Source organism: Rhinolophus ferrumequinum, chromosome 23 (genome assembly GCF_004115265.2).
Source record: "Rhinolophus ferrumequinum isolate MPI-CBG mRhiFer1 chromosome 23, mRhiFer1_v1.p, whole genome shotgun sequence".
NCBI lineage: Eukaryota > Metazoa > Chordata > Mammalia > Chiroptera > Rhinolophidae > Rhinolophus > Rhinolophus ferrumequinum.
The window spans coordinates 30,916,057-31,060,235 of NC_046306.1; the positions used below are offsets into that span (position 1 = coordinate 30,916,057).

General features: G+C 40.1%; 1 protein-coding gene across 2 annotated transcripts; it reads left to right on the top strand.

Moving 5' to 3' along the window:
• The first annotated feature begins 33,954 nt into the window (after positions 1-33,954).
• Positions 33,955-114,121, top strand: SNAP25 (synaptosome associated protein 25). Of its 2 annotated transcripts, none has more exons than XM_033094651.1 (8): positions 33,955-34,105; positions 84,911-85,046; positions 87,068-87,109; positions 94,513-94,561; positions 100,994-101,111; positions 105,029-105,154; positions 107,603-107,747; positions 112,833-114,121. In XM_033094651.1, exons 2-8 carry the CDS (start codon positions 84,975-84,977, stop codon positions 112,899-112,901), a joined length of 621 nt encoding a protein of 206 aa, XP_032950542.1. In that variant the 5' UTR covers positions 33,955-34,105; positions 84,911-84,974; the 3' UTR covers positions 112,902-114,121. The 2 variants fall into 2 exon arrangements, with proteins under 2 accessions (XP_032950542.1, XP_032950541.1); XM_033094650.1 differs by lacking the exon at positions 100,994-101,111 and adding an exon at positions 101,275-101,392 and having other exon boundaries at positions 33,956-34,105.
• The last annotated feature ends 30,058 nt before the right edge of the window (positions 114,122-144,179 follow it).

Consider the following 144,179-nt stretch of genomic DNA (forward strand, 5'->3'; position numbering starts at 1 on the left):
CTACTAACACTCATCACTTAATTTAAAACAAAAAGACTTTTTAAAAATTATTTTTTAAAGTACTGCATAATTTCTTTCAGCTTATATGAAATCAGCCCCCTACCCAACATTACCTAATGCCAGCTGCCACAGAGCAGGTTAATTTTCTATGCATATATGTAAATATGGTTTTGTACCCCCACTTAATTAATTTAACAGTTTATTGTGAACATTTTGCCATGTCATGAGATATTTTTAAGCACATGAATTTAATAGCTGCTTAATACTGCCCACAAAGGTATGTGTCAATTTTATTATTTCAAGACATTGAAGGTTTTCCCAATTTTTTCCTATAGTAAATAATGCTCTAATATTAGCCTGCAGTCCCAAAGAACTATTTTTTTTCCTAATTTTTCTTTCTATATTAGACACGAGAGTAGAATCAGAATTTTGGCCCCGAAAGAGGCCTTCGTGACAATATTCCTTACTCTGTTTTAAGAACTGTTCTTTAACATGTTTTTCAAAAGTTGAGAAAATTAGAATGATGAAGCAAACATTAATTAATTCTATCTCCTTCAGAATTTTTAATTAAAATAACTAGAATATTATAGATAAAACTGAAGTCTCATTTATTTTATTTCTCTATCTCATCTTTTCTCCTATCAAACTGACTGTCATAAATATGGTATATTTTACCACTTCGAATAAATAACATTAACAACTTATAATAGTTTTTATGTTTTCTCTTTGTAACAATTAATAGCATTGGTCAAAATGGAAAGAGAGAAACAACATCGCATCTGCTTTTCCAAATGTAGGGAGAAAATGTGTGATTGCCATCAAATCTGTTTTCACATTTGGTTTAAAAATACATGTCATGAATTTTTATATTGATCACGTCATATATTTTCTTTCTGTCAAGTTATTATATAAATCATTGAGTTACTCTAAGTTTTATTAGTATAATAGCAGTTGATAATTTATCTCTAAGACATAACTATATATATATAAAAAAATCTCTAAGACATAACTATATATATATAAAAAAGACCTCAGCAGTATCAGCTCAGACATGAGCTCTTTCTTTCTTCACTCTGAGAACCACACTTTTGGCTCACTGCAAAGCAGGTTTCCCACTTGATCAGAAGTTTGCAGTAAATCGTACTGGGAGCTTGCTTCCTCCATCACCAATGGGAGAGAGAAGGAAAAAGCTTCTCTGTAACCTTGTACTAGGTTTTTTCTTCAGCCTGATTGGACTAACTCAAAACAAAAAAAAAATGGACAGTAGAATGTTATGTGCTGATTGGTTAAAGCCTGGGTTTCTGAACCAGCTGTCATCAACAGGGGATGGGAGTACAGTACATTCATTTGCTTCCACTAAACCCCAAACTTGTAACTGAGAGTGAGTTCAGTTTCCCTAGTTATGTGGACTGTGTGAGGTAAAGATGGTTACCTAACAAAATCCTCATTCCACCAATAAAATGGTGGGCAATTATGGATGCTTGCTGTTCAACAATTGTGTCCTCTCCATATTTCAAAAGGTTTTTTTATATCTACTAAAAAGGACTAGCACATTCATATCTGACCACTTGTCCTTCAGTTTCTTACTCTCCTTCACTCTTTCGTGGTGGGAAAATTTCTACTCCTTTCTGTCTCATTGAAACTTCTCTTTAAATATGGACTAAAAACCACCTCTGGTTTATTGTGAAACCCTGTATTCAGACTCCAATTGCTCTTAATGTATAAAACAAAGGCTTAAAATTCCTAAATTTATTTTTCTTTGTCAACAAAAGCTAGCTTTCTAAACATTTGTTTTGCTACACTTAAGAAAGCCCATTTTATAATTCTGCAACACTCAAATTTGTCTAGCGAGCTGTTGTTACCTTCTCCATGAAGATACAAATGCCAGTGATCCAATGAATAGAGAGTAGCAAGGCAGCAAGACAAACAGATCTACAGAAAATTCAGAATGTATTATACAAATTATATGTGTATGTATATATATATATATATATATATATATATATATATGTATGTATGTATGTATATGTATATGTATATGTATATGTATTCCTATCACACTTCTGCCTGCCTGGTTTTTCCTCCAGACATAGAGGATTAAAGCTTTCAAATCTCAGATGATGTTAACTGTCCATGTTGCTTAACATCTAATCCAATGGCTTTCCTCAATTATTCTCTAGTTCACCATTATATTGGCTTTCTTCCAAGAAATTTTTATAACTTGTAATTATATATTTTTTGCAATTATTTTTTGCTAGTTTATTGCCTATTTCCTGTACTAGAATATAAGATCTATGAGGGTAGAAACTTCGACTATGTTGTTCTCTACCTTATCCCCAGCACCTAGCAGAGGACCTGACACAAAATAGCCTTCCAATAATTATTAGTTGGATGAATGAGTGAGTGAAGTTTCTCTGTCTAAATCGAGTAACTGTTACACAGTTTAGCACTTTCAGATCCATTATCTTAGCTGATCCTCAGAATAGTTACTGTCTCCACCAGGTAATAATAATGATAGTAATATAAGGGTACAGAGATGTTAAATGACTTGCTCAAAAACTCATTGTTACATATGAATATCAAACTCAAGTCTTTTGTCTGAGTTTTGTGCACTCTCCAACCCAACTGATGCTTTAAAGTTCTCAAAGTTTATGAACCACTTCAACAGGTTGAGAAAGTAGAAAATCCTCTCTAGTCAAAGGGAACAGAGTGATCAATGCTATGGAGGTGGCAGGCAATAGGGAACATTCTGGGAGAATGGTGCATTCTAGTGGTGCATTCTGGGAGTACTTTCGTGTTCCTAGCCCCATAAACTACCTGGGGATATGTGAGACTTCCCACGGTAGAGAGGAGCCTTTCCCTACCTGTACTTGGCTCTGCAAAAACAACTACTACTACCTCTAGCAATGCCCAGCCCAAGTTCCCTGCATAAGCAGAGCCCAAATAAAGGACAGAGTATAGAAATCACAAGGCAAGGGAGATTAAATTTAGTCTGTCTTCCTGGAATGTTCCCCGAACTAGAGCTGCATGGGAGCAAGGCCAGCAATCAGAGCTCAGGGCTTTTCCTTCAGAAGAGGGAAATATCCCAGGCCCTGCAGACATGCCCATTCTATGCTCAAGGATTGGTGGGGGCAAGAGTCTGTCAAGAACTGACCATAAACTAGGAGGGGTACGAATGGGAAGACAAGTGATGCTACCCTTTTCTTCCCTTGGAATCCCCTAGGTCTCTAAAACCAGAGGTCTGAGGTAGCTCTGATGCTGCAACAACTGTACAACCTTACCCTGCTTGAAGAACTTTCTCTAAAATGAAATAGGATCAGCATTATCTCAGAATAATCATTGATAGAGCTAGAGTCTGTCCATCAGCAGTTACTGTTTTCATTGATCCTTGATAAAAGCTTTGCCAGAGGAGTTGGGCTCCACTAGTTACCTTGGGCTGCTATAACAAAGAACTACAAAGTGGGGCAGCTTTAAACAACAGAAATGTATTCTCTCATGATTCTGGAGGCTAGAAGTCCAAAATCAAAGTGTTGTCAAGACCATGTACTCTCTGAGACTCTAGGTAGAATTCTCCCTTGCCTTTTTCTAGCTCCTAGTGGTGGCTGTCAATCCTTGGCATGCATGAGTTTGTAGCTATATCATGGCAATATCTGCTTCCATCATTACATGGTGTTCTCCCTGTGCGTCTCTATCTTCACATGGTATTTTCCTCTTATTTTAGGAATACAAGTCATATCGGATTAGGGCTCATCCTGATGACCTCATCTTAACTTGATTATATGTGCAAAGATCCTATTTCCCAATAAGGTCCCATGCACAGGGTCCGGGGGTTCTACATATCTTTTGGAGGGACCCAATTCAATTTGTAACAGGCTAGTATTACTATCACCATGTTTTGAAACAAGAAACTGAGGCTCAGAGAAACCAAGGAATTAGTGTGATGTCATTAAGGTGGATGAATTACACTAGTGGCCCTAAGTTTTACAGCCTCTCTGTAGCTACATTTTTGGTAGTGCCTTTCCACACTGACTCTGGGCTTGGCCATGTAATTTTCTTTGGTCAGTGGGATAGAGCAAACATAATGTAAATAGAGGTTTAAAAAGTGCTTTCCCATTAGGGTTTTCCACTTTTGAATACTTCTGGAACTCTGTGACCATCATGTGAATAAGCATAGACTAGTCTACTGGATGATGGGTAAATGGAAAGAGACCCCAATCATTCCAGTGTCACCATAATAAATCAGTTAGCACCAGCCAAACTTCCAACTGATGACAAATGCATGAGCAAAACCTACCAAGGTCAGGCAAACTCAACCCAAATCAGCAGAACTCCTAGCTGACCCACAGATTCATGAATAATCATGAATAAATGGTTGTTATTTTAATCCAGAAAATCTTGAGGTGGTTAGTTACACAGAGAAAACTGACTTATAGAGTCACATAGGTGGTGAATGGCAGAGCTGGTTATGGTGAGGTGGTGGGAAGGGGGCAGGTAGAGAAGGAAGTGTGCAACTGAAATAATTAGCTACTGCAGTGTAATAGCTTAAATCTTAGTGGCATAAAACAACAAGTTTATTATTTCTCATCAGCCTATGGTTCCATTAGGAAGTTCTGCAACTCTGGATCAGTTCTGACTGATCTTCGCAGAGCTTGTTCAGACATCCACTGCCGGCTGCCAGGTTGGCTGTCACCTGGCTGAGGGAGGGTGGCCTCAGCTGGGATGACCTGGCTCCACTCCATGTACCTCTCACATCCCTCCAGCAGGCTAGCTCAGGCATGTCCTCTTCATGATGCAAGGATCCAAGAGAGAAAGCAAAAATGCACATGCACTTTTTCAAGCCTCTTCTTTCAATGGTATGGCGACTGTCTCGTTAATCAAACACATCTCATGGTGAGGCCCAGAATCAGTGTGGAAGGTCACTAACCAAAGCTATGGATAACAGGATGCATGGAAATCTGTGTCCATTAAAGCAATCAATCTCCAGTTGGCAAGCCAATAACCATGAAGCTGAACAGAGAAATGGGTTCTTAAAAGGAAGAATAGCAAAATGCCTGGTGTAAGTGGAACTGGGGTATTTCAGGAAGGTCAGAAAACAGTGTGATAACAAAGTGAAATTGAGTTTATGCATAAGCACCTGGAATAAGTATGTGGGCACAGGAGTAAGTAAGTCTGTGGAGATCTAGTCTGCAGATAGTTCCGGTGTGGCCGAAAATACCTCCTACAGTTTACTTAGCAACAAATCCCACATATTGACTTAGCAGAAGAGAAGCTTCCAAAAGGCACAAGTGCAGATCCAATAGGAGCTAAGGTTTTCAAGAGTGTGGTGTTAGCCTGTGCATACCTTAAGACACGGCACAGTTGAACATTTCCTGGCTTCCGTGACCTTATAATCATTACCAGCCCTTGACTATAGACATGTTATTTCCATTTCTCAAATTGTAGAATCAGAAATGCTCATGCTAAGGAAAAAACAGCAAATAATTCAAGAGTATAAAAGATGAAAATATTATATCTTCTATCTGACTCCCCAGGGATAATCACTGCTCTCAATTTGGGCACTTCTTTCCAGTCTTTCTCTTGTACACATACTTTTTGCGTGTGTCTTTTGTTCATTATTAAACAGGGCTGGGGTAATGAGACCAACATTCTAGGAATCACGTTCTGACAGTCCAGAAAGCCAGCCTTTTCCTCTTTCTGTTCAGCCCTTGTGCCATCCTTCCCTAACCAGAAAGATATTCCCCCTGGTAATTAGTCCCTGTGGGGACAGAGCCCCAAAAAGCAGTTTCCAGGCTCTCGGCCTCACATAGAAAGGTGCTGGCTCAGGTAGTAAATGGCCGTCGACTGTGATCAAATGGCCAGCAGCTGTGGCTAGTTGGCCGTCAGCTGTAACCAGTGAGCCATTAGCCATGAATATAACTGCCGTGGTTAGGCTAGTAGCAAAAAGAAAAAGGGGGGAGCTAGCGAGAGTATGGTGGCTGAGTCTGCAAGCGGCACAGTGAGGGTTGAGAATTGTGTTGCTCCTGGTTCCTGTTTCTCCAACCCAGCCACCAGCGAGAGTATAGAGATATGACTCCCCTACTTATGGCTCCGTGGGTGTTCCTTTTTGGCCTAGCCATATCCTGCGTTTTTGTGTGGGGAGTGGGACCAGAGACCCTGCCGGGCGCCCCGCACGACAGTCCCACTTTGCATCTCTGAAGAATAACATTGGAAAATCTAATGTAGAAATGTTGAACCAAAAAAGTAGGTGAGAGTGAAACAAAGGGAAGAAAAAAAATCAAGTTGGAAAAAAATGATGAAGTGAAAAAAATCTGGAAAATGCTATGGAGATCCTCTGGTCCGATATTGAATCTAAGGACTAATAGAAGTATATTACATCCCGAATAAATATGGGTGATTGGCCTAGAGGTTAGATACATCTTAATAATGAGCAGGCCGAATGGGGCCTCACACCTCCCATTTAATTTTTAGTCCATTTTTAGTCTTATTACTAACTGGGCCTGTAAGTTGCAGAAGCCTCACTTACATAAGTGTCTTCTACTTTCAAAGTATAAATGTTTCACTTAGGATTTGATTTGGGTGCATGTATGTGACAGAAAATGCAAACTAATAGTGGCTCAAGGAAGATAAAAGTTTATATCCCCCTCACAGAAGGAGACTCTAGTTTTAGTACTCCGTGATACCGAGTACCCAAGCTCCTTTTATCTTGTTCCTCCCTTATCCTTGTCACGTGGCCTCCACCTCATGATCCAACATGGCCACCAAAATACCAGCCATCAACTTTGCATTCCAGCCTGCACAGTGGCTAAAGGAAGTGGAGAAGGGTAGAGACTCTTTCTTTAAGAAAACACCTCTGACCTCACACAAGACATCCTCTTATACTGTCTTGGCCAAAATGTAGTCACATGACCATGGCTAACTGCAAAATAAGCTGAGAAAGGTAGACTTTGTTCTCAGGGGAGGGGCATGTGCCCACTGAAAATAAGGTATTCTATTATTGAGGAAGAAAGAAAAAGTGATATTGCGGGGTAATTAGTAATCTCAGACATATAAAGTGATCAAATTCCTTTTTCTGCCTGAATTCTTTTGAAATGATGACTGGGCACCTCAAGCTTGTTTTAAATATACAATTTGTTCTTTCCAAAGGAGCATAGAAGAATTATTGTCCATACTGAAGAATGCAGAAAATGTTAAATGATTGCAGTCCAAATGATCTCCATACCTCCGGAGGCCAGCCCAACCCAAAGAGTCTTCACCATAGAACAGTGGGGAAAGATCTTAATTTTCTGGAGAGTCTTTGGCTCTGAAGCAAAGCAGTGCTCTCCTCACCTTCGAAAAGGAGTACTACCTTCAGGTACTCTTCAAGGGAGGAGGAGGGAAGTTAGTTCTGTTCCTTGGGCGTAGAGCCTCACCTGTGACCAGTCTTCCCCAGGCTCTGAAAGGAACGGGAAGCAGAAAGCCTGTCTTGTGTTGCTTACACCTGAGCTAAAGAAGTTGGGCATTCTCTCATGTTCAGGAAGTGCATAGAACAAGATGGGGAAGACAGGCTAGAAAGCTGTCAGTGAGCACCCTTTGCTTACTCTTTTCTCACTTGGAAACCTCTGGAGAGAGAGAAAGATGCCATGTGCTTGCAGCAAGTTCCCTCTCACTCTCAGCTTTCAGTTTCCCAATGTATAAAATGGGGACAATGAAACCAGCTTCACGCTTATTATAAAGGGTTGTTTGGAAAATACTTGCCAAAGTACCTGGCATACACCTCCACTTAATGTGTGCAAGTTCCTTATTCTTCTTCATGGTGGATAACATAGTCTGATAAGTTTCCACAAGACAACATGATGAGAAAAGTTGGCAAGACGTCTAGAGCTACAATATGGTAGCCACTGGCCACTTGTGGCTATTAAGCACTTGAAATGTATCTATTGACTAACTTTCCATGCAATTCGGAACTGAACTTCTAATTTAATTTCATTTTAATCTATTTAAACTTACATTTAAAATGTGATACTTGATTCAAGTATTGGAAACTATTTAAGCATGTTTGTAACAACAATATCAACTATAAATTTTATAAAATTAAAATACAGATCAAGGATTTCCTATGAAAAGTTAACATTTAAATCAAGATATACTATAAGCATTACATACCAGATTTCAGACTTACTACAGAAAAAGTGAATGTAAAGCATCTCATTAATAATTTTTACATTAATAATTTTATATCGATTATAATGTTGAAATGATATTTGGATATATTGGGTAAAACAGAATACATTATAAAATTAATTTCATCTGTTTCTTTTTATTTCTTTAAGGTGATGACTTTTAGAAAATTTTAAATTACATAAATGGCTTGCATTATATTTCTATTGAATAGCACTTGGCAGAGGATAGCAAATAATCGATTAGACTGAGTGTTTTCTTACCAGACTGACTGTTGATTTTGGCCTTGCTCAGACATTTCATTAATAAATTGAGCACCTTGGGTCAGCCGGATGGCTCACTTGGTTAGAAGGCGAGCTCTGAACAGCAGGATTGCCGGCTCGATTCCCACATAGGCCAGTGAGCTGTGCCCTCCACAACTAGATTGAAGACAACAAGCTACAGCTCAGCTGCAGGCGGGGCAGCCGGATTGCTCAGCTGGTTAGAGCACGGGCTCTCAACAGCAAAGTTGCCGGTTCAATTCCTGCATGGGATGGTGGGCTGCGCTCCCTGCAACTGAAGATTGAAAACTAAAGATTGAAAACGGCGACTGGACTTGGAGCTGAGCTGCGCCCTCCACAGCTGGATTGAGGGACAATGACTTGGAGCTGATGGTCCCTGGAGAAACACACTATTCCCCAGTATTCCCCAGTAAAATACATACATACATACTTACATATATACATACATACATACATACACAAATTGAGCACCTATTGTGAGCTAGGGATAAAGTAGCTACTGAAAAATATAAAAACACATAAACAAACATTGTAAGTAATACAATTACAAATAAATATGAGTACAAGGAGGGAAATAGAGTAATGAATAAAGGAATAATTGGCCAGAGGTGGGGGTGGTTTACTTAGGTGAAAGAGCAAACAGAGAAGGCCTCTCAGAGGATGAAGATTTGAAGGATGATGAGCTAAACGTACAACAGTCTAGATGAAAGGAACATTTTACAGAAATATTAAATGTTATGCTCAAAGTCAGACAGCTAGTGAAGAGTCAGGCTAGGATTATATACTTAGGTCGGTCTGTCCTCAGAGTTTATGATCTTACTCATTTGTGAAAGATGCTACTTTTCCCCCTGATAATAATATAATCCTCTAAAGGGACAAAATTGTTGCCAACGACCACTCCCTGCCCTATCGTATAAAACCTACCTCAACATGGTATCAATGGGGACATTTCCAGAGCAACATTGATACATGTAGGTATGTGGCATATCTTAGAGGAAAGCATCCTTTTCTATTCTTTTTAGCATTTTGATTTTCTATGATAAGGGCCAATTACAAAGATTGTAGAAATGATGGAAACGATTTCTGAGGAAAGGAGTTAAACAGGTGTATCTTTCCAAAGCTATGACTTAATGGGGTCAGGCTAACAAGTTTGAGGGACTAGAAATGACTTAATGGGAAAATAATGGTAATTCTGAGAGAGAGACAATGTGGATTTGGGAGCAGGGGACCAACCAGCAGTACCGTCCCATGGAGAGTTAGTTAATAGATGTGGTACAGCAGCCATTCCTTGAGGCTTTATAGACTGAAAAATGGATGTAATCCACCACACTGGGTTACAGAATTTTACAGGCAAAACTCATGAGAGGCACTACCTTTTTCTCAGACTTTGGGTCTCCAGTACTTCTCCTCAACTCCTAGGGGCTGCTGTGAAATTACAAATGTGTGGTGTGGAGCTTAAATAAGCTTCAGACCTTGATTCTTTTTTTTCCCCTGATGCTGTGCCTAAGAGCCCAGAAATTTGGTTAGCCTTTCCATTCCTTCACAAAAGGAGAAAACTGAAGAAAATCTTCATAGGTACAAAAAACAGAGATGGAGGAAGATGACTCCAGTTTCGTGTGAAGAAACCTGGATCTGAAGTGATTGGGAAATCCGGGAGGAGACTGAGATTCGTAGGTTTGGAGCAAAGCCGACATAGCTGTGTCAAAAGAGTAATCCACGTTGAAAAAACTCATTTTTGTATCATAAGAGAAATTCTATATTTAGCTCAGATGTCCACTGAGCTCCAGGTTGTAGATCCAATTGTCCGCTGGATATTCAAACACCAATAGAACTTAGGCTATCTCATGGTCATCCCAAACAGAACATGGCTAAAATGGAACTTTTAGGTTCTATGCCTAGTTTTTCCCATCTAGGGAAATTAGCACCATTTAATAATTCAAGCCATAACTTCCCATAGCCATTCAATCATCAAGTTCAGTTAATTCTACCTCCAAAATATATTTGGAATTTCTTTACTTCTTTCCATTTCCAAGCTGCCATAATTCTCTATGGCAGCAACAGTCTCTGAACTGGTGTCCTGGCTTCTCTTCTTGCTCCCCAACCTGCCACTTGTCCTTAAGGTAGCAGTCACAAGCCAGCCCAGATCCGGGGACAGTGACATGGGCCCCCACGCTCTCAATGAACGAGGTGTCAAAGAGTTTGTGGCCATTTTTCTAAAACCTGCCACACTCATCCTTACTGAAATTGGCACCCATTGTAAACCACTTTCTTTGGCATTCCCATGGCTTCTAATCACAGGCCTTGCTCAATATGGAAAAAAAACAAAATCTATGCCAGCTGCCATAAGGTCAATTTTTGCATGATTTACCTTAAAAACACAAGCCTCTCTGCTTAGACTTTGAGGTGATTAACTCAGACCAGCCCTATACCCCTTTATTGTTCTTCAGATAGCCTTCAGCAAATCGTTTAATCTCTCTGGGCCTCAGTTTCCTCATCTGAATTAAGGGTCCTTGGACCTCATCATCTCTGAGTGCCTTGTTATTTAGCCAACTTAAAGACAGTTCAGCCACTGACCATGCTCACCGGCCATGAATGCACCGTTAATCATAATTTTTTAGTTGTATTAGTTATATGAGGACCGTTTCTATTTTAACTTTTCTTATAATATGATACAAGTCTCAGGAGGATTTGAGCTCTCTTGCCATCCCTACTCCTCAGCATCCGTAAATCATCCAAACTGACTTCAGATGCCATGATTATTGCTATAGCCAATTTTCTAAAAGCTACCTTCTCTTTTTTGACGCAGCCAATTTGTCCGCATTCCAGTTTTCTAAGCAAGCTCCTATCTGATTTGGCCTTTTTAAAATTCCTGCAGGGTCTTCTTTTCTTTCTAACTGTCCCATTCTTATTTTCTTTAGTTGTCTTACTCAAAAGAAACTTCTAACCTTTTGTTAGCATAAATTTATTTAAAAAGCAATTTTTCCTCGTCTTGAATTTTCTTTTGCTCTATGTTAAAAGTGTATGAGGTCTTACAATTAAGTTCGCAAACTTATCCCAGAAAAAGTGCTACATACCTCATTGCTGAATATTATTATGGTCACCTTCAAAGTACTCCCCTTGGGAAGCTATGCACCAATGCCAGCACCTAGTCCACCCTCCAAAGCAATTTTGGAACTCTTTTTCTGGAATGGCCTTCAGAGCTGTTGTCGTATTACACTTGATGTCCTGAATGTCATCAAAATGTCTTCCTTTCAATATTTCCTTTATCTTTGGGTAAAGAAAGAAGTCATTGGGGCCAGATCAGGTGAGTAGGGAGAGGTTCCAATGCAGTTATTTGTTTACTGGCTAAATATTCCTTTACAGACAGTGCCATGTGATCTGGTGCATTGTTGTGATGCAAGAGCCATGAATTGTTGGTGAAAAGTTCAGGTTGCCCAACTTTTTCACGCGACCTTTTCAGCACTTCTAAGTAGTAAACTTGGTTAACTGTTTGTCCAGTTGGTACAAATTTATAGTGAATAATCCATCTGATACCAAAAAAGGTTAGCAACATCATTGCAACAAGTTCGTGAACTTAATTGTCTGACCTCATATGCTGGAGCAGAGAACTAAAGTCCTTTTACATACTGGGGGTTCATTTAAGCTGGGGTAGAAGATAAAGTTAATATTTGTTTTCCAAAACTATGAAGATAAAAGTTTTAAAAATCCATCATGATTAAATTGCTTATAAGGAGAGAGAACTTATTTTGTTTATTCTCAACCCTCTTTCTCTAAATTTTGGTCCTAAAATATATATCACTATATTACATATATGTAAATTAATAAAACAAAAGTAAGTTCTTATAAAAAGACATTTAGTATTTTTTTTTTACATTTAGTATTTTTAATCGAACTAAATCACTATCAGGGTTCAATAACCCAGAGATTGAGATGGATGTTTTCTTTTAACTTTTTAATTTGTTTGCAATATAACATACATATGGAAGAATACACAAATAATAAGTGTATGATTTATCAATTTTTCCACAAAGTGAAAACATGCATGTACCCAGCCAAAGGGTTGACTTGTATCTTGCTGGAGGGTTCTCAGTGATGGGCTCTTGAGCAACACCTGTATAGTTGTCTTATATTGTTAACTTTATGTAAGCATGAACATGTCCCTCTAACTAAATGATACATTCTACATGATTTCTACAGTAAGAAAGACCTCAGTTTATACCTCATTTTTTCTACCACAGAGCTAGCTAAGTGCCTTGACTGAGGATACCCTCAATAAATAAATATGAACTACATTCAGACTCATTTTATTAAACATTAACTCATGTTCTACATACTTCTATTTCCTGTTTCACCTTCTAAGACCTTTTGCTGGCCCCAACCTCATTGGCCAAATGCTGGAGTTTCTTAAGACTCTTCTTTATCTCTTCTTTCTCTCTATTGAGCTCAATTGTTCCCATAGCATACACATACATAAGTAATATAAACATATAGGCTGAAGACTTTCAAATTATAACCCGTACTACAGTCAATTAATTGTACCAATGGCCCAATTAATGACCTCTCAATGCTCAATGTGACTTTGCAATAGCTCCCATTATGAGATGGAGTCTATTTCTCCACCACTGAATCTTGACTGGCCTTATAACATTTTTGGTCAATAGAATGCTGGGGAAGTGATGGTGTACAAATTGTTAGCTTAAGGCTCTGCTTACTCTTGGTATCCCCCTTCTATCATATGAGCAAGCTCAAAGCGATCTACTAATATATATATATATATATATATATATATATATATATATATATGTATGTATGTATGTATGTATGTATGTATATATATATATATACACATATACATATACGTATACATATATACATCATATGACAATCAACCAACTACCAGAAACAAAGCCACCTAGACAACTTACAGCTGACTGCTGATGTATTTGGTAATCTAAGTGGGATCAAATAAGACCCCCACCTTAGTCCAGGGGAATTCACCAACCTGAAGAAATATAAGGTAACAAAACAGTTACTTTAAGCTGCTGACTTTTAGCGTGATTTGTTACACAGCAAGAGATAACTGATAGACCAACTTAGACTTTTGTATAGACATACATTCAACTACAAACCTCATACTTCCATATGAATGCTTCATTGCCATCTTTAAAAAAATCTACACTAGACTAGATTTTCTCACCCAAGTCCAATATGTCCCCCTCAATTCTTTTTCTCTTATAATGTATCCCAACCATCTTTCCAGTTCTTCAAACCAAAAATCTGGATGATACCATTTAATTCTTCCTTTCCCTTACCTTCTACACCCAAACAGCAAGTCCTGTTGACTCTACTTTCTGAATTTGTCTTCAATTTATTCACTTCTTTCTAGCACCTCTAACATCACTTCTCTCAGTCTAAATCTCTGCCATCTCTTGCCTATAGTGCTATAGTGGCCTCCTATCTGATCCCCTCACTCTACTTCTGAACTTCTCCAACTCTTTTTCACACGAAAGCTGGAGTTTTGATTTAAAAATCGTACAATACCATGCCACTCCTCTGCATAAAACCCTTCAAAGACTTCACATTGCAATAGAATCAAATTGAAATTTCTTATTATGACTTATAAAGTTCTATATGAGCTAGTTCCTGTTATTCTCTCCAGTTTCACCTCTTGTCACTCTCCCTTTATCTCACTACGTTCCAGCCACACTTACCTTCTTTCGTCTCCTAGAATAACCAAGCTCCTTCCATCTCAAGACTTTTGTTCTTGCTGTTCCATCTGCTACAAAATCTCTTCCTTAGTTGTTCATCTGGTGGGCTCCATTACATGCTTTTCAGATTAAATCTCACCATCTCTTGGAGGTCTTCTCTGGACCCTATCTAAAATGGTATTCTTTCCTCATTCATTGTCCTCCATCATCCCCTCCTGTTCAGCTCACTGAAATTATTATAATTTCTAATTCTTGGTATGTTTACTTAAAATTTTACTTTTTGGGGCCTGTCTTCTCTACTAGATCACAAATTCCATGAGGGTAGGAGATCATGTCTACTTTGTTCATTTAGTATCATCAATGATTACCACAATTTCTGACTCACAATAGACACTCAGTAAATATTATTTGAATAAATGAATTTAATATAATTCTTCCAATGATGATAACAGGTAGATTTTTATCATCCCAATTTTACAAATAAGAAATTTGAGGGCAAATATTAACAGTATCACCCTTTTTCAGAGTAGATAAAAGGTATGCAAACATAGTGTTTAGGCTTATTTGTCAGAGAAGGGATGGAGCCCTGGGATCCAATAAACCTATTGGGAACTTATTGGGGGCCTAATGATTTATCCCTCAATTCCAGTGACTTAAGAAAGAAACAACTGTTTATTTGTGGGGAGGGAGTGTTGCAAAGGGATATGAAAAACAAAATGCCCCAACTCACTTTAGTTGTTTCTCACCCTTGGTCTGCTACTGCAATTTCCAGAGTCACGTCCTCATATGACTGAAGTCAGATGTAGGAAGGAAGGGGAAGACAATAACAGTCTTTCCTTAGCACCTCACTCTTAACAGAGAGTAAAACATTTCCCAGAAGCCTCCAGCAGATTTTTAGTTACATTTCATTGGCCACAACTTGGTCCCACTCCCATTTTTATATAAATCATTTGCAGAGAAGACCATGACTGTCACATCTGGTTTACATTCGTCATCATTCATCACCTGGGCTAGGCTTGTTGCCACACAAATGCATCACAACTCAGTATCTATGACAGAAGTGGAGAATGTCTATTGATTACACAAGCAACAGCATCTGCCATAGCAGTTCAATTACCCCATGTTCTTTTGTCCCACTTTATCATGGAAAGAAAATTCATGAACTAAGAAACCTGTAGTTCAATCTGACGACACTGAAGGTCAGCAAGATTACAGCCTGCTTTTCTCAAAACTGATGAATCCAATGTTGTACCCAAAGAATTTCAAACTCTCGCCTCCTGACAATGGATAAACTTAAACACCAGGCAAAGTGTAACAAAACCAAACAATATAAAAAGCCTCTGTCCTGATGACAAACCTAAAATTTTCCTGATAAATCAGTCCAGCCATGTTTTAAATTCAATACTTTACAAGCAACCTAAATATGCCAATATCAAAATAAATCACTTTTGCCTAAATTTCAATGTTCCCCTCCTCATAATGATGATTTTTATCTCCCACAAAGTTCAATCTGTATATTTCTGTTTCACTGGCAGTCAGACAAGAGTTGTTGAAAAGTATATAGACTAATAGAGGCAAGTTTTCCCTGGTGGAGCCAACCTTTGACTGAGATTTGGGAGACTGGATTCTAATCCTGGTACTTCCGAAAACTAGCTACGTGAACTTAGGCAAGTCACTTCATTTCTTCTTCAATAATGAAGAGATTAAGTACACTGAGAGCTTTCTAAGCTCTAAAATTCTGTGACTATATCTGATATCCAAGTTGAAGCCAATTGGACAACATATTAGTAAGGTAATTGATGCTAGCATTTATAACAAACAGCCCCCAAATTATAGTGGCTTACCACAGCACAAGTTTATTTCTCACACAACAGTCCAATTGGATTCATGAGTCTTTCTTAGTGTCACCTCCAAGCAGTGTTTCAAGGACTCAGCTCTATTCATCTTATGATGAGCCTCTGCATTTGGCCTCCCTGTAAAAGAAGAAAGAACATGAAGAAGAAAACAGGAGGTTTCATAGGAGGTATGTCTATTTGGCCAGATACATTAACCAAACCTTGTCACATGGCTTCAGAATAAAAAAAGTGAAGCTGAGGAATGTAGCCTGTGAGAACAGAAAGCAGCAATAGGATTGGTGGATATTGAGCCAATCTCTGCCATAAACATTTTTGGAAATATTCCTTTCTCTGAATCCTAAGTGAATAGGGGGAATATTAATCTCACTTTGAATATCCCCATTGTGTCACTCCTTACCCTGTATTCCCAAGCACCTCATATAAATTAACTGTTTATATGTCTATTTCTCATTGTTGGCTGGGAGATCCCCGAGAGAAGGACATCTCTGAAACTTTGGGGTGTAGGACAGTATATGGCATATATAAAGTAGTGGAGATCCTGGATGAATCAGAAAAAAGGCGATATTCCCAACTGCTTTGTGATGGTGGTAGTCAGTGCCCACTCCCAAATATCCATGTTTGGGAGGGATGATTTACAGGGTCAGCAATTAACTTTTGAGTGTGTATTTGGGGGTGAGGGCAAAATTATGTTCATTTAATACTTGAGAAAAGTTTGAGGAAACAGCAATTGTCACTTCATAGAAGATAAGGAAGGTTTACTGAAATGGCTCGTGGGGGAGGTAGAACTATCAACTTTGATGCCCACCAGTGATGGGCGATGATAATAGAGGGAATAAGTAATAGGATGATTGTATGTGTTTGTGAATCTCAGATCTTCAGCATAAGCTGGCAGGGCCTTCTCCTTGATCACCTCAGGCTACCTCCCTGAGCCCACAGACCTTACCAGGAGAGGATGTCAGGACCACCACACTAACTGACATAATAGTTCTGCTCTAGGATAATTGCTGGTTTTTTCTCCACTCATCCCACAGTCCAACACTGCTACCCAGCATGGCCTAATTCACAGTCCCCTCCCACAGAAGTAATTCTGTAGGTTGCTAGAATTCCAAGAAGCCCCATATGCCAGAATTAGAAAACATCCCTGTGGCAGTCACAGATTTTCAGCAGACAGATCAGGGATGCACACATGACCTTCCTTTATTTGAAGTTAAGGACGAATTTTAGTTTTATTTTTAAATTCAACAATGATAAACATTTGTTGAAAGCCCCGCTTTTAGAGCTGTGCTATTCAATACACTAGCCACATGTAGCTATTTAGATTTAAATTTAAACTAATCAAAATTAAACAAAATTTAAGATGCAGTTCCCCAGTCACCACTGACTACATGTCAAGTGCCAAATAGCCGCATGTGGCTAGTGGCTACTTCATTGCATAATGCAGCTGCAGAACATTTTCTGGCATCACAGACGGTTCTATCGGACAGCACTGCTCTTGAAACTGCTTCCATATCAGTGTGTCCAGCTTTCTAGATCAAGTTATCTCAACTGTATTTGGTAGAAAATATGATAAACTTTTTTTTTTTTTTTTTTTTTTTTTTTAGGAAATCGAAAGAGGACCTGTATTTTGCTAAAATTTAGACATATTCAGGCAGTTTCACTTATTTGAATGGTCAGTCCACTATGGAAAGCTAAATTTCATGTCTCTAACGTAAACAAAGTTTTAACTGCTTAGAGCTCATTAATCATTATAGATTATAGGTTAAAGAAACAGCTAATATCTCCTGAGAATATAAGAAATATGAACCTCTTTCCAGGAAACATAGAAGCAAAAATGAACTGAAAAAGAACCTTGACTATTCTTAAGTGTACTACCTCTGAGTATATATCGTTTTAAAAAATAAAATTCTATATTACTTTATTCAAAGCACTGAAACATATATATTCTTTACATGTGTTAACCTCTAAGCAATATAATAAGATATGACATGATTTTTTTCCTAAGGGAAGAATTTAGTCAACCCAAGAAGAAAATGACTTAGCCAGGGTCCTATTTTATCATTGGTTCAGGGGAAGCAAGGAGCCTACCTGACTATCAGAGAGACCATCTAGGCTAGTTGTTAGAATTATTCATAAAACCCTTGGCTTTATTTCTCCAGGAATACAGGGGACTCTACTTCTCCATCCCATAAATTAAGAGAAGCCAGATAACTTGGTTTGCACAATTAAACATGAGCAGGAGTAACACATGTCTCTTCCGGTGGAAGTATTTAAGTTCCTGTGCTTGGCTGATTCCCCCTTTCTCCCGACACTGACAATCAGGGAAGCCCATACTGGAATCTTCATTAATTGAAATCCATTAGTGATTAATTGAAATCCAGATCATGCCTACTAATCTGTATTGGACAAGTAGCAAGTAGAAGAATAAACTTTTGCTAGGTTAGGCCATTATGAACATGAGGGTGTTATTACTGCAGTATAATCTAGCCTGTTCTGACCAATATATCATCCAACTCCAAGTCATATGGCTCAAAATGGAAACAATGGGTTTTGAGTTTTTTTGTTTTTATGACTAAAAATAGAAAAGCTACATCTGTGCAGATCAAGAACGAGATCGCTCGTCTCTGCAAGAGATCAAATTTGACAGTCCGTCCTGATTTCCTATAGGCATTAACCAACAGCTTGTTCATGTGAACATAAATGGTGTGTTGAGATTTATTTAAAATTTGCTGTGAGCTTGAGCCTCCTTTCTGACCAGTTTGAAGAAAAAAATACTATATAGGTTGTATATATCTAAGATGCTTTTCCTACAAAAGCTTTAGAATTTTTATTACCCTCTTTCTAGATAGGAGGCTAAGAGAATTTCTTTCCTCTAAGAATAAATAAACCATTGAAATGCTTGCTGAGTCACTTGCCTTCTGCTTGAATTTTAGCTACAGGGATCTGAAGGCAGCAGGAGAGAAAGAGAGAGAGAAAGAGAGAGAGAGAGAGAGAGAGAGAGAGAGAGAGAGAGAGAGAGAGAGAGAGAGAGAAAGAGAGAGGAACTGATTCTAGAAAGAAAGAAATAACATTAAATCAAATAGAAAAAGCAAAAATAATCTTTGAAAGATTTGGCTCAGACACCCACTTTCTTACTCTGTAGTGAGAGTCCTGAATGCAATATTTTAATAAAAAAATCTAACGTGATTAAGGTTTGAACTGGGTTGTAATAGTGGCAAGAGCAAGGTCATTAGAGTGAAAAGACCTAAATTATTTCTTATCCCAGGACTTCCACTACTAGCTGTCTGATTTTTGACAAAGTCAGATCACTTTTCTGAATCAGGGTTTCCTCATTTATACATAGGGAATAATAAAACATCCTGTATAAGTTGATAAGAAAGATAGAATGCTATAAAATATATTAAAGGACATAGGAAAATGCCTGACACCAAGCAGAGATCACTAAATGTTTCTTTCTTCTGTCTCTCTCACACCATCTCTTCTTAATTCTACCAGAAATTTTCTTTCTCCGTAAGTCTTCTTGAAGACCTGTAGGAGGGCAAACTGTAGTTCTAATTCTTCCATTTATTGGAATACTGTGTTAAATTCTTTACCTTCCTCATCATTTAATATTTACATAATTCTATAGATGTTTATCTCCATTTTACAGAGGAAACAGAAGCTTACAGAGAATTAAAAATTTTCCCAAGTTCATACACATACTCTTTTAGTGATCTACATATTATCACAATAATGCAGTATTTTATACCTCCCCAAAACTCAGTGAATAATAACAACACCCAATAGGCATGGCTTGTCAACCTGTGGGTTAACAGGCAATTCTACTGATTTGAGTTGGCCTTGGCAGGGCCTACTCATGCAGCTGCAATCATCTGGGGTTTGGCAAATCTCTCTAGTCTATAGCCGAAGAACAATAAATGAGTAGCAGGAAGTGGAGTAATCTCTGACTCCTTCGTTGAATAAAATGCTGACCATAGGCCAACTAACTCATCTTCCCGGAACTCTAAGCCAGGGATCTCCCTTGGTCCAATGTCTTAAATCTGTGCAGGCCTGGAGTAAGGAAATAAGGAAGGCCATGATTCTGATGGAAAGGTTGCTTTCATCCCCATGTTCTCTGATGGAGGTGACAGACATTACTGAGGACACACAGACCCTTCCAACCTACCCCCTTCCCCTTTCAAGAAAAGGACAATCAAGATAGGGAATTCACCACTGCTAAAGATGATTGAACGGACATGCCCTGATACTTCAGCACAACCTCACATCAAAATGTGGTCCATGAACTAGCAACATCAGCATCACTTGGGAGTTGATTAGAAATGCGGACTCGGACTCCATCCTAGACCTCCTGAATCAGAATCTGCGAAGCACTGCTTTAGCAAGAATCACAATGGGGACACACCACTAAAATAGCATTGGTAGCCTGATTTGCTCTCATAGGTGAGTTAATCCTTCAAGACCCAGCACCATGCTGAGTCTCTGACTTCCCTCCCAAGCTTTCACCACCTTCAGTTGCTCAACTGGCCCTACTCTCTGGAATGAGTGTTTGTTATTTTCACTTGTTCAGCATGAACCCTTCTTCTTGTTTACTTCATTCTGATTTTTGTTTGAGACAACTCTCCTCCCACACTCTCAGTCCATGTGTTTTGGATGAGACTTATCGTGGTTCTGACCCAGGCTAGCCAATTAGAGCACAACAACCTTCCAGCCACAGTGACTGGTTGAAGAAGGAGCACATGACCCAGGCTTGGCTAATGAAAAAAGTAGTCAGAAATTTCCCACTATTGGGAGAGTGGATTGTTGTTTTCTGCTACTAACCACAGCTGGGGGAGTCTATCTGAGAATGAAGTCAACACATAGATGACAAGAGATAAATTTTCAACAACATTGTTTGAGCACTTGAATCGGAACTTGTTTGAAGCCAGACCTGATCCCAGACTTTTTAATTCTGTAAGCCATCATGTTACCTTTTCCCCTAAGTTATTATGATTTGTATTTCTATTACTTGCAAGCAAAATAATCCTAACATACATATTATGGAGGAGCAAAATTGCCCCATGTTCCAACCTTGCTGACCCCACACAAGTCCTCAGCTCAGCTGCTAGTCTCTCTTCCATTCCCCATCACCTATGACATGGTCATTTTCCAACTTCCAAATTGTATTTTCTGCTATAGTCATAAGTCTAATGGTTTTCATGAGATAATCCTGGGCATGTCTCTAGGGTTTGGGGAAACACAATTCTTCCCAAGTGTCACACAGATATGAAGTGCTAGGTTCTATCTAGAACCTCACTACTCAAAGTGTGGACCAGCAGCATCAGCATCAACTAGGAGTTTGTTAGAGATGCAGAATCTCAGGCACCACCTCAGACCTATTGAATCAGAATTCGCATCTTTACAGATCCCTGGGTAATTCATGTGCACAAGTTGAAAAATGCCACTCTAAAACACTTATCACACAGTGGGAAATAGTTATTGCCTGGGGAGTTCAAAGATTGGTCCTGTAGTTCTTCTGTCTCAGTTTCCTCATTTGTGAAATAAATAGACTAGACTGTTTCAGAGATTTACACCACCCTGGACTTTCTAAAACACTCATGTTTTGGGTGTCTGGATCAAATTTTGACAGCCTAGCATGCAATTTAACAGGAAAGGCAGGGGGCAGAAAAATAAAAGAGTGCCTCTATCAGTCAGCAATTGGTTAGACCAATTGGCATGGCATCCACTTCCACAAGAAACAGTTTTGTATTTTAAAGATGAGAAAACAACTCTAGAGATGTTAAGAGGTTTTCAAAGTTATACAGCACAGACACAGCAGAACAGGAATGAGAAGATACTGTAGAGTTGAGAAGGTTCAAAAGAACAGAGGATAGTATTTGAGCACTTGTGCTTAGGAGCTGAGCTGCCTGAGTATAGGAACTTATAACTGGGTGTCCTTGGTCAAGATCTTTAACTGCTCTGTGTCTCAGTTTGCTCATCTGTTCAATGGGCATTATAACAGTTGGGCATTGATGAAGTTGTAGGGAGTTAAATATTTTTTAATTACTTTGAATTTTTTTTTTAGCATGGTGAATATAAATTGATTTAATATGAATTACTTACCTGATAATCTATTCTTAGTAGAAGCTACCTGAAGTAGCAGGTTAGCTCCACTAGGGTTTCTTGAAAGGAGAAGGGAATTGAATAAAAAGGATTAAGTAGATGGAAAGGACCAAAAAGGAAACAAACAAGGTAACTCTTGTTCATCAGTGTATCTGTGGCTTACCCACAACAATATTTTAAGACATTAGATATACTTAGGAAGCTTTAAAAACATTATCAGTGTCCAGGGTCTACTTTAACCCAATTAAATCAGAATTTCTGGAAATGATACCCAAGCATCAGTGTTTTTTGAAAGCTCCCTTTAGCAGGCTGAATATATCCCCCAAATCAGGTTTTAATCCTTGGCATTTATAAACATTCCTTTCTCTGGAAAAGGGTTCTTGCAGAGGTGATTAAGTTAAGAACTTTAAGATGAGATTATCCTAGATTATATCAGGTGAGGCCTAAATGAAATCAACTCCGTGCATTCTTATAAAAGGGAGGCAGAGAGAGATTTGGACATATGTGCACAGAGGAGAAGTTGATATGCACTTACGAAAAATGTGTATTCTGCTGTTATGGGTGGAATGTTCTACAGATATCCATTAGGTCTGATGAGTTTTAGAATTATGCAAGTTTTCCATCCTTGTTGATGTTTACTACTTAGGTTTTCTATCCATATTGAAAGTGGGTTGTTGAAGTCTCAAACTATTAATTGTTGAATTGTCTTTTTCTCCCTTCAATCTGTCAATTTTGGCCTCTGCTGTTCATATATATATATATATATATGATATTATATATTATATATATGATATTATATGTTATATATTATATATAAATCATTCTGGTGAATATATATGAATATATAGTCTTCAGTTGTGCTGTCATGGCTGCCTTAATGTCCTGAATCAATTCAAAACGTTTAGCTTTCATGGTCATTTTGACTTTGGGGAAGAGCCAGAAGTCGCACAGTGCCAGATCTGGTGAATAAGGTGGATGAGGACACACCGTAATGTTTTTATTTGACAGAAATTGCTCTACCAGAAGCCATGTGTGACACGGTGTGTTGTCATGATGGAGGATGAAGTAAAGACACTCATGAAAGAGGACTTCCAGAACTGCTTCAGAAAGTGGCAAGAACGATGGGATAAGTGTGTTTGAAGCCAGGGCGGGTATTCTGAAGGGGATTAATGGCAATGTGTCTTTTACTGTAATACATTTTTTAAATTTAAACATTCACTGTATCTTTTGATCACATTTTGTATGCATTATATCTTCTTGATTAACATCTTTACAATTATAAAATGCCCTTTGTCTCTAGTAAAAGTTTTTGTGTGCAAATATATTCTGTCTGTTATTAGTAGGTCACTCTAGTTCTGTTTTGGTTGCTTGCATTGTTTATCTTTTTCCATCTTTTTTACTGTCAACCTATTTGTGTCTTTGATTTGGTCTCTTATAGACAGCATATAGTTGGAGCATGTGTTTTTTAAAAAGTTCATTTGACCAATCTCTGCCTTTTGATTAGAGTGTTTTATCCATTTACATTTAATATAACTGATAAGGCAGGATTTATTCATGCCTTTTTGCTATTTGTTTCCATCTATGTCTTTTTGCTCTATTCCTCCATTACTGCCTTCTTTTGTGTTAAATAGATATTTTCTAGTGTACCTTTTTAATTTTCTTATCTTTTTTCTTTTACTATATTTTGCTAGTTATATCCTTGGTGGTTGCACTGGGAATTACAATTAACATATTAACTTTAAAAAATCTTGGTCAGAATAATACCAATTAATATTAATTAGTTAATATTGAAAACTGATCTCAATATTACACAGAAATTTTGCTTTGATATACTTCCATTCCCTCTCTCTACTTTTGTGTTATTATTATCATATAAATTACATCCTTATATATTATAAACCCATCAAAAGTCTCATATTATTGATTTACACAGTTGTCTTCTCAATTAGTATGAGAAAAGAGTTACAAAAAATATATACACAATAATATTTACTTTAAGTTTAATTGTGTAACTATATTTACTGATGCTCTTTACTTCTTCATGTGGATTTGGGTCACTGATCTAGTGTCCCTTCATTTCAGCTGAGGCACTCCCTTTAGCATTTCTTGGAAGGCAGTTTTGCTAGCAATAAATTCTCTCATTTGCTGTTTTTGTTTTACTCTAAGAATGTCTTGATTCTCATTTTTTGAAGGAGAATTTTGCAGAATATCAAATTCTTGGTTAAGAGTTTTTTTCTGTCATAATTTTGATTATGTCATCCCAGGGCCTCTATGATTTCTGATGAGAAGTCAGCTGTTAACCTTACTGAGGATCCCTTGTATGTTGTGAGACACTTCTCCTTTACTGTTTGCAAGATTCTCTCTGTCTGTGGCTTTTGATTGTTTGAGTATGATGAATGTAAGTGTGGATCTCCTTAGGGCTTTCCTACCTGGAGTTCATTAACTTTCTTGGATTAGTTTAGGTTAATGTTATTCCTCAAATTTGGAAAGTTTGAGCCATTATTCTTCAAATATTCTTTCTATCACTTTCTCTCCTTCTTGGACTCACCTTGTGCACATTTGGTATGCTTGATGGTGTCCCACAGGACCCTGAGGCTCTGTTAATTTTTCTTTATTCTTTTTTTCCTACTGTCTCAGACTTAATAATTTTAATGGACATATCTTTATATTAACTGGTTCTTTCTTCTGTCACCTTAAATCTACTATTGTGCCCCTCTAGTGCATTTTAATTTCAGTTATTATACTTTCAAACTGCAGAATTTTTATTTGATTCTGTTTTATAGTATTTATATCTTTATTAATATTCTTTATTTGGTGATTCATCTTTCTAATGCTTTCCTTTAGCTCTTTAGACATGAGTTCTTTTAGTTCTTGAACATATTTAAAATTTTTTGCCAGTTCCTCAAATGTCTAGGTGTCTTCAGGGCAAGTTCCTATTGATGTTTTTTTCTCCTGCTTATGGGCCATATTTCTTTGCATGTTTCAATAGTTAGTTAAAAACTGGACATTTTAAATAGTATAATGTGGAAACTCTGGAAATCAGATTCTGCCACACACACATCCCCAGTGTTTGTTGCTGCCACTGTTTGCTTGCTTATTCAGTGACTTTGCTACATTACTTCTGTAAAGTCTGTATTCTTTGTTGTATGTGGCCTGAAGTCTTTGCTCAGCTAACTTAGTGGTCAGCTAATGAGTGGAAAGATTTCCTTAAACGCTTTATCAATAAGTCTCACAGTCTTTGTAGAGAAGTTCTGTCTGTGTTAGGGTAAGGTTTCAACACCCTGGAAAGCAGTTTACAGCACTGCCTTAGCCTTTGCTTCCTGCTTATGCTAAGTCTCACGGTCATTCACAGAATAGGACCCTCTCAGATCTTTCCTGGGCATGCATACAGTCCTATATATGTGCATGATCTTCTAGATGCCCAGAAATACATTGAAGCTTTTGAAAACCCATATGGACATCTCATTTATCAGCACTTCCTTTTAAATTTTTTGGTCAGCCTCATGTTTACCTTGATTGTTATCATTGCCTCAGGCAGCTACTATATTAAGCATTTGCTGCTGATTGTTTTTGACAAATGCCCTAGGAAAAAACTGTTTATACTGATTGAATTCTGAGTCATGTCAAATAAAATCAAGCCCTGATAGTGGGAGTTTCCAGAAAACTTTCAAGCAGGTCAGCTAGTTACAATTCTCTCTGCATGGGGCTTCTGGGAAGCTCCAAAGAAAGTATGTCCCTCTCCATTAACTTCTAGGCTACTGGTTTCAAGGTTACTACAGAGCTGGGGAGAAAAGGATGAGAATAAGGAAAGTCAAATGCTACAAAGTTTGCTGTTCTTTCATAGATTCAGACATTTTTCTTGAATAAATGCTACTCAGATTGTTGCAAACCTTTGGTTAATTTCCAGAGTTCTAAAAATACTGATTTAGACAATTTTTGCCAGTGCTTTCATCACTTTTATGGAGGAGCAGATTTTGGAATTCCTTACTCCACCATTCCAAAAATGGCTCATAATCATAATTTTATTCTTAAAATGTTAACTCCAAGAGGCCTTCTGCCCAGATGTCAGATCTCACATCTCACTTTTCAATTTTAATACAGACTCTGTCCTTAGCATTGCCTAGAAAAGCAAAAGGGTTAAAAATACATTTCAGGGAATATTTTTTCTTCTCCACTGTGAAAGTGGATTCCATTTCGATAGACTAAACAAACAAAGTTTTTAGAATTGCCAAGGTAGAATGTTGCAGCCCACTTGAAATCAGCAGTGTCTGCTTAAAAGCATTTTGAAATAATTTTAAGATTTCCATTCTTTTTAAGAAGCGTAATACAGTTACATGAAAAAAAGAGTTCTAATAAAATCATGCATTTTAGTCTTTATCCTTCCCCAAAGTGACCATCTTTAAATATTTCAGTTTTAAGTTCTTCTTTGTGTTTACAACCTTAATTTTAAATGGTATACTTCTATTTCTTGATTTACTAGCTTTGAATAATATGTATTAATTCTCTCTTATTAAAGATTAGACCATGATCTAATTGACTCTTCCTTATTCTAACACACAAACTTTGTTACTTATATTTATCTTTGGTTTTCTGTTGGTTAATTTCATTATTTTACATATAATTTTATATGTAATCATATAAGATGATTGAACTTTAACTTTCTTTTATCAACTTTATACCGATGTTCTTACCCCTTTCCATGTAGAATGAGTAATTGGGACTTGTACATTAAATAACACCCCTTCACCTTGTGGCCTTCTCAGCCCCTTCCTTTAACTACTGCATTATGACAGTTCTACCATCACTTTTATATGTTAGGCCTCATAACATTTAGATTCTGTTAGGTAAAGATAATTATCTTTTGTGCTTGATCAACAGCTTGGTAATAAACTTTGAAAATCAATAAATAGCATTTACAGCATTAAGATTATATAAGTACTATTCACTGAACAACCAGGTAGAGTAGTGTTTTTAAATATTCTTATGGCACTAAATCTTCACACCAAGAACAAGAAAATAATCAAAGAGAAAGAACAATTGGAAGATTTTTTCCTTAATCTCCATCAAAAATTGCTCAAATTTTTGTCGTATTTGAACCCAAAATACATGGTATAGCTTCTATTTCTCCTGGCATTTATAAGAACCTTTTATTCTTATTGTTGTTATAAGATGCTTATGCCATTGCCAGATTAATAGTAGGATCAGCCGCCTTTTAAATTACACTATTTGTTAAATGATCTATTTTGAACTGATTTATTTTTATAGTTGCTTCCTAGCTTTGATCCAAGTAAATCAATTCTACATTAGTTCTGATATTTACTATATCACTAGTCTTCCTACATATTGTGGATTCCATTGTGAATTGTTTTGCTGGGGCACAATCTTTAGAAAATGTTTTTATTTGCAGAGTACATAGGAGGTAAACTTCCTGAGTCTGTATATGTCTGGAAATGTCTTTATTTTGTCCTTCATTCTTAATTAACATTTGGCTTGGTATAGATTGAAATTTATTTTTTTTCCCCAACACTTGAAGACTTATTCCATTGGCCTCTACCATCTAGATTTGCTGGTGAGAAGTCTGATGTTGGTGTGATTCATGTTTCTTTGTTAGCAACCATCCTTTTCTCCTCTATAGAGGCCCTTAAAAACTTCACCAAGGAAAATGGAAAATTATTCAAAAGAAGAAGCATACTCATTGTGAGGTACTCACTTAGCAATGAACAATATTTACCTAGTCATATTAATGGCTGAGTGATTATTTAACAAAAAGTTCTGGTATTGAGTGCATGGTGAGAGAAAAAAATGGTGATGTAAGTGAGCTTCATTATCATCAAAGAAGTTAAATGATAGTCTATGTTATAAATAAAGAATTAGCAATGTCTGCATATTATTTAGAAACAAACAAAAAGAAAGAATTTACTCAAAGGAAAAACTAATGTCATTGAAAATTATTGCCTCTTGGAAACAAGATATAGATAAAAATATAAACAAACACATAATCTCACAAGGAGAAAAGTGCTATGAAGAAAAAGAATTCAGGTTAAAAGAATAGAGAATGATAGTGAATTGGAGGTTAGCAAGTTTAGCTATTTGAATTGTCAAAGAAGACTCCTTCGAAAAAGTAGCAGTTGAGGAAGCAAGACATGAGAAGTCTGGAGAACATTCTTTCAGATAAAGGTAATAACACATTCAAAGATCCTAAGGTGGGAGTGAGCTTGATTGTACAAGGAACAAAAAGAAGGGCAATGTGATTGTAATGGTGGGAGAGTAAGTAGAGGGAGAATGTTAGGAAATGAGTTTGGAGAGGTGGGTAGCAGCCTGGTCTCCTGCAGGTTAAGAGAAGGACTTCTAAGTGTTATAGGAAACATTAAAAATTTTTGAGAAAGATTTGTCTTTTAAAAATATCATCGTGGCAGCTATGTGGAGAAATAGGGTCTAGGAGACAAATTTGGAGGCTACTGTTATAGCCCAAGTAAGAAATGATGGTGGCTTAAACTAAGGTAGGATCTGTTGAAGTTTGAGAAGTGGTTGAATTTAAAAAATGTATTGAAAGTAGAGCAATATTTGCTCATGGTTTAGATGTGCATGTGAAAGAGATCCGTGAAATAAGACAAGATTTTCACCCTGAGAAATTAGGTAAATGTAATTGCTATTTAGTAATATATTTAACATTGAAGAGGGAAGCCATTTTGGAGTTAAAAACCTCAAATTCTTCATACATGATCGTTATATATCTATATTTGCTTTATATTTAAGTGTAGGTATTGAGTATGAAGTTGGATATACAAGCTGAAGTTCATGAGATAAATCAGGGTTGAATATATAAATATGAGAGTATTAACACATAGATGCTATTTGAGGTTCTAGAATTGGATAAAATCACCAAGTAATGAGTGCATAGAGCTGAAGAAAAGCCAGAAAAGGAGAACAAAACTAAGATATTTCTGACTGCTAGTTTAGTAAATGGGATACCTGGTGAAATTGTTAATTAAAAATGTAAGAAGAGAAGAAGAATAAAGGAAATCAACTGATACATAAATATGCTCAGTTTGAGATGCCTTTGATCCTTCGGATAAGAGTATTCACTAAGAAGCTAGGAATATGACTCTGAAGCTCATGAGAGAATATGGGACTGTGAATATAAAATTAACAGTCATGCATACATAAATTATGGTTAAACTCAAGAGCATGGATCAGGGTTTTTAAGACAACATATGAAAGAAGGAATAGGACATTGGGTTCTCTTGATGTACCAGGGTCAGTACAGGAGTCTGGAAAATCAATCGTAATTCTCATGTATTAATTGGAATTTAAACTAATAATTACTTTTATACATACCCCAGAGTGTGAGAATAAAATGAGATCATGTGTGTGACAGTGCTTTAGAATTTGTACAGGGCTAGACGAATGTGAGCTGTTCAATATTTTCAATATTCTCTTTGGCCTAAAGCATATAAGTTTTCATGATGGAGAGTCAGGAGACGTTCTGTGGACATATGGAGCTCCCAGAGGGCTTGTGTGTGGGGCTCAGGGAAATGTCCAGCTTAACCTGCTAAGCACCACAATTTTTCTGCTTCAACCCATCTGCCATGGAAAATGAGGAACCCACAGATAAGAGAGAGAAACAGAGGTGAAGGCACATTATAGAGCACTTTAAGAAATGTAATGAATGGTACAGTGTCGGGTGAAGCCAGAGGTTCAGAAAGATGGAAGCCCATTGGATATAACCAAGAGATCACTGATGCTATCTCCTGAGGCATTAGACTGTGCCTTGCCTAGCTTGGTGCCCGCTAGCTGGAAGAACTGCACTGCCCTTTATGACCAACATGAATTGTATGGTCCCAAATATCCTTGCTCCATTCCCCAGCCATATCTTGAATTAGTCACCTCAACCCATCTCAACCTGATTTTCACAGCCAGAGTTCCTGGCCCTTGGAATAAATTCCTACTTAAGACCTCATATCATCTCCTCAAAACCAGTGGTCAATAATATTGCTGTTCTGTTCTGAATTTTGGCTGACTCTCTCAAGTATATTTTGAGTGCAAGTTCTGACCCAATTTTTATTTATGCTCTTTATTGGGTATTGATCTCTGAAATCCCTCCTTGATTGTACGTGGCACTGTTTTCCTTTGAATATGTTGCTTCTGTTTACTCCATGGAATCATCTCACCAGCCTAGATCCCTCTCTTGGAATTCACCCCAAGCAAACTTTGTGGTCAGTGATCCACAGACTCATCCCATTAGCAAATAGAACTCTAAAGCTGCCAATGAAAGAGTCATACACAAACCCCAATATGCTGAAGCAGAGAGGTTAGCTATAAAAGGAGGGTATGATAGTTAATTTTATGTCAGCTTGACTGGGCCAGATGCCCAGATATTTGGTCAAACATTATTCTAGGTATTTCTATAACAGTGTCTTTGAATGAGGTTAATATTTAAATCAGTAGATTGATTAAAGCAGATTGCGCTCCCTAATGTGATGGGCCTCATCCAATCAGCGAAAGGTCTGAATAGAACAAAAGGATTGATTCTTTCCAGAGAAAGAGAGAATTACTCTTGCCTGACTGCCTTCAAACTGGGACACTGGCTTTTTCCTGCCTTCAGGTTAAAACTGAAACAGCCACTCTTCCTGGGGCTTGAGCCTGCTGGCCTTTGGACTGGAGCTACACTATCATTAGCTCTCCTGAGTCTCCAGCTTGCTGACTCACCCTGCAGATCTTGAGATTTGTCAGTCTCCATAATCACTTGAGCCAGTTCTTTGTAATAAATCTATTTGCATATATATATATACATATATATATATATATGTATATATATATATATATACACACACATAAATATATATACACATATGGACAGAGAGAGACAGAGACAGAGACAGAGAGAGGAAGGGGAGAGAGAATGTGTACACACACACAAAAACACACACACACACACACACACACACACTTTATTGGTTCTGTTTCTCTGGACAACCCTGACTAATACAGAGGAGATGAGTCTGAAGGGGCTGAAAGAGTCTGTAAAGCATAGTGATTATGAACTTGGGCCCTGGGGTTCAAATTCCAGCTGTATCATATATTAGCTGTGCCCTTGGTAAGGTTATTTAAGCTCTCTAATCTGAATCATTTCAGAGCAAATTTTCCATCACCTTTCTTCTCTGTGGGATTTAAGCCTTTATAGACCCTGAATAACACGAATCTGCTGGTTTCCTATTATCAAGGATGACTATGGATTTTTTTTTTTTAATCAAGCAGTGAGAAAACCCTAGGGGAGAAAATTTCATTATCATATTAAAAATACATTTAAGGCTATCTTGTCGTCCTTAGTAGACTTATATTTATCCAATGTTTATGTTTCTCAAATTAGATTCCAATACCTTTCCCAGAACAAGATGGGAGAACCTCTCAAACAGTATCATTTGTAACACAAGCACAGGTGAATGGAAAACGCTGCCGCCGCCACAAGATAATCCCGTAGAGCCTGTGGTATTTTCTGTGATGCTTTGAATCAGCCTCTCTCCTCTTACCTGTAATTTCTTAAAATGTCAGTGTGGGGCATCAGCAGCTGAAAATCCAGAATACCAAGTCAGTCCTCCCCTGTGACTGCCACATAGCTTTTGCCAGCAGGAAGAGACTACATCAGTGACGTAGTTACTTTTATTTTATTGTTTTCTTTAATTCTGGAAAATCCCTCACCTCCTCCATTCCTTCACAAAACTTTCTGCTGAATGACTTTCAGTCTGAGGGCCATAAACATGTTTTATTTCTCCTCACTATAAGCTTATTCCCCCAAAACTTCCTCATGCTAAAAAAGTATCACATTAAAAAAAAAAAATCCTGACTAGAAAAGATTTTGTAGTAACCTTGCATTCGTCACCACTTCTCCCAGCCCAATTCCAGCCCAATTCCAGTGTGCTTCATAATGAAAGTAAGAAGCATCACTAGTTTTATTGGCAATTAAGTGTCTAAGAACCATGCAGATTTTCTTCTTTATTGTTTAAGAATCTTAAATGTTTAATGAATATTTAAGCAGACAAATTTCAGCAACATACCTTGTTTTAGGAAACCAGCTTTAATAAATTTCAAACACTATTTGTTAATTATTATTGAAAACAATATTTCAGAATACCCCTTGGACCATGGAATCTTTAAGAAAAAAATGACTTTCACTTATTTCAATTAAAGACTTTCTTTATTAAATTTTTATAGCTCTGCTTGCTCCAAACACCCCCTTTACAACTCTGCTTTCTCCTTTCCTTTCTTGGGTCTCTCTCTCTCTCTCTCTCTGTCTCCCCCTCCCTCCTTCCCTTTTTCACTTCCTCCCTCTTTCCTTCTCTCCATCTCCTATAGTGTGCAATTAAAAACCGAAGCTTGGTGTTCAGGCCAGCACGTGTGTGTGAGTTTGTGTGTGTGTGTGTGTGTGTGTGTGTGTGTGTGTGTGTGTGGCGGGGAGTGTGGAGTGGTGCGACGGAAGCGTGCGTTATTTTCCCGGACCAGAGACAAGGATTTTCCATCACCTAAAAGAGGCCATCAAGTTTCAATATTTCGAGGCACGACTTCTCATCACATCCTTTCCGGAAAAGTACAAACAGTTCTTCAGCGGAGGTCCCCCACCTCCTACGCGCTTCCCAGTTCGCCCTCCCCTCGGAGCCCCGCTCCAGCCTCCCAAACACCTGTGATTCATCCGAGAGGCTGCCACCGCAGAACCATTTGCATACCTCCCCTCCCCGGGCGCACAATACACAGTAAAGAAGGACAGTTAGGATTATTGCTTTACGATTATTATTTTTAATCTGTCATATGACCTGCACAAGTACCCTTTCTCGCCCACACCCTGTTTTGGGCTGGCAACCAAGCCAGCCTCGACTGGTACCCAGGGTTTGCGCACTGAATGGACCACCAGAATTTGTAGCGTCCGGGAGATCCTCGGACCCGCAGCCCTTCGCATTCCCCCAGAAAGTCTGGACGGTTCTATAAGGCGTGTGCGCGCCTCTGTGGACTATTTGTAAGAAATCCATCATAAAACCCCAGGCTTCGAGGACAAATTCAACCGAAAACAGCGTCATCTATTTTGCCCTCCGCAAACAACTCTCATTTCTAAGCCTTGAACTCCAGCAAACCCACGCTGTTTGGGTTAACTACCCTTCCGTTCTCTCCCCCCTAACTCATTTCATATCTCTCAGCGATAATTGCTCTGACGTACTTTAAAATAACGTGTGCGAGTCTCTCTCTCCAGCTGACCACATTAATGCGAATTGCAAGCCCTCGATGCTGCTTTAATAAAATGAAGCAATCACTCATAAAAATAGCAACCCACGTAGTCTGTCCATATATGGAGCTGGTGAGGGTGGATAGGGATGCCCCTTCCGACCCTCTCTCTTCTTCAGAAAAAAATAAATTACAGCTGAAATCTCCACCCCGCCCCCCCCCCCCCCCCCCCCCGCCTTCTACTCCTCTGCCTTCCCCTCTCTTTCAATGACTCAACTAAACACTCAACTCAGCAGGGGAAATTTTATATATGTATATACAATCCATATATATCATATACTTACAGTACATATATATCATGCACACACACATACATATATATACATACGTACACATATGCAAATAAAGAATATCAGAAAACCAGCCGTGAGACAAATGTGTTTGCCCGAGACCGGATGTTAAAATGGAGTTAGAAGACTCGTCCCTTTCGGGTGTTCATAAAAGGCTAAAATACAAAGGTTTGCAGCAAAGCGCACCTCTCCTCCCACTCCCAGACGCCGGCCTCCTTCAGCCCTCCCCCACGGCACACTTCTCCCCGCCCCTCCAGGACACAGCTATTAAAAGCTGCTGACGTCAAAAGGGACGGCCATCTTTGATGAGGGCACAGCTCACGTTGCATTGAAGACGAAACCTCGGGGAGGTCAGGCGCTGTCTTTCCTTCCCTCCCTGCTCGGCGGCTCCTCCACACTCGCAACCTGCAGGGGCCGGGCGAACACCACCCTCTGGAGAAGCTAAGGTAAGGGCCCCACTCCCCAGGTCGTGGTTCTGGATCTGGATGACTGTATACCCGGAGGGGAGCACAGCTGGGCAGACCAAGTGAGCTTGGGCAAATACAAGAATTTGTGCACCTAGGGTGCGGTATTCAGTACGTGCGCGTCTGGCTAGACTCCCGCCTGGGGCTTTAGAAAGTATATTCGAGGTGAGCTGCTTGGGGAAGGGATGAATGGGGACCCTGCAGATGGAGCGATTGGGAGGAAGCGCAAGGAAGGATACGTACTGAATAATAACTTACTCTTTGGAAACTGTAGTGGGATCCTCTCTTCCATTTTGCGATGCAGTTTTCAGAGATGTTTAGGCTGCTTTTTTTTTTTCTGTAGACCGAAATAAGCCAACTCTGTCGTTCTGCTCCTATTATTATGACTGTTGACGTTAGGGCGCTATTACCCAGGGAAGAATTGGGGAGAAGGCAGGGTGTCGGCACTGGGGAGGCGAAAGGAGAAGGGGTTGTTCCCGCCTCGGGCAAGCTGGGCCGCAGAAGCGACAGCAGCCTCCATGCCCCACAGACTTGATTTATGCCGCCTGCTCCACGTCAACTGCAGGCTGGCGGGAGGCGGGCGGATCGTGCTGGGTGGGAGGGCTCTGCGGAGAGCTGGCGGAGGTGGTCTCGCCTTAGGGACTGCGGCGAACCGCACTCAGCACCCTGGACAGCAATACCGAGGGGCCGCACTGACACCCTCAATCTTTCAGCACGGCGGACAGCGGTCCGGCCGCGGCGTTGCATCTGTGGCAGAGATTCCTGACCAGGGCTAGATGTTCCGGGGCTGGAGGCCAAATTGCATCTCTGAGACCCTGGTCTCACAGAGACCCCTAACAGAGCAGACATAGAAGGAAGGAAGGAAAGAAGGGAGGAAGGAAGGAAGGAAAAGAAAAAAGGAAGGAAGGGAGGAAGGGGAGAAAAGAAAAGAAAAATAAATCCTACCCATAGGGACTCCTTTGCTGGCAATTGCCTGCTCCCATCCTGTCAGCTCCAGCAAAGCTTTAAAAAAAGTAGTAGTCTACTTGTAGAAATTTTCTGTGTTGCCCCTTCCCTTATTTTGCTAAGAAATAAACATATTTTGAAAAGATATGCATTTATTCTTGAGTCGGATATCAAGGGTTTTGTTTATTTTTGTTTTTAGCACATTGTAGATCTATCTACAGATCTTAGGTGGGCATGAGTGAGGTATATATGAAGATGCCATATGATTTGTTTATAAGAATTATATTTCTCCATATATATTTCTGTTTGATAAAAATAATGGGGTAGTTGAACTAAGCAGAATCAACTTTAAGAATGAACCCCTCTTCTTCTTCCTTCTCTTCCATCCTTGTAATTACGCATGAACCCAAGCACATCCCCACAAAAAAGACATTTCTACAAATTACAGGTCTTATGGGATGTAAATTTACTCTTTTTGGCTGTGGTTTCAGAGTGAGTGAAAGTAATTTCCACAGACATTGGTTATCTCAGTGATAGTTTCTGATTTGACAACTAAGACTGGTTTTCCTCAGGTGAACCCAACTATGTCCTTCAGGGTAATGCTGGTGAAAGGACCGTGGTGTTAGACTGAAACTGGACTCTGACATAAAGATCTACTGCAATTTCTATTACGGCACTGCGGGATTTTGCTGAGGTGGTGATAAGTAATTTAACCATTTTTTACTCTGAGACTTGGAGCCTCTCAGTGAACAAATTATCACAGGATATTTCCAGCCATTTGATATAGATAAAATTTGCATTAAAATACCAGAAGCAAAATTGTACTATTTGAGTAGTGTTAAATAAGAGTAACAGTGCCATATGTAAGAATATATACAACGTGTTGAAGAAATACTATCATGGTCCCCTGAAAAGCCTCAAAATAAGATCTTGGATTGTGTTTAGTTAGTCATAGCTCCAATCATTTACATACTAGAGGTGCTAAAATGCCCTGTCCACATAGACAGGGTACTTTCATTCCCAGCCATTGATTTTCGAAGGTTTTCAGTTTTATGGATAACCATGTGTTTCCACATAAATATATATCGATTTGTTGTTGTATGTGATGTAAAATTATTATTCAAGAGTATGGAACTGCATGGAAGAATTTTATAACTGTAATCTGCAGATGAAATAAACAACTGTGTTTTAGTGATGGGGAGAGGGGAGAAAAGATGGGTAGGAGTCTTCAAAAAGGCTTTGACTTTATGCTACATGTCCAGACAACTCTCTGCGTAGTTGCGTCAAATGAAAAAGCCTAGCACTGCTGGCATTACGTGCTTGGACATTAGTAATTACTGCTGGGTTTGTTTGCTGGTGGAAGACTGGAGTGGGGGGTGTGGAGGTAGAAGACTGCAGTGAAGCTGGCAAAGGGCACAGATCTGGGAGGAAGTGGCGATGTGCAAAATTATGGAGCTAATTCTGGAATAGCTTACTGAGAAATTAAAGGAAAAGATATTGAAGCATGAATTTAACATTTACTTTATTGATAAGCTTCAGGAAAAATGAAGAGACGTCCTATTTTAAATTTTAAAAATTCAGGGCAATACAGTGAGAAGGGGCAGGAGCAGATGGCCATAGGGATGCATCAGGAAACATTCCCACAGACCCTCTAATAGTACCTGCTTATTTGCTCACTGGCATTTTCTGAATTACCACCTTGACACTCAGAATACAAAACACTTTATAATTTTCTTAACCTCTCCATGTAAAATCTCCCAAGAATTCACAATTTTATTTTTACTTTGTTATAAACATGCACACCCACACATGCACAAACACAGTACAAGCTGCCCCTAATTAGCTTGTCTAAAGACATTCTTAAGCTCTAAGTGTTCACCCAAGTGATGGTTATCAACCAGCTGATGTTTCTGCCAGTAGCACCTCTTCCTGTAGCAGCTGGTCTTCAAGCAGAACATGTAGACTTTGATGATTAGTGGAAATGAGAGATAATTTGAGAAAAAGGTTGAGAGAGAAGGCATAAAGGATAAAATAGATAAATCTGCTTTTTAGACGGTGCATTAGGAATAAACTGTTTTTCTCACATTATGGAACTGCTTTACAATACTATAAAGATAAGAAAATTGGTGTTTTCAGCCTCAGTGCTAGATATGTTTCTGCAGTGTCATACCTTGTCAGCAGGGACCGACCTGATAGGAGGATATTGATCAATCAATCAGTGAGCACCAGATACATAAATGAACCCCGTGGAGGATATAAAGCCTCATGCTTAGATGGTCTTTGACCTCAATAAGTTTAGCTCTTGTAATCTTAAGGAAAACAATAAATAACAGAAATTAATAAATAATACCAGAATGAAAATGCAATAAAACAGTAGAAGAAAAATCACGAGAGAGTATATCATTATTTGCCAGTGAACATGACCAAAAGTAAGAAATGTAAATTCTGAGGGCCGCAATAATGCAGTATGATCTGAGAGTTAGGACTTGAGCTGGCTTTTTGGAGATTACAATGAGGTGAGGGAGGTATTCTACAACTAAGTACAAGTTACGGCATAGGCAGAACTACAAGTTAGGTAAGCCCAAGTTATGGTCAGCGAACCCAAAAAACGTTCATCCATTTGGAAGGAGTGTGAAGCTTGTACAGGGGAATATGTTGGAATGAAGAGTTGGAGCCTTCTGTGGAAGGCTTTGAATGCCAAGCTGAGGATTTGGTACTTTGTCCTCTACAGTTGATTTCTGAGCAGAAGCTGACATAACAAAGTAATCAGCTCCTTTTTAATATCTAGGAATTGCTATTGACAGAGTGGATTGAATTTGCATTCTTCCAGAAATAGAGGGCTGCAATTGATATCATAAGGGATGATTAATTTTTAAAAAGAATCAGTCCTCATTCAGGCATCTTTTATGATCACTCTTCAGGATACAGATAGATTTGTAAGTCTTGCCCAGAAGTTAATTGTAAGTTTCAATTTTCCATTACTGATTAAAACAAATTGTTCAAGACGAGCACTTACCAGAGAGATTGAAAAGTGGGTGAGGAATCTGGTGATGCGAGGTGCCCAGAGCATACACTTGAATAATAAACATGTGTACCCGTCTCTTGCACCCTCTGAGTAGTCTGCATTGTCAAATACACTGGCTGGAAAGATTTTTTTTAAAAAAATACCAGTTTTTCTGTGCATGTTTCATGCAATATGACACATAGAATAAGCCCCAAGTCGCTAAAAGTGAAAAAAAAACAAAAAAGATGCTGTGGTGAAAAATTTGGAAAACTAAGGTGAGGTGGGCATTATATCCTATTTTTCCCCCGACTATCATTGGTGACTTTGGCTGGTTACTCTCATTTAAGGGCTAGTTTAAACTATACCCTCTTCTTTTTTAATCTTGTACTCTCTCAGCAGAGCTTTAAAATTCCAAATGCTGACAGAACTGCTGAACCAAAATAGTTAATGGCTTTGTGTGGAGGAAGAAATAGCAACTGCAGAGATAAATCTTGTTGCTATTTCCATTCTGGCTCTGAAGTGTCAAGGGACTATCCTCATGTGTTCTTCCCCAGAATACTGGCAGAAGAGACATCCTTAAGAAAACGCTTTGATTTTCAAGCTGACTCCCTGGGAGAAATTTGGAGGTAGTGAGGTTTGATTCTTTAGGAGGAGGTCAGACTGACTGTGCAGAGGGCTTTCCAAATATCAAATGAGAGGGAGGGAAGAGAAGTGACATAGCACTGAGGAAGCAGGGCATGACGAGTGGAGAGTTTGAAAAAAATTAATCTTAGAAGTAAGAGACTTCAGAGAAATTGCCAGAGAACTCTGGCTGCCCTATGAACTCTTCAGAATTGCTATTATTGCTGTAAAGATTATAGCTACTCATTTTTACATAATTTTCTTCATAAAGATCTCAAAGCATTTTACCTAATATAAAAGTCCAAGCAGTTTCTGATTTCCAAATTAATGATGCAAACTAAACCATAGTGATATGAGTTTATATATAATATTAGATAACATTCAGTAAACCATAAATCTGATTTTGAAAGACATGTACCCAAAGCAGTGATTAATCAGAATAGGTTTGTGGGGGGAGAAGAGTGAGTCACTAGTTCTAAAAGCTTTTACCTGTACTAGCTCACTTAGTCCTCATAACAACCTTGTAGCCAAGGTACCATTATTATTCCCATTTTACAGATAGGGAAGCTGAGGCAGAGAAAGGCTAAGTAACATCACAGAGCAGAACCAGGATTTCAATGCAATCCTCTGACTCCAAAGACTAAGCTCTTAACTCTACCTCTTGCATCATCCACATTTTTCATATTTGTCAAATGAGACGCAGAGAACATACATGATTTTTTTGCACTATCTTCTCCCCCTCAGTTGGGCAGCAGAGTGTGATGGCAAGGATGCTGAGCGGGAGTCAGGACACCTGGTTCTAGATCTGAAGCAACTGCTTATAATTTCCTGTATTTGGAATCATACCATCTTTAAATAAGTCACTCATGCTTTGTTGAACTCAGTTCCTTCATCTGCAGAATGATAAAACTGGACTAATGTTTTCCAATATTCCTACCATTCAGAATTCAACGAAATCAGTGCTGAAAACCCTGGGTAATAGGTCTGGGTCCAGTGACCTGATAGTCTCAGGTGGCACCGCCTTAATACTGCCTTAGTTATTGACCTGACTTCCTCCACTATTGTAAGATCAATTACGTCCGCAGCCTCCTTCCTCCTCAATCGCTTTTTTTCTTTTCCTCAATAATTGTTTTGTCGTCATCTTGCTTCAGTCTGTCTGGTCAAATGTAAGAAATCCTGGCTCTTTCCTCAAAGCCATGATCTGAGTCATCACTGCTTTGGGGATCTCCATCCTTCTCAAGCAGATTTATTGCTCTCTGGCACAGACTATTTTTTACAACCTGGCTGAACTTTTTATCATTCTTTTTTTCCACCTAATTAACTATTTTTTATTTTTTTCTAGACCCCCTTTTGATCATCTCCTCTGTCTGACTTAAATGAATTTATTAACTGCTATTTCCTCACTCCTCCTTTTTCTTCCTTTGTCACTTTAGTAAAGGGAAAACAGAAGCTTTTATAGAATCTGTGAACTCTTAAGTACTTAAAAAGTAACATTTCCATATGACCTGAATCACACGATATTAGTTGCCAGCTCAAAAGCTAATCAAATCTGGAGGATGGGGGTGGGGTTTGGTAAAATAACATTTCAAAACAGTTTTAAGGACTAGGGTCAGAAGAGGAGGACGTTCGAAAGCCCTGGATATTTGAAGTTCAGAGGCTAGCAACTGTCGGTATGATATTAATGAAATACATAGTCATATGTAAATTAAATCCACATGTTTCAGAAAAGCCCTATTCCTGTTGCTACAACCCCATTTCTACTGCAGATTTCAGCATCTTTCCCAAAATAAAACATGATGTTGCAAGAGGAGATCCTACCTGATTTTCTTATTGCTGACTCACAAGAGGTTAGCATAAGTCGTGATTAGCTGATGATCAGAACACATCTGTATCTCCAAAAAGAGATGGGGGAAAATCCTGTTGAAAGGATTTGCCTTTAATGTCTCCTTTTAAATGCTTAACAACCATTCTAGCGAAACTCAAAGTGAATTGCAACGCCTGCACTGGATTGATGTTGAATGACAGCTGCATGAGATTTATGGATTGCTTTCTTAGGTCCGGAAAAATATATTTGATCCTCTTAGCTAATAAAGGAAGCCGAATTCTGATCCATGGGAAGGGAATACTGAAACAATTCATTTCCCTTGTCTTCTGCATTTAGGTTTTGTTGTTGATCTGATTTCATTCCCATTACCCAAAGATCGCATGTCTTAAATCTCATGCTTAAATTGAGAGTGCACTTTCTGCTGACTCACCTCATCTTGTCTTCCAAGGTGGTCCATTTTATGCTCGAAGAATAAGGTTATTTTCCTGTTAAAATGGTAGGTTCTATATGTTCCAGGCTTCCCCATCACTTCCTACATCCAAACTGGTCACAGATTTTCAGTTTGGGAGATGGCTTTTCATGTCTGCAGGCTTGAATTAGTGCTTTCTGTCCTTTACTGATAACAGCAGGTAAGCAAATGAAAGCCTTGTAGGTGCCCCGGTGAGGCCAGAGTCACCCTGCTCTCCTACCTCATTCCTATTTTAGCTCTGAGATTTCTTCAGGTTGGACAGAATTCCCTTTCCATGGAGAATCTCAGACCAAATTACCGATCTCCATTATTCATATACATTTTTTTGTACAGTTTCAAAGAATAATGATGACAAATTGCAGAACTGTAAATTAAATTTTCCTGCAGTTCGTCCAAGGCTGGTCTGACAGCTAGCTATAAGTAAATCACACTGCATCTTCTCCATTGATAAACAGAAAGCAGAGGGAAGTAAATACCAGTAATCCCTGCTAGAAAGAACACTAACAAATGCTTTCAATACGCATTAGTCTTGTGAAGTACATTTTCTTTTAATGGGCAATTCTATTATAACTTCACTATAACACTAGAAATCAAGATGGTGTTCCTGAATTAAGCCCGAGAAACTGCTGAATATATCTACTTCTTTCAATTCCAAGATGATTGTCCCTCTATTCCTCAAACATAAATCATCTGTTATTATGACACTCTTCGTTAATTAATTCATTCAACAAATATTATTTAGTATCTGTCATGTTTCCAGGAAAACGCTATACGGGTAACTGAACATAGAGCAGTAAATAAAATAGGTGTGTTTCTGCCCTCGACGCATTTTCCTGAGCGTTCCCTTTTGAGGTATTATTATTTTCGAAGACATGTTTCACATGAGGTCCCTTTTATAATCTAAGACGTTAACTCACCTTAGAAAGTAACTTGCTTCTCTATCCAAAATATGCAATCGATTAAAGGTTTCTACTGAGTGGTCAGTATCCACAGACAAGTTGCTACATCATAAACAGAATATATATTAAGAAACAGCCATCAAGGAACTTCGTAAATATCTTAGTTATGCCGTTATATAAATTTGTCTCTATTTACATGGCAATTAACTAGGATTTCACTAAAATTTCCCTTAAATACATGTCTATGTTCCAGTATCCCAGTCTACTGGGACTTCTCCCTATATAGACTTCTCCCTACATAGGCCATTTCCCACCACTCATAGTGAAAACAGGTCAAGCTTCAAGACACATGACACCTTCTAGGCTGGAAAACCTAGTCTCAACTCAAATTCAGGGAGCAATGTAAGAATAGGGTGACAGAAAGAAACAGAAGTTTCTTTTGCATGACAATACCTCCCAAGCCAATCCATTTACCCCCTCTGAAAACTCCCTACCATTAAATAAGACTCAAAGATTTAGGATCAATCTCCCAGGTGTTAGTCCCCCAACCACTGATTTTAGAAATTTACCTCTTCTTATCAATAAGCAATGTTTTCATCTCCCTTGTAAGATTTATCCCTTTGCTGTGTGACTATGTACTTATGTATTTCTATTCCCTAATAGACCATGAAAGTCTTTGAGAGCAAGGGCAAGATCTTAACCATCTTTGAATCCTCAGTGTCTATAACAGTGCTTGTCACATACCAGGTATACAGGAAATGAATGAGGGAATGGGGATATCCGTTACCCCTTTGCAGAGAAAAGAATTCTACCACATAAGTAATTCCTCCCTAATTGATCAAATGTTATGATCAGAACAACTCAGGAATGTAGATTCACCCTAAATATTGGAATAAAATTATGTCCCAAGGAAGTACTTTGATCCACCCCAACCAGCTGCCAACCTCTGGTAAATAATCTATTTTTGTGACCTGCTGCTATATCACCTATGAATCAGGGGTTAAAATGCTAATGAAGAATTAGAAGATTCTCCAGAAAAGCATTGCTAAAAACAAGTTTACATTCAGGGATGAAAAACCATTGCCTTTGAGTGATTAAAGTAAATTTCACATATAAAACCAAGCTATTTGGTATGTACGAAATACACAGTTAAATTCTTTACTTTTTACTAAGATGGAAAGGATATTTTTGATACTACTGACCACGTATCCACTGAGATATAGATGACAGTCCCCCGGGGATAGGTTGGCAGCTTAGGCCAACCCTTGCCTTCGGGGTCATATATTTATTACTGCTCTGTTAGAATTGCTGGCATGGTATATATAAGCTCTCCACATTGACTTTAAGTCTTCTTAGAAAGTGTCTTCCAAACACATCAATCTCTAACTTTTTTCAAACATCCAATGCCCTCTTACATAGGATAGAAAAATAAACCTAACTATGATAAATAAGTTAGTCCCATTTATCTTTTTAAAAAAAAAAAAAATATATATATATATATATATATATATATATAACAATTCCTTTATAGACCCATTTATCATTAAGAAACAGCCATCACCATCTGAACACTAAATGTTGCATTTCTTCCAGTTCTTTTCTTGAAACAAGTCTAAAACCACTGGTCAGTTACTCTGCACCCTACTGTCTCAGTTTAGAGTGAAGACATTACTTGACCACAAGAAAACAAGTAATTAACTTATTGAATGCCTATGGTATGCTCCACTGGACCCTTGGCATACATTATTTCATTCATGGCAACCTTAAAAGAGTTTGGAATTCTTGTCTTTCTGACTGAATATCCCAGTGAGTTACACATTGCGGTCTCCTAATAGAAAGCATGCTCCTGACACAGAACATGAGACAGCAAAATCCAATGAAGTCAGTCCTATAGGCTAAAAAGCCAGGTCAGATATGACAGTATGAGTGACCAGGAGAAACTAAATATCCAAACAAGCTTATTGAGCCCTGAATTGAGAGTCAGGTGACTGCATACTTAGCCCATCCGTGCCACTTCAGTTGTATGAGCCTGCCCGACTTACCTTAACTGACCCTTAGTTTTCCCATCTGTAAAAAGAAAGCAGTAGCTGCCATGCATGTGTCACAGGGTTGTCATGAGACCTAAAGGAGCTAATGTTAGTGAAGTATTGTTACCTCCACCATTCTGGGAGAGAGGAAGGATCTGTTGTTATCACGTTTCACTATCTGCCATTTGCCATGCCAGATTTCCAATGTTCTTTATTGCAGGTATGCTTTGTTTTCTCTTTATAATGTTGAGTTTGCTGAAAGAAACAACGGGCTTTGTATCATGTTGGGTTTTTTGTTTTGTTTTGTTTTGCTTTGTTTTTTAGCTTGAGTATCATGCATGGTAAAATGGCGGAAATGTGTCGATTGTCTTTGATCTTTCTATTTGAGGGAGGATTTTAAAAATGCCTTTGAATATCATCTCTGGGAATGGCCCATTCTCAGGATAATGTTTGGAGACTTGGTTATGGTTTAACTAAACACTGGTCCCCTCTTGCTTAATGCCTTGGGTTTCAAGGCCCTTAAGGAGTTAAATAAGATGATTTGCAAAATTTCCTGCTGTTCTTTAGCTTAAGAAAAAGAAATTTGCTATGAGCAATTTAGTGAACCATTATTAAAGTAACATCTGTTAGCTTCATTTTGTCTTCAGCTTTGTGATAAGGTTTATTGTTGCTGTTGGGGAGGTTTGGGTTTCTTATTAAATTTTGTGTGTGTGCATGTGAGTTTTTGTATGCACACATAACGTGAAAGCAAAGGGGTGTAAACACACCCCTTCATGGTGCAGCCAACTTTGGGTACACGATTCCTGCATGCATCACCTCATTCAAAACCTTTAGCTTTATTTATAAACCAATAAATATAGAACCTGCAAGTTACATGAACATCAAAATATTTGCCCACTTGCTGCTTTCACAGAATGATTCCTCTTCAAAGTTGGAAAAGGTTTCCAAAGCAATCCTGTATGCAACAATGACCTTAAACTCTGCTTTTGGGAGATTTCCTACAAACGTAGGCAAACAGGAGAGCTTGGGAAAAGTTTTTGAAACCCACACTATCTTTTGAGTGTCTACTATGTGATAGTTATTATATTACTGTCTATTGTAGTAAGTATTATATTTAATTTCTACAGCAACCTCCTGAATCATAGGTGTTATTTTCCACACTTGACTCAGGATACTGTTTGGTCGAGGTCCTACCAAAGATTCCAAGGTGCTAATTGGTCCCCTCTCCATGAATCAACTGATTCATAGACAGGAGTTAGAGGTGAAAATTGCAGGCTTTTTGTTAAAGCCTGATTGGAAAAAAAGAAAAACTGGGACCAGCAGCCAGAATCACAATAGTCCTAATCCAAGTCTAGACATTAGGACCCACCAAAGGAGAAAGGGCTACAGAGATATTTGTAATCAAACAGCACAACTAGAGTACCTTAGGTCCTACCTCCCTTCTCCAATAACCTTCCCAAGGTGCAGAACCTGCCTCAGGAGGGTTGCAGCTTGGAGGAGCAGCAAATGCCAGCTTGCTGTGGGGAGACTGATCGCAGAGAAAAAGCCCAGTGGGTGCTGAGCTAGGCTTGCTCATTGCCTAGTTCCCATCTCACAGAGCACTAAATTTGGGGTGGAAAGGGCAAATAAAGGAAGGTGTAGAGGGGATGGTGGAAGCTATCTTCGCAATACTGGTCTTCCCAAAGAGTGGCGGTTCCCATCTTAAGGGACAAGGTAGAAATTGATGAGTCTTTGAGAGGGAGAAAATGGTTCCTCCTTAGAGCTCCACACAGCTAATAAGAGAGAGAACTTGAGTTTGAATTTTAAGAGCAATGCTACTGAGCCTCCACAATCAATGACTCATTGTTCTAGGACGTTGATTCTCAAACTACGGTCTTTGGACCAGCAGTAGCAGCAGCATCCAGGGGTTTATTAGAAATGCAATTCTCAGGCCCTACCCCACACCTACTAAATTTCAAGCCCTAGGAGGGAGCCAGCGTGTTCTGTGTTTTCATCACTTCCAGGTGATTCTGATGCATGCTCAAGTTTGAGAACAAATGTCCTGGAGATCTTAGCAGCTCCTTCAAGTGTTCGCATTGATCTTAAACCAGGTCTGATGAGGATGTGGTGTTTCCACTGTTCTCTACCTTGCGAAAGCTGTGACTGGGAGAGAGAAAAGCTGTTCTGGGCCGCTGGATAGAAGTCTCTACTCACCCTGCTGACGGAGTAATAAAGATGCTATTGTTCATCAGAATGGATTTGAAAGATTAGGAAGATGAGTGTCTATAGAATAAGGACACTGGTCTTGGGAGAGGGACAGAGGGCTCCTTTGTTTTGCTTTTTGCCCCTGCAATAACGGATCTGGCTCCCGGAATCTCCCCCACTCCAAACTCATCAAAATTTAAAATCTCACCAAATGACACAACAAACCCTTTCTTCTTTCTAAAGTCCCAGCCTGCAGCCTCTGAAGGATACCAGAGAGGAAAGGTACCCACTGTGAAAAAGATAAAGCAGTTCTCATTGCTCCTTCTCTGGGCCCCTCAAGAAACTGCCTCAGGTGAAAGGAAGAGGCCTGGCCCCTTTTCATTCATTTGTGCAATTTGTTGTTTTCTGCCCTGGATCTGACCTCGGGAAAAGAATACTGATGGCTCACATCACCCTTCTTTTCTGCCCTCGTCTCATACAGAATCATAGATTTGGTTTGCTTAGGTAAACCTTACAAATGGCATTTTTTAAAAAAATGACAAATAACTAGGCCTAGAAATAAATTACTTACCAAAGTCGCAGGGTGAGCATTGCACCCAGGGCTCCTGACTCACAGTTCAGTTCTCTTTCTACTCCTTGTGTTGCTTTGCCACTTCTGCCTCCATCTCTTCCAAATTTTCTCTTCAGCACAGCTCCACACTCCAATCAGAAAAACTCTCTGTCTGTTGTTATCATTAGAGGTCTTTGGCCTCAAATGGTGACCCAATGTCTATAAAAGCAGGGTTCGAACATTCCTATAATTCTGAGCCTCCAGGTAGTTTCCTGAAAAAGTTAGCTATATTGCTTATGCCTATTTGGATTTTGTACATGACAGAAACCCAAACGTAAGTGGTTTAGGCAAAAATAAGGATTTATTGGCTCAAAAGATCTCAGTAAATGTTAAACAGTCAAACCACGAGAAGGACAGAGAGGTCACTGGGATTCAGAAACAACTCAAGCCCAGTGTTTAAACACTACTAAGGCTCTCTCTCTGCCACCTGTCCCTGCTTCTTTCATTACATTGATTTCACTTCTCTTGTTAAAAAGCCAGTTCCTCCCTCCACATACTAGAAACATGAACACCGAATTTGTACTTTCTGCACATCCACTATGGAAAAGGAACTGCCATTTGTTGTCCATACCCTATGCTCAAAAATCTCAGGGAAGGGTTCTGATTGGTCCAGCTTGGGCCAGGTGCCCAGCTTACACCAATAAATTGTGAGTGTGGAGTGTCATGAAAGAGTATGACTTACACGCTAGAACCACACAATGTAATTGGGGCTAGAACCAGTTTCAAGACAGACATAATACATCTTTGCTTCAAAAGCTTAGCATGATAACAAACCACAGGTAAAATCTATGTTGCTTTGGAAGAAGAAACGACTTGCCCTCAAGAACATAGAATAACATAACAAAAGTGAATAAAGATGGCTCTTTCACATCTTTCTGGGCTCAGACTTCCTGATTTTGTAGGATGTTCCCTTCTCATTATAATTCATTCATTAAATATTATTCATCAAATATTTGTTGTCCTCTACTATAATATGGACATTGTTCTAAGCATTGGGAATAAGCAGAGAACAAAGCCGATAAAGTTCTGCTCTTATAGAGCTTACACTGTAATGGAGAATGATACACAATATTGTGAATAAAATAATGCAGGATCGGGGATAGAGTGATTACCCAAGAGGGCAGAATGCAGATTTTCAAAGGGTCATGAGAAAGTTCCCTCGTGGTCTAGTGGTTAGGAGTCGGCGCTCTCACAAAGGGTCATGAGAGAATGCCTCTCTGAGAAGTGGCATTTGAGCAGAGACCAAATCATCTGAAGGCTCAATGATTATTATTTTCCATTCACTCTATACCTTTATCAGAACCTCAGCACTTGATTCCATCATTTATCAGCAATAAAAGTAAACTAGACCTTGGTCTGAGTAATATACATATGCTTTTCCGTTATCTTCTTATTTGTATCTAAGATTTCAAAATGTGGGGCACTTATAGCTCATGGTACAGTGTAAGAGGCTCCATGAAATCCAAACAGCCCACAGTGGCAGAAACAAAGGATAACTCTGGTCCAGTGTTTTCCTCTTCTGGCTCACTTTGCCTCCAATGTGCATGTTATGTGTATGGATATTCTGATGAGCTGGGGACACTTATGGCCTATGTTAGGCTGATGAACTGGAAAATGAGAGCCAAACCAAGGATCTTGGCTTAGGATAATTAACTAGGTGGTGGATTTCCCTTTAAGGCAACAAATTATACTTCCACGTTATTCTATAGCTACATAGGCTATATCCCATGTGGGCTTCATAAAAACTACGTGACCCAATGGGAAAAAAATATGAATGTAAGCCCTTGTCCCAGCCAACCATAATGAATTTGCCACAAATTTCTTGGACACAATAAAGGAGGGGAAAAGGGAGAGAAAAGGAAGGGGGAAGAAAGGGAAAACCTTCTGCTTCTGCATTCATTGACTTGAGCCCATCTGTCCATCAATCACCAAAAAGACCCAGTATAAAGCAAGTTATCTCTGGTCCAATGAGACGTTTAACATGAAAGGTTGGCATCTGATTGAATGATGGGATGCAGGGAGGCACACAGACCATAGAAGAAGAAGTGGGTGCAAAGATGCTACTAGGCTATAAGATCTTGTTTCTGGACCAGCAAATTCAGGTTCAAGGTCATGTTTTCATTCCACTTGCTCTGATCCCCACTTTCTCTAGCATTCCAGGAGTCTGATTTTTCTTTCTTTTGTTTTATTTATTTGAGCTTGTTTTCAACTTTGGTTTCTTGAATAAAGCTTTTGTGTATTATTAAATTAGAAATTAGTCTTCCACATTAGGGCTTGAGACTCACATGCGTGGCTCTTACGGTTTTTTTCCCTCCCAGCTTTACTAACAAGTCTGGCAAAATGGATCAGAGTTGTCCTCTGGGTGAAGTATGTGAGGATTCCTTGATCATTATTGAGATACCACTTTCAGATGCAATTAGCTGGTGACTTAAAAAAAAAGTGCCCTATATTCAGAGGCTGAATTTTTATCAGGTCACTTACCAAACAATTTTATTGATTCACACTGCATCTATTTAATTGATGCTTTTTTTTTTCCCAAATTGTTTCCCCTACTATGATCTAATTTTTAAACTTCATGACAACTCTGGACAGGAAGATGATAAAGAAACCATAACCATTTGCAGATATAAAAACGGGGACATAAGAAATTTGTCCTGGAAAGAGCACTTCTTTAGTCAATGGCAGAACCAGCTCAAGGAGGAAGGTTGACCAGATGTCTGATTTTGATCCTAATCCATAGACAAAAAATGTATGACTTCTAGGCTTAATACCATCCACAAACTTATATATTTTATTTGAGCAGTGCTGGATTTCCAGATATCTTAGATCTGAATGCTTTCAGGCAGGGCATTTCCTCTCCAATTTGCCCCAGAACCTAACACCGCATGTCTTTATGTACCTGGTCTCATTTACACATTTTTATTATCTTCATAGCCCCTATAGGCATTTGAGTTTGTTTCCACTGCCTACCAAAGTTTTGCATTCTTGATTGTTCTGTGATCTGCCAGAATCAGATACAACTAGAAGTTTCCTGGGTTATTTTGCCACAACTTTTTCTTACAGATGTCTTCATAAATTATGTCAATATTTTGAGAGACAAGATTGAGCAAATATGCACTAACTAGACTAATCAAGTTTTAATTTTTTACCTGAATAGAATTAGCTTTTTTATTTTTCCCATTGACCCTACTGGCAGTCTGGTAAAGCTTACGCAGAGTGATATTTTTAATGTATAAAATAAAATACATAGGATTTCATAGGAAACCAATTATACTGAAGTACAGTTATCAAAATATGTTTTTAATTTGTGATATAGTAATATATTGTCTTTTTAATTAAAGCCTTAAATAACAATATTTGGTGGTGAGGCTAATAACTACCATCATTCTCACCAAAGTAGTGGTGAGAACATTCGATATTTTGAGATACCTGAAACAACTGTAAAGTGACATGAAGACATCTGACATTTGCCCTGGTGATGCAGCAGGGTTTGAGTCTTCCTCCATCCCTCTCAGAGGTAAGGTAGGAGGAAGCCCGTGAAGTGGAGAGAGGAGTGGGTCTATATGTCATCCAGGCACGAATAATAGCTGGGAGACGGACGCAGTCATTTTTTGTTGTATAATAAATTACCCGAAAACTTAGTGTCCTGAATCAGCAACGATTCAATTTCTTACCGCTTGTGGTTCTGTGGGTTAACTAGGTGGTTCTTCAGTCAGTTGGTAGGCTGGCTGGGGTCTTGTTGGTCCGTGAAGGGTGGTCGGTGCTTCTTTGTGGCCAGGGCAACATGTCTCTCATCATCCAAAAACAGCAAGAGAAGGCAAGCCCCAATGCGTAAGGACTTTTCACATCTATTTAGGCCAGTTTTGCTCTTGTCCTATTGGCCAAATTCTCACATGGCCCAGCACGTAGTCGGTGTGGGAAGGCCCACCCAAGGTTATGAATACTGACAGATGAGTTACATAACCATTCTTGCAAAAAAAAAAAAAAAATACACGTCTACCACAGCTCCCACCAATCTTAGAAGCGTCAGTCAGCGAAATCCCCTTCGTGTACCATAGGCTCTGCCTGTCCATCCTGGGACTACATAATTTCCATTAAACTCCACAAACCAGGGAATTTAGACACGGATTAGTATTACCCTGGTGCTGTAGGCCTTCCAATTTCTTCCCCAGCCAAACTTGGAGCCTTGGAGTTTAAGTGTTAGATACCCTTGGGTTAAGAGGAACATACTGCATCTCTCCAAGATAAGCAGTCACAGACCCAGCTGTCTGCTCAATTCAGGGGAGAGTAAAAGGGAATTTTTTTTCTCTGAACATTGAGGATGAGTAATCTTTTTTGGATTCAATCTGGAAAAAAAACCATCAGCTTCTTATTGTTTTGTGATGATGTTTCTTTATATGAAATTTCGTTTGGGCTTGTCTTGGTGAAAGCAACTGTATTTGAAGATTTTTCTCTGTCCTTCCAGAAGTGCCCCTTGTTTAAGCAAACCTTGCTTTCTCCTCTAATTGCAAGAGCTCCCCATCATGGCAGAAACAATTCTCAGCCAACCCTCTGCCCAATGAGTGCCTTGGAAATGGGAACCCAAGGGAGGAGGCAGTGGAAAAAACCCTGAAGGCTTTCCAGCGGTGCTGCTGCGTCATGGAAAACAAGCCAGGCCCCTGCATGGGGCCTCGCAGCAGGCCCCACCAGAGCCTTCATCTTTATTCTTTCATAGATGAGCAGGGGATGTCTGACTCAGCCAGCTGTCCAGTCAGGCACTTCCAAAGAGCATCCTGAATCCTGGCTGTACAGTTTCTCAGCTCACTTCATCTGGAGCTCACCTGGCAGACCCCTGATGACCAGACCCTGTCCACTCCTTCAGATCGTTCACGAGCTTCAGGTTACTGAGCCACCAAAGGAAAAAAAAAGTGTAAGGTTGGGTCCTCCCAGACGCAGACCCTTGGAGAAGGATGTTTTATGTGAGAGGCGATCCCAGGAAGCACTGGTAGGTGAGCAGGGGAGGCAGATGAGATTGGAAGGAAGCCAATACAGGGGGCTTTAGTGTGCAGGTTACCACCCACTGGGACGCAGTCCTGGATTGCCCCCACTCCAAGGGCAAGGAATCCAGGGTATTTATGGGCCAATTCTTATTCCTCAGTGGCTAAGGGCTACTCCATGAGTTGTAAATTTGCACCCAGCCCTGTAGAAGGTGAAGTCTACTCCCAAGACTTGAAATCCCTAAGGCAGTGAGTGGTAGGTGCTTGCAGTAGAGACCCTCAGAATATACAGGAAAGGTGGGTGCCAAGGAGATACAGGTGGAGCTTCAAGAATGGCTCCTACAGTTTTGTAAACTGCCGTCCAGTCCAGGCATTCCAAGCATCATGCATATTCAGTGGGCTCCTACTGGGAACCATTTATTCAGCACCCATGTGACAGGCACTGAGCTAAGGTCTTTGCATTTATCATCTCATTTGACTCCCATGACAGCCTGCAGGGTATTATTAGTTTCAATTTACAGCTGAGAAAACCAAGATGCGTTGAGATTACATAAACTATCGTTAGTCCCTCAGCTTGAAAATGGAAGACCTGAGGTTGTCTCATCCAGATCCATCGTCAAGACTAAGTGCCATCCACTGTAATCACCACCCACTTAGGCGGGGATTCTGTTCTCCTGCTGATTTGAGAGAAAGCCCCGCCATGCCCAGCCCCCATACCACCATTTCTCCAGAATGCTACTCTCTCTTCTTTGTCTATCCTGTTCCTTTATCTGTTGTTCTCAAGTTGGCTACATGGAATCACCTTATGTACTTGTTGTGTTCCAAACTCTCTCTCAGGGCAGTGGGCTGTCCCTTATGTCCTCCAGGCCCCCTTTCCCTGGGCACTGTGACCACTTGCCTTACATCTTTGAATCTCTGTGTCCTTGAACATCCTCCAACTCACACCCACCCATGATCTGTGCTCCTTCATCTAGCGTCTGTGAACCAGATGCTTCGACAGGTCCTGCTGCTTTTAGTGCCCTGCTGAAGGAGTCAGAGAACCATCTCTTTGTGGCATCTCGTGACTTTAGAGTTGATTTCACGCAGGGGTCCCAAGCAAATGGAACTAAATGCTTTGTTTTTAAGCATCAGACCAAAATGTAAGTCCCGTTTACTGCTGTTAACACTTTAAAAATAAAGTGGCACAGGGTAAGGACGGAGAAGAGGAATACTTAATTCCAGCCTGCCAGCAGGGGAGTGGGAGGGAGGCGGCAGCTGCCATAGTCTCAGGGACGACCCCGCAGCAGTAAACACAGAACTTCAGCTTCCAGGTGACAAAAAAGTGTATATAAAAGGGAGCAGTGGGACACCAAACAATGCTGCACCGCCGAGTTTTAGAGAGAAATGTATCTGACTTCCTGAGACTCATACCATCATATTGAAAAACAGTATCCATAGAGCATCAATGCCAGTACCACCTCTGGTACCCTGAAGCCAGTGTCAGTGACCGGCTGATTCTCTCCATTCCTCCTAGGACAAAATAGAAAATAAAGTTGGAACTAAAAAACTAAAACAATGGGGCTGAGGTCTTTGATGGAAATGCTCTGGTGCAGATCAGAGAGTGTTTTATAGTTAAGTTTTGTACCATGGGTCCAAATAGACCATGCGATGGTAAAATCCAAAGTGTTTTAGTGGAGAAGGAAGAGTAGGGGGCCTTAGGTCATTCAGACCTAGCTTTGAAACCCATCTTAGATCCCAATTCTAGGTGCTGTGATCTACTCAGCATGCCGTGCCACCTCTGTGCCCCCATGTGTAGGTTTACATCCTGGAATTACGGAATACTGGAAGAAATGTTGCGAAGGCTCTAATTCAACCCCCTCATTCACAAGTAAGGACACTGTTATGACTGTTAAATTAGTGCTTGTTCAATAGAGCCCCCATGTTACCCCGCATACCCCTGAGCTTCCCCTACATAGAGGAGCAGAGGGAGACAAGTTGGGTAGAAGCCCTCTGATTTTGGAGAGACAGCACTGGGAACCCACAACGGCCTTTCTGGAACCCAGGATAGTGTATTCCCTATCTATTGCTGTGTAACGATATTATTGCAAACCCTGCGGCTTAAAGCAACACACATTTATTATCTCAGTTTCCATGGGTCATGCATCTGGGCACTGCATGGCAGGGCTGTTCTCAAGGTCTCACAGGCTGCCCTCCATGGGTCAGATGGGTCTGCATTCTCATCTGGAGCCTGAGAACTACTTCCAGGCTCATTAAAGTTATCGGCAGAGTTCAATTCCTTGCATGGAAGGACTGAGGGCCATTTCCTGGCTGGCTGTCAACCAGGGATCACCTTTGGTTCCTTGCCACATGACCCTCTTATTTTTGCAATAAGGGCCAGGTCCCCCTTTTAAGGGCTTTCACCTGATTAGGTCAGGCCCACCCCAGGATTCTCTCTTTTGATTATCTCAAAATCAACTGATTTTGGATCTTAATTACACATGCAACTTCCATTTACCTTTTCCATATAACATAACCTAATCACGGAGTGACATCCTGTCACATTCATAGGTTCCACCTATGCTCCAGAGGAGATTACAAACAGAGCTTATGTTCCAGGAGTGGGAACCTTGAGAGCTCTCCTAGAATCCTGCCTCCCACACTGGGGAAAGCCCAATTCTGCTTCCTTAAACCATCCACTTGCTCCAACCATAGAGGGCACCTGGATCCACACCACACAGAAGACTCCCAAATGAACATTTCTCAGCAGCCAGGCCTCGTTCTGAACTGGGTAATGTTGATATTTGCAGACCCACCTGCCAGCCTGAGTTGGAGCCTGCATGCATTTTCTGACTTGATTGCCTCAATCCACAATCATCGTTCCAGAAGAGCCAAGGCCCCCAGAGCCCTGGAAGAGCAGGCAGGGGGCTCTAGAGCATTGAACTTTCAGTGTTTGCCTGCTGTTAGCATCCTGGGGAGTGAGGCAGATAGCTTCAATCACTGTGGAGCCAGCAATCACTGCAGGCTTTGAGGGTCCCTGACATGAGCTCCAGAAACATGGCTGTAAAGCAGCTGCTGGGAGTAATAGGGATGCCCTGCAGCCTCGCTGAGCTTCCACGGAGCCAAACAACAGGGCTGGGTCTGCCTACCCACTCAAGGGAGGCCAGTGTGGGCTGTGGGGCCCTCGGCATCCTGAGCCCTGCCAATGCTGGGCTGCCTTGAGCCAAAAAGAGCAATGGAGGCCTTGGCCAGAAAGACAGGGATTGGGAGAGACCTTGAGGGAGCAGGCTGGCAGGTGGGGGACAACCAGGGGACAAGGTTGGCATCTTTGTTCAGACAGCCTGACAATGCCTCCTGGGCCTCAGAGGGCATGGGGTGGATTCCACACTGCAGCTCCACGTCATGCACAGTTGTAGTCTGCAGCACCCATCCATCCTCCCTCCCTCCTCCTGTCATTCACCACGTTTATTGAACATCTATTACATAAGTGGCCCTGGCCCTGCTCTAGGCACTGGGGAAGCAGGGGTGAACATGTTAGGCAAGATCTGCTCTTACGGAGATAACTTTTTAGTTGGAGGTAACAGACATAGAATAAACCAACAAACGGGAAAGAACAATACCAGATGGGGATGGGGCTGAGCAGGAGCTGAAAATAATGAGAGACAGGGGTCAGAAAGACCTCTGAGGAGAGGACAGGTAAGCTCACATGAGAACAAACGATCAGTCACGAGATGAGAGAGGAGACTATTTCAGAGAGTTGGGTACAGAGCTTGGAGGCAGGAGCAAGGTTGGTGTGTTTGCAGAACCGCAGGGGGCAGAAGTGGGTAGAAGAAAGGTGGTGTGAAATAAGGCTGGGGATGCAGGAAGGGCAAGATCGGCCGTGGCCTGGAGAGTTTGGCTTCTGTTTGAAGAGCAGGGGGAGGAAGGTTTTAAGAAGGGGATTGACATGATCTACTTTATCTTTTTTTTTTTCAAGTTTATTCTTTTTTTTCAAAGGATTTTTCTGTTTAATTTTTTTTTTTAAGTGTGTCTTTCCAGGACCCATCAGCTCCAAGTCAAGTAGTTGTTTCAATCTAGTTGTGGAGGGCACAGCTCGCAGTGGCCCACGTGGGAATCGGACCGGCAACCTTATTGTTAAGAGCACTGCGCTCTAACCAGCTGAGCTAACCGGACTGGATTGTAGTGGAGCAAAAAAGGAAACAGGGAGCCCACTAGGAAACAATCGCAGTTCGTGAGTGTGGTTACGGATGAAGAAATTCAGACCTTGAGAGGTGATGTGACTTACTAGGGGCTCCCAGCTAGACAGGGATGGTTAGTGGGTGAGCAGCATCAGACAGGGCCACTGGAGAGCCCTAACTACCTTGGTCCCACTGGGAGCAGGATACCAACTGTCAGGTTTTCTGGAGGCGCAAGTGATTCAGTGAGGAAGGATTCTCAGGTCAGCCCTCAGGAATGCAAGGCAAGAAAGGAGGGGGCGGGGGAAAGGGCCCAGCAAGAATGTGGTCTTAGCTGGTGACTAGCTTCATCCAGGTCCCACAAAGAGCTCCAGAGTGTAAACTGCACCACAGTTCATCCTGCGTTGAGGCAAGGAGGTAGCCCGCTATCAGTCTGTCACTGGCCAGCCTAAAGTGCAGGGGCGTGTAAACTCGTAGCCATCTTGGGGGAGGTGGCCCTGTCCACAAGGTCGGCTCAGGAGAAGTCACAGGTATAAACTGAGCCACAGCAAGCTCAGCACCTGTGGAATTGGCACACTTGCCAGTACAGAGTAACAGGGGTCTGGACTGGGCACCTCTACTATCCATTATAGTGGCCATGACTTTCCTGAGTGAGGGACAGGGGATGACTAGACTAGGAAGTGCCCTGATGCAAGAAAACGTTGGGGTCAGATTTTAAAAAATAAATTCAGTGAGCTAATCTGGGAGGTCTACTACAGGAGGAAGCGTTCATTACCACAGGTTCTCTTCAAAAAACCTTTCAATAGTCAGCTCCCATTATGCACTGAAAAATAGGAATTGATTTATGGGTATTCTATTCACCCAGCTTCTCCGGAATAAATTCACTGCCTACTGGAAGGTGTGAAAACCCAGGCACTGCATACTTAATAAAACAAAGCAGAAAGATGAGTAGCAGGCATTTGACCTGCAAGCCGGGAAATTCAAGGCTATGGGAACAATGAGTTCAGAGTTGCTCACAGACTAAGGGGATTTTTTTTTTTATGGGATAAATGAAGAAGTTATTTGGCTTTTTCAGCTTATTGGCTGTCTAGTGGTTGGTCTTCTTCGCTATTTGAATCAAGGTAGCTGAGTCAGAGGAATAAGGAAGTCCAGAAAGGACGTGAACAGACTTAGAATTTGGAGATTGACCAGTGACCTCTGCTGATTTCTGAGAAGAGCTATAAATTCTTGTAAGTTTAGGTTAAGTTTCCTTTACGCATCTATGTTGACCATCTCCATTTTGTTTCTGACATAAGTGACTCCATTTTAGAGTAGTTCTACAAAGATTATATCTGAATATCCATTTAGCTAAGGTAAAAGGATATTCAGGATAAATCCACCTATCCAGTACATTAGAGTGTCCCACCAAAATGATCTGATTCTGTTTCTGAGAGTAAACATGGACAATTGGCAAGGAGAGCTGTTCCAGAAAGAACAACTGCACTGTGATAGCAGAGAAGGAACCATAACCTCAAGAGTGTAACACCTCAATGAAGCTTCCCCTTGTGACTTTCTCAACTGTGTAGCTCTTAAGAATGTAGATCAATGGTTTCCAAAATTTGTCAGCACTTCGGAATCCCCTAGGATCTTATAAAATTCAAAAGCTCAGACCATATCCTAAACCAATCAAATCACTATTTCTGGGGGCATTTTTTTACTAAACTTTTTATTTTTGAATAATTTTAAGTTTGCATCAAAATTACAAAGATGATATTACTCTCACCCAGAGACGGTACAGCTCTCACCCAATTTCCCCCATTAACTCCTTCTATTATCAGGGTACATTTGTCACAATTAGGAAATCAACATTGGTCCCTTACTATTATTCAAACTCCAGATTTTATTTGGATTCCACCAGCATTTCCATTAGTATTCCCTTCCTGTTCCTGGATCCAATCCAGGTAGCACGTTGCATTAGTTGTTATGTCTCCCCGATCTCCTTGGTCTGTGACAGTTTTTCCATCTCTTTTTGTTTTTCTGGACCTTTATAGTCTTGAGAAGCTTTTGCCAGGTACCCTGTAGAATGACCCCCAATCTGAGTTTGTCCTCTGTTGTTTTTTTCTTTTATCATTATACTGGGGTTATGGGTTTTTGGAGGGAATATAGCAGAAGTGAAGTGCCTACTCGTCACCTCACGTCACGCAGTACAGCAAATCCAGATAATATCATATGGGTGATGTTATACTTCACTACTTGCCCTAGGTAGTGTTTGCCATGTCTCTAAAAAAAGTTACTATTTTTCCTATTCCATATGCTGATATTTGGAAACGTGTCAATGAATTTAGCCCACCCTCCCAGGGCTGTGTGTGTTTGTGTGTAGGGAGGTGGTAATCAAGCACCACCTACAGGCAAAAAGCTGAAGGGCACATTTTCATGGCCACCATACTGTCCCAATCTCTGCCTTAGTTCCCAGTCACCATTACACACACTTTCTCAAATGATCCAGGACTTCACATCCTCCTCAGATCCTCTGGAATTAAACCAGCACATCTGGCTATGTTACCTTGGGCAGGTTCTTTAGTCCCCTCTAAGCCTCAGTTTCCTCATCTGAGAAATGGGTATCAATAGAGCATCTATTTCTAAGAGTTATTGCAAAGATTAAATTAGATAATGCCTACAAAGTTTTGACTGCAGTGCTACACAGCAAACATTCCGTAAATTTTAATTACCAATAGTAGTAATAATAGTTGTAGTAATAATGCCTTTCTTACCCCAACCTTGTGTATCAGATCTCTAGTACCACAATAATTCATCTTAATGACATAAAACAATAAGTTGGAATTTACATTTGAGAGGGATATATTAAACAATTTATTTTACAATGAGTTTATTAATTAAATGAACATGTATTTAGCACTTCCTATATGGCAGGCACTTTTGTAGTCACATTCACAAATATTAACCTATGACATAGGAACCATTGTTATTCCCATTTCACTGATAAGGAAACTGAGGCAGAGTGAGGTTAAACATCTTACCTGAAGGCACACGGCCATTGAGTTGGCAGAGCCAGGATTTGAACTGAAACATCTGCCTTTGGAGTCCATGCACATAACCACTGCTCTACACCAAGTGGTGCAAATAAGGAAAGGGGGCTTGGCCTGATCAGGGCAGGAAAGCCCAGAAGGAAAAACATGTGTGAAATCTTAGGTAAGCTTATACCAGGCAAGTAGGGGACAGGGGATAGAGGAAGGAGAACAAGGGTGTTTGGGAAAATTAAGGCGCCTCCTGGTTCCCCGCAAAGCCAACTGACATTAGGTATCCTCCCCATGGGAAACCTCTCTGTCACTTTCTCTCTTGCTTCCTCAATTTCTGAATGTGCCCTTGGGAAAATTTAGTTGGTCTTTTATTTTAGGGAGATTGGAGGGGGTAGGACCCCTCTTTCAATAACTGGGACTTATGATCAGCATAAAAGAATTTGGACCATTCGAAATACATATTCATGCTTTGTCTTCCACACTTAAGAAAATCAATTCGCCCTCCTTTTCTATGTCAGGAGTTTGGTGTTGCAAAGGAAGTTCCTGACTGTGAGAATTTAGATTAGCCATCAAATTATGTTTCGGGAGAATGAATGTTCATCTGAATCGTGGAATCTAAAAAAAGTACTGTTTCCTAGATAGTGTGGGTGTCAAAGTAATGCATGCAGGTCCTCACCTTGGATGTGTGCCCAGATCCATATTCTTGCACCTGAACTCAACTATACACTTCTTGGTGACAGGAGTGCTAGCTTATCCACACAATGAAAATTCCCATACAGTAAGTGCTCGATATATGTTTTTAAATGAATTTATAATTAAATAGACTCATGGTAAAATGCTGTGACTTACTTATATATTTTGTATTTGAAACTGCATCCAAATTCGATACTTCAAGAACACACATAAATCATAAGCTATGTCCTTTCCTTTGTTTCAACTTGTCCCCATATAAAATCATCTTTCTGCTTCCAAACTTGGCAAGGAATAAAAGTATGTTAATTCACATCATGACTGAAATTTTAAAGGGACCCTTTACCGACATCTGAGACTTTGAAGCTGAGTGCCCTTCAGTCCAGGTAGCGAGTGTCCTCGAGTGTTAGCGTTGTTCACTGGAGCTCATTGGAATTCATCTTATGCTTGAATATGTGGGCTCCACTTTTGTCTGGAGCCTTCTGGGAAAACCCAGTATTCCAGACGTTTCACTGGGCACGTATTGTTCTGAGCTGATTCTGAGCCATTGTATTTCAAAGAGTCTCACATTGAATTTTCCGGGTTTAGAGCAAAAGTAAGGATGGTGGGCACGTGTGTTCTATGCTCATCTGTATACATGTATGTGGGGTGGGGGTATTAGATGGAAGGAAAGAGATCAAAGGAGCTGAACTATATATTGAGAGGGAGAGCAAATTGTACTTTGAAGAGTCTCCTTATCAGTGAGGACTGGATGATCATTTGAGCCCAGGAAATTCTGATGTTTTGTTAAATCATCTTTAGAGAAGAATAGAGGCAAGCCACGTTGACAATGGCAGGTGGGGGAGGGTGTGATTTTTCCACCTGTCATGCCCAGAATCTCCATCAATACCCTAGTTGTCCCCCACCCACAGAACTACATGCATTCTGGGAAAACTCACTTTCCAGACAAGTCTCCTAAAATTCCTACCAAATTGCCACTTTTAAGCTGTAAAGAATTTCCTGGAACCCTTGAAACCCAGAAAGAAGAGACGTGCTGAGAGTGGCCCTTTAAGTGGAATGATGGGGACAGAAGAGGAGAATATATACTGTAACTAATATTCATTCTCTAGGATTATTCACTGGCCCCAGGTGCGACATACCTGTTGGGATTCACATGTTAGTCAGACCGAGTATTTGTTGACCATCTGCCATGTCCCAGGCACTGTTCTAACGTAAGGGTTAGCGGTGGGTACTCTGGCTTTAGACCGAGGGGGAAGCTATTTAACCTTCCGGTTCCTCAGTTTCTTCCTGTAGAGAACAGGTGCGATGATAATAGGATTGTTACGGGACTTAGCACACATGAAGAGGTCAGACACTGCCTATGTGAGCCAGCTGTGTGTTAACTGTGGTGTTCTCGGCGCTCAGAACGGACTAGTTCATCTAATTAAAACCCATAAGGCCCAAAAGTTAGAAAAGAATAGGCAATTTCTCAATGGCTAAGGCAAGGCTCTTTCTTACTCCCTCAAGCTGAAGAGAACACTCTAATCCTGCCCTGAACACTGCACCTGAGCTCTCATTGATTGATGCCATTAGCAGAGTGGCAAAGAGGTGCCATCAATAATCATTTGGACATATTGGTGGTGATATCTGGGTCCAGCTCAACATCCATTTTTTTCAGGCTCCTTAAATGAAATGGGATGACAACATTTTCTTTTACCAACTACATTTTTCCTGTCCTGGCCCCCAAGTTTAGCATTCCCTTTCAGACGAAGATAGACATTACGCTGGACATAAATCTCAGCTTCACTAGAGGAGTAGACTAAGAATAGAATTGCTGGTTGTTCCTGAGATGCCATATGAAAACTGTATATTAAGTCAGGCTTTTTTATTTCCTCTTGGCCTATTTTCTTTTATTAAAGAATGTGAAGTCAGCATCTTCCATTATAAAATTCCTAATATAAAAGAGCAAAAAGAAATTTGACTGCTGGATGCGAAGAAAAGAACAGGATGCTGGCCCTACAGCAAACTCTTGAGGTGTACTCAGTATATCAGTTAGCTTTTGCTGGGTAACAAATAACCCCTCAGTAGCTTCAAATACCATTTGTTTAGCTCATGATTCTTCAAGTCAGCAATTTGGGCTGAGCTCAGGTGGGCAGTTTTTCCAATCTTGGTTGGGTTCACTCTGTGGTCAGTTGGTGGGTCAGCCAGGAGCTAGCTGGTCTAGAGTGGCCTTAGCTAAGATGACTTACTTCTGTTCCACATGGTCTATCTCATGATCAAATAGGCTAGCCTGGGATTCGTCACCTAGTGGTTGCATGGATACAAGGAGAGATGGAGAACACGTCAATTCAGTCAATCGTCTTGAGCCCGTGACCCATGGGTAATGAGGCCTAAGAAGTTGTTCTTACTGATGGATTTCATGGGAGTGATCAAACTCACACACAGAAGTCAATAAAGTTCTGTTTGGTTCAAAGGATAAAGGCATGGTTGTAGGGAAACCCATAAAATATTCCACAACCAACCCTATCACCTCATCTAACTCATTATTTTCCCTCCTTCAGCACACATCATTTTTATAGTGTTTCTGCTGGTTATGAAAGTGATTCATGTTAATTGCAAAAACAGTATATAAAGAAAAGTATAAAAAAGAAAAAATAATCAACAATGATCTTATGGTCCAGAGGCAATAATTATAAAGAATTATTCTATATGTGGTATAACATTGACCTTGTTTCTATATATATATATATATATATATATATATATATATATATATATATATATATTTAAATATCTAATAATGCCATTTGTTGAGCCCTATGTGTCAGGCCTTCTGCTAATTGCGTTACATGTATTAACTCATTTAGTCCTTACAAAAATAATCATTTTTGAGATGAGGAAGTGAGGCCCAGAGAGGTTAAACATCATGCCTGAGATCTCACAGCAGGTAAGTAATGGACCCAGCATTTAAAGCCGTGCAACCTCATTCCTTAAACCATTCTCGACTATGAGACTCTACTGTCAGTCCACATATCCAGTGTTACTCAAACTGAGTGTCAGAATTCTCTGGAAGGCTTATTAAAACACATATTGCTGAACCCCACCTCCAGATATTATGATTCAGTTGGTCTGGGATGTGGCCTGAGAATTTGCCTTTCTAACAGACTCCCAGGTGATGCTGACTCTGCGGGTCCGTGAACCACTCTGAGTAGCTCTGTTCACAGCAGCATTTAGGTACATACGGTTAATTCTGCTTCACAGAGGAAGGGATAGAAGTTCAGAGAGATTTAATATGTAGGCTATAGACACACAGCCAATTCTATTACATCCCTTTTCCAGTTTACTCTCCTGGACAGCAATGAACCTGGGTAATTTTCCCCTCGTTTTATAGCCTATGTTTTTCTTCTGATGAGGCTATCGTGCTCAAGGAGATAGTTCAGAACTGAACGCAGCCTTTCTAGGAGCCAGACATTACTGTGAGATGTGGAGATTGCAGCCATGCCTTCCTCATGCCTTCCTCATTCATTCATTTCCTTGGTGAGGGGCTCTCGCTGGGAAGCCCTCGGATGGACAGTGTTATAAGCCTTGCCCCCAGCAGCCTCTCTATAACGATACATAAGGGACTGTCCTCATCCAAAAAAGATCAGAAGGAAAAAAAAAAAAAACCCACAAAGATTTTGCCTTTTGAAGCTTCAGAAAGAAACCTACTCCAAAGGACTCTATGCTATTTTTAAGCAGCAAAGAGCCTGGTTATACTTCTCTGGGTTTCTTACGAGGAAAAAATAAACCTCCTTGTGATCACCAAACCTTCATGATGTTCTTACTAGATGGAGTGTAGCTTTTGTAGCCCTGTAGGATTAGTAGCTCAGAGCTTTCTGGATGTCTTTGTTACTCAAATTGTGGTCCAGGGGCCAGCAGAATCGCTATGCAACTTGATAGAAACGCAGTTTCATAAGCCCACTCCAAACCTACTAGATTAGAATCTTTAAGGTTGGAACCCAAGAATCTGTGTTCTAACAAGCTTTCCTGGTGATTTTCATGCAGCTAAATTTTTAAAAGCCCTGGTCTATGGCCTGGTCTACTGAGAACCCTGCAGAACTAATTATTTTGCTTCCCAAGGAGAATAGCTGACCCTCTGGTAAGTTTTAAGTTCTGGTCTCAAACTAGCGACCATCAGGATCATGTAGAGAGCTGGTTAAAACATAAATTCCTGGGCCACACCCTCAGAGACTCTAAAGCAGCAAATGTAGGGTGGGGCTCATGAATTTGTATTTTAACATGTTTCCTGGGGAAGCTGATGGATAATGCCTGTGCTTTAGCATTCCTTTAGCCAACATTCGTTTTAAAGGAAAAAAACGAAACACTGGCTTTAACTTACAAGACCTTTACAAGATCTCTGATTCTATAGTTACATTTAAAAATGATATTTTCTTAATTTGGGAACTCATTTTCTTCTGGAAATCACTTACTTTTAAAACACATTTTTCAACCAAAGTCCACAGACTGTTTTGAAATAGAGCTGGTTCTAGTGTTCAGGGCATGAAAGAGCCAGGTGAGACTAAATAAGTGGAAGAGTGTATGGTGTAGCTTCACAATTTCATGTTTGGCAGACTTTGATCACCTTCCATCTACTTGGAACAAGAGCTCCCTGATAAACATTGCATGGGGCGACATTTTCTGGGTGCATGAATCAGCCGCCACAAAAGTGACACCCAAATGGCCAAGAGTGGCCTCCAAACTCTCTGGAAAGGAAACCTTACTGTGTTTCTCCAACACTCGCTTCCACTCTTAGACCTTAGTACTTCACCTTCTATGACCCTGCAGCCTGTGATTAAGTGTGTGTATGTCTGTGTTTTCTTAAATTGCTTATTGGACTCTCCAATGTATGTTAATCAACATGTTCAAATTAACTGAGAACATATTGCCTTGAATGGTCAAAAGAAAATTGGTGTCCAAAAGCTGTAGGAAACAATTAAGCACCACGGAATATAAGTGCTTACTCAAGTTTGAGAACCCAGCATCAAATCAAGCAAAAGATGTTACAAAGAAGTGTGAGCTATGATCCTTATCCTCAAAAATATTTACTCATTGTTTCTGTGAGCTAGCCACTTGGACCAAAAGGGTGCCCTCTGACGACCTGTCACAAGGTACTGGGGGATGTTGATACCTAAAGAGACCAATGTAGCATGAGGTGAGAAATACTAGGACAGGACACCTGAGAGCACACAGGAGTCTAGAGGGGGCCTTGGCCCAGGCTACCAGCCTCCTCCAGGAGATGCCATTTGTACTGAATTCTGAAGGCGAGGTGGGAGCTGGCCAGGGAAAGAGGGAAGGGTGGGGTGGAGAGGTGATGTTATGGCAAAGGAAATCACAGGGATTTGTAGGATTACAGTAAAAGTAAGTAGGTAAGCATTTTCATCTGGTTCACTCCTGAGGGAGCAATGATTAATAAGCGTGAGATCTGATTCCTTGGAAAATGTTAAACAAACTTGCTGCTACCTCCAGAAAGGAACACATAAATCTATTTGAAGGGAGTCATGTTTACACTTGTGATTAAAGCAGGCTAACCTTTCCTGGGTACCTTTTGTCTTTCCTTTTTGCTATTTATGTAATCTTTCATTTTCATCACATCCCCTGGAGGTTCTAGCTTAAGTGAACTGCGGGCCCAGATAAGCCTGTTTGCCTATAACACCTGGATTTATGGAAATCGTAGATGTTTGTCAGCTACAAAAAACAAATCTCAAATCTGGGGGGATGGAAAGAACAGGAAGCTGGAGAGACTCAAGGCACAAATTCTCTGTACACTCGTGTTTGCCAGGGCACTCCACTGGAGCATGCTAAATAGGAAAGTAAGAATACAACCTTGCTTTCTAACATGGCGGCCATGACCTTCTAGAAACATCTAGAGCTTTATCATCCTTAGATGGATAAGACAATATGTGTCCTGATTTGCTCTCTTTAAGAGCCTGGAGACACAGGGATATATCAGCACATTCTGAGAGACACACACAAACTTGATAGTGGCAAAGTATAATTTCCAAAGAGTTAAAACATGACTTTTCTGTCAACATATAGTGAGTATGCGTATATAAGTCAAAGGTTCATTCATGTCATTAATGAGAAAACCAGTGGGCTGGTAAAGTTCCTTCACAGAACATGTGAGGAACAACGATTTATATAGACAGTCAGGAAAGGAATGCTAAAAAAATTTGTTCAGTTAAGTATGAAACTGATTAATGTTCTATAAGGCAATAAAACTATAACACTTGGGATTATCGTCTCTACCAAAGAGAAATCATTTACATCTCTACAGGATAAAAATCATGCTCAATCTTCTATAAAGTAACATCTAACTTGACAATCTGGTCTCTAATTAAGAGCAAATAGTAACAACTTTTGGGGGTGATGGATATATTTATTACCTTGATCATGATGATAGTTTCCTGGTGATGACAAAGTGTATCAAATTGTACACTTTAAATATGTTCATTCATTATATATCAACTATGCCTCAATAAAACTGATGAAAGGGAAAGAGAAAAAGTAGTAAACTAAACAAAGGAACAGAAAATTAGATAATCATTGGATGAGCCAATTGGTCAATGCTTCAGTGTGGTATAAAAGAATGCCATCATCCTTTTGCTTTGTTTCTAAGTTTGGATACTTTTTCTTGACACTAATCAAAGCAATTGATTCTAGAATCAAAGAAACTTAGTTTTTGGCCACTTGCTAAGTGTGTGACGTTGGGCAAAATATTTAAACCTCCTCAGGCTCAGATTCTCCATCTGAAAAGAATAAAGATAATAATAGACTGCTATGTCACACGCATGTAACTAAGATTAAATTTTTAAAATGCATGCAGACTGCTTAGCAAAGCACCTGGTGCATATAATATTAAGGACCTAGTAAATGTTAATTGTTTTAATTTATTGTTTGTAAGGAAGAAGATAGCTAAGGAACCTGAATGAGACGATATGGTGAATAGAAAGACCATAGACCAAGAATGAGGTCCTAGATACTACGAACTGTGTGATCTTGACCAACTCACTTTTCTTTACCTTGTGCCTCTCATTCCTCAATTCCTCACCTATAAACTGTGATAAGAATAAATGAGGACCAAAGTGGGATCTGACTTTTAAAGTAGAATTCACTCACCAGGCCTGAATCAAGTCCTGATGGCATTCTGGCTTCTTCACATCCAGGATCTATTCATCAGCTCTTAGGGCTGTATGTCCACAATACTGTAACTTAGTGGTGAGTCATGGAGACCCTGGATTCAGGCTGTCTAGCTTCAAATCCCAACTCCGGCACTTACTAGCTATGGGACACAGGGCCATTCACTTAACCCTCTGTGCTCTGGTTTCCTATCTGGGAAATGGAGATGATAAAGGCACCCGCCTCACAGAGTTGCTGGGACTATTGTAATGAGTTTCGTACAAGGATCTAACCAGGGTTTCACGGACATTAAGCCTCAGTTTTCGTTCCAGTATTATCAGGGCCTGTAAATGAATGACTAAGCAGCAAAGGACATTTAGCAAGACTAAGGAGTATTGTTGAACTGCTCAGAGTGATGAGGGTTGAAAATGTGATTTGTATATGCAAGACAATTCCCCGTTGTGATGTCATTCAACAGTAACTCTAGAGGTATATTGGGTACCAGCCCAAGTTGTCTGGCAGCTTGTGGGGACAGAGCCCCAGAGAGCAGTTTCCAGGCTCTCGGCCTCACGTGGAGGGGTGCTGGCTCGGGTAGGATGGCCGTCAGCTGTAGCCGGTTGGCCAATTGGCCACTGATATAACTGCCACAGCTGTGGTGGGGAGAGAGTCGTCGGTCAGTTGGCAGAAAAGCGGACAGCAGGTCGCACATCGTGTGAATCCAGCTTCCAGTGAGACTATAGTGGCATGACTCTCCTACCTATGGCTCCGTGGGTGTTCCTTTTTGGCCTCACCATGTCCTGTGTTCTTATGTGGCGAGCGGGAGCAGAGACCCCGCAGGCTGCCCCGCACGACACAGCTGCATATAATTTATGACAAAACCTTCTGTGATCTACATGTCACAGACATACCTTGGGACTGGAGAAAAGGTCTTGACACCCACAAAGGCCTGGCCAATCAGGTTTCAGGGTGACCTGGCCAGGCTTTCCACCCCGCTAACTGGCAGGGTTCCCTAAACAGGATGTGCCCTCATGTTCCCACAGAGCCTACAGATGGCTTACCACCTGCCTCTGGCAAGATGACTCCTCTCTAGTCCTGGGGTATGCTCAGCCCAGAGCACCAGAAAATCTATCCCCAGAGAGTTCCTATAGCTGGCACTATGGTCCCCCATGAGGCCCCCTTGGGTTCCTTTTACCAGCCCACTGTGCAGCTTCTGCAGGTTTGGCTGCTAAAGGCAGCCTATGACTCTTCGCATACAGTTGCCTGTGTGTAACCCCATGGAGGATAGCCTCGCCTGTACAGAGAGCCAGAAATACCTGGGAGCTTTTGTGCCCCTGCCCCAGTCAGTGGCTTTCACCAATAACTGACTGATGTGGGAGGGAGTCCAAAAGCCCAGCTCCCTGGCCTTGAAGTGCATTCTGAGGTGTGTTTCCAGAGCTCTCTACAGGGTGAGCTTGGCTTACTTGGCTTCCTCCCCTTTTTGACCTACTTCCTCCACATCCTTCCTGTTCTCCCCGGGGAGCATTCCCCCCAATAAACTGCACATAGATTCTTGGCTCAGTGCTGGCTCCTGGGAGACACCTCCTTTTACCTTCACTCTCACTGCCAGGAGAGAAGTGTCTCTGCAGAGAATTTGGGGAATCCCAAAGGAGGAGGGCCCTGCTTTGAAGTTCCTACAAAGCCAGGCTTACTTTGAGCAATTGGCCTCATCTTGACCTACTGGCTTTGTAAACACTTTGGTGGCAGGAGGAGAAGCAGTATAGGAAGCCTGGGGACTTGCAGTGGGTGGAGAAAGAAGCATTCAGAATCCTGCAAGGAAAATAATCAGGTCCCCAAGGCAAGGTGCGATCTAGTCAGGTCTGCCTGGAGTCTGGAACCTTTTCTTCAAGCACTGGGCCGTCCCAGAGCCTCAGGAACTTCTCCCAAAAGGGAGACAGCCTGCTCTGTGCCTCACTGATCTTGGAAAAGTTCCCTCAGCTTCCTCCTGCCTCTCAGCCACAGCAAGGGGTCTGAGGCGTCTGCTGCTTCTTCATTTAAAGCAAAAGCTTGCTGAGACACGATGGGACTCCTCAGCACAAGCGTTTTGCTCGCTAAGGGCACCTGAAATGACATCGAGGCGTTGCTTCCCTAGAAGGTGTCAGGGCAGCCTGCAGCCTTGACTTTGATAAGAAAAAGATCTGAAAGTTTGCCCATTCGAGTTTTCCGGATTACAAAATCCAAGTGGGCCTGGGGTGAGTCTAATGACAGTGACCACCAATCTGCCAGATTTCCAGAAGTAGGGATGGTCTCACATGGCCTCTTTTGTGCTGGAAAGCACTTCAAAATTTGATCGCTTAAATTGCCATCAAGTGATGCCTTCTCCCCTGAACACAGACAACATCCTTACTTCTTGTCCACCATCTTGCACGTATCTTTCAAATAAGCTATTAACTCCTTAATTAAGACAGAGGCTGGGTGGGAGATGGTGAATGGGTCAGCGTAAGCTTCCCCTAGTTTCTGGAACAGTAAAACACACACACACACACACACACACAGCTTCCTCTGCCATCTCAGGGCTGTGGGTTGAAATTCACTGAAGTCAGCTGTTTCTTTTTGTAACACAAAATCACTCGTGGTCTGTAGAATGCCTGGCAATAGGAAATGCACAATAAAGGTTTCTCAGACTCAACAGGTAATAAAACGTAATAGTGCTAATGACAAAAACTCATTAAAAATAACTTAGTAGGCAAGTCTACCTTTCCTGTGATTTAATAGAGGAATTTTATGAGATAGGAGAAGAATTGTGAAACAAACATTGAAAATGTTTGTTTTCTTGAGCATGATTAAAAATTCCATCCTCCTTTTCCTTTTGCAGTGTGGCTTTGATAACTTCAGGCTTCATTTACTGATTTTAAATAGGACTATTAAGCACAGAACAATGAGACTATATTATTATAGAAATAATACTATACACACACGCACACACACACACACGCTGGTACCTTGGTTCTCGAACGTCTCCATTGACGAACATTGCGGTTTATGAACGCCATAAACCCAGAAGTAAATGCTTTGGTTTTCGAATATGCCTCGGAAGTCGAACATGTCACGCGGCTTCCGCTGAGTGTAAGACCCTGAGGCCTAGCTGCTGTCTGTTTTCAAACGTTTCAGAACTCGAGCGGTCTTCCGGAACAGATTACGTTCGAAAAGCAAGGTACCACTGTGTATATAAAAAATAAAAATGGATCCCACTAAATTCAGAATTGGCAGTAAGTCAGTCTGGGACATTACGTAGAAAATCCTTTTCTTCATAGATAATGCGAGGATGTATCCGATATTAGAGAGAGAATAAAGTAGAACAGATGGATTTAGGCAGGCCTGTTATTGGCAAAGTTGCAAGCTGCTTGCAGACAGATTAAAGCCATCTTAGAGAAGATGAGCTTTGAGTTGTTTTCCAACACCTAAGAGTTCTTACAAGTGAGTGAGAGTTAACACCAGAACTAGAGAGCTCTAAGACTTAGTAATAGTTAAAATTGAGACAAGAATACACGCAAAATAGTTTGCTCAGAGTTTCAGTCTTTTTCACGTGCTTCTGTGAGTCTCTCCACTATTACAAAATACACTTAACTAACCTACATATTATATTGCAAACTTCTTTGTATAATGAACTAATGGAGAAAATATGAATTATTCCATACATGACATTGAGAAAAGGGGCTGTTTGGAAAAACATCAAATTAGAGCTTTAACTCTTTCCAAATACACACTAAAATAAATTTTAGCTGGATTGAAAAGTTAAATTAAAAACGACCATTGAGAAAGACTAAAAATGAATTTTTAACTATTTTTAGAATACGTAAATATTTTAGAAATGAAAATTGAGAAAATCATCAGTTAAAAAGTGTATGTTGATAAGTCTTTGTAGAGAACATTTGGTACTATGTCTCAGATGTCTTTAAAACACTTATTTTCTTTGATCTGTAAATCTCCTCTCAAAAATCTATTGTAAGGAAATAATCCAAGAAGTAAGTAAAGTTTGTGTGTAAATATGTTCATGGCAGCACCTGGAGAGCTTTAAAATACACCGCTGTCTGTGACCCATTCTCAGAGATTCTCATTGATTTGAACTGGGGTGTTGATTGTGCTTCTGGATTTTTTTAAAGCTCCCCAAGCGATTTTATTTTGCCCCTTACCCCTCTCCCCACCAGTAGTTTTGAGAACCATGGGCAAAAGATTTTATTTATTTATTTATTTATTTATTTATTTATTTATTTATTTATTTATTATTTTTAGCTCTTCTTCACTAAGTGCCCTAGGAGAAGCATGAATATCCAAAAGCACAAGTTCACCTGGCGGCTGCTACCAAATTTCTTTTCTTTTTAACTTTTTTATTTATTTAAGTGTGTGTTTCCAGGACCCATCAGCTCCAAGTCAAGTAGTTGTTTCAATGCAGTTGTGGAGGGCGCGGCTCACAGTGGACCATGTGGGGATCGAACCAGCGACCTTGTTGTTAAGAGCACCACGCTCTAACCAACTGAGCTAACCAGTCACCCCACTGCTACCAAATTTCATGATGTAGTGCCCAAGGAGAAACTCACCTGTTTCTGTTATTAAGACAAATTATCCAAAATTTGGAAATAAGACAAAAGGATGAATGCATGTCTAAGGGACCCATCCATTGATTATCTAATCTTTTGTTTTTCAACTATTAACTTTTGATCAGGCTCCAGACTCTGACAGTACATGTTTGTTAACTTGGAGATTTTTATATGATAAATAATTTCTGTCTAGTAGAAAATATAACTATAAAAGTTACAGGGTAACTTTTTTTTTTCCCATAAGACGTTAACTAGCTTTGTATCTAATTTAAGCAATCTCATTTTAGCATTATTATATATGAATTTTATTTGAACCAGCTTTATCATCTTGTTGGTTCTGTTATTAATATGTTTAATAAATCTTTGACATGTATTCACTCTATATTTTTGTGAGAGTAATGTTTTTAACTTTTGAAATTGTACCTTGAAACTATTCATAATCAAACACACATTCAATGATGGAAGTGAACACAGGAAGCTCACATCAAGTGGAGATTTATCCAGCATGAACATCTTATCATTTGGCCACAGAAAGCTTCCTTCCTTCTGATGTCCTCAGTACATGCTTGCTGTGTGGTTTGTAAAATTCCCCACGCCCTCTGTGAACTAGGTCTGAACCAAAGTGTGTTTTAAATCCACTCCTTATTAATGATAGTGAATGTGAAACTGAGTGACTGCAGAAGCCAGATTTATAATGGGGTAGTTACAGTCACACTAGTTACTTATCTTAAACTACTAGAGATTTGGGTAAATCTTTATAAATCAGTCTTTTGTTCCCATTGACTTTCACATCATTTCAGAGACACTTTAACATCAATTGGAGTTCTTCTGCCATCAGCTGGGACTCCTGACACTTCTTCCAGAATTTTTAATTTTTTTGTTCCCATTCTCTTTGTCAAGTATTTAATGATCTATAAAATGCTACAATGTAAGCAAGCAGCTTTGCTATTTAAAGAAACCCTGCAGTGAGTTCATTTTTAGAGCAAATAATTTTCCATGAGTTTCTTAGCTTAGCTGCTTAGTAGGTCGGTGCATATGAGTTTGTTTAGAGTGAAATTGTGTTTGTAGGTCCTGGCTGCTTCAAGAAAAGACATAGCAGAACTGTTATCTTAGGCAAAAAAAAAAAAAAAAAAAAAAAAAAAAAAAAAAAAAAAAATTATCTCAATCAAAGGTGAAAATTGTTAAGTCCAGGGTGAATACCTGTGTTGTTTGTTATGAGATTGTCAGATTAATCTACGAAATGACTGTTAGGTTGGCATGTTTGGTTTTGCAAGCTCTGTGAAGCTGACTTTGCAAGTGAGTCATCTTCCTGAGAGTTTGTCCACTTAGGGAATGTCTTCCCTTGTCTCCAACCACAGTGGATCCTTTGATCCGGAGAAGCAGGTGGTGTTGCTTCCTGCCTGGCAAACCAAAAGGGACAAGAAGGTAGAGTTGGGTCCATCAAAATTCTCATCTCTATGACTACCTAGGGAAGAAGGGGACACTGAGGAGTCATGTTAAAGGATTTGCCCCAGCTACTCAGCAAATCCAGTTTCCCATGGGGATTTACTGGGGGATTAGGCTTGCAGCATCAATACCGTAAATACACTTTCCTTCATAGAGCCAGAGACCTCAACCTCGGAAAGGAAATTACACATCATCGGATCCAGTGACCCCTTCTCTTCATTGAATCTTGACCTCCAGAGGCCACTAGTCTTTCCTTGTATATTTCCAAGAACTGGAATTCACTTCATTCAAAGTTTCCAACCCAGACTTTGGACAGATCTCTTCAAGGTTCTTTAGTGACACAAACTCTGTTTTCTTACAACTTCTCCCCAGTACTGATGGTTCTGTTCCTTGCAGTCTGTTGTAAATTGCTCTCTGCCAATTTGGTATTCTCGGTTAGTACTTAGCAGACATCTGCAGCCAATAGTTAGAGTAGGTGATGTTTGCAGGTCTCTTCTCCTGTGACTTTTAAACTAGGTATTATGTTACAAGGAAAACAAGCCTCAGGATGAATTCTGCCCTCCATGCAAACATTTATGACAAAGAGGACACAATCCTAGTTGGACAACCTGTTCTACCAATGCTGTGTCCCAGCTTTCTGTTCTCTCAGACACTCTTGAAAGCACCTTGCATAAAAGGCTCACAGGTAGGGTCCTAGCTTTGGCATGACCCCAAGCGAAATTTTGGAATGTCCATTATACCTCACGGTGTGCCTCGCCTTAAAGCAAAAACAACTGGGCATCCATACTCCTGTGCCATTCAGTTGCTAGCTATGGGTCTGCCCTGGGAGACCCAGGTATACATGCAGCTTTCAGTGAGTCGGATGAAACAGCTCTTAAGGTGGTCTTATGGAGAGCGTCCTAGGCATGAGTCAGGAGTGGAATATGCAGAAACTGGGGGACCACCACACAGACAGTGGGGGAGATTCCGGGGGCTGAGCAGAGCATCAACAACATCCACTAGTGGAGGCAAGACTATCAGTGAGCCAGAACATACAGGATCTTCCTTCTCACCATTAACCTGGTCACATGGGCACAAAGAGTTTGTTTCAATGAAAATGAGGGTCTTTCTGCCTGGTCTAGGATTCTTTCTGTTTGTGGAGTCCTGAGCGGAATTATTTTATTTAGGGCATAATAAGACTTCTTTTTCATGTGGCCAAGTGTTAGTCCTACATGGATATCACCCTTCTCTCAGGAACCAAGCCAAGTACTTTTGTCAATGTAACAAACGTCCAAACCTGTTGAGAATTTTTCGAAGAGTTTGTTTGAGCCAGAGTCTATACCTAGAAGCAAGATCTCAACAGACTGAGATAAATGCTTCTGAGAATCAAAGTTTGCAGTTTGTTTTTATGCATTTGAAATTAAGGAGGGAATGTAAGAAAGATTACATGGAGGTCGGGGGAAGCAATGCGGGGATGGGATTACAGGACGGTTATAATAACAAGATTATGTGCTCTGTTGAGGGGTCTAAACGAGGCCATTTCTAAGGTGTGTTAACCTAGATGCACAGAAACAATGGACAGGGCTGGCTTAAGGCAAAGATACGCCTTTTACTAAAGAAGTTTTTATATATGCCTGGGGTATGACTACCCACCATGACCTGCCCAGTAAGGAATTTATGATCAGATCACCCTGCGAAGTTACTTTCCATAGAATCCCATTTTGGGTTCATACCTTGCAATACAAACATTTTTGTCAGCTGTCTCCTAGACAAGATGGAGGAGGAAATCTGAAAGCAAAAGGCTCCTAGCCCGAGCCCCTACAGCCATTCTTTAGAGAAAGCCGTTCCACTCCAGCTGTGAGCCAGATGTAGCTGCACTAACAGTAGCAGTCAGTAAGTAAATATTGGTTAAATGGATGAACCAATTACTGTGGTTTGCTCTGACTATGATCAGGGTAAATGAGATGAGGTTCAGTTCTGCCCTTCCCTCTCTCCTGGTCAGTGAGTCCTTCTTGCTTCCGCTCCAAGTAAACAATCAGGAACTGTTGCATAATACAAACCTCAGTGCTAAACACCCATTTGGGCACTTGCGAAACAGACAAAGGAAACATTGGCATTTTGAAAAGGGGGAATTTACACATAATCAGTGTTGGTTGTGGCTGGCTGCCCTGTTGCAATTACAAGATGCCAACGCTGGCTGCATTGAAATGCCAGGCCACCCCAGACCCAGGTCCCTAAAAAACAAAAACCAAGCCAAGCTGCCTGTCAGCCATGCTGTCATTAATCGCAGAATAGCCCAGGGAAGGGGCTCATTGGTGAAGTCAGGTTTCCCTTCTCAAGAGAAACCATATCAGGACTGTATCTGTCTGTGTGTCCAGGTGTACAGACATAGAGTCCATTAAGAAATGAGGTGGGAGAGGTGGTTTGGAAAATAAGTAAGCCAAGTTTGAAAGGAATTGGGCCCTAATGGTAGTCAGTGCGTCCCCTCAGCGACATGGAGGGAGATGATGACAATTCTGGGAGCTAGTTGAAATATCTGTCACTTGAGATGTTTCATTAGCTAAATTCTCCTATAAGAAATGGATCCATGGTGTTTAACCTAGCACATTCTATGCCATCAAATATTGAGAAGAATATGGTAGGGAGACAAGCAGGATGCAACCTCAGATCAAGATGGTTTTCTAAATGCTACAGAACCATGTAGTCAAATGTCTAGATGGTTTCAGCATAGCCTTATCAGTTTCCCAGGGGATGTTTGCAAAGCCCTTCAGCTCTACACGGTGCTGTGCATGAATCCTCCCATTCTGGGGGCATAAGAAGAACCTATGGTGGTTGTTGAAAATGCAAATTCCAGCCCCACCTTCCTAGATCTCTTTCCGTAGGTGATGTGGCGGGGACTCTGCATTTTAACAAGCAACTAGAAAGGATTAGATGCAAGGAAACCTCAGGCCACACTACTGAGAAGCCAAGTTACGAGCACCTGTGACTTATCCATGAACCAGATAATAGGCGTAAAATGGATGTAAGAGGGTAGATCAGTTCATTCATGAGCTATTTATTTTTCATGTTTCAAAGACAATCTTTTGATTCAACTAAGAAATTTATTGAAACCAATCATGTCCACTATAAAAAGAGAAGAAGGTTGAATTTCATGCACAAAAAATGTTCAAAATGAAAGAACGGCGAACCAAGTTTAGTTTTCACTTTAAAGAATTTACACAACCACTGACACAAGATTTAAGAAACGGCCATTTTTAATAATAGGCGTGTAAACAAAACCTTGCTGCCTGTTATCTGCTAAAATAATTCTTTGCTCTGGGCCTTAGTTTAACATTAAGACATGCACTTTCACTATCATTATTTTCAGAGGGAGAAGAATTTATGAGGACCATCCATGGTTTCCAATCCTCAAAATCCTCAGTATTTTCTCCCTTTTGAGCTCTAAGTATCTTAAAGAGCAAGTCTTAACCTTCACAGGCTGTTATTTAGGGAAGATGGAAAGTCTCCAGTGTGCCTTTTCTGACAAGCATCTTCCCTTTGTTTTCTGAATGACTTCATCTCATGAAAATCAACCAGTGTGTTCACCCTCTGAGCGCAGGACACTGTTGAGAGACGTTTAGAAATCATGACACCATGGAGCTTTCCGTCTGCTGGGAAGGCAAATGCTGCTGGCATCTACAGGTCCTGTTGAATGGGCAAAGTAAAATAATGGCACGCAGGGCAGCAGCGGACATACAGGCACAGAGTCAGGCTCCGCAAGGCGGGACACTCAGCCTCTGCCATCAACCACCTCTCTGATCTTGGTTGGTTATCAAGTCAACTTGTACTTCATTCTTTTCATGCTTATTATGGAGATAATGTGGTTTCGAGCAGCAAATCTCCAACTTCTGATGCTTAGTGATCACGTACAGTAGGTGGTCTGACCCAATAAGTGTGGGATGGAGACTAAGATTCCGTGTTTCTAACAAGTTCCAAGGTGAGGCTGATCCTGCTGGGTTGGGGACAACATTTGCAGTTGGGGCAAAGGTTTGGGGTTCCTATATAACCCCCCCAGTTTTATATAAAGTTCCTGGTTTGATTCTTATTATCACATAGAAAGTGCTCAACAAATGACTATTATTGTGCGTAATATTTTGATATAGAACGTTGAAATACATTCAGCTGATTTTTCTTACTCAAGAAAGGCTGTTTCAATCCTAGAATGACTTCTTATTATTCAGAATAGAAAATGCCCCCAATTCACTTGAGGAATCTTAGGGACTTGTTTCAGCAGCTGTCACTGTGCTTCACTATTCCTCAGAGTAGGCATTTTGGGTCTTACAGTTCCATTAACTTCAAGGAGAAATTTCATCCAGTGCTAATAAAGTACTGCCTCCATACACATCTAATTGCTGACTCCTTCTAGAAGGTAAGGACAAAAACACAAGGAGAGTAGGTGACTGCCCCACTGTTGGATTCTGAGTCATAAACCAAATGAGAGCTCCCACAGCTTAGGTGCGTAATACTGATTTGCTGCCTTTTTTTTTTTTTTTTTTTTTGGTTTGTTTTACAAAGATGAAAGGGATACGTCTAAGACATAAATCTCTGTCCCTTGAGTTTGACCAAAGTTGTGCAACATAATAACAGTGAAATGGGATACAAGAGTATAATACTAATCTTTAATATTGATAAAAGCTACAATCCACCATGAGAAAGTAGCAATCATGGTCCTATATATATAAGAATGCAGCTGCAAAATGTAAAAAGGAAAAATGGGCTGAAATATAAGAAGAAATTGGTAGAGCTACAATTACTATGGGAGACATGAACACACAGAAATCGATAGATCATGTTGCCTAAGGATTTCACGGAGTTTAAATAACAAATCTTCCTTTTCAGCTTGATTTGATGTAGGTAAGGAGCTAGATAGAGTCAAAGATAGAATAGACTTTCTCTTCAAACACAAATTAAACATTCTCAGAAATTAGCCATGGATTAGGTACAAAGGAAATCTCACCAAATTTCAAACAGGAAAAATAATGTGGTCCACCTTCACTGGCCATAATGAAAATAAAATTAGAAATTACAAAAAAGAAACCCCCATATTATATAAATTTTAAATCACACATTCAAATAGCTCTTCAATTACAGAAGAAATTAAAAATAAAAGTTAAAACTATTTAGAAATAAATAACAAAAGCCATATTATATTCCAAAACCTATAGGATAGGGCCACTATAATACAGACGACAATTTATAGCAATAAATATATTGTACCAAAAACAAGAAAAAGGTGAAACAAATTAATCTTTCGTCATTTTAAGAAGATATAAAAAAAACAACACAATAACACATCTTAGGAAGAAAAGGGAAATAAGAATAAAGACAAGGAAGAAAAAGGACTGGAGATTAAAAACATAGGTGGAAATGATAAATAATATCAAAAGCTGGGAAATATTGAGATGTGCCTACTAAAACACTCTGTATTATTTTCCAATATATAAATGAAACTAAGAATAAAGTATTTCCAGTCTTAAATTAAAAGACAAGGGCAGCCGAATGGCTCAGTTGGTTAGAGCACAAGCTGTTAACAGTGAGGTTGCCAGTTCGATTCCCACATGGGCCAGTGAACTGCACCCTCCACAACTAGATTGAAAACAATGGCTTGAGCTTGGAACTGAGCCGCAGGTGGATGGCCGGTTGGCTCCGTGGTTAGAGCGCGGTGCTCATAACACCAGTGTCACCGGTTCGAGTTCAATCTAGTTGTGGAGGGCACAGCTCACTAGCCCTAGATTGAGACACAACAACTTGACTTGGAGCTGAGCTGCACTCCTCCACAACTAGATTGATAAAAAACAACTACTTGACATCCTGGAAAAACACACTGTTCCCCAATATTCCTCAATAATAGTAAAAAAATTAAAAGACAAAATATCAATACATGTTTGATAAGAAATATTCTTTGAAAATGTTTTTGAAAATAAGCCAAATTCCTGATCTGAAATTCATCTGTGTGTGAATGGAGAGTTCCTTCTAAGCTTGTTTTCTAATCTACAACATGGGGATGGTAATAGTATTCACACTATATACCATTTAACGTTTATGTAAGTTATTATATGAAAAGCACTTAAGAGTGCCCTGCAGAGTAAGCCCTCAATAAGTGTTGGTGTTATTTTTATTAATAACTAAGGAGAATTGTCCTTATAAAATCCCTTTGTTCTTCTTGGGGCTTTGTTGAATATTGTGAGTCTTTAATAAGCTTCTGTTGAATTCCACCAGAAAGCAGGCAGGGTCTACAGGAGGGGAGATCTACCCTGCAGAAGCTTTGTTTAAATGATTAGCAGTGTGGGGAGACATCAAGATGTAGGTTTCAGAACTCTGTGATAATTCAGCCGATAGATGTTGATATACTCATATATAGTAATAGGTTCGTTGGGTTTTTTTAATTAACTAAAAGATGAGACATAGAGAGAATTACACCTTCCCAAGATGTTCCTGCCCTATGACACCTGGAATAATGGCCAATGTCCCCAGCATAGTAGCCATCTATGTCTCTGTCCAACTGATATATCAAAAATACGCACCCCTTATTGCCAGTCTCACCTCTTCTTCCTGGGTCCTAACCTCGTATTTGAGTTCAGACACTACATCAAGAAAGCAGTCTCAGCCGAATGCATGTAAATAAATAAACCCCTTAATGAGGGAGAGAGGGCTATCTCTGGAATCCATCTGCCCTGTGTCTAATGTGGGGCTCAAATAGACTTGGATGCAGCATTAGAGAATGAAAAGCTTTACAAATTATGCTTGACATCATAGAATAACTGCAGCCAGCTGACTTTGTACCACATACCTTGAGAGCGACAGACCCTCGGGTGTTTCTGTCTCTGACATAGTGCTTCTGGGGCTGGGAATCTTGGTCTGCAGGTGGTCATGGAAATTAGGAATCTTTGTGAGGGCTTTGCAGGCACCCCAGAACTTCACGATTAATCCCATGGATTAAATCTGATTTGTAGTCCTAAAACCCTGCAAGGATACTCAATCAAAGGTAAATTCATTTTTATATTTTACTCCATGCATCCTCTCTTGTTTTAAAATATGGTCTAGGAAACATGAACCCCATTACGGGAAGCTCCATGAAAAGGGAATTCTACAGACAAATACAGACAGAACAAAAAACACCACACACTGTGCCTGTCTATAGGAAATGTGCAATGCTTTGTAGATATGAAAGTCTGATAAGGAATGCTTAAAGGATTTTTGTTTAATTTTATTTAGCACAGGGATCAGCAAATGTTTTCCAGAGAGTAAATATTTTCAGCTTTGAGGGCCAGGTGGTCTCTTGCAACCACTCAACTCTACCATTGCAGCCTGAAATAAGCCATCGACAATAGGGGAACCAAGAGGCATTGTTACGCTCCGATAAAATTTTATTTATGGCCCCTGAAACTTGATCTCATATAATTTTTCACGTGTACAAAGCATGCTTCTTTGAGTCTTTTTAACCATTTAAAAATGTAGCAACCATCCTTTGCTCATAGCCAGTGTAAAAGCGAACAGTGAGCTGGATTTGGCCACAATTCCCTGAAGCGTCTGGTTGAGTCCACTGTTTCCTCACTGTGTATGACTACAGAACCTTCCTGCCACCCCACCTGGTGACACTTAGTAACATTCCAGGAGAGAGTGTCCTGTAGACAGGAGCTCCTACAAATGCAGTCTGTGGACCAACAGCATCAGCATCGCCTGGGGGCTTGTTAGAGGTGCAGAACCTGGTACCCCCCCCCCCATCTCAGAGCAACTGACTCAGCATCTCTGAGCGTGGAAGCTGGCAGTCTGCTTTACTAAGGGTTCTGGTGATTCTGATACCTGTTGACGTTTCAGAAGCATGGCTGTAGACCATATCTGGAAAATTGCTGATTTGGGAACATTAAATGCCACCTGCGGGTGTCAGAACAGTTCTTTCAGTCATTCATTCACTAAATCAATTAACATAAATTGAACACCTACTAGGGGCCAGACCCTCAGCTAAATACTGGTGATTTGAGATAATTAATAGAACGCTGTTGGGCCTCAGTGGCCTGGGAGATTGTCTTACATCAGAGCCCCAGGGAACAGTTTTGAGTGGCTCTGCTTCTTATTTCCTCACTTACTCAGCAGGCTTTGCTGGCTGAGGCCACACTACCAGCTCAGGCAATACACAGGATGGAGGCTTAATGTGCTAACATGAGTGAAGTGGTCCATAGATAATAAATGCCATTTCACTATTAACATCCTTTCAGCTACTGAAATTACCATTAATCAACATTATTATGCCTCTCAGATGCTATCTCCTCAAATGTTAATATGCTTGGGTTTGGCATGTATGGGATAATTTATAAAACACTGGCATTAAACATCCTAACAGAGGACCTAGAGGTGCGCTCCATGTCCATTCTCCCTCCATTCTTACTAGGTGAGGGAACGTTGTTTTTACAGCTTAGAAATGCTGTGCATCTGTCAGTCTCATCAGCCTTCCTCCCAAATCACAGACATACCCCCACACTTTAGAGCAGGACAAAGGTGTGGGAGCCCCTTGGGGGAAGAGGGGCGTGAAAGTGGTGAACACAAGGGCATCCACCACGCGGCTTCTCTGTCATCACACCAACTGCCCATCAGCCAGCTCCTCATAGGTTGCTGTCAGCTTGAAGCCATGGGGCCCTGTACCTAGCTGTTCATCAGGTGCTGAGAATAGCGACTTTGAGAGGAGATTGCCAAGGAAACACATGAGAGTGAAAGGAGAGAGAGAGAGAGAGCGCACGCGCATGGATCAGCAAATAGACCTGGAGGAGTGGGGAAGTACAGCAGTATTACAGCTCAGAAAGTACACAGACCTCTGCCTTCTAATAAACTGGCCTATTGAAAGGAAAGATCAGTCTCTTGCTCAGACTGAAGGAAGAAGTTCTCCCTAAGGAACCCAGCAGCAAAATATGAAGATGGAAAACAGGTCTCCACATGGTAATCCCATGAGAGGTGCTGCTTAGAGACCGGAGACTCAGGCGCTCTGCTGGTCTCCCTGGTTTCAGGCTTCCCCAGGTGCTCAGCACAGCAGCAGCGTGCCTCCTGCCCAGCCGTTAGTAAAGGAAAGTTAATTAACAAATACTGGATTTGCTCTACTCTTAGCAAAGGGTACAATACAGGCTTACCCAGAATGAGCAGGGCTTTCTGAATATTAATCCCCCACATCCTTACAAGCAAGTTTGATCAGGACTTCCTATAATATATTCCTCTCAACAAGCCTATGAGACTGGTATTATTTACCCTATTGGGAAAACTGAAGTTCAGAGACGTTGATAAACTTGCCCAGAGACATCCAGGAAAGGAGTGCCAGAGCCAATAGCCCATCTAGGTCTTTCTGACATCCAAGCCCTTATCCACTCCACTCAGATATGGCCCACAATTGACTCAAAGTTCCCATTGATCCACCATTTTATTCTAGAAGGTAGATTCCAGTCACTCGGGGGAACATAGGAAATTTGTTTCTGCTCATCTAAGGGTTCAGGAGTGATTTGGTATAAATTCCTTCCAATTTCTGTTTTCTAGATCTCTTAATTTCTAAAATGAAAGCCTGTATTTTAGCAAAGCACAAAGCATTTAAAAAGCTCTACATCACATCATAAGTACACATACTGGTGGCCAGAATAGGTGTGAGAAAATTAGCAGGCTCATGGTATGATGCCCAGTCAATATTTTAAATGACTGCCCATAAAATTAACCATAGTTAATTTTTAAACTACCATAGTAAACTACCATAGTTTACTACCTTTTATTTTAATGCCTCTAGTAGCACGCAGCCCCGAAGCTTTCCTCCTTCTTTTTTCCTATGATTCATACATGATGCGCAAGAGTCACTGGGTACAAGAGAACTAGAAATCTATCATCTCCAAAGAGATTTTACTTAAGGATTCCTCCTACCTAGGAACTCTGGATTGTCTGAGTTACTTCACAAGAGAGATAAATGTGGAAGATTCTAATAATATATACTAAATTAAAGTTCCAGAGGATTTCAACCTTAGCTGTCAAGAAAGCAATGTAGCAGTGGGTCTGGGAGACAGGGGCATAGAGGCCTCTCCCCGGGGCCCACATCGAGCACCTGCCTCTGTGAACTTTGGTTCCTTTGCCTCCCATTGAGTATGTTCCTGATGGTTGTTTGTTTGTGTTTGTTTTTTTGTTTTGTTTTGTTTTTTGATGCAGAGTTTTCATTTTATTTTTGTAAAAAGTGTTTCTCATACAAATCATAATAGCAATAATAATAATAATACTGTAATAATAATAGAAACATGGTATTGCCCCCAAAGCCCTAAATCTAATTTCTCTACCAGCTTCAGTTTTTAATGGAAGGACAGACACAAATGTGTTTTTCAGTTGGGAAATCATGCTTCTATGCAATGTTTCGATTCCATTTTAAGTTTCGTTAGGCCTTCATTAGTCAGTGTAACACCAGCTGCTATAACAAAATCAAACAAATATCTCACATTTCAGTAGTGTAGAACAATAAAAGTGTATTGTTCTCATATGAAGGTTCAGGTCTTTCTCATCAACTATAAAGTTTCCTCCAGGCAAGGATTCAAAAGGCCCAAGTTCCTAGTCTCTCATGGCCTGGCCTTCCTTGAGGGCCCTGTTTTGGCTGGCAAAGCGGGAAAGAGAGGACGTGGAAGGAATGCCTGCTTCTGACTTGCCTTAGTCTGGCAGGTACACACATTATTTTGACCACAACTCATGAACCACCTCTAGCCACATAAAACCACCTCCTTGAAGTGGGAACTGGAAATTTAATTCCTGACTAAACATCCATTTCCCAGAGACTGTGCTCTACCATGGAAGAGGGAGGATAATTTCTGGTGCATGGTTGGCTATCTCAGACACGAGACAAGAGCCCACCTACAATTGTGCTACTTCCAAAGAAGTTTTCGTTATATCAAATACTTATCTTCTTTAACCCTTCCTCAGGCCTTTTACCCCCTTCCCTCTGATTGTCATTCCAGGGACATGACTTCCTCAGGGAGGCCTCCTGTGACCCATGGCACCCATGGTACTTGTATGTCACCAAATATAATTAGCTTCACGCTGAATAATCTAATTTCCTCATTTCACTCCCATCTTCCCAATTAGACTGTAGTTCTGTGACAGCAATGAATTTGCCTGCCTCATTTATCTCTATATTTTTAGTGCCTAACACTGTCCTGGCATATTATAGTATTCAATAAATATTTGAGAAGAAAGGAAGGACAGGAGAAAGAAAGGAAGAAGGAATGGAAGGAGAGGGTCTGGTTGGCTCTGGAGATAACTCAGTCTGGCTACTTATAATTTGTACCATTTCAAGAGTAGCCAAAAAAATAAGATGGTCACATTTCAGGGCCAAGGACCCATCCCTCTTTGGAGAAATAGTCGCACATACCCACATAAACTGTCTTGTCAACCTCTGATAGTAATTAAAAACAACTAAAGATTTTCTGCCTCTTGCTTCCAAATGCTTCTAAATACAATGTAATACTACTCAACAATAAAAAGGAAGGAGCTATTAATACATGCTACAAGATGAATGAATGTCAAAATAATTATCCTAAGTAAAAGAAGTGAGGCAAAAATAGTTCATACTGTATCATTCCATTTATATTTAATTTTAGGAAATGCAAACCAATTTATAGTTATAGAAAGCAGATAAACAGTTGTCTCAGCTCGGGGTAAAGTGACATGGATGTGTGGGTGCGTAGGATTACAGAGGACATTAAGAAACTTTTGGGGGTGATGGATAAGTTCATTTTCTTAATTGTGGTTGTGGTTTCCTGGGTGTGTACATAATACCAAAACTTCTTAAATTATACACTTCAAATATGTGGGATTTATTGTTTTCAATTATAGCTCAGTAAAGCTGTTAACAATAAAATAAAAATATAAATAAATAAATGTGAGATTAAAAGTGTACTAACCCAGAATCACACCCCTCCATCCCATTACACCTAATTCTCGGGTGGTTTGTGTCTTTAAAAAATACTTCATAGGTAGACAGGCATCTATCTTCATGGTGAAGTTGGCAAGTATGCATTACGGTATCTGTTGAAGACGCAGCATAATTCTGTTGACCCCTGTATGAGTGGGGCTTCCAGCCCAGAAGATGACTGAATCATGGAGATTACGTGTGGGCCATTTATGTCTTCTCTTATTTGCACACGCCTACACATACACATACAAGCTCTCACATGTTCAAATCTGCTTCTTACCAGGTTCTGCGGCCGAACCCATCCCTGACCCCCCAACCCAGGCACCCAGCCACCCCCCATCACTACCATGGCCGAAGACGCTGACATGCGCAATGAGCTGGAGGAGATGCAGCGACGGGCTGACCAGCTGGCTGATGAGGTGAGGGGTGGAAACATGAGCAGGGAGCAAAAGATAGGGAGCTGTCTTATTCAGGTTCATGGGAAGAAAGGACTTCTTCTAATGTCTCAATTAGAAAGAGGGTGGGGCAGTGGGGCAGCGGGGGTGGCGGTGAAGTACGACTGTGATTTCCTATATACCAAAAGCCAGAAATGTGTTAATTATAAAACCTACATACAAATTAATGTCTTAGCCCAAACTCCCAATTTCTAGAAATCTAGAGAATTGAAGATCCTCTAAGAAAAGCAACGTCTTTGGGTGTCTTACAGCCAGTGGTGTGCTGGCGCTGGCTCAATTTTGAGAGCTGATTGTTACATTTTCCAGAATCTTACAAGCTGGTATTAAAATTGAATTATATAAACTGATAATTAAATAGACTGTGTTAAAATCACAAGTATACTAAGTACTCAGAACTCACCACTTCCTAATTATTTTACTACTACATATCTATGCTCTCAAAGTTCTTGAAATGTATTGTGTTTGTAGTGTGGGGATTCCATGTAATGACTTGTTACTACGAATCTTCCCAAGTTCACCGTCAGTGCCATCATGATGTACTTAGAAATCAGACAGGGGAAGAGTTATTTATACTGTGGGAGTCTGCAAACACCACAAATCAGGGCTAGACTTCTTGGTTTGTTGATTGTCTAGACTTAAGAAAGGGGAGAAAGTATTAATAATGCAGGTTATATTTAAAAGTGTGCGTATCTGCAACTATTTCACTGTGATAACCAAAAAAATTGAGAAAAGTATTCCAGTATTTGAAAACCATGATTCTCTTTAGCCAAGAAGTCACTTGCATCATTGAAAAGTTCCAACATATGTCTTCTTGTTTCAGTTCCCTCTTACTTATTAATGTAAATGAAAATGTTAACCAGCATTCATGCCAGAACTGCGCTTGTTCTACGCATACTTAGCTATAGGCAAAGAGGTCAGCAGAAATCAACAAAAGCTGTCTGTGAGAATCAATCGGTTATAAGGAATTTATAATAGAGAGTATTGTGTATTTTATTATTATTTATAAATTTTGTGCTATTCATCCTTTATATCATTAAAATAATGAGCTTAAATATATATATTTATATTTATCTTTGTAATATATTTATATTTATAATATATATGTGTATATATACATATATATACACATATATATATATATTTATTCATATATTTTTTTTCCCGAGAGCCAAATGTTAAACATTTACTATGATACCACTGCTTACAACCATTCCATTTCCAAAAGCAGTCTATTCACAGCTCTTCCAGGAAGGTTAATATTTTTCATGTTTCTGCAGAATCTTGTCCAAAATAAATTCATCACTTAAAAATGCAGCTTTGAGAAATCACAGTGGCTGTTAGAGTCTAGTGGTTTCAAAGGAACTGACAACACTGTGCCTGAGGGACCAGCACTGAGTTCAGACTTTCCATCTCATTTTTTTTCTTATCTAAGGATGAAGATAATTATTATAGCTGTCTCCTATAGGCTAATTATTTCAAATATGCTTGATTTTTTTCACCCTAAGGCAACAGCTTAATTTGTACTGATAAGAACTTCCAATTGTGTTTCTAGAGGCTTTATAAGAAACTTGATGTTAGAGTCGTCTCAATTCATGAAAAATTTTGTTTGTGCTTAAAATTCAATATTCCTGTTCCAGGAAGGCCCAATTAGTCCTCTGAGTATTTGAGATAGTTTTTCATGCACCCTGCATATGCAAAATTATCTTTCCAGATTAGTTGGTCTTTGATATCAAGATCATCTTCGTATGGTTTTGATTTTATGAAGATCAGCTTCAATGTAATTGCTTTAGGCCATTTTATTATGTAAAAAGCCTGAAAGGAAAGAGATTGAAAATGTGAGGGCCATTTGTGTTTTAGTTACAAACATAAAAGAATATGTGGTAGCAACCCTTTGTGTTTCCCAAGGGAAGAAAGTTGTTGTGATTTTCCAAGACCTCTGGATCCTGCATTCATCATATTTATGTGTGTTTTTTTTTTTATCTTAGTCACTGGAAAGCACCCGTCGTATGCTGCAACTGGTTGAAGAGGTAAGGAATGACCATATTTTAGGATATACTAATCCCTTTCACTGACATATTCTTTTCCTAAACCCCACTGCCTTTCCCTGGGCCAGGATCCCCTTGATTTCAGTATTAATGAAGCCTACAGGAAGCCAGGTAGTGAGGGAGATACTGTATTTAAATTACCAGCTAGTCATCAAAGTGTCCGCTCTCCTTCCCAGCCTAGGCTAGCTTTATAGTCTGAGAAGCAGAGAAAGATAGTATTTCCAAGTAACTATTCCCAAGAAATCACAGAAGATTGAATCGCTTTAAACATATTAGAGTGATTTTTAATATATAAAGGAATTATCTACATAAAAATCTCATTTGTAATGATTTTGATGCTTTTCAGTTGCATCTAGTCTTGACATTCTGTTCTGTCTTTAGCTACATGGATGACTTTTAAAAACATATGCTTCTATAGGTATAACATTTTCAGAAATTAAGTTTAGAGTGAGGCACTAAAATTCATGAAATAATAGGATAATTCTTTAATAAGGGGAAATATCAAGACCAATAAGGTAAATATAAAAGCTCCTTTATATTCCTGACTCTGGATTGAACATCCATTTGCAAGGCATGGTTAATGAATCCCGTACTATTTTTAAATGGGTAAAATAGGGCAGATAGCAATTATGGAATCAAAGGCCATTTGCAATAAAACCCACTGATTCCAATTTGGGAGAGGAGCAGTCATACAGGAAGAATAAATGGATTAGTTGAACTTGTCCTTTGGGAGAGATGAAGTAGAAAAAGAATGGAATGGGTTGTATTTGTCTTAAATGAATAAAATAAGCCTAATAGTTTTGATTCAGTGAGATGCTGTTTTAGCTATGCTTTTGGAATTGATTGTCAATGTATAAATTCATGTGTGGTTATCATTTTCAGAGATTTTAGGGGTTCTGTAGCAGAATGATGAGATTAAATGAGCCTACTCACCTCATGCTACTGTAAATTGCTTATACAATGACTTGAAAGAAAAAGAGATAAATTTTACAAGGCTAAAAGGAAGGGCAGCTGCCTCTCACTCCATACCATGTTCCCCTCAATATAAGACCTAGCCGGACAATCAGCTCTAATGCACCTTTTGGAGCAAACATTAATATAAGACCCAATATTATATTATATTATCGTCTGAGAAGCAGAGAAGGATAGTATTTCCAGGATACTATTTCCAGTATAGTAAGGATAATATTATGCTATGTTATGTTATGTTATGTTATGTTATGTTATGTTATACCCAGCCTTATATTATAGTAAAATAAGACGGGGTCTTATATTAATGTCTGCTCCAAAAGACGCATTAGAGCTAATTGTCCCGCTAGGTCTTATTTTCGGAGAAACACAGTAGGAGCCAGCATCTTCCCTTATTTCTGTAGTTTCAGCTTTCACTTAGGAATGAACTATGATGGCTAAATGTGAAGTGCCACAGGAGGAGCAGGGAGAAGGTTACAGCCAGGAGCTCCCAGAATGCTTGGGAAGGGCAGAAAGATGCACTTAATAAAATCTGTTATCACAATAAATAAATGAATGAATGAATTAATTAATTAATTGAAGACAATTTGAGCCTGCGTTGTAGCAAAATTGGCAGCCAGAGGAAGGCAGGCCAGTAAGGGACCCTGGGCGGTACAGGAAAGCAGCCTTCACTCTCTATCTAAATGAAGAGAGATTTTTCTTTGCTTTTTCCTGGAATACTACTCATGCAGAAATACTGGAGGACCAAGAAGGGGGCAGATAATCTAAATCTAGCAGTGCTGGCGAGGCTTTTAGAGTAAATTTATTATCCCTCCTGAGAACAAATGAAAGAAACAAACTTTAGTAACATTTCTGTGTTAGCTCTGATGTTGACCTGAAGGAAGCCCGGAAGTCCACTGACATACCTTGTTTCCTCGAAAATAAGACCTACCCAGACCATCAGCTGCTCTAATGTGTCTTTTGGAGCAAAACTTGATACAAGACCCAGTATTATATTATATTATATTATATTATATTATATTATATTATATTATATTATATTATAAGACTCGATCTTATTTTACTATAAGACCGGGTCTTATATTAATTTTTGCTCCAAAAGACACATTAGAGCTGATTGTCCGGCTAGGTCTTATTTTCGGGGAAACACGGTAGAACATGGAACGTGGTGGAGCAAATGCATGATAACACACCACTGTGAACTGGCCCCTCACCCGTTGGAGTCTTTGAGTCACAGACACTTCTTGTTTGTGTCTTCTTAAATTGCAGGCAGTGTTGGCAGTCTTGAGAAAAGAGTATCTGCTCTAATTTATTCTAGGGGATGGGGGAATCTCAAAAGCTCTATTAATTGAAGTAGGAGCCTTGAATCATACATGTTTGTTTTTCCTAAAGTGTTTCTCGATCAAGCATGAAGTTGTATCTTAGAACAAGGAGCAAAACAGATGGAAGCTCTCGCCTATCTCTAATACGTGAGAGGAGGCTATTAGACTTTCTATACTTAGGAAATTACAAGCAAACCATTATTAGAGTAGATTGATTTGCTCTTACTTCCTCCTGGGTTATTTTATATTTATGGTCAAACACCCATTATGTCTAGGGCATTAGCTATTTAGATGATATTCTTCTTTCCAATCAAAAAAGAAATTCTCTTTAAAGAGAATTAGCATTAAATATTCATCAAGGGCAGAAATCATTTGGAAAATAGCTAAGCATTGAAATACCAGGATCTTGCCCACGATCCCAAAGCACATCAGTGCTATATAATTTGAATTGAGCAGAATTCTTATTGAAATTTAGTCTCAAAGACAGGAAAGGTTACTAAACTCATGATGTCTCCCTAAGGCAAACTGTCTGACTTTGTGCCATCTCTCATAGACTGTAGGGTGTAACAGAGTGGCAGGATAGAGGTTTGCTTTTTCATAGAAGCCATTTTCAGAATTTCAAGGACGTTGTAAAATTACACGGCGGTCAGTGGGAAAGTTCAGAAAAGTTGAATGCCACACACAGGTAAAAAGTTTAGAAATTATATACTCTTAGCACTTGGTTCCCAGCATGGAGGTGGGAACTGTCTCTTTTGATGGATGCATTTCAACAGATGGTTATGACATGTCTAACTCTGGGGAGGGTGGAAGGAGAGAAAATATAAATTGATATAATGCAGGAAAACAGCTCTGAAAATAACTCTCTAAATTCAAGGCTGTACCTGCCTTAGGAGCATAGAGGAGGGAACAATTAAGTCTGGTAGGAGAGTCATGAATGTATCCTCACGGAGGGGAGTGTTTAATTCCAGGCAAAAAAAAGTTAAATGCTAACACTAAATGCAGGAAATGAAGCCTACATTTAATGCCTTGGACGATGAAAACGAAGCCCAGGAAAGGCCATACTGCTTTAGGGCAGGCTGATTCAAAAGGTTGGAGTGGTGCCTGAGGGCTACCCAACATTTAGTGGATGTTTTAGTATCTTTTTTATGCCAACTTATCTTCCAAGACACTTTGGCCAGGAGAAGAGAATAAGCATTCTAAAGCTATGTCTGTGTTTTGTCGGACTTCCTGCTGAAAATGAAAAATTCAGGCTGGCCGTTGTTTTCAGACAGGCAGATGTGGGCCTTTCGGAACTCTGGCAGTTGAGACAGTGCCTGGACCATCCTTGTTTCAGCTCAGAAGTATTGGACTTGGGGGAAAACATCTCAGAATGACAAAATGAAGACTTAAAAATGTTCCATAAACATGGTTTTAGTTCATATGCAAGAAAGGAGAAATAAAGATAGAGAAATAAAAAGAAAAAAGAAGGAAATGAAAAAAAAAATCCCTCACATCTCAAACTGCTCTGTTTTAGGTAGACAATTTTCCCAGCAATCTGAAATAGAAACCAAGAATTGAGCTAAGACAAAAATAGAACCACCTTTTCTCACTCTTAGTTATTAAAACATAATACTTTTCGAGGAATAGGAGGAAGTAATATTCTGCCTTCCCTGAAGTATTGTTCCCATCCCTGCCCTTTCTCTCTTATGCTTCTAGTTTCCCCAGAGAACAATCTAGTTATTTTGATAAAAGCTATTCCCAAAACAGTGGAGACAAATGTACCTTATAACATTTATTGAGAGGCTACTGTATGCAAGGTATTGTGCTCAAAGCTATCATCGTCAAACACACATTATCTAATTCCATCCTTGTAGTCACCTTTCATTACCACAGTTGACCCTTGAACAATGAGGGGGTTTGGGGCACCCACTTCCTGTGCTGTCAAAAATCTGAGTATAACTACAGCATTTTGATCTCCGTTTTACCAAGGAAGAAATTGAACTATACAGTGGTTAAGTAACTTGTGTGAGACACACAGCTACAAACAGCAGAGATGAAATTCAAGTCCAGGTCTACCTGATGCCAGAGTGTGAATTCTTATGCGCAGTAACTTAACTTCCCATCTACCAGCAATTACCACAGTACTTATTTTTTTTTCCTTTGAGAATTCCACAAAAAGCAAAAGGATCAAAGAAAATAAACAAAAATAAAAGCAGTTCGTCCTAAACTGACTGAGATTCAATACAAATGAAGTCATTTATCTTAATGTACTTCTTCTTGAACCATGGCCTCTCATAAAGTTGAACTTGTATAATAGAAGCCTTACATTCTATAGCTCATTTTATCCTCTTAAGTACTCTGGGAAGTGAAGGAGCTGTTTCTGTTCCCATTAGACAGCTGGGAAAACTGACACAAAAGAGGTGACTCTAAAACAACAGAATTTCAAATATTAGTCTAGAATTCAGAATCACTGACTCCCAGATCCCAACTGCTTCCATGTGACCAAATTGTCTCTCACACTGTGAAGCACAATTGAGAAGCCATGCATTTGTCTGTCTACCCCTATCCTTAGTGCCTGGAGCAGAATGGAAGCTCAATAAACACTGGTTGGATGGATGGATGGATGGATGGATGGATGGATGGATGGATGGATGGATGGATGAAAGATGGATGAATGTGCGGGCCAGTGAATGAATGAACCAACCTCCCAACCACCCAATCTTATTTACATCCTTACCCTTACCTTAAATATGGGAAAACATCTTGAAAGGTCAGGTGACTCTTTCACAATCTCACAACTAGTTGCTAGCTGAGCTAAGAAAACAACCCAGCATTACTGACTCCTTAATCGGAGCTCAATGCTTCTGTTCTCCCAAATACTGGCAAGCTCTTGCTCCTTTAGAGGTTATTCACAGAACTACTGTGAATAATTTCCCTGATGAAACTTTAGCACCAAAGTAAACAAATGTGAAATTATACTTGCAGAGCGCCATATAAAACAAATAGGTATGACAACTTACCAAAAAAGTATAAACAGATGAGAGTTAGACTGACCAAACTGAAATCACTAACCTATTTTTCACCCTCTGCCCCCAGTAGAATGGAACAGGGATCTCATGTACAACCTTGACTTGGATCCTCAGAGAAGAAAACGCTCTAAGATGTCTCTGGTCTCACCATAACTTTTTTTCGTCACATCCATATGTCTGAATAAGCCATCTGCTTTTTATAACTTGTCATAAGCAATGGCTAACATTTGCAGAAAAGGGCACAGAAAGCATTAAAATACAGGCAAGTGCAGACGAACCTCCATTTACAACACATTTAAGGAAAAGATTTGAAGTGTACTATGGAGTCTAGACTCTTGGTGCTCAATGTATGTCCTTGCACCAGCAGCAGCCGCAGTATGGAAGAGCATGTTAGAAATGCAAAACCTCAGACTCTACTCCAGTCCCACTGAATCAGGACCACCCTTTGAACAAGGTGTTTCCTATGCAGAGTACTCATGTGCACGTGTAAGTTTGAGAAGTCGTGGCCTCGAAGCTTCTGATGGTAGTTGGTAATGATGTGACTAATATTTTTAGTTTGCCTGGATTTCCTGCTGTAGATGAATTTTCTGAAGGTATTTATTTTATAAACACTTCAGTGATATTAATTATAGACCAGGCACCATGCTAGTACATGCCACATATTAATTCACTTAATTTGCGTAACAACTCAATGAGGTATTAACTATTGTTATCCTGATGTGACAAATGAGAGAATTGAGGCACAGAGCAATTAAGACATTTCCCTTGAGGTCCCGCAGCTAGGAAATGAAATCACCAGGATTCCAGAGCAGAGTCGAGCTCCACAGCCTGTGCTGTGCATGACTTCTGAAGTTGTCCTGAGCCATCACTCTCCAAACTACACCCTGATTTCACAACTAAAACCTATCGAAAATGTGTTCAAAAGGAAGGTAGGCTTTTGTGTCCAGGGGAGTTAACTGGACACATTCTCGGAAGTGGAGAATTATAAAAGCTCACAGAAACCATGTTTAGTGTTTTATTTAATGTTTTGAAAGTACTATTGGAGTTGAATTGTTAAAATACTGTTTTAAAACATATAACCGCCCTCTGTTGACCTCCACTAACAGCTCTCTCTTTCTTTCTTAGTTTAAAGTAAGTCAGTGAAAAATAAATGGGGCTCTGAGTATTATTTTAGAATTTATTCTATGGGCCACAGGAGCTTTCCTTGAAAAGCAATTAATTCAAACTGTAAGCAATGTCAGTTTGTACTAAATTTAACATTCACCCTGTGAAATGGGAGGTCTTTACTTCCATTGAGAACTGTAATAAAGAACTATAATAAAGCTTATGAATGAATTATATCTAACATTATATTATTGTGCAGAATTTTAAATTACAAAGTAAAGAAAATTAGATCTCTCTATTCTGAAATCTATTTCTTATTTCAAGTGAAATAAGAAATAGATTTATTTTAGATTATTCTGAAATCCTTGTTTTATGAGACTAATCTTTATTTCTCATCTGCCAATCCCTTCTCTAAATTTCACAGAAGAGCGAGTTTCCTTTTGAGCTGTGTTTCTCGACCTTTGTGAAGCAATCCTTTGTTTTGATAAACCTAAAAATCTTACTCCCCAAGATTTTTATGCATCTTCATAAGTGGGGCATCCCTCCCCAATTTGATCATAGAGACTTTCTGATGTATCATGCCAGAGAAGAAGACTTTGTTTAGAAGATTTTGAAAGATTAGCTTTCTGTGGTTGGTGTTACAAAATCTGTAGGTATTTTTATTTTTCAAATACAATATCACGGTATAATACTATGTGTATTCCAATTCCCTGCCAATTCTCATCCAAACCCTACCCCATGGAGACTGAGCCACATCTCCCTCTTCTACCCTGAGAATCCCTGACAGAGCAAGTCCACAGGTGACCCATTCCTCTGAGTCCCTCCCCAGCTCCTAATATTCTTGCCATATTTCCTCCCTTTTTTTCCTTTGGTCCTTCTTCATTTTCCATTTCTAATAGAGCTAATTGTCCCCTTACTGATTTATCTTTCTCTCTTTTCTCTCTAACTCTTTTTCAACTTTGCTACCATTATTGGAATATAGAGTAAAGATGCTGGTATCAGGACTTTGGTTATGTTGGATGAACAAGGAGGTAAGTTGAGATTTCTTCAGTAAGAACAATTTCGCATCCAAATGAAGTGCATTAAAATTTTTTTTGGTGCATACACAGGTGGTCATTTTGACATGTGTTAAACATGTATATGAGTGTGAGGATTCTAGGGTATTTATCATCTTGCCTTTTTTTTCTTTTCCTTTTGCTGTTGAAAAGATTGGTAAATGTACAGAAATGGTGACGCCTTCATGATTGAAGGAATGGTACTACCCTCCCTGTTACATACGGTGGGAGTAACAGAATTTTGAAGGCAAAAGCCATTTGTTTGGTTTTTTAAATGACAGTATTTTGGACAGTGTGAGAATTCTCTTATTCCCCTTATTCCCAACTTTTTCCATAAATTTGATTTTCTTCTCATAGTTCTCAGATAGAATGAGATAATGGAATATATCATGCTGTCCAATTTCTTTTGACTGTCCTAATTCAGGGTCTGGCAGTTTTGATTTCTAAGTCATTATGGGGATTCCTTAAATAATTGGATGCTATTTTTAACAAGCTATAAGCAGAGGAGGATCTTTGAAAAGTGGGGAATTAAACTAATTGAAATACTGAACCTAGTTTTTAAATTATTATGGAGATTCTAGAATCAATGAAAATTATAGGGACAATATTTTATTATAGCATCTCTAAAGTGGAATCTAGAAGGATAATACCAAAATTTTTCTTTGTCTCAATACATATAGTCATATGGTGATGATTTATTTAATTTTAGCCAAAAGTTAGTTACCTGATTTCATACTGAATTCTTATCATAAACAGATTTTTTGAGAAATTTTTTTCTCTGTATTCATATTTTATGAAAGCATTAGAAAATGCTTCAGAATCTTGAAGAATTTTTAATGTCAAAGATAAAAGGGTAAAACTTATTCATAACATGGAACAGCATAAACAAACTCCAAGCATAAACGTCAAGCTAGGGAAAATTTGCCATACAGATAAGAGACATAAGGCATTTTCCTAAAATACAGAGTGCCCTTGCATATTATTAAAGAAAAGAGCAACAAACTAAAATAAAAATAGATGTAAGCTAAAAATAATCAGTTTATAAATAGACATATGAAACCATGCTTCAACCAACCACAATAATGAGATACCACTCTTTAGCTGACTGGCACAAATTTTTTAAATTTATAATCACCAATGCTGTGAATATGTTGGGAAAACAGCAACTCTTATTCTACAGATGGGCATATTTGAAGAGTAATTTGATAATATCCTCAAATTTTGAAGCACACCTATCTTTGACCAAGACATTCCATTCTTAGAATTTAGAATGCAGATATACATTGACAACTATATAAAGAAAAATGTACATGCCTTACCTGTAACAGTGTAAAACTGGAAACTAAATATCTGGCAGTGGGAGACCAACCAAATGAATTATGGTATGGCCATACAAGAAATACCCTGCAACCATTTATTGTAGGACAGGGGGAAGAAGGGACCGGACGAAGGTGTATCATTGGGATCCTCTGAAAAGCAAATGCTAAGAATCAATTAGAAGTGTATGAGATTTATTAGGGAAATGTTTGTGATGGGTCAAGGAGAGAGGAAGCAGGAGTAGGCAGGGAGAGCCTTCAGACTGTGACATGGGTCTGACATTTGTAAGAGGAGAAGAGGGGGGAAGGAGGATTGGGTAAGAAGGGTTTCAGACTGCAGTCCTGCTCTGAAAACATCTCCAACAGCCTAATGGGGAGCCCAGGAGCAAAGACTACCCAAAGAGTAACCCCATTTTGAGCAGGAATGCCTCAGCTCTCGTAACCCCCGAATGTTCAGCCTTTGGTTGGAAACATCCCAAAGAGAGTATGGCTTCCATGTAAATGCAGTGGCAGATCCCATAGGTGCAGCAGCTGGAGGTGTCTGCTAATACATTCCTCCTGGCAGATTCCCTCTTGAAGGGACATCTGAGGGTCACACCCTCATGGCTGTCATGTAAGGACTTACGTTTTTATATTATTTTTTTGTATTCAAAGTTTTCAATAAGTGTACATCAATCAATCAAAAAAGTCAAGAAATGTTTTTGGAAAGCAATTGAACATCAAACCCAGTGCTTTCTCCCCAGTTTTTAAACTACAAATTGTCAAAATTTATATGCAAATAACGTTGTCTAGTGGACTTGTATTTCGAAGAAATTACAATGGCTATGACAGTCTTCAGAACTCCCCAAATGAATTTGCTATAATTGTAAGATTTACTGGCTTGATCTTTGTAACTGTTCCAGACTTTGAAACTCGGGATGCAGCAGCAAAACATGCTTTTTTTTTTAAGTTAAGCAGCGGGTTCCCATATAGAAGAGTGGTACCTTATTTCCAGAGCAAAACTGATACAAATACACTCAAATAATTAACAATTCCACCATATTAACTCTTTTAGTTAATAATTTGTATGTGAAGGGGGTGTAAATAGGGGCATTGCAATAGGAGGAAAGGTTTGGGAAAAATTTAGAATAATGTCCTTTATTCTCCCCTAACTATAAAAACATGGAAAATAATACATACAAATCTGGGATCAAAAAGAGAGAAAGTGAATAACATGCTTACCTGAGTTGCAAAATTCATTGTACTTTGAGGAAGAAAATCTAGAGAAAAAAATTGCCGAAATCACCATACAAATGCAAAAATATATCATTCTTAAGTGCAAATGATTTCCAGGAACATCTATAATTATTCTCTAAGAAGAAAAACAGAATAGTAGATTTCCCCCATGAGATAGTTAATATTCTCAGCTGAAACATTTCAATTGTGGCCACACCAGAATAACTCCCGAATTCCTCAGTTAAATGACTTCACGTGTTCCATTTATACTATTATAGCAGATGAGGAACTTTTTAAATGACAGATGAGCAGCAATTATCTTCACTGCCATCGAAATGTGTTTTAATTCTGCCTATGCTGTGTTTAGTTGTAACTGCTTTAAAATTTTTCTCCAGTTATGCTCTACGAATTTTGTCTATGCCTGAACACCAAAAGTGTTGACTGCTTCTATCCTGCAGCTGCACAGGAGTCTCAAGAAATAGCTGTCCTCCTAAGGAACCATTCCATGTTGTCCAGCTAAATGGTTTCACTCAGAAATTCCTTACTGGATTCTTGTTTTATACCCAGGTATCAGGCAACATCAAGGAGCACTGAGCATGACCGACGGCCCTGGAAATGTACTGAGTCTTGGGATTTTTCTTTTCTATGAGAGAAATCCCCATGAAACAGCCTTAGCACTAATGTGGGATGATTTAACCTTTCACTTTCTTATTTCTTGTTCCTTTTGTTGGTCTTTGCTGGGGTATGTGTTTGTTTCAATGTTGAAGCTGCATCTCTTGGGAAAATCCCATGGGATCAACTCTAAAAAGTAAAATCATTGACGCCTGCCTGGTAGAGTAAAGGCAAAGTCAAGCTTCATCCAGAGAGCCTGCTGACGTTCTTAAAAGGTTCATGGCACCACAAGGTAGCATTTGTGAAAACATCTGTCTTGCTAAAGTCCATTCACCGATACTGTTATGAATGACTGAAGATGCACTGTCCAATAGAGGAGCCATGAGCCATATATGGCTATTGAAATTTATTTAAATGAATCTCCATATGTCCATCAATGCAAGAAAAAAGAAAATCATGTAGGCAGCACATTATAACTGGATATACTCATGAAGGCTTGCACACCAAATCAACAGCATTAATATTTTGCTATTCTTCCGTGGTTTTTTCTTTTTTCTTTTTTCTTTTGCCAGGATGAGGATTCTGCCCTGTTTAAGTAAGATTAGTGGAAAAGATAACTAAACTTAGATCCCTGAACATTCTGCCATTGGTGGCTCTATCACAAATAACCAGTCATCCAAACATGGCAAAAGAAATTTCAAGTTCTTGTCGCAACGTATAGTGCTATCTATCGAAATACCTCTTTTCACCCAAAATGTTACTCTCCTCTGAGGCTCGAAGAAAAAAGAGAAACCAGCCAGAAAGCAAGCTAAGGAAGGGAAGGAGCAGTCAGCCCTGGACAATGCATTGCATCAGCCTCCAAGGTGCTGCTGCCCACCTCAGAATGGAATGAGAATATTGGTTACTTTCAAGCATTTCCTGAGAAATGTCATCATAGAAATGATTGATGTGCTATGAAGTCCCAATATGCTTAACATATCCTCAGACATAACTGTACACCCTAAAAATTAATATTATTTTTGGAATATCTGTGACAAAATGGTTCCACAATATTTTTTAATAATATGAGCGTTTGACTTATAATTGTGTATAAACATACATTCGACCAGTATTGGTAGCTATAAAAAAGTTTTCTGAATCAACTTTTCTGAAAGTTTCAGAATTCTTCTTACTAGCTATGACCATGCCAAACAAGCTGGTGTCTGTGGAAAAACCCACTTCTGAGAAACATGGATTTGGACCTGCCTGTTTTTATCTTTTAACTTGAATTCTGTAGTTCAGAAGTCCAATGTTCATGGGCCAATTTTTATGTTACATCCTAATCCCTGGAGACATAGTAAGTGGGGCTCCTGAAATGTAGTCAGAGAGTTAATATTTTGGTCAAAAATATAAAGTCAAGAGAAACTCTTCAGGAAAAGCAAATACGTGAATATATATTTCAGGCCAGAATCCGTGTGTATTTCAGCTGTCGTTAATTGAGTCCAGCATACTTTTCCTTTGAGCCTAGACACTCCTTCAGTCTCATCTCAGCCCAGCACTCCAGGAAGCTATTAGCAATTCTTCAATTGGATTTCGCACCCCTATTTCTATTTGTACTTAACGTGGTTCTTCTTTTGATGATGTTGAGCTCCTTCCCCTCCCACCGACCCCCAATCCCCTCATTTATAATTAATTTGATCTACAAACTAATTTATTACATTCTTTAAAGGAAACTGAAATGAAGTGCTCAGGAAACTACAAAATCTTCTGGAATGTAAAGAATTGCCTTTTTTTCCCAGCCCTTTCAAGGATTGTCTTAAAGTCATTACTTACTATACCTGTATTTATTCAGCAGCAGTTCACCAGCACTACACTGTTATTTCCTCCAGCTCTCCAATGCAGGATGAACACTGAAATTTTGTTTTCGCCAGTCATTTGAAAAGTATAGCAGAGACAACAGATTCCTAATAAGCTAAATTCTGTTCTTTGTCCCCACAAAAGAGAAAACAATAGGCTCTTGTTTTCTGAATATACGGTCTTCCCAGTTTGGGTCTCCAGTGACCCTTCATTTTTCAGAATGATAATTTCCACCGTACAATTTAATGTGAAATTGTTTTTAAGTGATTACTTATGCCCATAGACCAGAAATGTATTTATCAGTTTTATTCTAATCATACCCGTGTTCCTGGAAGCATAAGCATGTAAGCCTCAAAGTATAGATGAAAAGAGGAATGGAAGTGTAATTAGGTTTTGTAATTAGACAGCCAAGACATCCCATTGCTGCTTTCCTTTAATGGTCTTAAAAGCTGTCTTAAAAATCCTTTCATTGAACTTCTAGTTTACTCGATTTAGTGACGCAACTTCTGAAAAATGAATCAATAGTGTATGTAACCCTGGCAACCTAGGAGTACAATTCTTTTTTATGGCTATTGATCTCTCTTAGAGACACTAAGGTCAGCTTTGCTGGCAGCGATGACTCAGTATTGTCATCTCCCCCAGAGACCCATGCACATGTGTTCCCTGCTTCCTGCCTGGAGTTAAGATCTAGCATGCCCCTGTTGTAGAGAATGGGAGATCAGGGAGCAAGGAAGTGAAATGCTTTCCAAAGCTTTTGTAGCAAATAAGTCAGAGGATGAGATGAGGAATTTCAATGTTCCAGTACTTATAACGTGATGTGCTGATGTTGTTGTTTTTATGGCCTCTATGATTAAGTGTTCAAAACCAAGAACTGCCCACGAGCCACTTTTGGCTAGATAGCTACTACTAGGGAAAAAAAGATCTGGAAATTGTTGCTAATTATTGCTGGTTGTTATTGTCCCCAAAGAAGAAGAATTCTCTTTTCTACCCTTACCTGTTGAGGATGCTTAAAAAAAGATCGAGACATTTTAAGGTTGAAGCAGATACTTTGTCTAGTAGCAGCATTAAGTCTGAATGCTGAACACATAAACTAACATCCTGTTTTTCATTCTCTTGGGTGTTTCACTGGTGTCTGAGTAAGTGACTAGGCTGTGTTTTTTTCCTGGACAGTCAGCATCAAACAGCTGACTACCTCCCCCATCCCATCTTGTCTGAGTTACAAACGATTTTGAGCATTGTTTTTGTTCATTTCCTTCTACCCATGCCTGGGTAGGGCAGCAGAAGCAGTTCTACAGCAATGCATCCTCTTGGACAATGCATTGTAATACCTCTTTCCCTTTCAAATTCCGTTTCACATAGTCATTTCTCATGTTCTGTTGGAAACCCAAAAAAAATTCATTCCACACTGTCATCCCTTTGTCCTAACCAGAACAACTCGATCGTGTCGAAGAAGGCATGAACCATATCAACCAAGACATGAAGGAGGCCGAGAAAAATTTAAAAGATTTAGGGAAATGCTGTGGCCTTTTCATATGTCCTTGTAACAAGTAGGTACTGGGTACCAGCTCTAATCTGTGGCGTCCAGTTTTCTTTCTTTCTTTTTTCTTTCTTTTTTAATGTCAAAGTGAATGTCTGAAGTTTTGTCTTTTTTTTCTTTGTCCTTTTTCATCTGCTTCATTCTGTGGGGATAAAATACTTGTGTTTAATCAGAACAACTGGAACGCATTGAGGAAGGGATGGACCAAATCAATAAGGACATGAAAGAAGCAGAAAAGAATTTGACGGACCTAGGAAAATTCTGCGGGCTTTGTGTGTGTCCCTGTAACAAGTAGGTGCTGCCTGCCTGCCTGAAGCTTTGGTTTCCCAAGGCCCATCTCCAAGCCTTGACAAGCTCATTCCTGCCAGGCACAAAGGCAGGATGAGCATGTGGCATGCAGAACAGATCAATACCGTCTCCAGTGCATTCATCTCATAGCATAGATGATATTAGTGGGAGTTACTGTTGATGCAGTAAAAATCAGGCATACTACAGTGAAAGCTTCACTGTCAGCAACTTTTACTGATGAACGTTTCAACATTTTCCAGAAAGTGTACCTCAAGACAGACACTAGCCTCAAGAAAGAGGCACCCAATGCATTTTATTTTCTCCCAACCCCAAAGGCCAAAATTGCAGATATAGAAAAGACGGGGGAGGGTAAGTTTGGAAGATGAGAAACACATACATCAAGGTTTGATGTTTCAGAAGCAAAACAGACAAGTAATTTGGCCCAAGTAAGCATTCTGTATGTTAGAGAGTATGACAGTGATTCAGCCTTTCAACTGCCAGCCAGTTGCCAAATCTGATCAGCGATTAGATAATTGATGCCACAGCTGCAGCCAATGCAGAGGTGATGAGTCCTTCAGCAAGAAGTGCTCAAGACCTCCCCAAATCGGGCCTCTCAAATTCTTCCTCTTGGAAGATCTACCTGTACACTGGCCGAAATGTTGAAATGTGTAGGTTTTGCATGCACGACATCACAAAACATTCAACTGTCCTAAAGGTCCTGCAACGCTTTTTTGGAATGTAGCAGAAATGTGACATGTGGTTATAAAGGTCTGTAACAGAAGGAACCTGAAAACGAGGGTTCTGGAAGATAGTCTCATTTGACTAGTGGTGAAAAAAAAATGCATGAGTGGGTTTCCCAACATGCATTTGGAAAATTAAACCCCTTACCTGATCTCCCTCACCCCTCTCACTTCCCTTTGAACAGAAGCTTTTCCATAAAAGCTCTCATGATCCTAGCTTTTAGAATAGAAATTGATGTCATTTCTAGCTGATTATGTGACCATTCACATCCTTTAAACTTTGAGGCTGATTTAAAATATCCCACTTCCTGTTTAGGAGGGGAGGGGCTCAATTTACAAATAAATTTAAAACTTTTTTTTTTAAAAGAATGATCTACAGTAAAGTCTGATTAACTGGAATCTAGCTAACTGGAACCCTCAAATATATTTATGTTTTTCCTCCTTTCCACTTTGGGCAAAAAAAGACAAATGAACAAAGGGGGGAGAATCACATCAGAGATTGAAAATGGTTTTCCTTCGAGGGCAATCTGGTAGTTTGCAATCTTTCACTCAGTCTCCATCCTATAACTTTCAGATCTAAGAGGACTAAACAATAAGAGTTGATGTTCCGAGGAAAAGCCATCAGACACATCAAGAGAAACCATAACCAAGGAATGATTTGATCACATTCACTACCATAAGACTCTAAGGCAGGAAGGTGGCTCAAGAACCTCACAGATAGTCAATAATCATCCCTGAAGCAAAATTTTCCTCCATGGCTGACTGTTAATTGAAGTCATCTAATTCACCAAAATGACTCATTGCTAAGCATTCCAGTTAGTCAAGACTTAACTGTATATCCTTCAGTTCCCACTTGCCCCCAAGTGAGATTTCCACCTGTTTTGTGATGATTTCCAACCGATATATTTTCCCCATTCATCAACTGTATGTGGAGGAAGGGTGGAGGCAAGCCCCCCTGGGATGGATTCTCATGTTCTGATGAAATGATGGCCCCTATGAATTCCACGTGTTAGTTGGTACTAATTCCTTATTGCACAAGAGACCCTAACTGAGCTTCAAAGCTTGACCGAAGTGTTCCCTATTGTGTGTGAATAATGCTGTAAAAACCATGTGTCACAACGCAGTGGCTGGTGGTGCCCTGGACTCTCGGGGGGCTTCGCCCTGTCTCGGCATGTTTCAAAGGATTATGATAGATGTACGGCAGTTATGTGAGTCTATGTGCAACATTGTGGGTGCAGTGATTCGCCTTCTTTCAGAAACGCAAACTTTCCTACCCCTTGACTTTGCCAAAGATGGTATGCCAGACATTTACATAGCAGAAAACATCACAAGGTCCATATAACTTCTATCACTGTGAGGTGGGAGGGGATGGGGAATTGGAAAAAAAACAAAGCCAGACTCTAGGCTCTATTAAATTAGTTTTTGGATCCTGTCCCACTGAGGGGACCCATGGCTCTTTAGTGCAGTAAATTCTGACTACTGTAAGGGCTGTGGCATTATACACTAGACTGTGGGAGTCACTGAGATTCCATTTATTCAGTTTTCTAATTTGTCTCCGGGGTAGTTTGATCCCCAATCTGTAAATATTAATGTTAGAGCCAGTTTTAATAGATGGCTGTGGTTCTCTAGTGAAAGTAAAAAATGGGTTAAATTCTGGTATCTTATAATAGAAAATGTAAACATGGGACCAAAAGAAGTTCTCTTGTTTTTGGACTAAAAAGCGTGTGGTTTCTACTATGCAAAGAACCTAAAAACATCTTTGATTGCTTTAAATTACAACACACCCACCAAAATATGCTGCACGTGTTTCTATTGGGCACAACAGGTATGCCTGGATTTTAAGTTTGTCTCCAAGGCAGCTCAGTGAAATACGGCCCATGGAGACCACACCAGTTCCAGACCTCTCTCCCCCTACTACGTCCCAGGATAGTTTGAAGTAGGAGTTTATAATCACTCCCACCCTGCCCTTGAGCCCGACAAAGAAGCTATTGAAACTGCGTTTCAAATCCTCATGAAGGCTATTACTGTCCTGCTAGTGCCTTTTTTCGAGAATGGTCAACTTCTGGAGTAGTTTGGCTTAAATGAGAATGCTTCACTTTCTACTCATGCCTGTAGCTGGTGCATGAAGAAGACGTAGAGGGATTTCCCTTTTTGGTGCTAGATGGCTTGTTCTCTCTTCTATTTTCCTGCATTCATTTCACTATGCCTCTTTTACTTTTTGTCTCTGTGGACAAAGGTTTGTACATCAACTCTGGATGTATGGTGACTGTTTGGAAGTACCGATATATTATCTAATTCAAATCACCTTAGAGGCAACTCAAAGACCATCACTCTTGGCCAACCACCAATCCTTTAGGTCCTTCACGCAGAGTTGGAATGGTTAATTCCACACACGCATTGAGAGAAACAATTAAATATGGAATCTTTGCATGATGGTGTGTAAAATCTTGGTCAAGTATGTTTTTCTTGATGACAGTGTGTTGCTGTGGTGTGATGTACACACTCTACTTGGCAGTCTTGTTTTGTGTCTGTCTGCCAGTATGTTTTTCTCTGTGTTTTGTGTCTCAAAATCTAACCATGTCATTGAAATAGAACCAGCTACCTTAATCCTCGTCTTAAATCCCACTAAACCACAAAAATAAACCAAAACAAGAACAAAATGTGGGCAAAGGTTACAGTCTGGACAATTGCAATTGAATTGATTGGAAATGAAATGCTGAGTAGCTGAGGCATGGTGGTGGCCAACTGTTTGTGTCCAGATTATGATATATCGGTATTCTCTAATGCCTCAAATTAAAACTCATTTGCTTGGTTCAGTTCTTGGCTTGAAGAGATAACCATTGCTGTGAGCTTGATGCTCCACCCCCTGGTCTTGTCACTCACCCTCTTTTTTGCATAGGCTTAAATCAAGTGATGCTTACAAAAAAGCCTGGGGCAATAATCAGGATGGAGTGGTGGCCAGCCAGCCTGCTCGTGTGGTGGACGAACGGGAGCAGATGGCCATCAGTGGTGGCTTCATCCGCAGGTGAGCCTTGTGCAGCCCGCACTGTAGCAGTTGTCTATTTTTAGTAACAACCCCAAACGGAGTGGTTCCTAAAACAACACCCATTTTATTACTTATGAATCTGTTTGTTGGCTTGGACAGCTCTTCTAAGAGCCTCTCCTGGGCTCATTCATTACATACAATTGGGTGTGGGATAATCCAAAATGGCCTCACTCGTTTATCTGGAGCTGTCAACATTTGCTGGGGTTGGTTAAGGCTTTCAGCAGAGTGCCTCTACAGCCTCATGTAGCCTCTCCAAAAGGATAGCTCAGGTTTCTCACATTGTGGTGAAAGCATTCCAAGGGGCAAGCGCCAATGCACAAGGACTTTGTGTGTGTCAGCCTTTGTGTTGTGTTTGCCAAAGTTTCATCAAACAAAGTCACATGACCACATCTAGGGTCAGTGCAGCAGCTAACAGGCATCACATTCCATGCGTTTAGTTGAACAGAACTTATTAAAGAGATTGTTTACAGAAGTGTGGGCAGGGTTAATAACAAACACTGGTAAAGCACTTATGGACTAGCAATAGCAGGAAGAATCCTGACGGGACAGGAGAGAGCTGCTACCGGAACCTGACAATAGTTCTGGCTGTGGGCAGGGGCTGTAGGCAGAGAAATGCAGCCACTGCCGAAACTAGCAGGAAAAGAAAAAGGAAATAAATGTCTCACTCCTCTTGCCCTCCAGTCTCTCAGTGGCCACTGGCTAAAACCCACTGGAAAACAGCGGGTGAGAAAATCTGGTTGACACAGTTGTAGAGAGGTCAGCTTCTTGGGGAAGAGAGCAAAAATCAGAGAACGGATCTGGGGGTACAAATACAGAACACTGAGCATACCTGGATTCTTATTAATCATTTTCTTTCAGAGCTAGAGGAAAAGCCAACTTAAATATCTATTTTTAAAAATCTCAAATTACACAGATCTGCCAATTCAGAACTCAGCTTTTAGGAGACCAGAAAACAGAATAATAGGAACAAATATTCGTGTTGTTGAAAAGAACAAAAACTCATAAGCTACTATACCAAGACCGAACAGCGAGTAGGGTAGCTGTTTGTACAACTATCTATACCCAGGCCACTGTAGCTGACGTTGCCAACCAATAACCCGGATTCAAGTGATGGGTCACTGTTACTTAGGTATAAGGTTTAGATATCTACCTAGAATCTCACAGATGACAATTCTAGTCCTGTTTCTATCTGCTCTCAGGGAAACGAGACCAGGGGATCTGAATCCTGGCTGTACATTAGAATGGCCCGAGGGGATGTTTTCTTTTTTTTAATACCAGTGCCTGGACCTAATCCACACCTATTGAATCAGAATCTCTAGAAGTGGGACCCAGGCATGTGAGGTTTTTAAAGCTCCTCAGGTGATTCCAATATGCAATCAGGACTGAGAACCATGGAACCAGAAATAGGCCTTAGCTGTTGATCATTTAAATAAGCTTCTGTACATTAGGAAGTTCCCCCTTTAACTTTCTCTGACTGGACTGCTTTGAAAACCTTATCGGGCAAGTCTGCACTGGGAGTTACCATGGGGGAAGGATTTTAACCCCTCTGAACATTTTTAGCACATCGCAGCCTGCAGTGGGAAAATGGTAATTAGCCAGAACATTCTGGAATAAGTACCTACTGTTTGCAATAAAGAGTTACTGTCTTCTTAACCTTCAAGCTGAGCTGTGGAAAAAAGTGGTAAGATGGTAAGGTACTTTGAGAGCCAGCTCCTTTCTACCCACTCAAATTGGAACAATAACTTTTATCACAGATTTTTTTCCTTCATTCACTATGCCACCAAAAATCCCGTAGCATTGAAATCTGAGCAAATAAAAATCATCTTGAACAAATAGTTCCCTTTGGAGTTCTTGGAAGCAAGAGGGATTAAGGGGCAGAGTGTAATTATTATTACTCTCCTCATTGATGTTGGTCCCAAATGGGAAAGGAGATGAGCAGAGAAATTCTCTGACTGAGCACATGAACTTTTTCTTTCAATCTGAATTTGACTCTTGGAGATGTTGGTTGACATTTCAGAAAGAAAAATACACTTTCTAACCAGTACCATCTTCGTTCTCTGACCTGGAATCCTCCCAACTAAAATAATTTTATCCTTAAAAATGAAAATTGGAGTAAACATTTGAAGGGAGAAAAATGATGTGCTGGTTGAAGTGAGAGAAGTAGATAAACTATTTAACATGTCTTCTTTAAAAATAGGAATTCAAGGTTTCGAAAATGCAGTTTTAAAAATTATTATAAAATAAATAAAATAAACAAAAATTATTTTCTAATGTATGAAAGCTAAATCGTGTTCTCATATTGAGTGGAGATTATAGATGGATAGGATTGATACCTATCGGTCTATGGATTTTTTTCTAAATTTGAGGTCCTGGATAATTGCATTATTTCTCAGCCTTTATCCACTAAAAGTTGCTCTTTGACACCAGGGTAACAAATGATGCCCGAGAAAATGAAATGGATGAAAACCTGGAGCAGGTCAGCGGCATCATTGGAAACCTTCGTCACATGGCTCTGGATATGGGCAATGAGATTGATACACAGAATCGCCAGATCGACAGGATCATGGAGAAGGTGAGCATGTGGCTAGTTGGCAAGTTTCCATTGCTCATCACTTCTTCTGAAATAGCCACTGAGAAAGCATGAAGGGCATGAGACTCTCAAACTGCGACATTGGATTCAGGCCCGCTGGTAGATGGAAATTTTCTCCTTAATTTTCCAAGACAAAAATTTAGCAACAGATAAATAAAGAAGAGGGTAGAATTTAATCTAGCAGCTATTCCTCCGAGGTACTTCTATTTCAGGCATTGTGCTAGGCGCCACAGGATCTATAAAGAGGAGACGATACCGTTCCCACTGCCAAGAAACTCACAGCCGAGGGGAGGCAGTTAGCCTCCAGATGAATTCGCTACCACAGAAAATGTAATTCACCAAGAAAGCCACACGTAAAATGCTAAGTAATTTAGATGAGGCAAGATTTCAAGGGTCAAGGGGTGGGAAAATCTCAAATAAAAAAAGGAGAGTTGAATTTGAACTGAGTCTTGAAAGATGGTTGGGAGCTTGCCAAGTAGATATGGTGTAGGAATAGAATCAGGAAATGGAGGAAAGAATAGTTATTTTAGTTTAGCCAGAAGACGAATATAAGCTTTGATTTTTTAAATGCCAAAGCTTTAATGATAGTTCAAAAAGGCCCAGATTTCATTTCCAGTCCAACAGTGCACATGTCCAGATCTCATAATCTTATGAAATTGAGTTCACACAAGGATACCAGATGTAACTCTAAGACTGATCGCAGAGTGTCAACCATGAGACATACGAAAGAGTGGCGAGAGTAGAATGGGAAGGGGTGGGTTTGGGGGCTCAAGTTAGAAGGGAATAGAAAGAAACACTGGAAAGCTTTTATTAAAAGATTTGGGACACCAAAACCTGATATTCCACACTATACAAGTCTGACATAGTTTCTATGTCCTTGTATTCCATTTCCTCCACAATCAGTAGAGTCCTGAATATTGCTTGTAGTTTTTTTAATGTCCAAATGCCAAAAGGGAGAAATAGAAACATTATAGTTTAGATGGTAATTGTGCATCTATAATTAATTTTAGTTGGCTAATCTTATATTATGCAAGTTTATTCCCTGGCAGATGTTAAAGTTTTGAGCCTGAGACCCTGAATCCTTGTTTAACAATTCATTCTACTTTGGTGAACAGAGAAGGATGCTTTTGAGACCTCTTGAATCATAAGGCTAAATAATCAGTTTCTTGGTACCCAAGCAGTCTCCACTGACTTGAAAAAGGAATGTGTAGACATAAAGGGAACTCTTTGCCCTATTGTGTTCTGTGCACTCTATATTAAAAAGTTCTGGTCGCATAGTATTTTGCCTGATCAATAGTAAGCTACACAAATGGTACTGTTGGTTGGCAAAATGCTTGTGCTTTGCTTACTTTTATAAGTCATGACATGCTTATCGTTGTGAAGAGCCTTTGATATACTAAAGCTTTTAAAGCTGAGCAAATCAATAGATTTTAGAACAATATTGAGAGTTTCAAAAAGCACTGGAGCCAACACAAACTGACCTAACTCATTATGGCCCTGAAAAATGAACTAAGAAATAATTGCTGAACTACCTTCCAACAGAAAAATGATTTGAAAAAACAGGAAGTATTCGCTTTCTATCAATGGACCCAATTTACTCACAGATGTAGGGAGAGAATATAGCTCTAACTCAATTAGAGTTCCAGAAGGAGAAGTTTTACTAAGAGAGAAGGGTCAACCTTTATTGATAGTGTTGGACTTTAACCAAGAAAAAGTGTTCCTGGAAAGGCAAGTGCCATTTTAATTCTGCCACTTTGCATTTCTAGTTTTCTTCTCTAGGAAAAACCTTTTATTTTAGGCCCAATTTACTACAAGGACAAAGACTATGCAGCTCTATGATTTAATCAAAAGTCAAGCAAGTGAATGGGAACTAGCCATTATGGTTTGTATTATCCCTAGAACGCTGAATTACTTAAGGAGTGGGGGAGGGGTCTAGTTGCCTTTGAATAGCTAGCTCCCCCACCCACCCCATAATTATAACCTGGACATGATTTAGTTAGAGCCCATTTCAACCCAGCGTTGCCCTCAAATGATACATGTTACATGAGTTTCACAGTTATTAATAGACTTCCACCTACTCATGTATGTTCTCCCTTCTGATAATTGAAAATGGGGTGCAAAGGTCTCCCACATACATAAGATTAAATTAAAATCACACAGTAGTAGTAAAGAGAATTTTCTGATGTTTCTCCCATATTTTCTCATGACCCCAACAACAACCTTTACCCAATTCCATCAATCATGATCCTTTCTCATCACTTGGATTAATAGTGAAGTTTTGGGAGTCCAAAACAATGTAATTTTCAATATATCCCCATATTGCCAAAAAAATTACTTTGCCTATTTAAAAGCCTTGCTTTCTAATAGAGGGTGTATAGATAGATAGATAGATAGATAGATAGATAGATATAGAAATATACAATCTCTAAGGTTAAAAAGGTACAATTCTTTCAGAAAACTACAAAAATGGGTTAAGTTTATATCAGATGCTTTATGGGAACTGTTGCTAAGGAAAGAAGTTAATGATGTTCAAACTTCTATTTAAAGTTGTAAGTGGTAGATGCCACACACACATTGAAATACAGTGAGGCTGAAGCTTTAGCATTTCTCAAATTCTCCTATCAATGAGGAAATATGGCATTTGAAAACTAATATCTCGGGTCCAACAGGGCTTTCCTGCTCACCAGCTTCATAACCTGTTTTCCTCATTGAAAGATAATAAAAGGACAATTCAAACTTGGGGTCAAAATGGGAAGCCATGTGGATTAATTAGCCTCCACTTCTGGAAGTCTGAGCTGCAGCCTAAAAGCTACCTACCTGCCATGGTCTGAAGCTGAGGAGATTTCCAGAGTGTTCAGAAGGGTGGGCTAAACAGCTCCTTCTAACTCTCTTACTGGCTCTCCAGTGGGCACCCTGGTTTTCATACAAGGGCAAATCATGTAGGATATCTTAGATATGTCAGCAAGTTTAGGATCCTCTAAATAGAAATATGAACACTGGGATGGGTTACATTCTATAAATAAGTTCTAGAGTATATAAATAGAAGGAACACAGGGGCATTCTCCAAATGCAAAATAGACATCTAAAAGGAGATTATCTCAGGATATTTTTCTAAAAGTTACTACTTCTGTTATATGTATAATAAAGATGTGATACCTTTTTGTGTCAGGCAGGTATTGTTGTATGGGCTAGAATTTTGATATGCTTCAGAAAGAATTTAGGTGGAAATCACAGATGCTCGTTGCACACAGGCCTGTACCAGCTCCTCCCAGATCCTTTGAAGATATCCAAAGAGTAACCTCATGCTCAGCTTCAAAATATCCTCTTGCACCACCATGTGAAGCCTCACCAGTCCCTTCTTAATGCACCAGGTCCTGGAACATTTGCCCATTTTTTCAAATGGATGATTTTTCTCATTTGAGCTTTTCTCAGAGTTCAGTCTGGAGAAATCACATAATTTAAACTGCAGGAACATTTCACATTGGACTGAGCCCAAAATTATCCTTTGCACCAAAGTGTCATTATTTCTGATAGGCTTTGTATCTGAAGAAGGAAGATTTAAGAGCCAAGTAAAACTGGGGAGAATACCATTTTCCAAATTAGGAACCTAAAGTCAAAAATATGAGTGTATAAATCTAAATAATCAAGGAAAATTAATGCTCTCTCTTACTTGTTTTGAAAGTCAACTCTTCATAATCCAAACAGATGGTAGGGAACGATTGCCAGATAATTCAGAGTTATGAATAATCTAGAAATATTTCTATTTTAACTTGGCAAACTTCTATTTGAATATGGATAACCTGTAGTGTCCTGGGCATTCACAATTAAACTGAATAAAGAAGACCCAACTTGATAGAGATTGCCACCGCCGAGCACAGTAGTACATACAATATCAGTAATCACTGAGTAAATAGTGGTTGATAGAAAAATGTTCTGTTTTCCTAGAATCTTTATTTTTGCCTCTACTTGCTGACTCATATATTTCTCAGGTGTTAGGAATATTTCATTTTCTGGGTTCAAAGGACTATCTTGGTAGCAGCCCTGGGTTTCATGCTGCATATGCAGCAGAAGGCAACTCAAGCAATAAGGAAATCAATCAAGGCACAAAATTATGATAAATGTACCTGTGTTAAAACAAGTCAGCTATCAGACTCATAGAAGTAAGTCTTCAGAAACGGGGCTTAAAAATTATTAAGCATCCTGAAAGCAAGCCAAGTTTTCACCCAATAGCTATAATTGCAAGATAAAATATATTGAACACTTACTTTTTGCAAAACATTATTCTAAGCACATTATGTGTATAAACGCATTTCATCCTCACAGCAAACCTAAGAAATAAAATGATTAACATAGCAGTTAGCAGTGTGAACTCTGACTCCAGGTGGCTCGCCTTCTGACCCTGCTGTCTCCATTTATTAGTATGACAACGTTAGACAAATTACCTACATACTCCCTGCTTGGTTTTCTCACTTGGAAAAGGGAACTTATCACAGTATATACCTCATAGTTGATGTCAATCTTGACGTTGCCACAGTTGAATGAGTGGAACATAGTAGACACTCATGTTCATTAGTCATGTGATTGACATTTTGTACTCTTTATTACACCCGCCCCGCCCCCCAGTCTATAGATGAGAAAGCTGAGGTCCCACGATGTTCAGTAATTTACTCAAAGTGACACTACTAATAAGTTATCCATAATTCGAACCCAGCTATACAATGGTAGTAATTCAACTCAATCCAACAGATGCGAATGCCTGCTGTAGAAGTCACTGGGTGTCATTTCAGGAGAGAAAGATAAATAATATAACTCTGTCCTCAAAAGGATGCTCCCTGGGGGAGGTGGGGGAACAGTCATGAGAACCAAGACCAAATTTGTATGATCATGTCAAGTACTGCCATAAGCACTGGTGCTGGAAACACAAAATAAGAGCTGGTCAATTCTGATTGAGGAAGTTTCAAGATGTCTTCACCCAAGAGAGAGCATTTGAACTGGACACACAAGGAGGAATGGAATGTTAATTGATAACCTGAATTCTGTTGTGTTTTTTTCCCCCCCTTTTACTAGGCTGATTCCAACAAAACCAGAATCGATGAGGCCAACCAACGCGCAACAAAGATGCTGGGGAGTGGTTAAATGTGCCCGCCTCTGTTCTCTTCCAAATGCTGTCAGACAAGACGGCACCTTCATGCTTTTCTCATGGTATTACCCAGTAGGTCTGCACACATACACCCATCAGTCTACCCCCATTGTGAATGTTGTCTTGTGTCACCCATCAGCTTCCCAAAACTCTTATGTGTCTTTTGTTCTGTCCGGGTCTCTTTCTTTCCAACGGTTGTATATAGTGGTCATTTGGTGGCTCTAACTTCCTACGTAAGATGTCTTGGGTTCATTGTTACTTTTCTCTCCTCAGTGGCGTTTGCTGAATGACAACAACTTAGGAATGCTCCATGTGCTGTTGATTCTTTCAATACACAGTATTGTTCTTGTAAAACTGTGACATTCCACAGAGCTACTGCCACGGTCCTTTCTTTGGGTGTCAGGCTCTGAAACTCAAAATTTGTTGTTTTTGGTTCCTCATGGCTATCATCTGTCTTTATGATTTTATGATTAGACAATGTGGAATTACATAACAGGCATTGCACTAAAAGTGATGTGGTTTATGCATTTATGCATGAGAACTAAATAGATTTTTAGATTCCTACTTAAACAAAATCTTTCCATGACAGTAGCATACTGATGAGAAAACACACATACATGCAACAGCAACAACAAAGCATGCTCAGTATTGAGACACTGTCGAGATTAAGTTATACCAGCAAAACTGCAGTAGTGTCACTTTCTTTCTGTCAATATATAGACTTATTAACCATAATCATCCTTTTTTAAAAAAAAAAGAAAAAGAATTTTAAATAAAGATGGATTTAACACACTCACCATTTAATCATTTCCAGCAAAATAAACGTTTTGCTGAAATTATGTCAAATGGATGTAATATAGGGTTTGTTTGCTGCTTTGGAAGGCTATGTTTTGGAGAAAGCAATCTTGCTGTGAAACAGTGTGCAGATGTAAATTTTGTAAGGCTGACTCTTATTAATCACCACTTCCCCTGTGGTTTGTTATCAGTACAATTCTCTGTTGCTTAATCTAGAGCTATGCACACCAAATTGCTGAGATGTTTAGTAGCTGATAAAGAAACCTTTAAAAATAATATAAATGAATGAAATATAGATAAACTGTGAGATAAATATCATTACAGCATGTAATATTAAATTCCTCCTGTTTCCTCTGTCAGTTTGTGAAGTGATTGACATTTTGTAGCTAGTTTAAAATTATTAAAAATTATAGACCCCAAATGTCTGCTTTAGTTTCTTCATGGACCCCGTCTGGTTTTGCACTCACCCAAGAAGAGGAAGTCGGGCTATTCCATCCCATTGCTCCTAAGAGGCCAGTTCTGTGTGCTGAGGACACTATGGGAAAAACAAAGATGTCTCTTTTAGACACGATTCCAATGGCAGTTGAAACTTGGCTTGAGTTTTATAATCTATTTCAGATATACCTGTGTGTAGATTCAGTTTTGGCTATTGGAAGATATATAGTTTTCCGAAAGACATAGGAAAAAAAAAAGGAAAAAGTCTGTGGTCCTCTGACTCTGCCCTACAGAGATTTAGGAATATCAGGTATCAGTCAACTCTTCATCTTCCTTCCTCTCCCCAATATTCCTCCACCAAAACTGAGCCCTCCACAATCACCGCCACTGCTGCCCAAACTTTTTTTAGTAGCTTAATTGACATATCATACAATTCACCCATGTAAAGTATATAATTCAACGGTTTTTAGTATATTCACAATTGTGCGATCGAATTTTAGAATACTTTTATCATCCCCCCAAAAAAACTCCACACTTATTAGCAGTCACTCTCATCTCACTTTCCCCAGCCGTAGGCAGCCACTAATTTCTGTTCTGTCTCTATAGATTTGCCTGTACATTTTATATAAATGGAATTATACAATATATGGTCCTTTCTGTTTGGCTTCTTTTATTTAGCATAAGGTTTTTAAGGTTCATCATGTTGTAGTATATAACAGAGATTCATTCCTTTTTATGGCCAAATAATATCTGTTATATGGAAAGCACATTTTGTTTATCCATTCATCCATTGATGGTCATTTGGATTGTTTTCACTTTTTGGCTATTATGAGTTACACTGCTTTGAACATTCATGTACAAATTTTTGTGTGGACATATGTTTTCAATTCTCTTTACATTACCACTTTTTCCACCATCATAGCCTCTACCACCAATACTTCTACCACCATCACCTGTACCACCATCACCACTGCCTCAACTACCACCACTTTCACCTTTCCACTGTCTGCCATCTCTCCACCATCTTCACTAGCACCTCCACCTTTGTCACTGCTACCTTCCCAATCACCACCATCACCTCCATCACCTCTGCTACCACCACCAACATTGCCTCCACTTCCATCTCCTCCACCATCTTCCCCAACACCACCGTCACCACCATTTCCTTCCTCTCCTCTACGGCCTCCTCTGCCTCTCTCTCCTATCCCATAATACCAATGCAGATTAATTTATCCTGGATGGCCTGGTTGGCTGCCAGGTAATTTCACCAGCAATGTCTATAGATTTGGCGAGAGCAGTTAAAAAGTGAAAACAGTGATGACAAATTCATTCTCAGTAAATGTTTACAGTTCTTGACCCTCTTCCGAAGCCTCAGAATAGGTTCCAAAGGTACCCCAGATGCTCAGGGAAGTTATTCTAAGGACCAACTGTAACATGTTTATTCCTTAAAACTAAGGGAGTAGAGAGGATGCTAGAAGACAGAGAAAGCGAATAAATATACCGCATATGTCAAAGCTGCCAAGGGGCCATGTATGGGACATGTTAGAAAATTCTGTTCCAAACTCCATCTGTTCTCAGTCATGTGAGTGAGTTTCCACGTTGTCTGAGCAATTAAAACCCCACACTGGATGCATGGGAGGATATGGACATTTTGCTTTAAGGTCCATCACATAATTCATTCTGAAGCATATTTCCTTTGATAATTGAGTTTGTCCAGCCTCCACTCTAATGCAGTCAACGCCTTTTGGCTAAAGGAAAACATTCCCCAGGGATGAATCAGCTCTGGATAATGCATCAACTCAGGAAGCACATTAGAAATATAATGATTGGGGTAAGGCGGAACACTGAAAAGGATAAATCTTCTATCTCCCTCATACATGAGCCTTCTACAAAAGACCAGAAGGTTAGAGGTGGTCCTCAGTCCTAGTAACAGAGTCCTTTCCTCTGTCTGCCTCTCCATTTCTCGTTGTGATTATTCTTCCACATCATCGCCCAGCAGTTTTGACCAACTTTCCCCAATATTCATGTCACTGAATTGTCAACAAATCGATGATTACACTGGACATTAAGAGTAAAAGGAAGGAAATTTATACTTTGTGATCACCCAGTACATGTCAGTTGCTGTATTAAGTGCCCTATTTTTGTTGATATTAAATTCTCTTTAAAACTGCAAAATTGGCATTATTATATAATGCCTCATTTTACAGAAGAAGAAATTAATAGTTTATTTGAACAAGCTCTCTCAGCTAATAAAGTGACGTAGGCATGATTCAAACCACATGTGTGAGACTCCAAAGCTATAGAGAGATCTGGAAGATAAATCCAGGATTGTGCCTCTCTCCATTCAACTAGCCAGGAAACTCCAGGAGATATTTTGTTTCACAAAAATCAGCAAAGAAAGTGTACTGGACTTCTTAGCAAATGGTCTTGGTGAACCTGCCTTTCATTCATTTCCTCATTCATTCATGAGCTTCTATGCCAGGCCCTGTTCTGAGTATTGAGAGAAGAGCCGTGGAGGGAAAAACAGGGGAAATTCCCTATATTCATTGAACTCACTACACTCAAGCTGGAGGAAAATAGATAAAGCAGCAAGGAAAATATAAAATATATCAGATGGTAAGTGTCAGAGAAATGTAAAGCAATGAAGCGGGGGACAGAATGCAGGAGATGGAGGGAAAGGGTGTTATTTTAAAAGAGTGATCAGGGAAGACCTCAGAGATAAGGTGAAATCTAAACAGAGAATTTTTCAAGGTTTGGAGTAACTAAAATGATACACCCAGAGTGAACCTACTTGGGAAGCAGGGGCCAGGAGTGATGAAACAAATGTACAAACTCCCTATATATTTTCATTATGTAATACTGGAGTCCCTCCTCAGCAACTCAGTCAACACTGGTTTTAAGTATTTCCTACATTGTCAAGAAGAAACTTTCAAAATCCTTGACCCAAGCAAGGAGGCAAGTTCAGAGGATGAAACAAAGAGTGTGCAAGGAATGAGTATCAAGTCAAATTTTCTTAGAAGAGTAGAAAGTGTGGACTTCATGGTCCAAGATTTAGACACTCTTGCTCTAAGTGGTATCCGTACAATAATCAACTTACTAACTGACCTTCAAGCTGGTTAGTCACATACCTCAGGTTCTCCATCTAGATTTTGGAAACTCAAATCCATGTCACAGAATGTAGGCAGCTTTGGGAAACAAGGAAACTCAGGTAAAGTAAACCATTAATAAGCCATTTAACCATAGTGCCCACAGCTATTTCCAGGATGAGTTGCCAAAGCATCGAACTGTTCTAGAGTCCATTCCCAGGCAGGGTGCCACCTGCTGATATTCTCCACCCACCTTTACACAATCAGTAGTTCCTCCAGGCTCTTGTCATAGGGGTTTATTACCTTGAGTTCATGATCTTCTTTCCACATGCAACTTAGAAAAATTTGGCCCCTAATCCTACCAGATGCTGCCGATACCCTGCCCACATCCTCTGAGCACTTACTTCTCATCACAAAATGGTGTTTGCAGTGAAGAATCCGGCAATTTTCTGCCTTGGGTCAGGAAGCACAAAAAGTGCTGAAGTCAATGCCCCTGGGAGCAGTCCTCAACCAAGGATGGATGGGGATGGGTGAGTGGATACCCCATTTCGTTGGCCCCAGGTTGGGACAGTTCTAAGTGTGTGTTCTACATTGTCTCCCAGAGGTCTCTCTGCAGAATCAATCTCCAGTTCCTCACATAACAACTTCCCTGGTAATTATCACTGTCTTTATTTCCTTAACTGTTTCTTTCCCACCTCACTACATGTGTTTCCTGGAATCTCTTCCCAAATAAACTAGTTGCCTCAAAATCCTTGTTTCAGGTACTGCTTCTGGGGACGCTTAACCTCAGGCAAGACTTTCTCAAGAGATAACATCCCAGCTTCTGAGCACCTCCCCCAAAACACTGCCATAGAGAAAGGTGTTGCCTTCCACCTACTTCTCAGCATTCTTTGGACCCATCCTTCAGTGAAATGCCTCTTAATTCCTACTACATGCATTTAAAAACTGGCATTCCTCAGTGGTGAGCAAGGAGCTGCTGGTAAAACAATACCAACTATTATCTGTGAAACCTAGATTCTGCCCCCTCATGCACCTCCACACCCTCCCCAAAACAAGCGTTGGAGGAACAAAAGTGTATAGTAAAAAGCAAGTGCTGCCTGCCACAAAGTTATGAACTAAAGGGTAGCATCGAGCTGTTGTGGAAAGAGAATTCAACCAGGGAACTTATGACTTTGCTGAAACTTGTCTACGTCTATATAAGCACAATGGATATAATGATGCTTGCCTTACCTATTTCACAGGATGGTGAAGAGTATCAACTAGGATAGTGTTCATTAAAATGTCTTATAAATCTTATGTGCCACCCAGATGACAATTAAAGTGAAAGGAAACACATTCAACACCATCAAAGATAGAAACAGGTCTCCCTTGCCACTTCTAATTAGAGTATTCACTCATTGCATATACAGAGGGTGCCAAAAAAAAATGTATACACATTTTAAGAAAAGAAAACTGTATTAAAATTGTAATGCTCATTATATACCAATAACAAGAGATGAATACAAGTCACGTTTGACTTCTGCAATTACAAGAGGTGCTCAAAGTGGTTACCATCGGTGTCCAGACACTTCTGATTACGGCAAACTGCTGCTTGAGCAATGCTGACCAAAGTGTCCACTTGTATACATTTTTTTGGCATTCCCGGTATGCATACAAGATGTATTCACTGAACTTTATCTTAAGTTTAAGTAAATTAATTTCCACATTAAAGACATTTCCTACCTTTGTTAAATCTACCAATCAGCTATCCAAGTATCTCCTCCTACCAAATTGTAGCCATTGATGTGCTAAATTTTTCACCATTGAAGTTCAGTCTTTCTGACCTTTCCCCCAGTCATAAAATTCAAGGGCATTAACACTGTTTTTGCCGTTGTTCATGTCTAAAGTAGGGATCATTCCCTAGATGTTATTGTGAGAACCAAATGAGTTGTACAGTGCTATTCTAATATTACCTATTGTCATCACTGCTGCCAATATTATTAATGATAATAAGGCAAAGCTGGGCGGGCCTGGTTGCTCAGGAGGTTGGAGCTCCGCGCTCCTAATGCGTAAGGCTGCTGGTTTGATTCCCGCATGGGCCAGTTGGCTCTCAACCACAAGGTTGCTGGTTGGATTCCTTGACTCCCGCAAGGGATGGTGGGCTGCGCCCCCTGCAACTAACAATGGCAACTGGACCTGGAGTTGAGCTGCGCCCTCCACAACTAAGGTTGAAAGGACAACACCTTGACTTGGAAAAAGTCCTGGAAGTACACACTGTTCCCCAATAAAGTCCTATTCCCCTTCCCCAATAAAATCTTTTAAAAAGATAAAATAAAATAAGGCAAAGCAGGAAAATGATCCAAGGAATATGGTGGAGGCTCTGAACCTTCAGTTAGCTATAGCTATGAAACAAACCACTCTAAAACATGATGACTTAAAACAATAAATGATTATTTAGCTTGCAATTCTGAGCTAGGCTTGGCTGGCAGTTCTTCTGGTGCTGGCTGGGCTCCTCATGTGATTGGAGTCAACTGCAGGTAAGCTGGGCAACTTAGCCTGTGGGTGTTGGCCAGCTATTGGCTGAGGCTCCTCACCTCTTCTCTATGTGGTCTCTCATTCTCCAGCAGGCCAAGCAGGATTTTTTTCTCATAGCAATGTCAGAAAAATTCCAAGAAAGAGAGTAGAAGCATTCAAAACTTCTTCTAAGCTCATAGTTCCTATCACATTCTGTTGGCCAAAGCAAGTGACAAGACCAGTTCAGATTCAAGAGATAGGGAAATACACTCCACCTCTTATTGGGGAAAGCTTCAGTCTTATTACAAAGAGCATAGATACAGAGAGGAATGAATAATATGGCTGTCTTTACAATCAACCTAGCATGACCTCAAAGAGGCCAATGGAATTCTCCTTCTCTCCTCTGTGTCCTTAGAGTCTGATGGAAACAGAAGGGTGAGTCCTCTGTGTATCTTAGAGTATGCTAATATCCTTCCCCTTTAGCAGTATTCAAAAGAAAAACCCATAGGGCTCAGCGGGCCAGCAGCCCAGGAAAGGATTTGAGAAGCATGAGCAGAGTGACTGTGGGACTGGAGACTGCTGACAAGATGTGGCAGCCTGTCCCTAAGACTGACCTTAATCCTGAAATAATGAAACGAATCCCTCCTATTCAAAGCAATAAGAGGGATCAGCACCATCATGAAGCCCTAGACAACAGAACTTGAAAGAAAACATTTCAAAGTAGAACTGGATCCTCACCCAGCCCTTGACAAATACCCTTATTCTAGAAACTTCTGTGGTTTTTCCCTGCCATCTTTTATTTGTTGCTATTGTGTGGGAATTTACACTGAAATGTTAGGGAGTGAGTCGGGGGGAGCTTTTTTTGTTTTATTTTATGTTCCTTCCAATCTTTTCTATACAAAAATATACCATTCTCTTTGCTAAGGGGATAAAAAAGACTGATTACTCAGGGATGAAGAAGAAATTGTGTGTCAGAGACAGCTTAAGTATACACAAGATGCATCCTGGCTGTCTGGGGGAGTCGGGGTGTGGGAGGTGACTGCTGCCTTCTCAGGCGCTGTCTTACTTCTTTAAAGGAACCATGACAACCGCCAGTTTAGGAAAGATGAAGCAAGTGCTAATGGTGTGTGTTTTTAAACTTTCAGAGGCTCTGGAGATAGAAAGCCCTAGAGGCCTAAACCCATATTCTTATCTGTTATGAAAGGCAAAACTCCAAACTAGGCCAAATAAATTCTCTAAGGGGCTACAGCGTTTATACCTCATCACTAAAAATCCACTTTGTTTTCCATACCTATTGATTTGAACCTGACCGTGGCCCATGTGAAATTCTGCCCACTGAACTCTCGTGTATGCACCTTAAATGCAAATAGCCTGCTCAGCTCAAGATATCCTAACAACTACCGTGTTTCCCCTGAAAATAAGACCGGGTCTTATATTGTTTTTTTTGTTTTTTTTTTTTAATTTTTTATTATATTATTATTTTTATATTAAGTTTTGCTCCAAAAGATGCATTAGCACTTATGTTCGGGGATGTCCTCCTAAAAAAATCATGCTTGGGCTTATTTTCTGGTTAGGTCTGATTTGGGGGGAAACACGGTATCTCAACATCATTTTATTCCAGAGCAATGATTTCCAGCCAAGAAGAGCCTTAGGAGTGCCTTGGAATTGCTTTCCCCACTCCCCATGGGCTGAATCAGGGGGTGTTACAAGCTGGCTCCTCAGAAAACAAAGCCTGAGATAAAGGTCTCAGTTTAAGAAGTTCATCTGGGAGTGTGATTCCAGGGAGCCGAAATGAGGGATGGGACAGTGAAATGATGAAGGAGAGAGAGCCAATGCCAGAATGTATTATGGAGTTAGCCCACTCTGTAGGCACCTGGGTGTTTGATTCCCATGGGACAGCTGACAAACCTAATGAAAGGCACATTAGGACCATCTTCCTGGAACAAGACAAGGAGCTTGACTCATCCACTTCCATGTTGCTTTGGTCAAAGGGCTTTGGTCAAAGGTTGCTTTGGTCAAAGGTGGTAACTCCCCTGTACTTTTCAAATGTCTTGCATTAGTGGATCAAAGAAGCCCAGGGCAGAAGTGAGAGGCGGGGCTGAGGTGGGCACTGTCAGTTTGCACTTGGGTGAGACTGGTTGAAGTCTGTATGAAATTGTGGCTGGAATTACAGGCAGGGACAAGAGAATTTGAAGGTATATGTCATGCAGGGGACCCTGCTCGCTGCGCCGTTTATCGTGCAGGGTATCATGCGGGGTCTCTGGTCCCGCTCCCCACATAAGAACGCAGGATATGGTGAGGCCAAAAAGGAACACCCACGGAGCCATAGGTAGGGGAGTCACACCACTATACTCTCGCTGGCGGCTGGGTTGGAGACACAGAAAGCAGGAGCCACACAATTCTCAACCCTCACTGCGTCGCTTGCAGGTTCAGCCACCATCTTCTTGCTAGCCCCCATTTTCTGCTAGCCTAGCCACGGCAGTTATATTAGTGCCCAATGGCTCACTGGTTACAGCTGACGGCCAACTAGTCACAGCTGATGGCCATTTGATCACAGTTGATGGCCATTTACTACCTGAGCCAACACCTTTCTATGTGAGGCCGAGAGCCTGGAAACTGCTTTTTGGGGCTCTGTCCCCACAGTATGTTTAAGAAGTGTCTGTTGTGTACTGCATACAGTTGTGCAGGTTACATACTACCCAACCCTAGAAGACACATTCACATTATAAAAGCAGCTTCATATTTCTCTGTTCCATATATAAGATCTCAACTGAGATTTGTTTGAAAGAGCTTTCACTGATAAAAAAGAAAATACAAAAATAGCCTAAAATGAAACCTACAAAAGCCATTGTTTTAAAATGATTTGGAGGACCAACAAAAAGGACAAGCAGGATAGATGGGAAAAATACAGTTCTAAATATTGGTGGTGGATCAAAGATTTTGGAAGACAGCAGAAAAGTAATGAGGAAGTTTTCATTTTTGTTTTTGAGTCCTGAAGACCCAGAGGCAAAGAGCCAGAAAGTTTAGCATGAGGAGGGAGATTTAAAAAAATAAAGGGCGGGGGTGGACATCAAAGATAGGGTTGAGAGATTCTGGCAAAATAATAACACAGAAGAAAAAGGAAGGCAGGGCAGAGAATGACATAGTTAAAAGGGAACAAGAAAAGAACATACAAAATGGCACTTTTAAATAAAAATAGTACCTGAAGAATTGGAAGACAAGCGTTGGTTAGGAACTCAGTTCCCTGTTGCCACTTCCAGGCTATTTCTCTTTCATCTGCCTGATGAAATTGTGTTCCTTGGTCCCCCTCTCTGCCTTGATTCTCATGGCCACCATCAAGGTGACCTTGATTACAAGCTTCTGCACTACAAAGCTACTCTCACCCTCAGTCTCAACCCATCCAACATTGCTCCAGAGTTCAGAGAACTTAAACTTACTCTCTGACCATAAATTTCATACCTCCACTCTCTCATGTTCTTAGATCTCCACACATACCCTTCAAATTTATCTCAACTTCTAGTGCCTTCTCGTAAGTTTTCTCTCAGTAAGTGCAACTTCCCAATGTCACCAACAGCCCTGGTACACAACACCCTCCACTCTTGTGTCAACATCTTCAATTTTCTGTCCTTCAACCCTGGACTATAAACCTGGACTATAAACTCCCTTGTCTGGGGCAATGGGGACACAGGGTAAAATCATGCAAATACCTGAATGGTGCCAATGAAAACCTGTGGTCCCACTGGCACTCTCACGCCCAGCAGGTGGCAGTGTAAATTGCCACTTAAGAAAAAAAAAAAAGATTTGGCAGTATCTAGGAAATCTAAACATGCCTTCACTATGATTCAGAAGTTCCTTTCCTACCGCATTTCCCCGAAAATAAGACCAGGTCTTATATTAATTTTTACTCCAAAAGAAACATTAGAGCTTATTTTTTCACGTACAACAATCTACAATTTATTCATTTATTCATGTACAAAAATCTACATTTATTCAAATACAGTCATGTTATCTTCTTCTGAAACGAGATCCTGCAGGCTCCTCTTCTGAGGCCCAAAACTACATTTGTGCCTGCCTACTAAACACCTCACTCCAGCTCACCCACAAACACTTCAAACTTATCATGACCCACACTGAAATGCTTACCACCACCCCCTTCCACATTTTTCTGTCTTGGAACTGAAGACAGATACCACCCCCTCATTAAATCGGTTGCCAAGCTTTGTCTGCACCACCTCCTAATATTTCACTCCTCTGCCCCCTTCTTTCCCATGGCCATATCTAGAAGAGCACAGATTTAAGACTAGCTTCCCCGATTCCTGCCTGGGTCCACACCACTCCCAGGCTGAGCTTAATAAGCAATCAATCTGATCATGCGATGCCCCTTCAATTCTTCAGTAGTTACCTTTAAGATAAACAGCAAACTCTTCAGCAGAACATATGAAGCTACCCATGATCCAGTAGCTGCCAATAATTAGGACCAGCCCATTACTATTGCTCCCCAGCTTACTAAGATGCGTACAGTTATCTGAAAAAGATGTGCTTCCCTCACCCCCAAATTCAGTCTTCCACCCCGCTCTGGTAAATGCCTGCTTATCCTTAGGACTTCATTATGGTATCATCTAAAGTGTTCACTTTCCCTGAACACCCTGAGGTAGATTTAGATACTCCCTTCTCACTCCTCTCAGAATACCTTATTCTGTTTTCAAGTATGATATGTATCATATTGGGTTGCAAATTTTGCCTTTATGTTTGTCTCTTTCATGACACTATAAACTTATATCAGTTACTATTGCTGTATAACAAACAGCCATGCAAGCTCTGTGGCGCACAACAATAAATATTAATGCCTCACATTTCTGCAAGGTTTAGCACACCTAAGCTGGGTGGTTTTGCTGATCTCTGATAGGTTCACTTATGCATCTATGGGTCAAATGGGGTTCTGTCTGGGCTGGGCTTCGCTGGGACAGCTTAGGTGGGATAGCTCTGTTCTATCTGTCTCTCATCCTTGAAGGCAGAAACTTTGTTTCATTCATCATGGTACCTGGTGTTGAATTACTGATTTGAAAAGCTCAGTGAGATAACAAGTTGATATTGTATTATTACACAGAAAGTACTAAACTGAAGCCAGTGGTATCCCATATCCTTCCCAAATCCTCCCCTCTATCCATACCTAAGAGAGCAGAACACCTTCTCACCCATCCTCATAAGTATTATTTTTTTACTATTATATGCTATTATTTTTTCACTATTCCAATGATTATGATGTAAGACTTCTGAATTTTTTACAACTTCTCAGCATAACATTCAAATACCAGGTGGTATTTTACTTACAGGGTAACAATGATTTGTTTGCTTTCTCTGGAGCTATTTGAAGGAAAGCCACTCTGATGGTTTAAAATATACCTGTAGATCCAAGATGGTGGAGTAGATAAATACTTTGCCTGCTTCCTTCTGTGAACACATTAAAATTGCAACTACGTTATAGACAAACCAACCAGGAGAACCATCTGAAGTCTGGCTGAGCAGAAGTTTTATAACTAAGGATATAAAGAAGCCTTTATATACATCGAGACTGGTAAAGGTGGAGATGCAGAACTGGCTGGCCACAAACCTCTGTGTGGTGGTTGAGAATCAGGAGTGATATCTCAGCCATGGAGGTTCCCCTTGGAGGAGCTAGGGACCCCAACCCCACTCCAAGCTCCCCAGCCCAGAGTACTGGTGCTGGGAAGAGGCGCACCCACAACATCTGGCTGTGAAAAACAGTGGGGATTCTGACCATCCAGGTGGGACACAAGGCTGCAGGAAACCCAGACATCCTTTTAAATGGCCCACACACAGACTCTCTTGCTTACATGCACTCACCTTGGGCTCCAGCAGAGGGACAGTACCTCAGGGGGTGTCAGAGACATATGGGGGGTAGACTAGGGTGTGAGACTTCAGGCAAAGGCTGGAGGACAGTTGGCATTTTTCCTGTGAGGGGCCCTCCTCCCAAGAAGCCAGCAGGTGGGTGCCACCTTTCCTGTATTGAGCCTGCCCTCTACACTTACAGCCAAATCTGAGTCTGATTGGTCTGGTGAGCTCCACTGCTCCACCCTGCTCACTCACTGGGACCCCACCCTACCCAACTCACACAACACCAGAGGCACTTTCTCCAAGAGCAACTAGCTCTGCCACATTGCACTCTTTCTTTGAAAGCTATCAGAGTCCAAAAGACCTCAGGCAGGTGGCAACTGGCCTCAGTGTGCTCTGAGACTTTTCCTAAGTAGCTTCAGGCTCAGCACTGTCACCAAACTAGAATTTATATTAACATGGTGACCACAACTCTTCGCACTCTAGTGACTCCCTGAAGCCCTGCCTCACCCAGCTAGCATACCGTGTGAGGTTTTATCACTGGCCGAACCTTAAGGGGACTGGCAGGTGGCAGCAGGCCTTAGGGTGTCCTGGCTTTTGGCAGAGCTACCCCAGGCCCGGTACTGGTGGCAGGCATCCTTGCTTCCCAGCGTGGCCTCTTCCATGCATCTCCAGGGTTAGCATAGTCAGTAAACAATCACAGATCACTTTGTAGCTTTTAGCAGGTAGTCCCCAGCTAGTCACAGGCAATGGGTGATCTGGGTCTGCACCAGAGTCCCTCACAAGAGGCCCCAAAACCAACATAATTGGAGGTTGGCTTCAGACAATAGTATAGCACTACCCAATTAGCCCCACAAGTGGCACACCCAAAGGGCAGTTCCAACAGACACCAGAGCCTGCTTGGGTAAATCCCACTCAATGGGGTAAGCCCCCCGCACAGCAGCCTATAAGCTGTGGATGTGGCCAAACTCCCCAGCCAATCACCTGAGGGTCAATTCCACCCACTGACATGCCAATAGTAATCAAGGCTCAATAAGGAGGGAACACACAACTCACACAAGGGACACTCCTGGAGCACCTGGAGCAGATAACCAGGGAGACTGTGCCATTGGACCCCAGAGGGTATCTACTACACACGGCCACCTGGCCAAGACTGAGGGATGTAGCAGATCTACCTAATACATAGAAGCAAACAGAGGCAGCCAAAACGAGGAAACAAAGAAATACATCCCAAATGAAAGAACAGGAGAAAACTCCAGAAACAGAACTAAACATAATGGAAGCAAGCAACCTACCAGAGACAGAGTTCAAAACAATGGTGACATAAGGATGTTCAAGGAACTTAGTGAGAACTTCCACAAAGAGATAGCAAGCATAAAAGAGGACATAGAAACCATAACAAAGAGCCAGTCAGAGTGAAGAATGCAACAACTGAAATGAAGGAGGCACTAGAAGGACTCACCAGCAGACTAGATGAAGCAGAGGATCGAATCAGTGATTTGGAAGATAAGGTAGCAGAAAACACCCATTTGGAACAGCAAAAAGAAAAAATAATCCAAAAAAAAATGAGCATAATTTAAGAGACCTCTGGGACAACATCAAGTGTACCAACGTTCACATCATAGGGGTATCAGAAGAGAGAAAGCAAGAAATTGAGAATCGATTTGAAGAAATAATGACTGAAAACTTTCCTAACCTGGCAAAGGAAATAGACATACAATTCCAGGAAGCATAGAGAGTCCCAATCAAGATGAACCAAACAGGCCCACACCAAGACACATTATAATTAGAATGGCAAAGGTTAAAGACAACGAGGGAATCCTGAAAGCAGCAAGAGAAAGGTAGCTAGTAACTTATAAGGGAGTTCCCATAAGACTGTCAGCTGATTTCTCAGCAGAAACTTTGCAGGCCAGAAGGGATTGGTACAAAATATTCAATGTGATGAAAAGTAAGAACCTACAACCAAGATTACTCTACCCAGCAAAGCTATCATTTAGAATGGAAGGACAGCTAAAGAGCTTCCCAGACAAGAAAAAGCTAAAGGAGTTCATCACCACTAAACCAGTATTACAAAGAATGTTAGAGAGACTTCTTTAAGATGGAAAAAAAAAAAAAAGATCAAAATTATGAATAATAAAATGCCAGTGGCTACATATCTATCAACAATTACTTTAAATGTAAATAGATTAAATGCTTCAATCAAAAGATAGGCAGGCTGAATGGATAAAACAAGACCCTTACATATGCTGTCTACAAGTGACTCACTTCAGACTGAAAGGCACACACAGACAGAAAGTAAAGGGATGGAAAAAGATATTTCATAAAAATGGAAATGAAAAATAAACAAACAAACAAAAAAATTTGGGGTAGCAATACTTATACCAGACAAGATATACTTTAAAACAAAAGCTGTAACAAGAAACAAAGAAGGACCCAGTAATCCCACCTCTGGGTATTTATCCAAAGAAACCCAAATGCTACTTTGAGGGGACCTGTGCATCCATATGTTCATTGCAGCACAGTTTACAATGGCCAAGATGTGGAGCCAGACTGCGTGTCTATTGATGGATGAATGAATAAAGAGGAGGTGATATAATGGAATATTGCTCAGCCAGGGAAAGGAATGGGTTCTTGCCATCTGTAGCGGCATGGGTAGACCTGGAGGGTATTGTGCTGGGTGGAATGTGTCAGACAACAAAAGACAGACACAATGTGAGTTCACTTACATGTGGAATCTAAAGAACAAAATAAACAAACAAAACAGAAACAAAAATAAAAATAAATAAAATAAAATATATCTGTAAATTCTTTGACACTCCCTCCAACAGGTGAAGCCTAATTCTCTTCCCCTCAAGTGTGGGCTTAGTCACTCCCTTCTAAGTATAAAATAAGACAGAAGTGATAGTGTGTAACTTCTGAAACTAGATTATCAAAGGTCTTGTAGCTTCTTCCTTTCTTTTTCTTGGATCACTTGCTCTGGGAGAAGCCATGTCGGTATGGCACTCAAGAAACACTATAGAGGGTTCTATGTGACAAGGAACTGAGGCATCCAGCCAATGGGTTTATGAATAAGCCTTCTTGAAAGCTGGTCCTCCAGTCCCTTCTGAAGACTACAGGAGCCCCAACCAACATTTTGACTCTACTTCATGAGAGACGCTGAGACAGAATATGTCACTCTTGTATCCTGATTCTCAGAAACTTTGTGAGAAAATAAATGCTTGTTGCGTTAAGCTGATAAATTTTGGTACAGTTTGCTATGCAGCAATGAGTAACTATTTCAGCTACTTTGTGAATACATTATTAAACCCTCCTCCAAAGTCCAGTTTCCATAATTAAAACAATACAGTGGCTTCTAAACAGCATAAAGGGGAGTAAATGTTACACTAAACCTATGTGGAATCCCTCTATCTAATGTTTAAAAAAAAAGGAAAAATGATTATCTACTTTCCTTGGAAGCTAATAGAAAACTATCAGGTTTTAGGATGGACTGTTAAATTTGCCTCCAAATGTTGTCCAGGGAATCTGAGTTGGGAAGCGAATTTGTACAAGAGTTTAAAAAATATCCTAACATCATCTCTTTGACTGAAGCCAGTCCCTAGTTTTCAAATTCCATGTTCAGCCACTACCTCCTCAGAGCAACTAGACTACTAAAACACTAACATGACCTCCCAATTTGTTGAACTGGCATTTGCTTTGTGCTCCCCAGCTAGGCACTAAGGAATAAAACCCTGCAGGCCAACTCCTGTTCTAGTTCGAAGGTGATAATGAGGGAAATCATGCAACTCCTAAAAATAATGAAAAAAGGGAAGCAGTGTTTGAGGTTGTGAGTCACTGTTGTTTGGAAACCAGGAGAAGAAGAGCAGAGAGAGGAGGAGTGTATAAAAAGAGCCAAGCAGAAAATAAACACCAGTGCTGCAGACACAAAGCCGAAGGGAGCACCTCAGGCCTGAGAGCGCTTAAAGCTTCAGAGCTAGCTGAGCAGGAGGGCTTGAGCTAGAGGGCATTTCATAGGGAGAAGCCTGCACATGGCTGACTCAGCCAGGAGGCCTGCCAGCCACACAGGTCCTGCAGAGTTTAGCCAGTCATAGGAGGCTTTACGAGCCTCCAAATCTCCCCTTTAACCACTGAACAGCAGCACATACCTCCTCTTCATGGCAAGACACAAATATTCACCGAGAAGTCACTTTGCACTCAGCATTGTGCCAAGTTCAGGGAATAAAAAAATGAATAAGGCGTTTGGGAATCTAAAATTCAACAGGGAGATTGACCTACAAACTTATACAAAAGAATGGGGCAAAAGCAATGAGAGAGGATTTTCAAGGAACTGTGGAAGACAGAGGAGGTGTATCTACTCCGACTGAATCCTGAAGGTGGTGGGAGGAGAGCTCTAGGAGGTTAGCTGGAAGAGGTGGTGTGTGGGCCACAGAGATAAGAATCGTCCTAATGAAGTATACAAGGTAGGAGAGAGGGGAGCAGGCAGGTAATTCCAGAAAGAGGTACTATCACAACTGTATTCGTTTCCTATGGCTGCTATGACAAATTATCACAAGTGGGTGGCTTCAAATAACAGGACTCTTTTCTCTCAGTGTTCTGAAGGTTAGAGTCTGAAATCAAGGTGTTGACAGATCCATGCTCCCTATGGTGACTCCAGGGAAGGAGAATCTGTTCTTTCCTCTTTCAGCTCCTGGTGGCTACCATCCTTCCTTGGCTTGTGGCCAAATCATCTCTGCCTCCATCTTCATATCACCTTCTCTGTGTGTCAAATTTTTCTCTGCCTCTGTCTTATAAAATACTTGTGATTGCATTTAAGGCCAACCTGGATAATCTAGGATAATCTCTCTGTCTTAAAATCATTAACTATCACATTTACAAAGACTCTTTTTCCTTCTAAAGTAAGATTAATAGTTTCCAGGGGTTCAGACCAATATCTCTGGGTGGCAGTTATTCCATGCACTGTAACAACCAAAGACCTGGACATGCAAAAACCTGGGTGAGTGGACATTTCAGCCTCCCTTGAAGGGTGAGAGATGAGGTAGCAGATAGCCGAACATGAAGAACCTTACAGACTAGAAGAAGGAAGTTGGGTACTCTTAAATACTTTATGTGAGAGTAAAGTTGTCAGATTTCCCTTACTGGAAATTCTCCAGACTGAAATGTGGAATAGAGTAGGAGAGGGCTAGACTAAAGCCAGACCAGTAAATCTCATACTGGGTAAATTACAGGTGTGCAGCCCTGGAGAGAAAGGGCCAGGGTTCTCCCTGAAGTCACCAGGTCACATTTCATTATCAAACGACATCACCGTGGGCTTTGTAACAGATAAGTTAAGGCCCTGAAAAGATCTCACAAATACCTAGTGCCTAGAATATATGGGCAATACATGCTTGCCAAATAAAACAAGAAAAGTGTGTTTTTACAAAGATGGTGGGAATTGGAATGGAAATGGGAGAAAGTCAGTTGTCCAGTGATCACAGTGGAGGGGACCCTGGGCCTGCAAGGTCCTACCGAAAGTGCCAGCGCCAATGGGAGGCACGTCACCAGGGAAATGATGCCGTACCACTCCAGGGCAACCCACCACCAATGACTGACTGATATTGGGGTACTAAAGGGTGCACCCCTGGGCAAGATGGAACAGCTTCTGGTGCCCTTCATGCTCCAGAGCTCCCTATGAGGCCAGACTGAGGCTACATACGAGACAACATCCTTCTTCCACTCCTGCCTTGCCCACTTCCGCTTCCCTCACCCTGTCACAGGTTCCTCCTGAGAGCTCTCCCTAAATAAATTACTTGCGCAAGAATCCTCATCTCAGCATCAGCCCTAAGGACACAACCTAAGGTGTGACTCTTAAGAGAGTCTTAGCTAAGTGACAGATCAGCATGCCGAAATTCAAACCGCTAGTCAGTGAGTTCTGGGGTAATGTTAATTCTGCACCCACTAAAATGAAGGAAGAAAGTTTTATCAACAAAATTTATATTCAATAAGTAGATGCCAAAAATCTGATGGTCTTCCTTAAGTACAGTGTTCCCCCCTCCCCAGAACTGGTTTCTAATTAAAGACTATTCCTTTGGCACTTATCTCATTCTTCCTTGCACTAAAAATTTATGTTTTTGTGACACATATGTTGTTTTCACCAACTAAATTCTTAAGTCTTCGTGGATGAGGCCCCAACTGTGTTTATTTTTTCCCCATAATGCCTGTCACCATAGCTGGCATTTAGTAGGGACTTAATAAAGGCTTAAAGTTCACATTCTCCTGAATTTGTGTGGGCTTTAGACTTTACAGAGCACTCTGCACAGCTGACTTTTAGTCCATGGACTGGTAGCATCAGCAGTGCCTGAGAACTTGTTAGAAATGCAGAATTTCAGCCCCCTCACCCCAGGCCAGATCTTCTGAGTGAGAATCTCTGGGGTGGGGCCCAGCAATCTGTGTTTTAAGAAATGCTCTAGGTGATTTTATGGACACCAACATTTGAAAGCCACTGACATACATCATCTCATTCAACTGTTAAGAGACGGATTGATTGGAGAAAGTACAATCAACAGAAACCCGCAGACAGAGAAGTGCAACAGCAGTAGGGAATGGACACATCCCCAACAAGCTTGACTCTGCCCGTGCACATCCCCTGGGAGAGCTGGGTCAGGTCTGCGCTTCCCCGCTCTGCCACCGAGCTCAGACACCACATTCCACACTGGCTGGCTTCAGCAAAGTATCTCCCTCAGCTTCTGTTTCCTCATCACTAACATGAGAACCATCTTATTGCTAGATCACACTGCTAAATAAATTATGGTGCATCCATACAAAGGAATGCTATGCAACTTTGAGGATGACTTAGGCCTATATCTGCTTTTATAAAAATATGTTTGATTTGTATTTTTATATAATGAAAGATTTTGAAGAGTAAATTGTATATATATGTGCGTGTCAGGTTAAAAACAAAGGATTCATTACATATATATGTACATTATACACATAAGTATACATTGCATATGTGTGTGTTCTACATATGCATTTCATATGTGTATGAAGTTAAAGAACTCATCAGCATAAACACACAAATACTTATCACATGTATGTGTGTATATGTGTGTACAAGAGTCCTCCAGTTTTAACCTCTCATTACACATACACAGAGCATGGGCCATAGGTGAGGTGCTGGAAATATCAGGGAAAATAAGAAAGTCTAGATCCTGTCTATGAGGAACTTACATTCTAACTAGGAAGGCAGCCAACAATGAAGCAAATAAATAAGACAATTACAGATTGTGATTAACGTTATGAAAGAAATTATCTAGGTGATCTGATTGCAACTTGGGAGGGGCCTCTTAGACAGAGGACAGAGAGGATCTCCAGGAAGAGGTTGATGTTTAAGCCAAAACTGATGAGGACATAGAGCTGGTGATTAGCATTGCTGGGGAAAGGACATTCCAAGCAGAGGGTGCAACACTGGCAAAGGCTCTAAGATGGGAAGGAACTTGGCTTATTTAAGGGTCAAAAAAAGGACAGACCAGTGGGATAGTAGTCTAGTAAGAGGATGGGACAGCATTTTATAAGTTCAGGTGAGAGATGCAAATCTTGAGAACTGTATTAACATATTAGATTTTATTCTAAGAGCAAGGAGAACATATCAAAGGGTTGATCCAGGGGACTAGTACCATCCAATTTATGTTTTTAAAAGATCCCTTGACTGCTGAATGGAAATAGCTTGCAGGGAAGCATGAGGGAAAGCAGGGGCCCAATCTAAAAGGCTGTTGCAAAATCCATGTGAAATATGGTGTAAGTGGTTTGGTCTAGGACATGACCGTGGAAGTGGAGAAAAGTGGACAAACAAGAATTATCTTGGAGGTAAAACCAGAATTGGATAATAGATTGAAAAATAAAGGAATCAGTTAGTTGTTGATTGATCTAGACTGTCTTTACCTGGGACAAATGGTAACCTCTCATAGGACAGCTTTGCCCTGTATGTTGCCCATTCTCCAGCAGGATAACCTGGGCACACGCTCATGGAGACAGCAGACACAAACCACAGTGGAAAAGAGTAAGCTCTTTCTCAAGCCTCTGCTTCAGTCACATCGGCTAATATCCCATTGGCCAAAGCAACTCACATGGATGAAAGCAGAATCATAGGGCAGGGAAATAGGTTCAACCTCTTGATGGTGGAAGCTGTAAAGCCATATGGCAAAGGGCGTGTGTATAGGGAGGGCTGAGAAAATGAAAAATGGGATGACAGTGCTTTTCAAAAGACTGGCAGCTCTATATTTACAGCCAGGGACAGGAGACAACAGAGGTTAACATAGTTGTGAAATGTTGAAAATGGTAAGTGCCTGTCACTGAGGGTGAAATCAATAAGCTTAGGAAGCGAAGAATTAAAGTGGTAGATGCTGGATTGAAATGCTTTAGGGCATATGGGTATGCCAGAATTAGGTATTCCCTGCTCTCTGGCCAGTTTTGTTCTATCACATTGAAGCAGATATTGCAGGACAGCATGAGATAGGCCGGCAAACAATTTTATTCTCCCTTCAGTTTCATTATAAGTGTTTTTCAGTTATTAGTTACCTGGTGGGATTCTCCTAGGCTCTCCAAGTGGGTATGTTGCCCCCAGAAGATCACAGTAATTTCCCTGGGGGAAGCAGAATCCTGCTACTATCCATTCCGACAGTCAGATATGGGTGGTGGTGGTGGTCAGGGTCTCTTTTCACTCTTTTTTGGATTTAAGAAAGTTTTTTTGCTCAGAACAGAAATTGTGGGTCCTTGATGACATCAATTACAGTTTTTAACCTTACTGGGGCAAGAAGGAATAAGTATCTCCCTAATTTCTAGAATTATAAATAACAAGGAAACAGGATGTCTAAAACAAACAAGAGCTTTTAACAAAAAGTCTGCAAATGCTGCGTGCTTTTCTCCATCACTGTAGAGCTGTGGCCTGTCTCTGCAGAAGGGGCAGGAAACTCTGGGGCACCTTACTCAAAAAGAGTAGGTAAAAGTCACCGTCTGGCAAGCCCATCTGCATCCTCAAAGAAGAAAATATTATAAAATAGTAACGTCACGGCCCCATGGGATGCACTTTCCCGAGGGTCTCTGAATTAACTCAACCAACATGTCTTCTTCCATGTAAACTTAGAATCATGACGGGGATGGGGCAGTCAGCTGAATACACTGACTATGTTTGGCACACGGTGCAAATGAAAAGGTACCAACTGTGCCGCTGCTGAAAAATGATGATGCATAGATGTGACTTTTTTAATGTTCCATCTGGGTATAATTGATTTGCCTCTTTAAAAAAAAAATCCATATTTGATATACATCTTTCTGGTAATGGTCTCCATCTAGCTTTCATTATTTCTGTAAGATTTATTTCATGACAAGTATGACATGAAATATGAAACGCTAAGAACAAAGGTCTTTGGGGGATGAGTGTAGTGTTTTTGTTTGTTTGGCTGACTTGTTCTTTATTTTCTTGTCATTTCAACAACACTTTCTATATGCAAAATTTCCTCTCACCTTCCTGAAAAAAATGCCCTGACTAGATAACTTGATACACAAGCAGAAAAAGAATATCAGTCTGTTACCTATACACAGGAGGAAAACAGGACACGAATTTGTCAGAATACCCAGTTGCCCACATTTCAAAACCCAGAAAAGCTACAGTTAATTTTCTAAAAACCATGTTGGTTCTAAAGAACATTCCAAGAATAATAATAAAGGTAATTAATTAGAAGCACAATTTGAATTTAGAGTGACTTGCTTCTGAGGCATTGAAAGCATAAGAGGGAACAAAAGTATATGGAGGGGACTCTAACGTGCCTCTCTCCAGGTATAATTATAGATTTGAAATATGTTGTTACCTTACCATGGCAACCTTCATATTTAATTTACCAAATGTTGAACTTTTGTTATCCTATTCCTTTGGGGAAGCCCTTCAACTATTGCTTTCCCTGAATTTATGTCATGTCATTGCCTTCAATACCCAATGTTTCTCCAAGTACATGCTCTGGTCTCACTTCCGCAAACCAAGAACAATGGCAAAGAGCAGGAAGAATTTGGCTATGCTCTCAGCAAAGGCACTTAGATGTGTTCTTTCTGGATGATGGAAACTAACTATTGGACATAACTTCAAAGGGTCAGTGCCAACTTCGAAAGCAGAAATTTGGCCTCTTGTTCTGTTCAATTTCCTTTATCTAATGTGTGCTGGGAGCCTCAGGAAATACACAGATTAGAATAAACCATATTGTCTGATCTCAAGAAATTTACCATGTAGAGGGCTATGAGATGCACGATAACTAGAACGCACTTCTCAATGTGTGGTCCCCAGATCAGCAACATCAGCATCACCTGGGACGTTTTAGAAATGCAGATCCTCAGACTCCACCCCAGATCTTCTGAATCAGGATCTATGGAAGTTGGGCCCAGTAATCTGTATTTTCACAACTCTTTCAGATTATTAGGCTGCTCCTTAAAATTTGAGAACCACCACTGAAAAGCAATAGAGCACCAGCACCATAAAAGAGATGAAGTGTTTCGAGTAAAGGGAAAACATCACATCAGTTCTGTAAGGAGGATTTCCAGAAGTGACAGTATGTCTATGAAGCTTTGAAAGTTAGCTCAGACATTTAAATGTAGGGAATGCAGGAGGAATAGGACATTCTGGGTGAGTGAAACATGAGCCAAGCAACAAAATGAAGAAAGCAGAAGGCAGATCGAAGAGTCCAGATTGATGAGCATGGAAGGAGATGGAGATGAGGATCTGAAGAAAGGCTGGGGTCTCAAGTGCCATGTTGAGGAGTGTGTTGTCTAACCGAGTGGACAATGACAAGCCACTTGGGTTTTTCACGAGATAAGTGAAAAGATTAGAGCAGCGTTTGTGGAACAGTCACCTCAGGGTTTCCACAGGGTAACTAGGAGGAGGAAGGTACACAGGAAGTGGGGAAACAACTGAGCTGAAGATTGCAACAGTTTGGGTAGGTTATAATGACAGCTTCAACCAGGGGATCTGCAGGGAAAATATAAAAATGAGGAAATTCATTGGAGAAAATGTGAAGAAGTAGATCAATATGTTTTAGCAATTGGTTCAATGTTGGGAGGAAAAGAATGTCAAAAATCAAAACCGTGATTAACAACAAGGGATTAGTGATGTCATAAATCAGACCAAGGCAATTAGCAGGAAGCATTGGTTTGGGAAGGGATTGTTTCGGACATAATTGATGTTCTGTGGTCTGGTGCATCGTGAAGTTGGGGATGCCAGCATGGAGTTTCTAATAACAATGTCTATAATGTTTTGTCTACATAGACTACGCCTAGATAGCACATGATCTATATTATGTCACATAAACCTTATACTGACTTTATGAGAAAGCATTATTATATTTATTTTTATTATTTAAATTAGACTTCATATGCCAGAAAACCCACAATAACAATGGCTTAACCACACAGGATTTATCCTAGCATGTAGAAGAAATCAGGAGGTAGTCAAGGCAGAACAGATATGGTGTCTCCAACGATGTCATCAGAGGTCCAAGTTCTATATGATGTCCTGCTTTGCCATCCTCTACTGGGAAACTCCATCCTCATGAATACTTTATCAGTCAAGGCTGCTGCTGAAGCTCCAGCCATCGGGAAGGCAATGGCTGAAAATATGGGAATGGATGCTTGTTGAGAGAACAAATATAAAGGATGGGAGGTTGCAAAAAAGAACAGAGGAGAATGACCACAGGGAAGGCCGGAAGGAGGCACAGGAAAGAGAGAAGAATGTCAACAAAAGGCAAGGGAACAAGGCTTCAGAACAGAAGGAGAGGTGGGTAGGTGGTGTCCAATGGTGCTGTTCATCAAGACTGAAAAATGCTTATTGGATTAAAGAAGGTGAGGTCCTTTGTGACCTTCAAAAGAACAGCATCATTCAAGTGTTCTAAGGCAGCAGACCTTTTGTTTTCTTCCCCTTTTTCCATTCCCCCCCCACTCCGGTTCAAGCCAGCCATTGTTTCTCAGTCTAGTTGTGCAGGACACAGCTCCCTGGCCCATGCTGGTATTAGGAGCCTTGCGCTCCATCAATTGCCTGTCGTTGGTCAGCCAGCGGCAGCCCATGGCAGCCTATGCCGACCTCTGGCTGTTCATAGCAGCCCAGCTCCAGGGAGAGCTGTTGTTCACAATCTTAGCTGTAGAGGGCGCAGCTCACTGGCCCATGTGGGAATCAAACCTGCGACCTGGGCTTTAGGAGCTCTGCGCTCCAATCACCTGAGCCACCAGGCAGGCCTGGCAGCAGATCTTCGAGTTAATAACATAGTAGGTGGTGAAGCACTGGCGCAATAATTTCCGCTTCGTGAAGTTTAGTCAGAGAGGAAAGAGAGATTGTGGTAGTGACTGAGTTGATTACTGTTGAGGTAATGTTTTCATTGATTAGAAGACCTGAACACAATTTCCCTTTATGATGTCAGGTCTCTCAGAGACTAGATTTAAATTGCCTGAGTGTGTGCGTGAGACAACAAAGTGCTTCTTCCATGATCAGCAGCTCCAGTCCAGTTCCTCCCAGGGAAAGTGAAGCAAGTGTTGGCTGATATTATATCATAATAAAGGGCTGATATTACATGTTTAAAGGCTTTCTGATAAGATTAATTAAATAATTTTTGCTTTTCCCTCCAAAAGCTGGATGGGAACTCATCTACCTCTGGCTTAGGTTCTTCAAGAAATATAAACTGCAAAAGTGAGGATGTTTCATTAGCCTTCTGCGCTCCTCCAAGGTCAGCGAAGGCTTTCTGGGTGCTTTGCAAGGCTACAGAATCTGGAATGGCAGGGCTGCGGTTCCATTTCAGCAAAAATAAATATCAGGTTACAACTCATTGTTTTTGCAGCTGACTGAGGCTTTGGTGTAGTGGATATTTCATTCTGTAATTGCAAATAAAGAGAGAAGTTGCTGGCAGGACAAAGTACAGTGTTTGCATCATTTCTTTATGAAGCCATTTTCTCCCCCTCAAGGAATGCATCCCCAGAGGATTTTTTTACCCCAACAAATGTCTGGTGCTTCTGCAGTGCTCAGCATGCACGACTTGTTTGGAAGGCTGTTAAAAATGAAGACAGATAGTTGGACCAGTTCTCTTGGTACCTTTCATTCCTTCCTCCCTACTTTTCCGCCCCCACCCTCATCTCGCCCACTGGGTACCCTGTACTACAAAATTATGAAAGAAAGGAGGAAACTGAAACCATAGCATGCTTTGCAATTCTAATATTCTAACCTGAAACTAGTGAGCCATAAAACCCTAGACACAAAAACTGCCTGAAGCAAATCCAAATCTTCTGACTTTAAAATAGCAACACATGTTTTACCATTTTAGCTATTTTGAGGTAGATTTTCATGCACATGCATGATTATTGAAATGAAATACATTTCATTTTTATCCTTTTGTATTCTTCTGAAGAGATGTCAGTTTTGAGATGGGGCACTTGCTCACTACCTCCTACATTAATAAATTTGGATGTCCAGGATGGTATTAAGCTGACTGTGAATTTTCTATCTACATTGATTAGGCATGATCTTACACTGGAACCTGGGTACATACAGGATAGGGAGTTGTCCTAATTGAGCCTGCCTTTTCGTACACCAGTGTTATCACACGTCCATCTTAGTTTGGATGCCCCCAGAAACAAATCCTAAGATGAGGTTTTGAGGGCAAATAGTTTATTAAGGAGGCGATCACAGGAAACCCTGGTAGGGGGATGGGGAAGCAAGCAGGAGAGAGAAGATAGCCAATAAAGGATGTCTTAATGAGAAGTTGCCATGTGGGCAACCAGGGCTCGACACGGCTGGGGACCTCTGGGAGATGTCGTAGAACATGCACACAGATGTCTTACTTGAGGGTTGGAAAAGCTTGGGCATTTGTCAACCAACTCCCATGGGTCACCAGTTAATAATCCTGTCCAGTAATGTCAATTCTTCCCAATTTTACCTATCGGTGCAATGCAATCCTAATCAAAATCCCAGCAACCATTTTGTAGATATCAACAAACTGATTCTAATGTGTAGATCAAAATAACTAAATAAATAACCTAGAATAACTCACACAATACTGACAAAGAACAGAGTTGAAGGATTTAAAGTACTTTCAAGATTCACTGTAGAGTTGCAATAACCAAGACAGCATGATATCAGTGAAAAAATAGACACATAGATCAATGGAACAAAATAGAGAGCTCACACACAAAAATAGTCAATTTATTTTTGACAAAGGTTCAGTGGCAATTCAATGGATAAAGGACAGTTTTTTCAATAAATGATGCTGGAACCTGGATATATATCTTTTCACAAAAATTAACTCGAAATGAATCATGATCCAAATGTAAAGTGCAAAACTATGAAGTTCTAGAAGAAAATATAAGAGAAAATTTATATGATCTTGGGTTGAGAGATGAGCTTTTAGATGCAATACCAAAAGCATAATCTATGAAAGGAAAAATTGGTATGTTGGACATTCTTAAAATTCAAAACTTCTGCTCTGCAAAAGACACTGTTAAGAAAATGAAAGACAGCATGGGAAAAAATTTGACAAAATACATATCTAATAAAGGACTTGTATCCAAAACATACAAAGAATTCTTAATACTCAATTATATATATATATATATATATGATAAAGAGTGTCAAAATTGATAAAAACAACAGAAAGAATGTGATCCTGATTTTGTAAATAACAATTACAATAAATAAATAGAAAAATAAATTTTCAATAGTCTTTATTTTCCTTTTTTTCAAAAGGAGTTGTTAACCATAAACATTTCCCTTCTGAGCTCTTGTTGTTCTAAACCTGAGCAAAAGGGTTTATACTACAGGCAAAGGCATTGCAGGAGAGAGAGAGAGATTGACAGATGGATAAAGAGGGATGTTCTTCAGAGGGGAGGAGCTGCACAGTGAATGGGAGGACCCAGGCCCCATGCTTCATGCAGTGATGAGACCTCAGAGAAAAGCTCAAACTAACACTGAGCTTCCTTTTAGGGCAAGGTTCTCTGTGCTCCTCTGGTCCCCGAAGCAGTAGAGTCCCTGCCCTCCTGAACTACTGGACATTAGACAGTGATGAAGGCTGCCATGGTGGGTTGAAGATCATACTTCTTCCCCCACTTTCCTAGCAGTGTATAAGTCTCTCATTTTTCTCTTCGACTCCAAGGAAGATCAGGAGGCCCAATACTTACAAGGATCTCCTGACAATCTGGTAAGATCAGAGAAAGACAATTTTATTTGAAGAAAATACAAAAGTATGACATTTCTTATAAAACTGAGTTTATTTATATGTAGTCACATGTGCTTGATACATATGAATGGGAAAATAAATGTAAGGGTATATGCCAACATGATCATAGGTGGTGAACTCTGAGTAATAGGATTATTAATAATTATATACATGTATTACTGATGGAAAAATGGGGAAGGAGAAGTTGGGTAGTGCGGGGTATAGACCCTGGGTTTTAGACGCATGCAGACCTGGGTTTGAATGACCAGTGCTTGTACTCATTAGCTGGGTGAATTTGAGAAAGTTATTTCCATTTTTAAACGTCATGTCCTTATCTGTAAGGATGCTGTCAACCTTATAGAGTTACCATAGAGATTATAATTAATCTACATAAAGAGTGCAGAATAGTTTCCCACATAAGTACACACATAAATACTTATGATAATTGTACGCTTTAGACTGGTGAACTTTTTTTCAATTACATTTGACGTTCAGTATTGTTTTATCTTTGTTTTAGGTGTATAGACTGGTGAACTTTATAGTATGTACAATATATCACGACAAAGTTGTCAAAAACACAAAAAATACAATTATGATGCTTTTATATGAATATTTAGATCAAGTATGGAACAACCAACCAGGGTACCTTGAAGAACATTTAGTGTTGGCATATGGCCATCATTTATATCTTATAAGACAAAAATAAAAGCATCGCTTTCTTCAAGCTTGTTCTATAATACCAACTCTGAAATTCCAAAAAGCCTGCACTCTAACAACGCTTTCTTCTAAGAATGACTTTTAAAAGCCCACAGTACAGGTTATCAATTAGATGTGTTGGCTGTGTTCCTTGATGGATTGTCCAGAGATCACTTAATCCCTGAACACCTGACATTCTTCCACTGCTAAAAGGCAATGAACAGTCCTTGTAATGGGATGAATTAGGTTTCCCCCCCAAAATGCATATGTTGAAATCTTAACCCAGAGTACCTCAGAATGTGACTGTATTTGGAGATAAGGTCTTTAAAAAAAAGTAATTATATTAAAATGAGGTCAATAGAGTGAGCCCTAATCTAATGTGACTGGTGTCTTTATAAGAAGAGAAGATTGGGACACAGACACACAGAGGGAAGACCATGAGAAGACACAGGAGAGGACAGCCATCTATACTAGGAGAGAAACCTCAGGAGAAAAATAAAACCTACCGACACCTTAACCTCAGACTTCTTCTCTCCAGAATTGTAAGATAATAAATTTCTGTTCTGTAAGCCGTCCAATCTGGGGTACTTTGGGTACTTTGTGATGACAGCCCTAGCAAACTAATAGTCTTTTTGCTTGCCTGAATTTTCAGAATGTTGGGAGGAACCTGGCTGGCATTTAGAAAAAGCTTAGGAATCCTTTCTTTTATAAAAGTCTAATAAAATCATTTATGGTGTACCCACTTAAATTATGATGTGGAAGCTACTTATGTGCCAAGGTGTATAGCAAAGATATTTACTCTTTAAAATAAAGCGTGGCATGGAGAAGCATATGAAATTACAAGTTTTTGTGATAGCCTTTTCCATTTCCTTCAAAGGATAAAGGACATTGTCTTGACAGTCATAGTGGAAGGAGAGAAAACTTGAAGTTGAGAAGATGAAATTACTTTTCACAAAAAAAAAAAAAGAGAAATGATAAGGGAAGTAAGAAGAGCTAGCACAACTGCAGACTTTTGGAGCACAAGTGAGAGAGAAAAGATTCAGGAACCGCCATTAGGAACGGGGAGAGAGGTGGGTAAGAAGGGCTGTTAGGAAGTCTTGCTGGATGGCATGCGGTGTTGTGTGGGAGACCCTGCCTGCTGCGCCGTTTGTCGTGCGGGGGACGCTAACAATCACAGTTGATGGTCATTCACTACCTGAGCCAGCACCTCCCTACACGAGGCCGAGAGCCTGGAAACTGCTCTCTGGGACTCTGTCCCCACAGCAGTGTAGTGTCTCCCAAGTCTTCCATGAGAAACTGTCATAAAACTTCCACATTATTTTCCAAGGCGCTTGATTCAAAGCTTCAAGAGTCATGGTGCTTTTCCTAATGTTCGAAAATGTTGCAAATGTGAAATGGAAACAGGGTAGCTCAAAAGACAGCTCAGTCTATTTAGTATGTTTCTCTTAAAATTTTCCACAATGTGAAATACAAAGTAATAAACTGTAAAGACAATGATTAAGCAAAGGCATTTTGTAAAGTTTACTTTTTCTTCCATTTGGTTTCTCCAGCTTTCAAGTATTTGCTTCTCAGTCCATCTGTTGTCCTATTTGATTGTTTTTGGCAAACGGATGCAAAAGGGAAAACTGTTGCCTTTTCTGTTTTATATAACCCTAGAGATACAAACATATTATTAGGTTTTCTTTTGTAGCAAAAAATTGCTAAGGACTGAAATACACCAAAAAGGTTACTGGATGTTTTTTTCATCGGGAAACTAGGCATTGTCTAGCATATCCTTCTAGGTTATCTGATTCTTTGGGATCTTTACACCTTTCATAGTATTGGTGTTTTATACAAATCTGTAAGTTGTGATAACTGAAAAAGATGCAAACAATTCTTTTCCCACAACTGTGCAAATGAATTTGAAGAAGGTTCAATTAATTTCCTTCCCTGTCTGTGGGAGGACATTTTAGCACCAATTAAGCAAATTCAAATTTATTGCAATGTGTCTGATAGCCTACATATGTGTGTTGTCTTTGGATTCTTTTTTGAACGGGTTGTAACATCTTACTGCTTCTCTCACTGATTAATGAGTTAAAGAAAATCTTTGATACGTGCCCATTTTACATACTATACATGAAAGTTGTGAGCTTATCTTTTCCTAAAAATGATCCTTTAATACTTTCATAAATTGACTGTCTTTAAGCTCCTAGGAGCCCAGCTGAATATTAGTCTTCCCTGCGTTTCCACTGGACACAATAAAGTGAATTACTCTTTTAGAGTGAGGAATAGCAGGGGATGGCTGGGGAACAGCATAGCTGAACTGACCTCTCTGTACCTCAGTCAAGAGTCTCAACTGCGTACATCTCCAGTGAACCCAGGGGAACTGAGTTATAATCTGCATGACATTTTTATCTCTGACATTCAGTTTGACTTTCAAGTATCATGGAGTAGGAAAAAACACGCATGAATCCAAAATGAAACAGAGTGTTTTTCAGCTTAGCACTATACCATCTAGTCTAATGTGAAAGAAAATCCATTTCATTCTGCCACTGCCTGCTGATTGGCATGAACTCAGATGTCCTTCAAAGGTTCAGCTTCTCTGAAAGCAGGAACAGTCATTGCTGTGAGCCAAAGGGGAACAGGAGTTATAATTTTCAAACTCCTCTGAGGGTTGTTTGGGGGGTGGGAATATATTTAATGAATGGTTTTAGTTTACACTGAAAAATTACTT

Coding starts and splice junctions, on each gene's coding strand:
- SNAP25 (XM_033094651.1), top strand. CDS start 84,975: ATGGCCGAAGACGCTGACATGCGCAATGAGCTGGAGGAGATGCAGCGA. Junction 94,562..100,993: donor TATGTTGGATGAACAAGGAG/GTAAGTTGAGAT, acceptor TGTCCTAACCAG/AACAACTCGATCGTGTCGAA. Junction 105,155..107,602: donor AGTGGTGGCTTCATCCGCAG/GTGAGCCTTGTG, acceptor CTTTGACACCAG/GGTAACAAATGATGCCCGAG.